A 144179-nucleotide genomic window follows, 5' to 3' on the forward strand; every position below is an offset into this window, starting at 1 on the left:
ATTTGCAGAAATCGGCTGTAACGGAGCCGGTTTCAGTTTTTGATTCGGCTTACTAGTTACCTGACAAACATGACATGATTTTATGTATGCCGAAACGTCGCATTTTAAACGTGGCCAAAAAAAATATTGCAAAACACGATCATAGGTCTTACGCACCCCAGAATGACCCGACTTTTCGTGTGCGACTTCCAACACAGCATGCCGAAATTTTGTGGGAACCACTACCTGAACAATAGGATCCCCAACAAAATTCTCACCATGAGGACTCCATTTCCTCAACAACAAACCATCTTGTACAAAATAGCCTCTTGCCATATCTGGTACATCACTGTCATGAAGTGCAGAGGTAATCAGCTCAACCAAGGAGGAATCTGAGTGTTGTTCTTTACTCAGCTCACCTGCAGACAGAGGAAAAGACAGAGCAGACAAATCAGGTATAGGCAAAAAAGTACCTAACGTATTTGACTCTTTTCCTTGAGCCTCCAAATGCTCAACATTTTTAGTCATAGCGGGAGTTACAACACCCACAGGGTCTACCACCATTTTCTGCTGAATCAGCTCTCCACTAGATGAAACCATAGGAGCTGGAGATGCATTTGCCCACACCCGGTCTCCTGCTAATTTATTTCCCAAGATTAGATGAACACCCTCAATTGGTAAAGCAGGACGCAATCCCACTACTACTTCACCAGTCACTAAATCAGAATGAAGATTGACTTTATGAATAGGAACTGTTAACGTATTTAAGCCCATTCCTCGAACTAAAACACTATCACCAGTTTCAGATTGCGCTGAAAACTGTAAAATGGATTCCAGAATGAAAGAATCCATAGCTCCCATGTCACGCAGAATTCTAACTGGAACTTCAACTCCATCCGACAATGACACTCGGCCTTCTGTAATGAAAGGAGCATAAGTGGACAAATAATCATTAGACAGTTGAATTTCATTAGTCTCAGCATCACTCAAATTAACAGAATTTGCAACTGCGGCAGGCTTAAACTTATTCACATCAGTACGTTTATTTTTATCCTTAAGTATAGGGCAGTCCCCTTTCCAGTGCCCTTTTCCCCGACAGTAGTTACACGTTTTAGACGCATCAAACTTCCCTAAAGAAATGCGACCACTCTGTGTAGTATCTGTAAAGCGATTTGCGCTCACTTCACGTGCTCTCCAACCAATAGCAATATTTTTGTGAGTGAGCACAAAATCATCCGCCAACGACGCTGCCTCCTCCGGAGACTGAACTTTATGCTCACTAATATACGTATCAGAAACGTAATATTTGATCAGAAACGGAAACTTTAAACTGTTCAACTATGATCAATTCAAGCAAATCCTCAAATGTTCTAGCATCAAGCGAAGCACACCAACGTGTAACATGTCGTCTTAAATCTCGCACAAACTCTAAATGAGTCTGCCCCTGACTCTTTTTACACAACCTAAAGCGTTGTCGATAGGTTTCAGGTACACACTCGTATACTTTCTACACTGCGGACTTAACGGTTTCATAATTTCTACACTCCTCTGCACTGAAAGCAGAAAAAGCTAACTGCGCTTTACCCACTAATACACTCTGCAACAACAAAACACAGTTTGCTTTAGACCAACCTTGTATCTCAGCGACACGTTCAAGCATAGTAAAAAAAACATCCGGATCAGCCTCATTAAATTTAGGAACAAGCTTTAGACTTTGATTCAGCGGAAAATTCCCACACGCACCAACAGCTGAATCGCTATCAACGATACCTTCATTAATGAGCTTCAGTTTTAAATACCCCCAGTCCACTTTTGCTTTTTCCAATTCAATTCTACCCTGATCAGACCTTTGCTTTATTTTCTCATGTTCCATTTGTAACAATAATAACTCTTTTTGTTGGTCAAAAGTTAAAGCAGACTGTACAGTCAAACTTTGTTCGTGCTCATCACGTTCACTCATTTCAGCGATCAAAATTCTCTTGTCAATCAATTTATTTTTCAACTCAATTCTAATATTACTTTCTTTTATTCTCTTATCACTAAGTTTTATTTCGTAATATTCAGTGATTTTTAAAAGTTGATCTTTTGTGCATTTATTTATCAGAACGTGACAAGGCGATTCAACAAATTTTTCAACATCAGCCGTAAGCAAATAACCCACAGAATGAAAGAAACCAGATGTGCAATAAAAATACTTGGAATTTTACCCACTATCTAACTCTTCAGAATAAGTCTATCTACCTACCTAAAGCCTAGTCTTCATGCGGATACTGGCGGGGGGAAATTAAGCACGCAAGCCCAGTGGGTGGAACTGCAACTGGTTAAACCAGCGACAATTCTCAACACCATGGATGTGCTCCCGAGACAACCGCTACTACCCGCGTTCACCACAACACTACAAAAATAACAAAACCCGACATGTCTCAAAGGAAACACATCGCTAATCCTAGCAGGACAAAACTCCAAGTCAAAACAAACAATATTGCACAAAGGCAACTTACCAGTCGATGAATTCAAACGACGACCAAACAACCGCACCAAATGCTTTCAGGTGTCCCAAAACGCACTTTCTGTGACGTCTAATTATTCAAATTGGGTTTCCCCAAAACGTCACGACTAAACAACCAATCAAATCGTGTTCAAAGGAATTGGAAACAAAACACGATGAAACGAACAAAATCAAATATTTTCAAACCACCGACAAAATATCAAACAAAGGCAAACATTGCTATGTCGAGGACGAGGACGGGCCCCCATTTGTTACGCCCCCGTGGCTCAAAAGGGACGCAACAAAATTGGGACACACGAGAAAACCGAATGTTTAAAGAAAGTTATTTATTAACACCAGGAAAATTATACAGAAACTGTGTAATGTAACAGTCAGGAGTCAGTAGTGTCATGCTAGGTGACTGTGTGGAAATGTAATGTGCTGTCGTGTCATGATGCATGCAAATGAAACATAACCAAATGAATATCAAATCAAATCAAATAGGTCGCGCGCCCGTCTGCCATCCATCTTGCTTCTCTTAAAAGGGGAAAAGGGAAGTTGGCAACAGGTGTCACCGATGCAATCAGGTAGAGGGCGGAGAAATCCATCCAATACTGGGGAAAACCCCATTAAAGACACAGGTCGTCACACATGTAAAAATGAAAATATAACTTCTATATAACTGTGGCAAGTTCTTGAAGATGCTTGCAACAATCCACCTGCCGACAACCTTGAAAAACTGTGTGCAAGTGTACCTAGGAGAATTGGTGCTTTGAATTGATAAATATAAAAATATTGTTATAATATAGATGTTGGGTTTCCATGTTTTGTATGGACTTTCCATAGACATAATGGTTTTTATACTGCACAAAGTAGTGACTATGATTTACAAGCTGTTTTCCTCATGGGGACCGACAACATGTTTTACTATCCTTACGGGGCATTTGGTCCCCACAAAGTGATAAATACACACACACACACACACACACACATACACATTCATAGAGACTCGAGTCGACCAACAAACAGAGCCACAACATGATCAATATAACAGTTTCTATATTATCCGAAATAACAATATGTGCAAGTGTTTCAATGTTTTTTATCCTAACCAGTATCCTATAGTGGAAGCACCCTTGCGCTCTCGCACAAACTCTCATACACGGACACATACATACTCAGGAGCAAAGCTTGCGCACAATTGTTTAGCAATGGAAAATATACAAGAATGGTGTCTCACTGCTGCTGAGAAGTATTTAAACTTACGAATACCAGAAAATGTCTTGATATAAAACCCTGAACATTGTCTTAAAGTATGGTAACCATGGCATAAGTGGAATAATTGACTCTGGCCTGTTAAATTATGGAAAAATAATGCACACCTGAAATCCTCATACATGCCCATCTGGCACCAACAATCATGCCATGGTCGAAATCACCACGGTCAAATTTGTTCCCCATTCTGACTGATGATGTTAACATTAACTGTAGATCCTGACCTGTATCTTAATGACCCCCAGATCATAACTGATCCTCCATCAAATTTCACAGTGGGTGCGAGACATTGAAGTCCTCTCTAGGTCTCTGTCTAACCATTAGATGACCAGGTGGAGGATCGTTGATGATCTGGGGGTGCTTCTGCAAGGCTGAAATCGGGCAGATTAGTCTTTGTGAAGGGCACATGAATCAAGCCATGTGCAAGGTTATTCTGGATGAAAACTGGCTTCCTTCAGATCTGACAATGTTCCCCAACACTTGAGGATTGTTTTTTTTCCAGCAGGACAATGCTCCATGCCACACAGGTCTATCAAGTTGTGAATTGAAAACTACTGGATCAAGACCCTGTCATGGCCAGTCCAATCTCCAAACCTTAACCTCATTGAAAACCTCTGGAATGTGATCAAGAGGAAGATGGATGGCCACAAGCCATCAAACAAATCTGAGCTGCTGGAATTTTTGTGCCAGGAGTGGCATAAAATCACCCAACAGCAATGTGAAAGACTGGTACAGAGCATGCCAAGATGCATGAAAGCTGTGATTAAAAATCTTTTGGTTATTTCACCAAATATTGATTTCTGAACTCTTCCTAAGTGAAAACATTAGTATTGTGTTGTTTAAAAATGAATATGAACTTGTTTTCTTTTAATTAATTAATTTGCATTAATTGAGATCTGAAAATATGGCATCTTTTTAGTTATTTTGACCAGTTGACATTTTCTGCAAATAAATGCTCTAAATGACCAGTTTTTTATTTGGTATTTTGGAGAAATGTTGTCAGTACTTTATAGAATAAAATGGAAGTGTTAATTTTACTCACATATACCTATAAATAGTAAATCCAGAGAAACTGGTAATTTTGCAGTGGTCTCTTTTTTTTCCAGGGCTGTAAAGATACTCAGTGAGTGTGTACATATGTATATGTATGTATGTATATATATATATATATATATATATATATATATATATATATATATATATATATATATATATATATATATATATATATTAGGGCTGTCAATCGATTACATTTTTTAATTGAATTAATTACATGGTGTCCCGATTAATTAATCGTGATAAATCACATTTACAAATATTTGCTGAGAAAGCCCCTCATATAACAATAATTCAATATATAATGATGAAAAATTATACATAGTTATCTTTAAATATTTAACAATTATATATATAATTGTTAAATATTTATATATGAATATTATATATATATATATATATATATATATATATATATATATATATATATATATATATATATATATATATAATATATATATATATAAAATATTAATATATACATATATTAATATATAATTAAAAATGCATTACACAAATGCAAGAGTTCATCATTGATAAGAAAACACAAAAAGCAGCTTTAGAATACAATGCATTGTTTACTACCATATTATTGATCATAAGTCAATCATTGGCATACAGTTCACAGCAATCCATTACACAAGTGAATTTATCAATCAGTTGAGATTTATTATGAGGGCTTGTTTAAGGACCTGTCAATGAACACCTGCGTCAGACCTGCTTGTGTAGCCTCCCGATTTTTAAACTGACTTTGTTCCTTTAGTCCACAAGAGGGCCCAACGAATAAATAAAAGCCAAACAACGTGTTCAATTGTTACAAAGAGCATTCCTGGCTGTAAAAAAAAGGGGAATAAAAAAGAGCATTTCATTATAAACTGAATTGCATGAAATGAAAGCCCTTCATATATATATATATATATATATATATATATATAATTGGAGAAGGCATGATATTTATTATTATAGTAATGATCAAAACATCCATTATTGATGTGTTTTGTGGTCCATCTTGCGTTGGCTCGTTGTCAAGTCTAATCCCAAATTGTACCCATCTAAGCATCATTGAAAAGTCCCATCTGAGAAACAAGGGCGTCGACATATAGTTATTTATTTTGTAGAAACACACACAAACATTGATCTGTGCCACCTAAAGGAGTGTTGTCTGGGATGAAATGTTGGCGAAGGCTCTCCCTCAGTTTAAATCTAGAGCGAACCCATATTTCCAACTCTCCTTAAGGAAACATAGCGCTTTCAACACCTGCTTCAAAGCATTGCAAGACGGTCCTCTGCGCACCGACAGGCAAATTACAGTTTAGCATTAGTTTCCACTACGGTTGCCTTTTCCCTCCTTTCCCCCTGCTCTTCCTAATGCAGAACAGAGCGAAAACATGGTCAGAGGTGATCCGTCTGATAATAATGTATCATTTGAATGGGAAACAACGAACATGCTCCAACAACTAAATCTGATTTATATTCTGAAGGAAAGTATTTCATGCTGACAGAAGATTGTAAGGTGGCCCAAGATGAGAACTATAATATGCTTAACCTTTACTGGTTCATGTGTTTTTGTGTTTACTACCACTCATAGATGGATCTTTATACATTATGTGTGTATATATGCAATCACCCGCCATGGAAAAGGTATTTATCTCTCTTTCCTAGACTCTAGTTTTCAACCAATACTGCTTCCATGCCACTAGGGGGGAGGCCATAAGCATGGTTGGAGCATTGAAAGAGCATTTGAAACTGTCTGGTGCATGAACTGGGTTATTTACACATTGGAAAGGACCAGACAGTGTTTAATGCTTGTAGAGTTCAGAGTCATTTTAAATTCATCCTCACTGAAATCATGCAGCCGTATTGCTTTGTTTTTGTTTATTAATTTGCACTCAAATGTTCTGATCAGGGAATCTCTTTATTTAGGACTAAGAGATATCAGATATGACAGATATATAACATTTATGAAGTCTGGAAAGAAGAAATAGGCTTTTTCTGGCGTAGCAGATGGGATCCAGACAAATAACAATCCCCTATGATTGAAGATGACATCACAGACGTTCAAGAGATGAAATGCTGATGAACTTTGCTGTCAAATCCGTGAGAGCAGCAATAGAAAACGCAACGCATATGGGAAGGATATTTATGTTTATAATGATCTTTTATCTCTGTGATTAAAGTGCGTGGCCTTGTTTTTGTCATAAATCAAGTAGGCTACTACAAACACCTGATGGTTCTCTGAATATATTACTCACCGTGATGTCTTCAGTCTAACTCGAAGTCTTGTCAGTTTTCCATCTTTTCCGTTCTAGCCGTAAATATGATTCTTTTGCTGTTTTTTGGCTGTTTTTTTCCAGTGTCCATAAATCGTGCCAAACCCTGTGCCAGACTTAACATTTCATGAAGCAATCATGAGCTCAAGCCAAAGTAATTATTTCACTTAATTTTCAGAACATTTTTCAAGGCAAGGAAAACAGACTGTTGAATGTTGTTGTTAGACATTTGAATCAGTAGTTCAAATATGCAGATTATTATATTTGCGCTCTTAGATGTTGCTGCATGACTAGGGAGCAATAAAATTCACGTTGAGTTATTGAGTTGAGAATGCACAAACCATATGTGAATTCTCTATGTCCATATGACTCTTGATACAGTGCTGATAATCTTTTGTAGGTGGTGCCAGGGCTAGTTTACTACTTATTGCTACAGTGAAAATATTTCAGGGTAGGTTATATTTTTGAAAGTTGGGGTTAGGTTACAGTAGGTAGGGATATGTTAGAGTTAGGGCTTATAAATCAAAGATTTCAATATAGGCACATACTTTCCTACACAAGACTTGGCTGCAAAAAAAAACAAGTGATCGTTTTCACCTCTATTGCCTACACACTGTATGGGGTAAGTTGTCACAGTGGAACTTGCAAATTAACAGCCTATTATAGGCTATTCACAAGACAAAACCACAACATATTCTAAAGGAGAGGAAGCCATTCACCTACTAAAATAAAAGAGACCCACTAATCGCCTCAGCATTGTTCTATGTATTTAATGCACATATTACCATGCCTAGAAATCACTAAGAATATACTGTCAAATGTATTATATAGGAATTGTGATGTTATTAAGTAGGTTTATGTGTCTGTCTATATCTTTTGTCTTTATTTGTATTAATGTTTTGATTGAATTGTGTATTCCATTAAAAAAACAAGTTATATATATATATATATATATGTGTTATTTAAAGGGATAGTTCACCCCCCAAAAATCTCATCATTTCTGGAATAATATTTCAGCTCTGTATGTCCATTCAATGCAAGTGAATAGTGGCTAGGACTCCAAAAAGCACATAAATTCAGCATAAAAGCAACCAATCCAACTCCAGTGGTTAAATCCATGTCTTCAGAATATTTAAGTACTTTTTTACTATAAATTCTCCTCCCTGCCCAGTAGGTGGCGATATGCACACAGAATGTGAATCGCCAGAAACAAAAGAACAGAATGGAGAAGAGATCTTTTTCTTACATCTATCATATCGCTTCTGAAGATATGGATTTACTTGTATACTGCCTTTATGTGTTTTTTTTGAGGATGGCATGAGGGTGAGTAAATGAGAGACTTTGAATTTTTAGGTGAAATATCCCTTTAAATGGACACACTGGGGTACGGGTCCCCCTCAGTTTAAATGAAACTGACGGTTCGGCATTAACACAATATGACATCAGTTTTTGACTTCATGTACTGCACGTTTTAAAGATGAAAAACAGCAAAATAATGCAGATGTTGCTCTGTGAATTTTAATGAACTTTCTCTCCCTTGCCGATCTTTCTGAATAAAGCTCGTTGAACGTGATTTCCAATATCCTGCGTGTTTTGGAGAGTTGCAGAGTGACGCAACGGCCCGTCTGATGTGTTCAGGATGTTAAGGGGATTTTGCAGTTCATCCTCCTAATAACCTTCCACCATGTGTATTTTTCCCCTCGTACATGCTCATAGTAATGACACAATGGAATCAATTCTCCTCTATCTGCCTGTGAACAAATCCTGAGTGAGCTTTGCACACTTCTGTATACTTTCCATGGCCGAATTATAATTTTTTTACCAGGTTTCTTGTGATTAAAGAGAAGGGAAATACTCCAGAGGATGTGTAAAAGTGTCCAGTTACACATTGAACTGTGTTTCTCATGTAGGAAAAGGGAGTTTGAATCTGGCAAGCAACTTTTGCCATTTCCTTCTTCATCCTGGCATCTCTTACCACTCTTTTATCAATAAATGTGGCCTTTACGATATCTAACCCTAGGGAAAGCTTTGCAGAATTCATACACCCATCATTTGCAAAGTTCCACACATTCTCCTGTCCAGACTTTGGTGATGTAAGCAAGTGCAGATTGACAGGTTGCTGTTCAGCAAGGCCTTTATGGTGCATGTGTTATAAAAGCATGCATTCAGGACAGACTTCAAGACTTCAATATGCTGATGTATTAATTTACATTATGTTTACCATGCATGCATTTTACAATAATAATAATAAAAAAGTTATGCCATTGGTAAGGAATAGGAACACACTTTAAAGTCACACTTGGATATTTGTTTTTGTTAAATAATTTTAAATAGCACACAAAGACAATAAAACATTACAAAATCCAATCAAGAACCTCTGAAATACAAAGGGCATATGCCTGAATAACAACAACAATAAAAAACCATCTTTTTAAATATTTAGAGAACAATTAAACATGATTCTCACACTTGGATGGTTACAGCCAGGTGTTTATAACACAAATGTATAGAAAGGAGACATGTCCCAAACACAGAAGTAGCTGGCAAAAATCATTATATTTATTTACACTTCTTCAGGTATATATGTATATATTGCTGGTAGACTGAACACTGATATTTAAATAAACATAATGAATTTTGCAAGTTGCAGTGTGGGGAAAAGCATTAATTCTCTCCTGTCTAAATATTTAAGAGACAATAATTTAAAAAGTCAGTCCTTGTATATCTGAAATAATTGTAAACAGAATAATCCAGACATATGGTAAACTTCTTCTGGAGCATGTTCAGAAAAGTACTCATTGCAGCAACACAGGGGCTTAGATTCCAGGGGGATGAGGGGAGGTAGTTCATGTCCAAACTCTTTATTTAGTTCTGTTTGTTGAAACCAAAAATTATAAGATTTGCGTTAAAATTTCTAGAGGTCAAGGTTTCTTTTTCAATTATGATAATATGTATTATTATTCTTGTGTATTTACAATTGTATTTATGATTTGTATAAATAGTAATTTTCTATCTGTCGAAAAGCGATTTTAAGTCACCGCAAAAGGGGCCGGTGGAAGAAGATGGAGTAAAATGTTTAGATTTAGTTTGAATTTTTCACCACTTATTTATTTTGATTATATTTTCATTTGATTATAAGTGTAATTGTAATTTTAATTTAGAAATATTTTTGCTTTAATTGTTTTTTGTTTCAATACATTTATGAAATTTTTAAAATCAATGATGACGAAGTGCAGCAGAAGTGAAGTGCGGGCCGATACAAACACTGTTAATACTAGCCATGATTTGTGTGTCAGTAGATGAAAAATATTAATAAAACTTATATTCTCTGTAATTTAACTACATTCATATGAACCACATTTTCTGTGTATATAAAAGGAGTGTGTCCCATTTAACAAGGACACATTTAATGCACAAAATAATATAAATCCATATTTCTATTCCTCTAATTCATGTCTTTTTTTATATCGCTGGGGCATGCAATATAACCAATCCCACTTGCCTAGAGCACTTGCTTGCATGAAAATACCAAAACTTCATGGCCATGCCCATTGACTTTGCGCTTATGACTTAAGGCATTGCGTTGCACTTATCGCTCGAGCTCTTAAAATAGGGCCCTACGTGTCAAGATTTAGTAGAGGCCTAAAACAAACCATCGTTGCTAACCAAATTTGTTTAAAAATAAACAACAATAAATAAAAAATGTGTCTCATTACTGAAACACACCCAACAAAATTCAGACCTTGTTTTTTGTTTTTTTTTCAGGTTAATCTAAATAGTTTTTAAATAACGACATGGCTAATGACTGATGTAAGTATAAATGATATGATTTGGCATTAATAATAGTCAAAATTTTCATAAAAATGTAACTGAAAACTGAAAAAGATATTAAGCAAACCGGTAGGGGGTTTCTATGTATATGTGTGTGTACGTATACAGCTCTGGGAAAAATTAAGAGACCACTGCAAAATCATCAGTTTCTCTGGATTTACTATTTATTGGTATGTGTGTGAGTAAAATTAACATATAAAGTACTGACAACATTTCTCCCAAACTCGAAATAAAAATATTGTCATTTAGAGCATTTATTTGCAGAAAATGTCAACTGGTCAAAATAACGACTCGGTTACTAACGTAACCTCGGTTTCCTGAGAGGAGGGAACGAGTATTGCGTAAGTAGCTTACGCTATGGGAAAACTCAGTTTCTCGAGAAATATTGAAGTCTTTATGTAAAACGCATTGCAGCTGCACAGCAGACAGCAATGAGCGAGGCAGCTCGGTCATTGGCTGTGCTGCGGCAACTTGCTCGAACCAATGACGGGGCGACTCTGAACGCTGCGACCAATGGGCGCGCGACTTCGCCACGACGCTCAGAGCCCGCCAAGACGGGCGTGGCTTAGGGCTATATATTAGGCGCCCCGTCATGAGAGTTCTTTAGGTTCAATCGACTGAAGCGAACTGACCAAGCACAAACACGGCAGCTTACGCAATACTCGTTCCCTCCTCTCAGGGAACCGAGGTTACGTTAGTAACCGAGTCGTTCCCTCTCGAGAGGTCTCTCCTATTGCGTAAGTAGCTTACGCTATGGGAACACCATGCAAAACGCTGTGCGTGCTGACTTCGCTCTATAAAGCCAGAGGCAGATGCCTGAGCCTTAAAGCAAAGTGATTATTCAACAAGCCGGCCAACGGCGAGCTATATAATGGAGTAATACAGAGCGCCTTTGCCCCAAGGTGGTCCATGGTGGGGCACTCGTTGTAATACCACAAGCACATATCTTATGTACTGATTTTTCTATGTACTGATATGCATGAAAAATCCTCTAAGTCAGTCAGAGACGGACCTTATAAGGGAGGAGATAATGCTCAGCATATACATACCCTAGTCCATTCTATAGTCAGGCTGATAGAATGTTGGAATGCAATGAGGGGACCTGTAGGTTATAAAACCTGATAAATGTCGAAGGCGAGGCCCAGCCTGCCGGCGCACAAATATCTTCAATGGGTATCCCACTCGACCACGCCCACGAGGAGGCCATGCTCCTCGTAGAGTGAGCTCTGACGCCTAAGGGGCATTGAAGGCCCTTGGCTTCATAAGCCAGCTTATAGCATCCACTATCCAGCGCGATATTCTTTGCTTTGAAACTGCGAGACCTTTAGTGCGGCCGCCAAAGCATACGAATAATTGTTCCGTCTGTCTGAACGGGGCAGAACGTTCCAAATATACTCTGAGCGCCCTGACCGGGCAGAGTAAATTAGCGTCGCTTTCTTCTGCTGGAGACGATAGCGCTGCCAGAGATATAACCTGTACTCTGAAGGGTGTGGAGAGCACTTTAGGAATATACCCGTGCTTTGGCCTAAGGACAACTCTGCAGTCGTTAGGTCCAAATTCCAGGCAAGCAGCGCTTGATGACAGCGCGTGCAGGTCGCCCACTGTCTTGACTGAGGCGAGCGCCAGCAAGAGCGCGGTTTTGAGCGAGAGCTGTTTAAGGTGCACGGTTCGGAGAGGTTCGAACAGGGCACTCTTGAGTGCGTCCAGGACCGTGGCCAGGTCCCAGATCGGCACCGAGGGGGGGCGAGGAGGGTTCATCCTCCTAGAGCCTCTTAGGAAACGAATGATTAGGTCGTTTTTCCCTAATGAGCGTCCCTTGTCAGGATTGTGTGATGCCGCTATGGCAGCCACATAGACTTTGAGCATGGAGGGTGTGCGGCCAGCCTCCAGCAGCTCTTGCAAGAAGGCGAGTACACTTGGTATCTCGCACGATTTGGGGTTCAAGCTCTTGGTATCACACCAGTCACTGAACACTTTCCACTTTTGGGCATATAAGCGCCTCGTAGAGGGCGCTCGCGCCTCAGTGATGGTTCTCAAAACTCCACTGGGGATGTTCTCGGGAACCCGTTGAGGGGCCATGCATGGAGGGCCCACAGATCGGGGTGGGGATGAAGAATCATCCCGTTGGCCTGCCTGAGGAGGTCTAGCCTCAACGGAATCGGCCATGGGGCAGATTGCATCATCTGCATCAGTTCTGGAAACCACGTCTGGTTTTTCCAGAGTGGGGCTACCAGGAGCACTGCACATTTCACTTCCCTGATCCGACTGATGACCTGAGGTAGCATCGCGATCGGGGGAAAAGCATACAAGGGGCGGCTCGGCCAGATTTGGGTGAGCGCGTCCGTGCTCTTTGAGAAGAAAAGGGGGCAGTGCGCATTTTCCCTGGAGGCGAAGAGGTCGACCTCTGCCTCGCCAAAGGTTTTCCATAACCACTGAACCGTCAGGGGGTGGAGAGACCATTCTCCTGGGAGAACCTTGTCTCTGGACAGCATGTCCGCTCCCTGGTTCAGGGCGCCTGGCACATGCGCTGCTCTCAGCGAGCGCAGGTGGTGCTGTGACCATAAGATGAGCTCCCTGGCCATAGAGTGCAGGGAGCTCGACCTGAGTCCACCCTGGCGATTTATATACGAAACTACCGTCATGTTGTCCGTTCGGACCAGGACGTGTTCGTTTTTCAGGTACGGAAGCAGGGCTCTGAGAGCCAAGGCGACCACTTTCATTTCCAGACAGTTTATATATAGGCGCTTTTCCGGGTTTGACCAAAAGCCGGAGACAGGCCTGCCCTCGTAAAGGGCCCCCCATCCTATTTTGGAGGCATCTGTCGTGATCATTTTTCTCCGCGTATTCACGCCCAGACTCACGCCGGTTTGATACCAGTTGACGGCTTTCCAGGGCGTCAGGGCTTTTATACAGCAGTGATTCGCTCTGATCAAAAAGTGGCCCGAGCGCCACGCGTGAGTGGGGACACGGCTCTTGAGCCAGCGCTGGAGAGGACGCATGTGCAACAATCCTAGCTGGAGTACAGCTGATGCCGAGGCCATGAGACCGAGCATTCTTTGAAATCGTTTGAGGGGGGCGCGTGCGCCCGTTCTGAGTGATGTTGCAAGGCGTCGAATAGAGAGCGCATGCTCTGATGAGAGGCGCGCTGTCATCTGCACTGAGTCTAGCACTATTCCCAGAAAAGAGATATTCTGGCTGGGGGATAGCACGCTCTTTGCAAAATTGATTCTCAGACCCAGGCATTCTAGATGGCTGATAATCCAAGATCTGTGCGTTGTTAACTGACCCTCTGATTGTGCTATGATTAGCCAATCGTCGAAGTAATTCAGTATTCGCACTCCCCGCTGTCTCAGGGGGGAAAGTTCCGCGTCCATACATTTCGTGAATGTACGGGGGGGCCAATGATAGGCTGAATGGTAGTACTGTGTACTGGTATGACTGTCCCTCGAAAGCGAATCTCAGAAAAGGCCTGTGATGAGGCGCTATCGGAATGTGAAAGTAAGCGTCTTTCAAATCCACTGATAGAAACCAATCCCCGGGGCGAACTTGCGCGAGGATATGTTTGGTTGTTAACATTCTGAACGAGCGAATCATTAAAGCTTTGTTCAGATGTCTGAGATCTAGGATGGGGCGGAGGCCACCGTCCTTTTTCGGGACGAGAAAATAGCGGCTGTAAACATTTACATTTACATTTATGCATTTGGCAGACGCTTTTATCCAAAGCGACTTACAGAGCCCTTATTACAGGGACAATCCCCCGGAGCAACCTGGAGTTAAGTGCCTTGCTCAAGGACACAATAGTGGTGGCTGTGGGGATCGAAGCAGCGATCTTCTGATTACCAGTTTACCAGTTATGTGGTTTAGACCACTACACCACCACCACTCCAGAAAAAACCCTCCTCGCTCATAGAGGGAGGAACAGTTTCTATAGCGCCCTTCTCTATCAGTTTGAGCACCTCGGTGTGTAGAACATGTGACACATCTTTCCTTACTTTCGTCTCGACCACCGCTGAAAAGCGGGGTGGTCTGCGAGCGAATTGAAGTGAGAAACCGTGTTTTATTATGTTCAAAACCCATTTCGGCATGTCGGGGATTTTTTCCCAGGCTTTTGCTCGCACAGATATGGGCTGAATGCCGGCTGGGGGGCGTGTCGCAGTGACATATGGGCTCCACCGGCAAATTGCCTTGTGCTAACACTGAGTTTACAGCTCTCAGAGGCGCAGGTGCGCGCTGAGCAGCCGTGTTGAGTGCCGAGTGCGGGGTGCGTGTGAGAGTACAGGCACGCGCGCTATCTCCGAGAAATGCTTGAAACTGTATGGACAGAGTTTTCGGGTGGGGGTGCATACATCGTAATAGGCACGCGCGCCACATTCATAAAGCTTCCCGCTCTTAGCGGGGAGTCTCTTGGCTCGTGCATCGCATCTGTGATGCTTGCGGCATGAGACAGAGAGCTGTTTGAAACTGTATGGGCAGCGCTTATGGGTGGGGGTGCATATACTGTAGTAGGCACGCGCACCACTTTCATAAATTCTTCTGCTCGCGGCGGGGGTTTTTTGGCTATGCATACAGTGTTTGTGTGTAGGGGTGCATGCAGGACAGCAGGCACGCGCGCTACATTTATAGTATTTCCCGCTTTTACTGGGGAAGTGTTTATAACTGTGGGAACAGTGCTTGTGTGTAGTGGTGCATACATGACAATAGGCACACGATCTACATTTATGGGACGTCCAGCTTGAGCTGGGGAAGTATTTGGCACTGTTTAGACAGTATTGATATGTGGGAATGCGCACTTTAGTGTGGACATGTGAACCCTTAGTGACACAGGCAGAAAATGACTCTTTTCGCGATTTCTGTGTGTCGCCGTTAAAACGGCGTTTGATTGCAGGTGAGCGAGTTCTGTGACTGGCCCATTGACTGCTGTACAGACATTTCCAGCCGCTTGTAAGGGGACTGGGTAATGTTTTACATGTTTTAGAGAGAGTGGTCCGGCCTTTGCGAGACACGTACTCTCTCTTTTTCTTCCTATTGCTAGGAAGACTTACGAGGCTCCGGGTTCAGCACGATCTTGGGCTGAGGACCTCATTGCTCAGGTGGCTTTCTTCAGCCAGTGGAATGCATGCGGCGTCGAGCGTCCGTTTCAGGTCTGCTCTTTGGCTGGGAGACGGGAGGCGCCGCCCTGGCTCGCTGCTGCTGCTGAGGCGGTCTCTGGTGAGACGAGCTGGAGCGCTTGGGCAGGAAGTGACGCATAGCCTGCGAATCCTTCTGGGCCTCAGTACAGCGTTCAGCGAATTCTTTTACCGCCGGTCCGAACAGGCCGCTTGGAGCGATAGGCGCGTCAAGGAATGGCGCCTTATCCGCGTCCTTCATCTCCGTTAGCGTCAGCCACAGATGGCGCTTAAGGACAGTCAAGTTAGCCATGGCCTGGCCGATGGATTGGGCGGTGGCCTTCGTGGCTCGCAGGGCTACGTCAGTGGCGCTGCGCAGGTCCTTGAAAGCCTCAGGTTCAGGTCCAGACTCGTCCATGGTGCGGAGAAGTTTGGCCTGATAAACTTGTAAAACCGCCATTGAATGAAGCGCTGACGCAGCTTGGCCGGCGGCGGCGTATGCGCGACCGGCGAGAGCTGAGGTGGATCTGCAGGGCTTCGAGGGATGAGAAGCTTTGGCTTTCCATCCAGCGGTGGAGGGTGGGCACAGATGGTTGGCCACAGCCTCCTCGAAGGGCGGAGTTCCCTCGTAGCCTCTTTCTCTCGCGCCGTCCACTGAGGAGAGCGAGGAAGAAAAAGAAGGCTTCAGGCGAGCAGAGTGCGGGGCTTTCCACGACTTCGTGAGTTTGTCGTGAACTTCGGGGAAGAAAGGAGAGGGTCTCTGTCGAGGGGCCTGCTGGTGCCCCTGCAGGAACCACTCGTCCAGCCGGCTGCGGGCGGGTTCTTCCGGAGAAGACCAGTCGAGCCCGAGGTCTTCCACGGCCTTGGACAGGATGCGGACGATCTCAGAGTCCATGCTGGTGCCCGTGCTCGTGTCCGCTGATGTCGATGCCGCGGGGTCGAAAGCCGAGCCCGGCCAGTCGGGTGCAGCGTCAATAGAGAGGCTGTCATCTTTTTCATTGTCGTCCCCTGACGCGCCGAACGAGACGAGACCCACCGCTCTGTTGGAGGGGTGCTGGTCCGCCTTCGTGAAATGGACTGGCGGCTAGAACGGAGGGGGCGGCAGCACGGTGGAAGCAGGCTCGTTTGCGGCGAAAGCGGCAAAGCGAGCGCGCAGCTCGGCGAGGCCCAGGGAGTCACATTCGGGGCATCCGCCCTGAATGAGAGCAGCTTCTGCATGGTCCGGTCCCAGGCAGCGAGTGCAAATGATGTGACGATCCCCGTCAGGAAGAGGGCCTCTGCACGAGGCGCAGGCTAAAGGCATTTGCAACAACGCCTTGAAAATTGCTCTTTTACTTAATCAAAAAAGCGTCGCAGAGGCGAGCGCTTGCAGTAAAAGGATATAGCGATGCGCGCCGGATGGCGTAGCAGAAGGCTTCGAAGGCGGCTGAAGGCGCCGGCGTCCTCTTAGCGGTCCTGCTGTAGGCTTTTCGACGGCGGGTGAAAGACTCCAACAATCCGGAGGATCCAGCGAAGAGAAGGTCTTTGCTGAAGGAGATTAAATCTAAAGAACTCTCATGACGGGGCGCCTAATATATAGCCCTAAGCCACGCCCGTCTTGGCGGGCTCTGAGCGCGCGGGCCCATTGGTCGCGCGTTCAGAGTCGCCCCGTCATTGGTTCGAGCAAGTTGCCGCAGCACAGCCAATGACCGAGCTGCCTCGCTCATTGCTGTCTGCTGTGCAGCTGCAATGCGTTTTACATAAAGACTTCAATATTTCTCGAGAAACTGAGTTTTCCCATAGCGTAAGCTACTTACGCAATAGGAGAGACCTCTCGAGAGGGAACTAAAAAGATTCATTAGTTCATATTCATTTTTAAACAACACAATACAAATGTTTTCACTTAGGAAGAGTTCAGAAATCAATATTTGGTGAAATAACCAAAAGATTTTCAATCACAGCTTTCATGCGTCTTTCATGCTCTGTACCAGTCTTTCACATTGCTGTTTGGTTAATTTTATGCCACTCCTGGGGCAAAAATTCAAGCATCTCCGCTTTGTTTGATGGCTTGTGTCCATCCATCTTCCTCTTGATCACATTCCAGAGGTTTTCAATGATGTTCAGGTCTGGAGATTGGACAGGCCATGACAGGGTCTTGATCCGGTGGTCCTCAATCCACAACTTGATTGACCTGTGTGGCATGGAGCATTGTCCTGCTGGAAAAACAATCCTCAGAGTTGGGGAACATTGAAGGAAGCAAGTTTTCTTCCAGGATAACCTTGTGCATGGCTTGATTCATGTGCCCTTCACAAAGATGAATCTGCCCGATTCTATTGGTGATGATCTGGGGGTGCTTCAGCAATGCTAGAATCGGGCAGATTCGTCTTTGTGAAGGACGCATGAATCATCCACATACAAGGTTATCCTGGAAGAAAACTGGCTTTCATCTGCTCTGACAATAGCAGACACTAATAGCCTAATCACATTTAGAAACCTTTAACCACAACTTTCAAATATGTAATAAAAGTATATTCTAATAGATTTGCCCACATATATTTAATATGAATCTATACAAGTTACCAGTTAGTGTAACTGCAGTAGAAAACTGTCTTGCAGTTTGAGAGGATTGACCTCTTCCATTTGGAGCTTTAAGTTAGAATGTTCTCTGTAGAATTGAAATGGGTCACATACGTTTTGTGATCGAGTGAATCACACAGGTTTTGCTCTGCTGTGTCCCAGAGCTCTGGCAATCTTATCTCTGGAGCGCACCGTGCGCTGCGGCAATTCGCGCGAAAGTACACTTCATTCGACCCTCACAGATGCTTGTGTAAGTTATGAGTTATGAGAGGAATATTTAGTGCGTATAAAGCGCTAAATGCAAGATTAATACATATACAGTTTCGGTTCAGTGCACATTAACAAGAGTTGCACGATTTAGTTACCTCACTTGGGATTAGAATTCATGTTTCTTTTTACTTTTTGATCAACAACTGTGTATAAATAACAGAAAGGATATTGAAAAAAGCAATAATTCAATGAAAATGGATTGCGTGGGTCTCATCTTTGGACACGCGTTACATGGAAAAAGTCAAACCAAGCATATGCTATCACAATATGTGTGTGTACAAAGACTTATTGTACATAGTTCTCAGTAGTCTTGCAACACTTTCATAGAAATCCAACAGTTGCATGACTGACACTGGTCTGTAGAGAAATATGCGGTGAACAGAGAATGTGTTGAAAAGGCTCAATGGAAAAGTTTCACCAAACTCAGAGTTGACTTTGTTAAATGCAATGTACTTTAAATGTAACTATGGCATTTTCATGACTCAGTTTAAGCGATGGTGACTTCCGGACCCATTGCAGACAAATAAGGTACATTTTTGTTAGCGTGCATGCTCATGCGACACAGCACTCAGTGAAACGTTCTCGGTGCTGAACTACTTCTTCTACCATTATACAACTCAATCACTGGGGAATTTACTAGCCACATGCAACACATATTTTCTAGTTGCCGAGGGCAAAATTTAGTAACACGTGTGAGTGGTTTAATCAGATTATAAAGGGCTGTATTGTTTCATTAATAAGTTGCGGTAATGGGAATTATTTATAGATAAAAAAAATTAAATGTAGACTCTATTATTGATCAAACCTTTTACAATATTACAACCCTTGAGTCAGCACCAAAAATTTGAAAATATTCTGTTTGGGCCTACTTTTGAGAAAAACCCCTATAGCTGCTATCAGATGAATCAGAATAGTGTTAAATATGGATTTTGTATAATACGCCCATGTATGCTGTCATACATGGATGATTATTGAGTTAGAAATGTAATCCGTTTTTATGTTCGTACAATTCTTTGGTGTTCCTGCTGAGACGATTGACACTTCATGTCAAAGAGCGCTGGGCCGTTGCCATCTCTACATCACTCAATGTTTCCACTCACAGTCTCCATTTAAAGCTGCTTTTTTAACATGATCTCTATTAGATATGAAAACACTCTCTGTTTTCATATCTAACCGAGTGCCCAGTTCATGTATCAAGCCCTGACAGGTTGAAAGGGAGTGTGCCTGTGTGAAAGGGGTTTGGGGAAGGAGGGGTGCAGTTCATCCATCTTTTTCTTACTTTCTTCCTACAGGCCTGTCTTTGCTAAGGCAGCGTGGCTCTCACCAGGTTGTGTGTGTTTGTGTGTGCGGCCAGGGGGTCTCGGGTGGAACGGTCAGCTTAAGTATGACCCCAGCTGCATATTAAACTACTCAGATATGAGACAGGAGCAGGGGTCACACACATGTGCTGGATGTTGTTTGCCCTTGAATGGGGTATGTTATACCACTCACAGCTGTTGATCTGTTTTGGTTAGGATAGGGGGTGGAGGCACATGTGATCAAGAAATCAACTTTTGAAAGAGGTAAGAAATAAACACTGCTTTTTTTACATTTTTAATTTAATTTTGTGTAAAAATGTCTCAAGTTTTGCCAGACAGGTCAAATAATGATTTAAGAAGGAGATGTTAAAAATCATGACTGATATTGCTTCCTGTACATTCATCACACTGGAAATGGAAGGTTTATTTAAGAGCATTTTGTTGTGGGCTACAGCTAGTAGTCAACAAAATTACTGACAAAAATCTTTGACTAAATATAAAACAATGTCAACACTAAAGAGATGAAAAATATGCATCAGTGTTAATCAAACAAATTTAATGAAAATGTTTTGTTGATGAAAAAAAAATATACTGCAAGCACTGCAAATATTTTAAATACTCCAATGCACTAATAAAAATGTGTCAGTGGATACAGTATTCCACATAATATGTTGTGTTGTATAGCTACTGCTCATTTTGGCAAATGTAGTAGGTCACTCACATATTCTGTGAAAGCCAGAGGGGGAAGTCATCCAAATATGGGTAGAGAGGATTGTTCACTTTAATTACATATGGCCATCAGGAGATAGTGCCAAGTACATGACAGACTCAATGATGGCTCAAATGACACAGAATGGAGCCGAATGAGATATCGTTACTCATGCCTGCATGCTTTGGAGAGAGAAGAAACTGAAGTCATTGTTGTATTTGCATGTGTGATTAGTTCTTATGCACAATTATTATGTTTTATTTGTTTTGAGAAACTTTTGGGCACTAAATTATTTTTGTAATACTATAACTTTTGATTGTTTTGTCATATCAACACAAACTTTTGATTGGGAACAAAACAAAAGCAGTTTTTAGATCTAGCTTATATAAACCCTGATATAAAAATACTAATGAGCCAAAACATTATGACCACCTGCGTAATATGCTGTAGGTCTTACGGATGCCGCCAATACAGCACCAACCTTCCAAGACATGGACTCTACAAGACCCCAGAAGTTATCCTGTGGGGTCTGGAAGCAAGGCATTAGCAGCAGAACCTTTAAGTCCTGTAAGTTGTGAGGTGGAGCTGCCATGATTCTGACTTGTTGGTCCAGCACATCCCACAGATGCTCAGTCGGATTGAGATCTGGGGAATTTGTAGGCACATTATCCTGCTGAAAGAGGCCACTGCCATCAGAGAATACCATTGCCTTGAAAGGGTGTACCTAGTCTGCAATGATGTTTAGGTAGGTGGCACGTGTCTAATTGATGTCCACATAAATATCCGGACCCAGGGATTCCCAGCAGAACATTGCCCAAAGCATCACACTCACTCCACTGGCTTGTTGTTTTTCCACAGTGCATCATGGTGCCATCACTTCCCTAGGTAAATGGAGCACACATACATGGCCATCCACATGATGTAGAAGAAAATGGGACTCATTGGACAAGGCGACCATCTTCCACTGCTCCAAGGTCCAATTCAGACGATTGCGTGCCCATTGTAGGTGCTTTCGATGGTGGACAGGGGTCATCATAGGCACCCTGACCGGTCTGCGGCTACACAGCCCCATACACAGCAGGGTGCGAAGCACTGTGTGTTGTGACAGATTCATGTAACCATCATTCAAATTTTCGCTGACTTGTGCCACAGTAGATCTTCTGTTGGTTCAGACCATAGGGATAGCCTTTGTTGCAACGATGACTATTGGGCTCCTAACACCCTGTTGCCGGTTTATGCTTTGCCCCTCCTCGGACCACTGTCGGTAGGTACCACTTCTCAGAGATGCTCTGACCCAATCTTTTGCCCATAACAATTTCGCCCTTGTCAAAGTCGCCCTGGCCCTTTTCTCCTGTATTCAAAATGTTTATTATGAGAATGTATGGTTCACTTACCATCTTATCACACCCAGACCTTGACATGTGGCCTTGTTAGGAGATGATCAATGTTATTCGCTTCACCTGTGAGTGGTCATAATGTTTTAGCTTTTTTTTTTTTTTTTTTTTATTAAGCAGTTTCTTAGAATGAGAGTTTAATAATTTTTCAAAATCTATATAATTTATTTAGTAATTTATTATTAAGTTTCCTGTGAAACGTTTTCAAACTTTTTTTGTAGAGTTCTAAGCCTTCAGTTTTGGCCATGCCACTGAAACTGAAATCTTCAAAAATACCTTCAGAGCTTAAAGGGTTAATGGAAACTAAGTTGCAAAAATGAGTCATTGAGATATTTTCATGGTTACGACGTCACAACCGTTAGTACATTAAGGGCCTTCAGACCTGTAGCTCGTTTAAATTGTTTCTGAAAAAGAGGCTAAATTGTTACAATGTTGCATTTTCTTCTTGGTTCGGTTCACTTTCACAAGGCAACATTTCAAAACAGACCAAAGCTATGTTAATAAATGTCATATGTGAGCAAACTGTCCTCTTATTGGTCAAAGTTTGTGTGCTGTTAAGGTCTTACATCCAAATACCAGTTAAATTATATACCTGGATAAATTTGCCAACTGTTACAAATTTTCGACTACTGCTTAGGTCACAGTTATGCAAAAAACTTCTGCATGGCACAAAATGTGCGTTCCAGTCAGAGGTTGCATTCTCACCACAAGCGAGCCGCTCCAGAGTTCGTTTGTAATCGGTACGAGATCACCTCGTTCAGGAGGTCTCAGATCGATTGATTTGGTGTGGATCTGAATGCAATTGCCATGTTCATATATGCCTAAATTAACCGAACCAAGGGAGAAAAGGCTCCAGGTTCTGAATCAAATGCTCCAAATGAGCCAGTTGAAAAGCCCTACATGGAATCTTTGCCTTCAGAATTTCTCAGAAAGCATGTAATTCCACTAATTCTGCACAAAAATTAGCACCGAAAAGCACAGTTTCCCTCTATGCCTACAGATGACTTCCCATGTTTACATACATTATCAGTGCATATTCATTACTTAGCAGACGTCCTTAACAAATAGAAGTCCTAAACGTACACCATTTGTTGGGCCAATTTTGCTGTGTCAGACATTTCTGAATGCACAAATAAACAGCAAAATTTGATAAAGCCACAGTGTTTATGCTTTTCAGGGAAACCTATGAATTATGTAGTTGTAACTGCATATTAATCTGCAAAAAGAGCAAGAGTTCCATTGAGAAAAATCACATTTAAAGAACTGCTCCTAGAATTCTGACAGATTCGAGTCATAACGGCTGCACTGACGTTGTCTGGCAGGATTATTTAACAGTGCTAACATGTGCAGATGCACAGGCATTGAGTAACTCTCTCGTCTCATGAAATTGTCACTTTAGTATGGCACCTCTCAGCTCTGCCATCCAGCTGGCTGAGAAACCAGTCCACAAAAAATGTAATTTGCCTCATTAAATTATGCCATGCTATTTGATTCTCAGGGTTGTAAGTTGTGTTCCCTCCTCTTGTCCTGGATCATACTCTATCTGTCACACTAACTTCACGTCCCAGTGTTGCATGAATGAGTTTAGATTGTGTCTCTCGAAATGAAACACATGCACTGGAACATTTACTGTTTTCACTACCTTGGGTTATCCTTTACAAGCGGTTTACTTTCTTAGGTACCATGAACACCATTGACTGACTGACCATGCAAGAGATGAATGGAATCCAAAGCTTCCAGAGTCTTAAAAGGACCTTTTGTCCACAAATACAGCACAACAGAATATATTTTTGACATATTTTTCCTCAGGAAAGATCTGCACCCAAAGCTCTAGTGTTAAAGCATGCTTATTTCTTTGCACCTCGACTGAACTCTTGTGCCAGTCACCAACCTCATTACATAATTCTCCTTGTGTATTTATGCTTTTTTTTGTTCTTTCTTGGTGCAGAGGTCATTTTGGGAGTGAATAGATGCAAAAAAAAATAAAATAGCTTGGAGGCGAATTCTCTTTCCAGAAAACCTCTGAAGCTTAAGATAATATCAGATTTTAGATGGGCCCCCCAAAAGGCAGCCATCTAATGAACCACTTGAAGTTCAGTTTGCTTTGCGGTTTTACCAACATGTCACTTTGTTAGGACCCAGAATGGGATCTAACAAAGATCCTTTTCACAGAGAAGTTCAGGAACAGTACAACCTTGACTCTATATGAATATGATTGTTTTGTTTTTCACAAAGTCTTTGCTTTCACGGGTTTTGGCTGGAGTATAATGTGGGTTTGTGTCACAGTTCCTTAGAGGAATTACAACTCATGCAGAGAGGCCTGCTTACTCCAGTGTCTTGTCTGATGGAGAGGCAAGAATAAATGTCCCCCCACTAGCTAAAAGAGTACCCTGATCTCATGAAAAATATGTAACTGTGGTGACATATTTGCAAATGATATTACTTGGCTCCACTGTGTGGTGCTCTATGCTATTTATATTTTCTCCAAAACGGATTAGGTGAATGCTCCAGTTTTAAATCAACAAAACATACCTCCCTACCATAAACCTTTAACCAAAACCTAACCGATAACTTTGCAAGACGAAATTGCTGATGCAAACACGTCATTTTGTACAAAACTAAGTGCCCTGGGCTCTTTAATCAAATACAGTGTCAAGAAAAAGTGTGTGAACCCTTTGGAATTAGCTGGTTTTCTGCATTAATTGGTCATAAAATGTGATCTCATCAAAGTAACAAGTGTAGACAAACACAATGTTCTTAAGCTAACAACAAGTAAACCCTTGGAATTAAAAAGTGGTCAATCCTCATATGGCAGCAATAACCTCAACCAAGCGTTTCTGGGAGCTGTGGATTAGACCTGCACAATATTCAGAAGGAGTTTTAGACCATTCTTCCTTACAGAACGGTTCTCTTTAGGTCATTCCACAGCATCTTTATTGGGTTAAGGTCTGGGCTCTCACTGGGCCACTAGATGGTGGATTTTCCTTTTTTGAAGTCATTCTGTAGTGGATTTACTTTGGTGTTAAGGGTCATTGTCCTGCTGTATCACCCAACTTTTACTGAGCTTCAGCTATTGCACAGCCACCCTGACATTATTCTAGAGGATATCTTGATAAACTTGGGAACTCTTTTTTTTTTTTTTTCTCGATGATGGCCAGTGGTCCAGGCCCAAGAGCAGGAAAGCAGCCCCAAATCATGATGCTCCCTCCACCGTACTTGTTGGGATGGTGTATTCATGTTGGTATGCGTGCCCTGTTTATGGCATTCGTAGTGCTGTGTGTTCTTCCCAAACAATTTAACTCTAGTTTCATCAGTCCACAAACTCAAAATGTTTTAGTGCTTTTAATAAGTCCAAGTAGCTCTAACCCACACCTCCAGTCTCAAGTCATTAATTGGATGCATGGTTTGCCAACTCCTGACTCATAAAGTAGCTTTTGTTGACGTCATTAACTTAGGTGTTCACATTATTTTTCCAACCTACACTGTAAATTTTTGAATGATGCGTTCAGTATGTACAAGAAATATACAATAATTTGAATGTCATATGTTAAAATAGATTGTTTTTTTTTCATTATTATAACTTAGATGAAGATCAAACCAGATTTTAAGACAAATTTATACATACGTGCAGGTCATTTCAAAGGGTTTATCCAATCACCAATAAAATCTGACAAAAATGGCTGTGGCAGGACGGAGGGCGGGGCTGGGTGATGATTCTACACACCCGGTCCCTTATCAGGCTAATCAAGCCTCCGAGAGGGATAAAGGCTGACTGCAGAAGATGGTGCAGGAGAGAGAGATAGTTTACAGTCATGTCCGTCATGTGTGTGTGTTTGTATCTTTTGTTTAAGTTTTTCATTCAAATATTATTTATACCGTCAAGCTGGTTCTCGCCTCCTCCTTGCCTGTTTAAATCCCTTTACACTGGTGCCGAAACCTGGGAAGGAGGAGGGATGCCCGCCGCGGAGTCCTCGACACTGCCGTCCAACAGGGGGGACTGGAATCCCCGACCACCTGGAGCGATGGTGCCGCCCCCAGAAATGCGGAGGGGTCGAAAGAAGACCGCCGTCTGCGAAGGGAGGAGGGAAGTGACTCCCCGAACGCCTGGAGCAGTAGGGCCTCTGCCAGAGGCGGAGGAGTGTCCCCAGGAGTCGCCGTGAACGTCCTGTCCACCGGGGGTCGTGGGTCGCCCGGGGAGGAGCGGCTGTCATCCGCCTAAGAGGGTGGAGGAGTGATCGAGGACCATGCGACAGTGTATCGGAGAACTGGCGAGTACGTTTTTTTCCCCCATCTCTCTCTCCTCTCTCTCTCTCTCTCTCTCACTGCCGCTCCGCATTGGCCTTTTCCCTCTCTTTTAAATATTACAGTGTTTTTTGGGGGGGTACTACGATGTTACAGGAAGTACCCCCCCCCCCATTTTAATTATTTCTGTTTCCCTCCCCTTGTCCCCTCCCTCATCCAGGTCGACGGGGATGACCTGCCGGCAGACGGGGCAGAAGGCACACCCCTCCCCAGGGAAGGGGGGGTGTACGTCATGCTGGGGGCTCCCCAGCCTGAGAGAACAAGGGAAGAATGTGGCAGGGCGGAGGGCGGGCCGGGTGGAGGTTCTACACACCCGGTCCCTTATCAGGCTAATCAAGCTTTTTTACTGTTCTAACAATAAATAATTTCCATTGAACATGGATTGGGTCTGTTGAACACACGACAGGCCAAAATTTGTAAGAGAGCCACAATAAAAGATGATTAGAAAATAAAAAGATTTAAAGAAGACTAAACATGATAACATGAGGATTGATATGAAAAATCAAAGTCAAAAGTCTGCTGGTTTTTAAGCGTTTTGAATGGTTCCCCTCATCATGTAGTTTATAGGTAAGTTCAGGTTTTACAACTATCATGTCTGTAACATCATGTCTGGTTTTTCCCTACCCATATTATTCCCTGCTTGCATAAACATTTTGCCAGAAAAAAAGAGTGCACTAAAGTTGTTATGGGAAATCAAGTGGTAAAACACATTGTTTAGCTGTTCCCTAATTAAGCTTTTGTTCTTTGACACAGATTTTCAAGTGACTCACAACAAGTAGACTTTTTCATCATTTGAATTAGGCATTAGCACGCAGGCCTCTTTCGAAACGTTCTCACCTTCTTACCTTTAGCAAGCAAGACTCCAAAGAAAATATGCATTTATGTTTTCATATGATTTAACGATATCTGATTAGCTAACACTGTAGAATAATTGCTCAATGACTCAACAGTGCTCCTCCAGACACACTGTTTTAGTAGATTTGAAGCAGTTTTGAAGTATTGTGGTGTTGTTTAAATTCATAACCCACTTTCTAGAATTCAACATGTGTTATTCGAATCCAGTCCCAGTAGTCAGTGCCAATAAATGCTCAGAAGTGACCATGCACATATTCTACCCTTAATTAGTAAAAACCTCTGACAATTCAGACATAATGACCGACAGTCTCAAATTTCCAAGGTTTGAATAAATTCTCACAGAATAGTGTCCATTTCCCCAGTGTTTTTATTTTTAGTTCTTTTTACTGGGTGTGTGAAACTTTTTCTCTGATTTTGTGAGCTTTCTTTGTTATATGGAAGGAGTGAAATCAAGCAAATTTTACTTAAAGTCACAGCCTCATACAAATGTTATACCTACAACTGTAGATGTTTACATTCTCTGAAGAAAATATGAGTGTGTCTAATTGTGCAACTCGGAGCCTGGAATAAGCACCACAACTTGCAGCATTATAATAGAATTCAACTGATGGCTTCAAATGTGTCTCATCTAATCTGAATATAGAGTCAGAACTATTTATTTTATTATACAAGTTGTAATGTTTAGAGTTTTTTGTTTTGAACTCAATTGTTTCATATTGCGAAGCTGTTTTTTCCAGACTTATTCATTTGTTTTTGAATAATCTTTATCTTTTGGTTTGTGTCCATCAAGTTTCAAATAAAAGGAGAAAATATTCTAATGAGATAAAGATATCCAATAGATGTAGGCAGTGTCTATAACACCTCCCTTAAGCGAAAGTAACTCCGAAATACAAGTAAAAAGTCACGTATATGGAGACATTGCCTCAACTTTGTCTCACTGTCATCTAAACCAGCGTCATATGTGCATGATAGTGACTGAACAGCACCCAGAAACATATTATAGTTTTAAGATTAATTAAACTTAAAGGGGTAATGATGTGAATTTTTTTCAATTATTTTAATATGTTCCTTAAGGTTCACTTCTAATATTAGTAAAGTTTTTTTGCACCAAAAAATAAATCATATGTTTGTAAAATATGAGCATTTTCAACCCTCGTTCTTACCCTCTGTCAGAAACACTGGGTTTTGGTGCTGCTTCTCCTTTAAGACTTGACAGGAAACACCCACTGTTGTGATTGGCTCTCTGCTCTTGACTGACCAGCTCTGCTAACCACTACTGGGCGGGTTAAGGAAGTGATTAAAGGTAAAGTAGGTGTTGATGTTCCATTCTGGAGGCAGTCTGATGCAAATATCTAACACAGTGTGACATCACAATGTGAAGGAAGTGGAGAACGAGTAGTTCAGTGGCGGCTTGCTTTCAACAAATGCTTAATTTTTGCAGTACTGAGGAAGTTTCGAGTTCTAAAACTTACAGTATGTTTTTTCTTTATAATCAAATTTGTATTACTATTTTGAAACAAGCACAACAAAACAATAAACATGCATGAAAATCCATAGCTAGATCCAAAGACATGAGGGAGGAAAGAAAAATAAATATAAATTAATAAAATTAAATAAACATGCTAGAGTCTGTGGCAGGCACATATAAAACAACATCAGACGAAAAACATTTCTAGTGCAGATCCTTTAAAATGTCCAAATGAAAGGGAATTCCAGGCCTCCACAGTTGCAGGATTAGCATTATTGAGTCGTGCTGTAGTGCATTCCAGATTTACGATTCTCAGAAAACAATCCACAGTTCAACACAATCTTGTACAAATACCAGGTGTGAACCAATTTTGTATAATTGACTTTTTCACGGATGTAAACCCAGCAAATAACATTTTCTTCTCGCTTTAACTTACATACAAATTTACATGTATGAGACAACTGGACACACCGGAGAGGCAGTGCATAAATGTGAGTCATATGTAGGTTGTAGTTTCATTTTTAATCTTTTATAAGGAGTTACATGAGCTCTGAGAATAGTTTTAGCTAATATAATATAATAATATCTATAATATAATTATAGAATAGCTAAGTTCTTGAAAATGAAATTGAGATTAGACCACACCATGTCCCAATCCACTTTTATAATAAACGTGTCCAATTTACAGTTCCATTTGGATAAGATGGGGAGGTATTTTCAGTTAGAATTTACAGGATGTTTTTATAGTACAGTGAACTCTTATATGCCAGTAGATAAAGGAAAATATACTCTTTTACAGGTCTATTTGTTCTTTAAGGAAATGCTGTCGAAGCGCCCAGGGGCAAAGCTGCCCAGAGAAGGGGAAAGCCGCTGATATGCGCCGTAGATCCAACAACAAACGCTCTACAGAGGTGAGTGGAACAGTAGTGATCTCAGCTCGCTGATCACACAACCACTCGGCTCTGAAGAAAAAAATCTGAATGAATGGATGAATAGATGCACGATTCCCTCCTTTTATATCCGTATGTCCGGGGGAGGGACATGCAAATTCTGTCTGCCAAATTCTTCAAATTATCAGTTCAGAGGTAACCGAGGCCTTCAAGAAAGTCCCCTAGTCTCGCTTCATTCGACACAACGCCAAGTGAGCGACAGAAGGGGAACTGTATGTGTATAGATATATACACAGTATATCAGTATAAATCCATATATTCTCTTAGAATGGCGTGATAAACTAGGGGTATGTCTATAAAGTCACGCTTCGATATATTGCATCAATCCTTTATCTTTCTAGCAATATTTTATGTCAACTGTTTGGCCACTTGTTCGATAGTCTGAATGCTTTTAAATTATGATGCGTAACATGAAGACATGTATAATTTTTCCCTGAATATATTTTTTTTTTCAATCTGGCCACTCCAGATGAAAGTGATTATGATTATGTTTTCCACACACACAAAGAAGATAGATAGCTAGCTAGATAGCTAGCTAGCTAGCTAGCTAGCCTGGGATAGGTGGTTACATTACCAAACTTTGATCTTCAGCCTTTTCCTTCAACAGGATCTGAGAAAGGCCAGGCCACAAGTCTGTTTCTCCCATCTGACTGCATGCATCTTCTGCTACTGCATTGAATGCAAAGCTTGCTATGTTGCTTGATCTTGTGTTTCCCAGCCCTACCATCAGCTGATTGCAGTGATTATGCATGCTGTCCTTGTTTGTCTTTTAGAGCCCCAATTTAAAAGTGCCCTTGAGGAATCATTACATACCGAGTCCTTTTCCACTGCTACTCATTGTCTTACATCCTTCTATTGCCCCCTTGAAAATTTCATTTTTTAAATGTTTATTTTAGAGCTGAAGTATGTCATTTCTGAATCACTAGCATCACCAAAGGGAGTTGCAAAAATTATAATTCCCTGTATTCTATAGATTGTACAAACAGATAGTCCCACCCCAAATTGAACCCATTGGTTTAGTCAATGTTGCTGTGTCAGGCTAGATGGGCTGCTCAAACAAACAGAGCAATGTTTTGATTAGTCACACTTTTTTCACTTTTAAGTGAAATCAACCTATAAATGGCTTACTTAGTGGTCTCTATATATTAAGCTGGTATAGGAGAGATAATTACACATCAACATTACAAATGTAATTTTAAAATAATAATAAATTATATTAAAAAGTAATTATAAACAATAAGTACATTATAAACTATATAAATCTGATAAAATGTGCATTGGTACATTGGTAATATTTTACAATAAGGTTTCATTTGTTAACATTAGTTAAGGGCACATAATCAGACACGTTTTGGCCAATTTGGTCAATTACATTTTCTTACTTCCAAAATCTACCTACAGCCTTGTCAACAGATGATAAACCTTTCACACTAATTTTATTCTATTATTTTTTGGATTGTCCTGCAGTGTGACTAATACATTTTTCCTGATGATATTATAAAAGCTGTATGCATAATAGTTATTAAAGAATTAGCAACATTATGTTTAAAATAGCTTTAGTGGGAATTTTAGAGGGAGAATATTATGTCACATAGCTTGTGAAAAGAGTTAATGACATTTACCCATATATCAGCACTATATTAGCCATCAGTCACCCTGCTCTCTAGATGTTGGCATTGAAACGTCGCCATTAAAAAACCCAAATCGGTTGAGACGTAGTTATGTTTTGTCATAGTGATCTTATCTTTATGTTTGATGTTGTTATATTTGATTATCAGATCATTGATTGGGTCTGATTTGCTTCTGTCTTGGCTTACTCTGTTTCATTTTCCACATATACAGTGACTTTTACTTTAGTGTCAAGTATCGTGTGATTGACAGAGATTTTTAAATGGTCTCACATTTCTGAAGTTTCAATGGCAAAAGGTAACTGCTGGTGTCACGTTTAAGTTGTATTAGTTTCAGGCAAAACAGAACCATATTAACTTATGGATGATTGACATTTATGTTAATATTTTGTAGTTGTATTGCTCATACTCTTGGCTATCTAGAAAAGTGCATTTGAATTGATTTTTAGTATTGTATCACATTTTTAGGTTTAACTCTGAAGCTGCCATATGGTGTGATTGATCAAGTATTCAATACAAATATCCAAAAAATGGCATAATTCATCTACAGTAAAGGAAAAATATCACATAATGTTTCCAATCATTAATGTACTGAAATTAATGTACGATCAGTATTTTATTAGCTGCTAGCATCCTCATAGCATACGCACTGACAAAAATGTTTTGTTTTTTACCCATATGTTTTCACCCTCCTTTTTTTCATTGGTTGAACATTGACGCCTCAAACTCATGCCATTGGTCAAAAGAATAGTTCACAGTTCTGCAGAACACAAACATGCATTTTTAGAAGAATATTTCAGCTCTATAGGTCCATACAATTCAACTGGATGGTAGCCAGACCTTTGAAGCTCCAAAAAGCATATATAGGCAGCATAAAAGTAATCCAAACGACTCCAGTAGTTAAATCCATATGTTCAGAAGTGATATGATAGGTGTGAGTGAGAAACAGATCAATATTTAAGTCGTTTTTACTATAAATTATCCTCCCTGCTCAGTAGGTGGCGATATGCACGAAGAATGTGAATAGCCAAAAACAAAAGAAGAAAGTGAAAGTGGATATTCATGGTAAAAAAGGACTTAAATATTGAACTATTTCATATTATTTAACACATCTTATTACTTCTGAATATATGGATTTTAAACACTGGAGTCGTATGGATTTCTTTATGCTGCCTTTATGTGCTTTTTTGGACTATCAAAGTTCTGGTTACCGTTCACTTGCATTGTATGGACCAACAGATCTGAAATATTCTTCAGCAGAAGAAAGAAAGTCATTCACATCTGGGAGTAAATTATAAGAGAATTTTAATTTTTGTTCCTTTAAGGCAGTTTTTCTGTCAGTTAGTCAGTTGGTCTGGTTGGGATGCTCAAATAATCTTGACAAAATTTCATAGCACCTCAGTGTTTACACATTTCTGGCAAATCAACCTACAAATGGCTTACTTTTGTAGGTTAAATAACCCACAATTTGACTTCAACTTGAAATAAATACAAGTTTTTTTTTCTTTTCTTTTTTCTTCTTCTTGATTTTATACCAGTTAGATACAAGAAAAACATGTTACACCATGTGAGCATTTAGATGTTCAGCTCAAATTGTTTGATCGCTGGCTGAAATCCTAGTTTATTGTACTGATGTTCCATTAGATTAGCAATACATCGGACAATTTCCTACTTTGTATCTTTGTGTGACACCTTGGACACTCATCTGAAGGTCTTTGATCCTGTTTCAAATGCTTCTGTTGCGTTATCAGGTGAGAGTTTGATTCTTATCACTTCAAAGCAAGTCCCTGCTTGCTTCTACATCCATCAACTTTCCTCAGGACTGGAGTCCCTAAAAAAACACATTCGCTCCTTCGGCAATGCAGTTTAAAACCTGTCCTTTCCTGTTCTAATAAATCGCCTCGACTCAATCTACATCTTGTTCTAGGTCTTCAGATGTAGTCCATTAAAGTCCAAAACGGTGACCCGAACAACAGCTCTGCATCACTCTGTTGGTTGCCTTTTTCCTCATGCTTTTCATTACTTTCACATTTGATCAATCAGGTTTTTCTGTTCTTCAGAAAAGAGAGACATTAACCACCCTGAATTTAGTATTTCATCATAAGTGATGTTTGTGTTTTGCTTCGGGCCTTTGGAATTGAAAATATAGCCATAAAGGCGTAAACTGCTTTTGGTCCACTTTTTGTCAAAGATTTATGGGACCAATCATCAGCTTTGCGGTCACGGCGCGGCCAGTTGCATATGGAAATGCGAGAGTAATAATGATTGCGTTTTCCTGTTATACACATAGACGTTTGGACAACAGCCTTCTTAAAATGGATCCATTCTGTAGTGCTTCCATCCACAAATCAGATCTATGTTATGTTAAGTGCCATGGGAGATTTGGACAGGACAGAGCAATCTTTTAGCTGTCACACACTCTTTGAACACTTTGAGTTCATTACTTTGAGAAGAATGTATCTGGAGAGGCTTGTTTTATGGGACAAGTACCCCCCACCTCCACAGACAAGATCAGAGCGGGTTATATCACATTCAATTTATAGTCATATCTGAATGGGAATATACATTTTCGGTGTATCAGAGATCTGTCCCTGAGCTTTGCAGGAAGACAAATGTCTCTTTAAATGAAAGGACTGTTCCAGACCTGTAGCTTCTCTTGTAAATGCTGCACATATTTTACAACCACTAAATAGGAAATACTTGATCAGTAAAGAGTAGCGATGCACCAGTGTATAGGCCAATCACCGTGTCGGCTGATAAAATCATCTGCAGCATATCGGATATTGACAGATTGTTTAAAAATAGCCAATGATCAGGGCTGATTATTTCTTGTCAATCTTAGAAATTTGATGTGAACTTAACAAGAGGCTATTTAAAATTATGTTTTTGTGGGTTAAGAGTGGGTCACATCATAATTTCTTTTGTCCAGTTTTATCAAATTATTCAAAGTGCATTTTACACAAAACATTACTTAAATACACGTCTTCTTTTATGAACATGTTTTCAATAGCTACGTTATTTTGATATTTTTTCTGGGACAAGTATACAAAGTATAGTCAGGACATTACTGATGTAAAAAACAGCATCATCACTGTTTGAAAAAAGTTATTTTTGATCAAATCTAGACAACAACCATCACTCCATACCACACCATCATACCTTATCCTTGAGTAATCATGCTAAATTGATCATTTGGTACTAGAAAATCACTTGCCATTATATCAAACACAGTTGAAAGCTACACTCACCTAAAGGATTATTAGGAACACCATACTAATACTGTGTTTGACCCCCTTTCGCCTTCAGAACTGCCTTAATTCTATGTGGCATTGATTCAACAAGGTGCTGAAAGCATTCTTTAGAAATGTTGGCCCATATTGATAGGATAGCATCTTGCAGTTGATGGAGATTTGTGGGATGCACATCCAGGGCACGAAGCTCCCGTTCCACCACATCCCAAAGATGCTCTATTGGGTTGAGATCTGGTGACTGTGGGGGCCATTTTAGTACAGTGAACTCATTGTCATGTTCAAGAAACCAATTTGAAATGATTCGAGCTTTGTGACATGGTGCATTATCCTGCTGGAAGTAGCCATCAGAGGATGGGTACATGGTGGCCATAAAGGGATGGACATGGTCAGAAACAATGCTCGGGTAGGCCGTGGCATTTAAACGATGCCCAATTGGCACTAAGGGGCCTAAAGTGTGCCAAGAAAACATCCCCCGCACCATTACACCACCACCACCAGCCTGCACAGTGGTAACAAGGCATGATGGATCCATGTTCTCATTCTGTTTACGCCAAATTCTGACTCTACCATCTGAATGTCTCAACAGAAATCGAGACTCATCAGACCAGGCAACATTTTTCCAGTCTTCAACTGTCCAATTTTGGTGAGCTCTTGCAAATTGTAGCCTCTTTTTCCTATTTGTAGTGGAGATGAGTGGTACCCAGTGGGGTCTTCTGCTGTTGTAGCCCATCCGCCTCAAGGTTGTGCGTGTTGTGGCTTCACAAATGCTTTGCTGCATACCTCGGTTGTAACGAGTGGTTATTTCAGGCAAAGTTGCTCTTCTATCAGCTTGAATCAGTCGGCCCATTCTCCTCTGACCTCTAGCATCAACAAGGCATTTTCGCCCACAGGACTGCCACATACTGGATGTTTTTCCCTTTTCACACCATTCTTTGTAAACCCTAGAAATGGTTGTGCGTGAAAATCCCAGTAACTGAGCAGATTGTGAAATACTCAGACCGCCCGCCTGGCACCAACAACCATGCCACGCTCAAAATTGCTTAAATCACCTTTCTTTCCCATTCTGACATTCAGTTTGGAGTTCAGGAGATTGTCTTGACCAGGACCACACCCCTAAATGCATTGAAGCAACTGCCATGTGATTGGTTGATTAGATAACTGCATTAATGAGAAATTGAACAGGTGTTCCTAATAATCCTTTAGGTGAGTGTATTTGGTTCATTAAATGAAGCTTAACATTGTCTTTGTGTTTGTTTTTGAGTTGCACCAGTATGCAATAGACTGGCATGTCTTAAGGTCAATATTAGGTCAAAAATGTAAAAAAAAGAAAGAAAAAGAAACAGCTTCCTCTAGAAACTCATCAGTCAATCATTGTTTTGAGGAAAGAAGGCTTTAAAATGCTTGAAATTGCCAAAAAAATATTTCTTTATATTTCATATAAAGGTGTACATTACAGTCTTCAAAGATAAAGGACAACTGGCTCTAACAAGGTCATAAAAAGATGTGGAAAGTAAGATGAACAATTAAACAAGAGGATAAGTACATCAGAGTCTCTAGTTTGAGAAATTGACACCTCACATGTCCTCAGCTGACAGCTTCATTGAATTCTACCCGCTCAACACCAGTTTTATGTACAACTGTAAAGAGAAGACTCGGGTGCAGGTCTTATGGGAAGAATTGCAAAGAAAAAGCCACTTTTGAAACAGAAAAACAAAAAGAAAAGACATTGGACAAAAGATAATTGGAAAAGAGTGTTATGGATCTTAACCCCATTGAGCATTTGTGGGATCAGTTAGACTGTAAGGTGTGTGAGAAGTGCCTGACAAGACAGTCACATCTATGGCAAGTGCTACAGGAAGTAGCAGTATCTGGACAAACAGATGTTATATCATGATTACATTTTAATATCTTGTTCAGGTCATGTGGTGTAACCCTGAAAAATCTTCTTGACATTCTTGACTCAAAAACGATTTTTGGAAAAAAATATTTGTAAATGTGACAACCTTGTCAAATTCTTTCATCATTTATTCACCCTCATGCCATCCCAGATGAGTATGACTTTCTTTTTCACTCACAAATAATTTTTGAAGAATATTTCAGCTCTGTAGGTCCATACAATGTGAGTGAATGGTGGACAGAACTTTGAAGGTCCAAAATGCACATCAGAATAAAAGTAATCCATATGACTCCAGTGGTTAAATCAATGTTTTCATAAGCGATTTGATAGGTGTGGTTGAGAAACAGATCAATATTTCAGTAATTTTTTAGTATAAATTCTCCTTCCTGCCCAGTAGCTGGTGATATGCATGAAGAATGTGATGCACCATAAACAAAAGAAGAATTTGAAAGTAAAAGTGGAGAGTTTATTGCCTGTTTTCTGATCTGTCAGGTGGAAATATTAAGTCTGATCACTTAAGTAATAGTAATAGTACACCTCTACTTAGGTAAATAGGTAGTCCCACCCCAAACTCATGCCATTGGTTGAGCCAGAAGTTGGCATATGTTTTGAAAGTGCTATAGTGTTTACACTCTTTATGAAGTAAACCAACAAATGGTTTCCATTTAGTTTTCTCTGCACAATAAATGGACTGGAGAAAGGATTTTATCATACAAAATGCAATTTCACCTTTAATGTGCAAAATCTGACTCTTTGCTCTAAAGGAATATCACATTGTTAAAAAAGTGAGTTCTTGCCTTCTGGCTGTGTATCTTCCAAGCCTGCAGGAAATTAGATCACATATAGTGTTTTGTTCCACATGCATTCTGGTCCGGTGGATATCACTGATTATTGGCATTTTTACAAGGAGCAAATGTCTTGGCCGTGTATGACTTCTGACTCGCAACAAAGGGTTAATGAGACTATTGCTTATTCAAGGCTGTTTAGTTTTATGGGGGAACGTTTAGTGTTAGTGTAGCTTCAGGGCTCAAATTAAAGCACATAATAGGCAATGCTCACCAGATAGATCATATCTGATCAGGGACATTTTGAGGGGCAGGGGCTCAAGTGAAAAAAAAAGGGGGCTCTGACCTCCGCTTTCTGTTCACAAACCAGATATTCTCGAAGCTTTTATCAAAACCTCATGAGGTAGTTGCCACAAATCATTTGCAGAGATTTGTAATATTTTGAAATCATGATTAAACAGCCCTAATAAGTTTGTCCTGTTACATCTTAGTACCATAATATAATTCATGGCATATTTGCATATGTTTGACACTGTGGTGTTCATTTCTATGCTTTGCATTGCTGATACATTCTTATGAAAGGGAAACTTGTTTTGGGACTTGGAAGTTGGAAAAGAGAGACTTTATGTGCTGCACTCCTTCATTTTCCTGGGGTGGGTGTCTCCATTCCATGACCACTTTGCCAAATGTTTCTGAAACAATAGGCAATTTATCCTTCACTGCATCTCACCACACTTTAAGATTTGGATGGTAGACAGTTTTGAATGAATGCAAAATACACCAGAAAAGGGCAAACAACCACATCCCTAACTGACTCATACAAATTACACCAATATTTTGTTGGTTTAAAGGAATAGTTCCCCAAAAATCATAATTTTTCAAATTATGTAATTCTAAACCTTATGTCGAAAACAAATGGAAATGGGTCATTCTGTGTAAACTCAACTTGAGGTCCCCAGCTCTCTCTCTCTCTCTATATATATTTTCCGTTGGATGATAAAAATCTGTTATTTATAGAGGGGGGGGGTGGAGGTTAAAATGAAAATTCGCACCTATGATTTTGGAGCAAAACAACAAAGTTAGAAAGGTGGCAGCATTACTATCTTATTTGTTCACAGAAATAGGTAGGTCTAGTACTAAAATTAGTTGACTTCAGCACCCCTTTTAGCATTATATGGCAAGTGGTGTGATCTTCCTTTTTATGGCCCTAATGGTACAAAATACAAGAGATATGGCACAATCTACAAGTTTCAATTTTCCCCTTTTTTGGTGGTCAAAAACCAAATATGGTTGCATGATATGTAGCTAGTTTATCTTGCCCAACAACACAAAGGTCTGCAGAACAATACATGTTGAAACATAGAGGGAATAGAAATGTACCTTTATTTAACCACCTGAGACCCGAGTCTGACTGCTGTGTGCATTTTCCTTTTACCTTTTTGTTCTGTAACTAGTAGCACCTAAACATGCAACAAATTCTAGAGAAAATAGATTTCCTAAAAATCGAAGTCCACATATGTGGACAGAGGGACTAAATTGTGAAAGTTTAAATAATACCAAGATATAGAGTCAATTTTTTTTTTTCCATTATATTGTTATTATGTTTCCAGGAGTGTTGGATATTCATGTTTTTGAGATGTTACAGACATTACATCAGAAATTTGCTTTAATAATTCTGATTAAAAGTAATGGCCAGCATCATCCAATAACTGCCAACCATGTTAAAAAAAAAATTATACATTATTAATTCTGGATCTATGACTGATTACTACCATTGTCACATTGTCACATGTTGAGTGGTCCAAACATCATCTGCAGCTTGAAACTGAACTTTTGGTTGGATTTTAGGAGAGAATGCACTTAGCTGCATAGAGAGCTATAGGATACTATCTTGCTCCCTATTTAGTGAATAACAACCTCCAGTGTGCTGTCTGTCTGCACTGGTCTCAGAACAGTTTGAACAGCAACATATTTAAAAAAAATGTGCTAAAATACACGTTTGTGCATATTGTGTTTAGCAGCATGGCACTTTGTGATAAATTGCTCAAATTTTTAAATTGGCATATTAGATGAATCTAGAGACTCTAATCTTTTACTCAAACAGGTTTCAATATAAAAACTTAATTAGGTTTCTTACCAGATGTAATTTTTTTGTCGTTTTTCCCAAAGACAAACTCTGCTGTTTTGTCACATGACTGTATGTAGGAAGTTTAATTATTTACTGACTGCACAGAGGCTCCTGAACTGATATCAGTTGGTTTAAATTAATTTAAATGAGCGAAGACAAAATATATTGTCCATGCGGGGTCGCACAAGGTTAATCACATAAAAAAAATTTTTTAGAAAGATTTTTAAGAGTCCAAAAATACACTACAAAAATAAATGTATATGTGGTTAGGGTTATTAAGCCGGTACATTTCTTAAAAATTCTTCACATTTAAGGAAAAACTAAGAAAATTTTTAATACTTTTTTTAGGCTGGAAACCTGTTTGGGTGAACTATCCCTTTAAGTTCCACAATTAGCCTCTTATATCAGTATGCCTACAATGTTTTATCTAACAGAGTTGCTTTTAAGTTTATTAAATATAGTTTGGGTGTTTTTTCTATTTATTTTTTTTGGAGCTGATTTAGGCTGTTCTTTTTTTGTGAGATGAAAATCGTGTTCCAGCCTAATCCTACTTCATCCATCCAGTTCTTCAAATGTAAGTACAGCGATTTTCTTTCTGCTCCAAATTCAACTGATGTCTTGCAGCCTGGACACACTGGTAATTGTTGGACTTTGTGGGTGGATTAGCTCACAGTCCATCATTTAAAGGGTACAATTGAGCTACTTTGGGGAGCCCCACTGTCCACACCAGAGCTGAAAGGTGTTGACGGGGGCCACAGCCCACCAACAAGCCCCTTGCTCTGAGTGGGCTCTGAAAGAGGGTCTGTTTGGTTGATATCTCAATTATTCAACACCATCCCATCATTCCCAGTTGGACCTGGCCATCCCTGCCAAGACAGTGGCACTCTTTGTCCTACAGCTGATAGGCTGAGGCCTTTGGCCCCACTCTTGGAGAGTGACAACCTCCTGACAGCACTGGCCCCTAGCAGACTGAGACTTCAAAGTCTTCATCTTACTCAAACCTGTGATCTTCATGCCATTCTGTGCTGAAAAAAGAAAAGAAAATACTACTGCTAAGGCCTTGTATGGGTATGAAGATGCGTTTTAGGTGATCCAATCACAAGTGGTCAGACGAGACTCATCACGGTTTACACCTGGTTGTACTAGCATCTCTTTTGACTACTTGTGTTCAGATTACATTAACTGAGTTTCAGATATGCTTGCTTCTTTTCTGTGTCATTGCATACTGATATCTGACACACTGAAGAATTTCTGGGATGTTCCTGTGTATGTATATACAGTATATGCACTCTCCTACACAGCCCCTTACAGGATAGAGAGATAATATGTTTTCTGAATTAATATTGCATTCCCGTGCAAAAGTTTTTCTGTATTATTACTATGGTTATACTATGAACATCATAGTTCAAATCTTGTTACTATAGTAAAACCATGGTACTACTGCTACAACCCTTCTCTCCATGTCCTACACTGTGTACAGGTTTCTGGTTGGCTGGGGGAGTAACTGTCTACTTGGTTTGATTGGGGGTTAGCTAGTTCATGTTGGGGTAGGTTCACCTCTCCAGAAGAGTTACAACTCGATTATACTCACCAGATGTTACAAGCTCCATGTGATATTTGTTCTGTTTAAAACCCCTAGACTATTTTCAAAACATTCACACTTCATAAGCCCCTGGTAACGCATCGCAATGCTAAACGTTCGGTGAGTCATGCAAGTCCGCTTTGTGTCGGTCGCATAGAGCAGATGACAGATGATATCGTCTTGTTCCCTGTCTGTCATTCACTCAACATTGTGTCGATGTAGTGACACTATGGGTCACCCTTGAGATCCCCAAACACCTCTGATCTTTGAGAAAAGGCCAAAGGGAATTGGCGAGTTGAATTTGCATGCCACTCCCCCGGACATACAGGTTTAAAAGGAGCTGGCTCGCAACCACTTATTCTGATTTTTTTTTCTGAGCCGAGTGGTTGTGTTCAGCTTGCTGAATCCCTCTGCCGTTCCAATCATCTCTGAGAAGTAAAGCTATTGGATTTACGGTGCATTACAGAGGTTTCTCACCTCGTGCACCGTTTGAGTGCAGAGAATGCCCCTGGGTGTTTCAGCAGCCTAAAAGATTATATTCTCCCTCTAAAAGAGTATATTTCCATCCTAAAAGAGTGGCACTGATGGAGAACGTCTTTTTAAAATTGCCTTTCCATCTGTGTATAATACCTGGTTGTGGTCGTTACCTCTCCGCTTCCGGCCACAATCGCTGCCTCACTTGCTTGTGCGCTGCCCACGTGGATAGGTAATGTTCTCACTGCAAGAACATGACCATGGCAACACTGCGGTTGTGGCTTATCTTCGGCAGAGGGAAAGCCACCTTAGCGACTCCCCGCCACGGTCCTTCTACCTATGGGTATGAGGCTGTGTCGGTTAGCACTGGGGGCGATTTGGGGACCCCAATGTGAACCGCTTCGCCAGGTAACTCCCCGTGGACCTCCCATTCCTCAGGACACTCGTTTGCCTCAGTCGAGTTCTGCGATGAGACCACCGGCTCGTCTCGGGGTGAGTTCACAATCTCATTCGGGACTCGCAAAGTGGATGAGCTCTCGATCGCAGCATTGGAGAGTGGGCTGATCCAGTCTGACATCGAGGACTCAACTGGGCTCCCACCTTTTGGTGTGGTCACCCAGTCGCAGGCTGACGCGGAGCTGGCGGCCATGGTTGCCCAGGTGGCTGCAAGCGTCAAGCTGGAGTGGAAACCTCCAACCCGCCTTGAACCCTCGTGGGTTGATGATTGGTTCCTGGGCTCGGAGCGGCGCTCATGGCCACGCCACGCCCTGGTCCCTTTCTTCCTGGAGGTGCATTAGGAGCTCACAAGGTCATGGCAGACACCTTTTACTGCCCGGACCCGATCTCTGAGCTCCTCCGTTCTCACTACCCTCGATGATGGGGATGCAGGGGGTACTCTGTGATTCTCGGGGTACTCTCTGGTAGACAGGCCACCTCCGGCATTCCCGCCATGGCTTTCCTGAAGGTACACCAAGCCAAGGTGCTAAGAGATCTACCTGAGGGTAGTTTTGACCTGGAATTGATGCAGGAGCTGCGCTCAGCGACCGATGTCTCTCTCCGTGCAACAAAGGTCACAGCGCGGACTCTCGGGAAGGAGATGAGTGAGGCTGACAAGGTACGGTTCCTTGATGCCCTGTCTCCCAGGTTGGCTTATTCAGCTACACCGTCGAGGACTTTGCCCAGCAGTTCTCGGCTGTTAAGGAGCAGATGGAGGCTATTCAACATTTTCTGCCTCGGCATGGATCAAGATCCCACACACAATCTGCATGTCACCTGGGGTGTCCCCTGCGGAACGACACTGCCTGGCCCCGGCAAAGAGCCACCCGCAGGAAGCAGATGCCCTCCCATCTCATGGCAGGCTGGCAAGAACCCAAGGAAGGCTTCTAGGTGCCACTGAGACAGGTGACCCAGGGACATGGAGACCCACTGTAGGCCTGGAGCTGGTAAGAAGACCACTCCATCCACCGGTGGAGGGCCGGGAGGTGAATATTTTGTTGCCTTATCTTTTAATTTTGCCACATGCCCGAGGGCTGCGGTACCCACATTTTCAGAAAAAGAGCTGTTTCCTCATTCCCTGGGTCACATACCCAGTATCTTTATCACGATCGCTGGATAATTTAGTACATTTAAGACAGGCACGTGCTGCGGAGGTGGGCCCCCTGCATGCCCAGCTGTGGCAAAAACACACCCATGCCCAGGAAGTTTACGAGGACGGTTCCCCTTCTCTCACATTGCTGACCGGTCCTATGGTGAGTACCCGGATGGAGGTAAGTGCTTCAATGTCCCTAGACTCAGCACGGCCACAAGTTTGGGGTTCGAGCCCCCTCAACGTGGTGCCTCCAGCTCCGCCCCGCCTCAAGACCCCACCCGCTGATATGTCCGATGCAATTATTCCTTTGGTCCCCCTCGCCCGGAGCTTGGGGGCTTGGCTTGCGCTCTTCAACCCATCGCAATGGCTGACCAGGACCGTCCAACTCGGCTATGCAATTCGGTTCACCTGGTTGCCTGTTTGTCACCCCATGTGATATATTTTCCACGAGACGGTTTCCCTTTTGGTAAACCCATATCTTCCTTGGGCAGAGTTCCCCTCTGCCACTGGTCGGCATGTTTGTAGAGCTCCATCCCCTCTGGATAGGACTTACCATGGGGACTTATCCACATGCAACACTGCTGACAAGACTCAGTATGACCATGTGACACATTTCCATACAATTGTCTCCCACTCCTGGCAGGGTGTGGTCTCTGTGGTGTCTCCCCATAGGGAAAGGACACCCCCTCCGATGTGGACACTTATGGCCCCCAGCTGAACAATTTCCACTCTTTTTTGGGGATAAAAAAGAGAAGTAGAGGCCATTGCTGGGGCGGCCTGTCCCCCTTTTGGGCAGTTGACTTGTCCTCGAGGTGTGGGGGACTGTACGCTGCTCATAGGAGCATTTGGGGAGGTTACGTGACAGCCAGGTGCGCTGGCTACAAGTTACGCACTGGTTTTCCTGTCTCGCACTGCCACTCCACGTAACACAGTTCAGCTAGTTGAATTATTTCGTATAGGGACCCCTAGTGTCACTACATCGACACAAAGTCGAGTGAGTGACAGATAGGGAACATCCTGGTTTCTTTCGTAAACAAGATGTTGTGTCCCTCCTGCCACAACACTGAACTACCTGCTGAAATGGCCGGGACCCTGTCTCGGCTCCTCAGCACAGAATCTGAATGATTGGTTGCGAGCCAGCTCCTATTATACCCGTATGTCCGGGGAATGGCATACAAATTCCACACAGAAATTCCCACTGGCATTTTCTCAAAGATCAGAGGTGTTTGGGGCTCCCAAGGCCGACCCCTAGTTTCACTACATGAACACTACGTCTCATTCCCGCCATCAGGAAACGAAGTTTACGAAAGTAACCAGGATTTTGTATTAGTTATTTTCATTTTTGCAACACATGATGTAAATAAGAAAACCCTGTTATAAATGTTTCACATGTTCATCAAAGCATACCTGCTCCTTAAACCAAAATAAGGTGACTTTTAAACTACATAATTAAGGTAAAAGAGCAAACACACAAAAACACACATGGCAGTGTTAAAAATTGCAGTTAAATAAGGAAATAAACTGGAAACTTAACTTTTATAAAAGATGTCAGATTTTCTTGCTTCCATCGAAGAACACAAGACAATCGCCTGGAAGATTCTCAAATCATGTTAAATAACATGATCACATTTTGAGTGCATGCTCCACTAAAGCTGAAGGATTACAATCCAAATTTCAGCACAGTTATTAACAACAAAAATGTCAAATTGCACGGCATGTCAAAAAGTTTGCAGACCCCTGCTGTATTAAAAATCATGGTTAATTTTCATAAGGCATAGATAAATGTATTGTGAGGGAATCCAAAAATAATTGCGAGAGATTGTAAAACATGTTGCAAGGGAATGCAAGACTATTTTGAGGGAACTCAAAACTCATGCAAGGAAAGCAAAACAAGACTACTTCAAAAGAATGCAAGAGTATTGCGAGGGAACGCAAAACACAAAACATGTTGCGCGGGAATGCAAGACTATTGCGAGGGAAAGCAATACAACTCTTGAGTGAACGCAAAATGTGCAAGTGAATGCAAAATGTGTCGCAATGGAAAACATAACTATTGAGAAGGAACACAAGTGTATTGTGAGCGAACGCAAAACTATTGCGAGCGAATACAAAATTATTATGAGGGAACGCAAAATGTGTTGCAAGAGAACACAAAACGTGTTGCGAGGGACCGCAAGACTATTGTGTGGGAATGCAAAACTATTGCGGGCGAACGCAAGACTATTTTGAGCGAACACAAAATATTTTTTATCAGAACTTTTGAGATGAAATACAAATGGAAGACTACTTCAAACGATCGCAAGACTACTTTAAACAAATGCAAGACTATGGTTAAGGAACACAAAACTATTATGAGGGAACGCAAATCATGTTGTAAGGGAACACAAAACTATTGCGAGGGGCCACCAGACTACTTTGAGTGAATGCAAAACGTGCGAGGGAATGCAAAACTATATTGAGAGGGAACATAAGATAATTATTAGTAAATGCAAAACTATTGCAAGTGTAGGCAAAATTATTGCGATTGAACAAGAAACGTGTTGCGAGAGAATGCAAAACTATTGCGAGGGAATGCATAATGTGTTGCGATGGAACCCATAACAATTGATAGGGAACACAAGACTATTGTGAGGAACAAACTATTGCGAGCGAAGGCAAAATTATTGCGATGGAACACAAAACGTGTTGTGAGGGAATGCAAGACTATTACGAGGGAATGCAAAACTATTGTGAGGGAATGCATAATATGCAAGACTATTGTGAGGGAACGTGAAACTATTGCGAGGGAATGCATAATGTGTTGCAATTGAACCCATAACTATTGACAGGGAACACAAGACTATTGTGAGGAACAAAACTATTGCGAGCGAAGGCCAAATTATTGTGATGGAACACAAACGTGTTTTGAGGGAATGCAAGACTATTGCGAGGAACACAAAACTATTGCGAGTGAATGCAAAACGCGTTATAATTGGAAAGCATAACTTTTGGGAGGGAACACAAGACTTGTAAGTAAATGCAAAACTTTTGCTTGCGAATCCAAGACTATGTCAAGCGAACGCAAAATGTGCAAGGGAATGCAAAATAGGAATGCAAGACTTTTGCGAGGGAATGCAAAACAAGTGTGAGGGAATGAGAGACTAGTGCGAAGGAACGAAAAACTATTGCGATGGAATGCAAAACTATTGCGAGTGGGTGCGACACTATTTCAGAAAATACTAGCAAATGTGGTTACCTGCATCTTCGATCACATTCGACCATCTCCGACCACATTCAACCGAATGTGGTTGAAGTGGACAAATCTCAGAAAGTTTTACCTTGTTTACATCTGTATTTAGCCTCATCCAGTTTCAAACGAATCACTCACAATGCATTATAAAACCAGGTGTAAACGGGGCAAAAGACGGATGGACCAATCCCAGAACATGAATCAGGAATGGCTACTGTATGAAAAGTATAACAACAGAAGAACTATATGTAGGAGATTTATGTTTAACTCAAAGGATGTGCTGGCCTATTGCCTTTCTTTTGTTATTATTATCTTCAACAGGGATCCATTACTTTGATCCACACTTCACAAAATAAAAGGGCTTAGGATTTTTGTGGTCTCCAGTATTCCAAAGCAAACACTCAGTCTAAGTGGAAATCACACACTTACTGTATTTAACTATCTTGTTACATTTAGCTGACAGACAGTTCAATAGAAGATCTGATTGCTGTATCTTTCTGCCATGGGGCCAGATCTTCTTGTGGGCTTTTGAGTCTGTGGTGCTTCTGGGGTTTAGGATGCAGTTTATGGCCAAGAGGTCAACATGCCGGGTTTGGCCCCTCAACTCCTGGTGTGATGTTGTATTGAACTCTTCATAGTTGTGTTTTTACTTCTCTGAACACTTGCCTCACTCCCAGACAGATTTATTGGGTGCTTTCAACTAAAATAAACATGGAAGCAAAACATTTTTCTCCTCCCAATCATCTATTTGTCAGTTCTTCAAGAAAGTTCAAGAAATCTAAATTGATGGGAATTCTTCCAAAGATTACACAGACAGCTGTATTAGTTATTGAGAAGAATTCTAGACTTTGAAACTTGATGTTATACAATACCTGAAGCATTGTAGAGAAAATAGTAATCTTCACTAAGTTGCCTAAACAATTCATTTGTCTATTGACCTCTACATTGATGCCTATACTGTTTATATTGAATGCTCCTTTAGTATTAATCTTGTGTGAACTCAACTCGAACCCAAACAAAGGTCGAAATTACGAATAGACACAGATGCACTGAATCTCAATGCAAACTGTTACATTAAGATTAAAATGTTAAATATTTATAATAATTCATTTTCAACAGTTACAAATATGAACCCGATGAAAACCAAAACAGTTTCTAATATATAAATGTAATTAATTAAACTTTTCACTGTTATGCTGATAATATAATTTGTAATGAAAATAGAAGTGTGTAAAAAAAAAAATGGGGCACAGTGTATGGGCCATGGCCACGCTGAGACAGCATTTGTGGATGGTTCGTGCTCTCACTGCAAGAGCAAGACCATGGCAACTTTGCAGTCACAGCTTTCCTTCTTCAGAGGGAAAGTCACCCTAGCAACTGCCCACCCTGGTTCTTCTACCTATGGGGATCAGGCTATGACGGTTAGCGCTGGGGGCGATTTGGGGACCTCAATGGGAGTGGTTCCGCTGGGTGAACCCCCATGGATCTCCAATTCACCAGTACACTCGTTTGCCCCAGTCGAGTTCTGGGATGAGACCGGCAGCTCGCCCCAGGGTGAGGTTAATGTCTCTTTTGGGGCTCGAGAGCAGGATTAATGGGCTGGTACGGTCGTACACAGAGCACTCGGCTGGGTTCCCACCTTCGGGTGTGGTCACCGAGTCTGAGGCCGACACGGGTCTAGCGGCCATGCCCAGGCTGCCACGAGCGTCGGGCCTGAGTGGAACCCTCCACCATGCACTGAGCCCTCGCGGCTTGATGACTGGTTCCTGGGCTTGGAGCGCTGCTCACAACCATGCCCCGCCCCAGTTCCATTCTTCCCGGAGGTGCACGAGGAACACACAAAGTCATGGCAGGCACCTTTCACTGCCCGGCCCCGGCCTCAGAGTTCCTCCGCTCTCACTACCCTCGATGGTGGGGCGGCCAGGGGGTACACAGAGATTCCTCAGGTGGATAAGGTGGTTGCGGTGCACTTGTGCCCGCAAAACGCCACCACCTTTTGGAATCGCTCGAGACTCCTGTCCAAGGCCTGTAAGTCTACGTCATCCCTGACGGCCAAGGCTTACAGTGCCACTGGACAGGCCACCTCTGCCCTGCATGCCATGGCCCTCCTGCAAGTTCATCAGGCCAAGGCATTGAGAGAGCTACATGAGGGTAGTCCTGACCCGGGAGTGATGCAGAAGCTGTACTCTGCGACCATCCTCGCCCTAGAGGTGATGAAGGTAGCGGTGCGGGCACTCGGGCAGGCGATGTCTACCGCGGTTGTTCAGGAGTGGCACCTGTGACTTAACCTGGTTGAGATGCAGGATGCTGACAAGGTTCGCTTCCTTGACACCCTCATCTCCCAGGCTGGCCTGTTCGGTGACACCATCAAGCACTTTGCCCAGCAGTTTTCGACAGTCAAGAAGCAGATGGAGGCTATCCAGCACATCCTGCCCCAGCGTTGTTCAAGATCCCACACCACATTTGCTCATCACCGAGGGCATCCTCCTGTGGCAGCAACACTGGCTCCACCACAGCTAGAGCCCCTGCAGGAAGCTGATGCCCCCCCGTCTCACTATCCAGAGCCAAGAAGCCCAGTGAGGCTTCGAAGCGCCCCTGAGACGGGCAACCCAGGGGCAAATTTGACCCACTGTAAGTCTGGAGGTGGTGCACAGACCACTCCATCCCCCGGTGGAGGGCTGGGAGAAGCATCCTTTTGTCCCTTTTGTGATGATTTCTCTGCATGCCTGAGGGGCTGCAGCATCCACCCGCGGGTTTGCGTTACTCACGCAAACGCGATTTTAAACACAAATTTAATCCAGTGGTCAAACTCGCGCGAGCAATGAGTTGTATGTGAATGCACCACAACAGTTTGATTAGAAACAGTCCAGACTCATGAGCTCTCTTTGGACCCTCTTTTAATGCTGGAGTCATACAGCAGTGTCGTCCAAAACCAGAATCGCTGATACTGATCTTATGATTGGTTCACAAGAGGGCAGTTCTGTTTTTATGTGTTATTGTTGGTCTTCCAAAGGTCTCCCTGTTTCTGGATTCGACTGAGTTGCTACAAAAGGGACACCCTCTGTGGCTGTTCTTTCCTTAGTTTCCTTTTCCTCTTTCTGTTTTTAGTCTGCTTTATGCAGGCTTGGCTTCTTGGCACTCTACTATACACTGACCAAAGGTGCGGCAATAGCCTGCAAAGTCTGTTTGGAGGGTAAAAGCCAGTGGAATCCAAAAGAAACACGTGTCTGCTCTTTTAAAAATGCTTTGCACAAATAGGGTACAATGGGACTAGAGGCCTCCTGGAGTAGAGGGCCCTTTTGATTTTTGTTCTCCCAAAACACAATAATAGCAGCAAAAACGACAATCACACTGATTATACTGTGACCTGCTGTCACAGTATAATCAGTGTGAATACTTAATCAAACGTTATGCTGCTGAAATCTGTCTGTGCGGACTGAAATTTGAACCATTGGCCAAAGCCAAAAGCGATTTGTATTTTTTTTGTGTAAATTATGTAATACAGTCAACAGAACACATATTTTTTTTAACACTACACCCTAACCCCAACTCTACACCTATGTGTCAGAGGAGTCAAAATGTATTTTAGAGTGAAAATGCAACCTCCAAATCACGCTTATCGTTGATTACGTAAATTATTGATTACTTCCTGGTTTCCATGGGACAAGAACCCATGTCTCGGAGGTTGCTCTCGCAACATGCACTACATGTTATGAGTGGCACTACAACAGTGGCACTACAGGAAAAGGTAAGTACATTTTAACTGATTCAAAAAAGTTCAATGGGAGATTGGCGCTTGTCAGTAATTCGGCTGATTTTAGGGTACCGCAAAATTAGGTAGCAACATGTTGATTTCCTGTGTTGCCACCACAGCACTTACATTGTAAAATGTCCTCATCCATGAAATCGTGTGCAATGTCTAAAGGTTTATTTGTTTATTTATTTTTTTTTAAGTATTTTGAACTTAGAAATGTCTAAAATGTTGAATAATTTTGTAGATAATTAGAATCCCTGAAATATCACACTTATTTTGAGGCAAAATAATTTTATTTAGTTTTGTTCAATAGGATTAAATCATCTTTAGCCACATTGTATGCTATTTTGACCTTTACTCAGAGACACTTTTCGTATAGAGATTTATCTATGCTGCACTACCCTACAAAGCCAAAACACAACTATACCAACACTGAAACTGAAAAGTAAAATACCTTTTTTCCAGCCAAATGTTGACAATAAAAGAGTCCCACTATGTTATCTCTGAATCTGAGCATAGTTGAGCCAAATCAGTCTATCCCTGGATAGATCATAGTCTAAGAAACCTGGGGCCTCATTCAGAAATCATACATAAAAACAGATTTTATCCTAAATTCCATGGATTTGATCCTACATCAATGATGAGGAACAATTCAGGATTTATAAAGGCAGAAACTGATGTAAAAATGTTCTTATCCATACGTCAACTAACAAGCATGCGTATTAATGTTTTTTGTGCTTGTGCTGCGGTGTGCCAATGCGCGTTTTTGGCATTTTTAGCGATACGATTACGAGTCAGTGACTGACTGAATTTATTATAAATGAGTTAGAATGTCATACGAGAGTTCACACGTTTAAATCCCGGATGAGACCCCATTTGTTACGTTCCTCACCAGTTAACAGTTGGGAAAGAAGTAACACATTTGTATGATTGAGGAACACTTTCTTCTCCTGCTCCAGACAAGAATATTCCATTTGTGTCATAATGTGATCTTATTAGGATTATGAATGCACAATGTAAATGCTTTATTTAGGATATATGCTGTAACAGAGCATTAATTTAACCTTATCTGCATGTTTCCATAATAAATATATTTTGTGACCTAGGAGATAAAAGGCAGGTGTAATAGAAGATATGTTATATGTAAGGCACTTTTTTTGGGCAAGGAGGAGAGATAGTTAAACATAGATAAATCAGTCTTCAGCTGGTTTATACAGAACACGACTGTCAAGTAGACAATGCATATTTCATTAAATGTAAACAAGCTTGTAAACCTCTTTTTGGAATTAAGTTTTAGCAAGAATATGGACAATGGTGTGGATTTACAGTAAACGCGTTCAATGAGTGGATTTATTTTTTATAATAAATATGAATATCTGATGATAAGTTGTTGAATATGTTGAGTATGCATTATATGGGCAGACACCGGTAACTGCACTCACTTTAGTGGAAAACCTTGCCAACCGCACAAGAACATTCCATATCAATGAATGAATGAATAACTTCTTGTTGACTGTTCTGTAGGTGGAGTATATGCGATTATTCACGTAGACATATTTTTAAGATGAATAGTTAATGCATTTTGCATTTTTGCAGGGCAATGCAGAGCAAAATCCTTTGTCTTTTTTCGTGCAACTACATTTAAAGTAGCAAGAAAGGGGAGTTGTTATTTTTTCAGTCTGTTTACTGTGATTTTTTTATGATTAATTTTGCTTTTGTGTTGGTTCGGCTTTCAGGTTTGGAAAGTGTGGTGTCATTTGTGTCTGGATTTCAGCTTGGTCTGCTGGCATCTACAGTAGGAGATATGTTGGGTTTACCACAGAAAGATCAGAATTTGTTTTTGAGGTGTGTGTGTGGTGGTGGTGGGGGCGGGGGGGTTGCTTTAGTCAGGGAGATTAATATGTATTTGGCTGGAGCTGAATCATCGTGCCTGTTTGTGTTGGAGGAGCTGTTTGGAAGCTGTCAAATCATCTTCGTCTGTATTATTTTAAGAAATGTTGCAAAAGCAAAAGTGCTTTCTCACAGATGATGCCCCGCTGTCTTTCAGACGTCTACAATGGCATGAAATGACAAATGTAATTACGTATTTAAATCACAATGTGATTGAGTAGTTCCTATCAGATTCTTACAGTAGATTGTTTGCTTGAAGATGACATGTGTATAGACATTGTACCTCAAGGTGATTTGATGTGGAAATTTATGTCAAGAAAACACCACAGGTCATGGGTTTGTTTTGCTGGCTAATGTTCAAAAATTTGCTTTTAAAGTATACAGTAGTTCACCCAAAAATGAATCATCTGTTATCATTTATTCTCTCTCATATCATTTAAATATAGTTGCTGAATACAAGAGCTACTGCCATATTAGCAGCCTTATAACTGACTGATTAATTTATAGTCAGTCATTTGTGAGAGTCTTTGTGCTAAACATTAAATGTATTACAGTGATTTACAAGTGACATGACTAAAACACAAACCTGTAATATAAAATATAGAGCACTGAGAGGAACATTTGAGGCTTTGTAAACAATTTAATCTGTTTTATAAAATGTTTCTTATTTTGAGGTAAATTCATCATAAGTTACACTATTTATAAATTACTTTTCTTAATGATGGTTGTCTACTTTCCAAATGCAATATAATAAAGCTATGTCTGGTTAAGAGATATAAATATGGTTTTATATATTCAGGATTGTTGTATGTACAGAAACGGCATGCTGCATGTTTTCCTTGTGTGGTTTATTATGTAAAGGGGGAAATATTCTGATAATCTCAGAGTAAAACACCCAAAGCACAATTATTCTAATTTTGATTTGGAATATCCTCAGAGTATCAACTTATGTATTAGGCCTGTTTCATACTGTACACTAAAGCAGAATGCAAGCCAGTGTTATTACAGTATTGTTAATGAAAATATATATTTTTTAAAACGGAATCATAATTGGAAGACACTGAAACAAATTTTTATATACATTTTAATTACTCGAAAACTAACTGAAATAATATAAATATGGCCATTAATTAATGAAAATATATTTTTTAGTTTTGATGCTTACATAGTTTTTTACACAATATTATAAAATATAAGACCTTTACAATCTGTGTTTAAAACGATAACGATAAAAGAACCTGACAAAATGAAAAGGCATTAAATATGATTTATTTACATGATATCCATTAACACTTTAACTTAGGCAGCACTAAAATACTTAAACTAAAATAAAAACAAAATACACAGATAAGACAAAACATTGTACCAATATGCTGTGGTATGCCAAAACAACGCCGAGCCGCCAAGACATGGGCTCTACAAGACTGAATTGTATTATTATTAAACCTTTATTTAACCAGGAAAATCCCGTTGAGATTACTAATCTCTTTTTCAAGGGAGTCCTGGCCAAGACAGCGGCACAGATCACAACAATTTAGTACATTACAAACAATTTCATAACAATTTCATAAGACTATTTAAAAACATTTACAAACCATAGATTTCATTTCCAAACTTTTGAGCAAAAGTTTAAACTGGCCTATTGAAACTAGTTCCTTTAATTTCCAGAATTTTTGTAAGTTGTTCCATGTTGTGGGGGCAGAATAGTGAAATGCCACCTTACCCGCTTCAGTGCGGACACTTGGTACAGACATTAGCATTGAGTCTTGTGAACGTAAAGAATATAGTCCAGCTCCTTTTGGTTGAATATATTCACACAGATATGAGGGGAGCAGACGCAGAATACCCTTATAAATAAACATATACCAATGACTGAGTCTTCGATTCTCCAGTGCTGTCCAGCCCACACGTGTGTAAAGTTCACAGTGGTGTGTGCAAGGCTTACAGTTTGTGATAAACCTCAATGCGGCATGGTAAACAGAGTCCAGTGATTTCAATACTTGGGTCGGGGCATTCATATAAATGAGGTCACCATAATCCAGAATGGGTGTAAATGTTGCAGCTACAAGTTTCTTTATGTGAATGTGTCTTGTGGTATCTGGCACCAAGAAATTAGCAGCAGATCCTTCAAGTCCTGTAAGTTGCGAGGTGGAGCCGCAACTGTGGATCGGATTTGTTGGTCCAGCACATCCCACATATGCTCAATTGGATTGAGATCTGGGAAATTTGGAGGCCAGGGCAACACCTTGAACTCTTTATCATGTTCCTCAAACTGTTCCCGAGCAATGTGTGCAGTGTAGCAGGTCACATTATCCTGCTGAAAGCCTCCACTGCCATCAAGGAATATTATTGCCATGAAGGGGTGTACCTGGTCTGCAATGATGTTTAGGTAGTTGGCACATATCAAATTGACATCCACATAAATGGCCGGACCCAGGGTTTCCCAGCAAAACATTGCTTAGAGCATTCAGAATAGGCTCCATTAAGAATAGGCTTTCTACTGCTGCGATCACCACGTGAATGACTCATTAGCAGCTCTACACTGCTAAGGGCGCAAGTAACACTTGTTTTGCCAACTGCCATAAAAAGAAAAAAGAGGAAATGGAAGAAGAACAAACTTAAAAACACAACAACATTTATTTTCTGGCTAAACGTTGCAATGGAGACACATGATAAAGACTTAACTGCATCATTCAGTTTTAAAAAGGACGTCTACGTTATTTGTTTGCATTTATTCATTCACATTTCATTAGAGAGAATTATCAGTTGTGAGAATTTTTATACATATACACAAACGTTATGAGCAAGCATCATTAGACCGCATATTCAAACAATTGTGGCTTCCTAAAACTGTTAAGACTCTAAACCTGTGCTTTCTTTTAATGTGCCGATAATATATATAACGTTTATAAAATATTTGAAAAAGAATCTGAATTTTCCATTACATGAATTAAGCTGGAAGTATTGTGACCACATTATTTGTATAATATTTGTCTCAATACATGCGTTAAGATTTTTACGCTACACATGTGTTAACCAGAAATGCTATGCAGCTCAAACCTGTAGGTTATGAGCTTTATTCGTTATCTGTCGTTGTATTTATTAGTAGTAAATATTTGCTATTTACCAATGTTGCCCGGAGTGATTATTTTTCTGAGGGATTAATTGCTTTCAGATATAACCCCAATAGTCTTTTTGCAACATAGAAATGCACAATAAAGTGCATTAAGTGTGTCACCATGTGGAGTGTAACGTTGGTGTGCTGGTGTCTGGACAACCAGGGTTCGGTTCTGCATTTGGTGTATTATTTTCCACATTATTGTTTATAAAAAAAAAAAAATAATATGAACATACTTTTACTATAGTAATATTGTAGTAACCATGATTTATTAATTTTTTGGTGGAAAACGTCTAGGTTACGTATGTAACCTCCGCTCTCCGATGGAGGGAACGAGACGTTGTGTCGGAGAAGCGACACTAGGTGTCTCTCTTGAGACTCAGGATTTTTCTGAGGAGCCGGAAATGGTCCGGCCACAACAGTGGCTCGGCTCAGCGATGTGGCGGGGAAGTCACAACGTCTCGTTCCCTCCATCGGGGTACGGAGGATACATACGTAACCTAGACGTTCCCCTTCTGTCGCTCTCTCCACGTTGTGTCGGAGAAGCGACACTAGGGGTCCCACTTCAATCATACCATGCACTGAGCCGTGTACGTGAACTGCTGATACAGGAGCGGGCAGGTATTCTTATGTGCAAACATGACCAGCTGTATCAGGCTGCACGTACCCTTCTCCAATGCCCCATTAAAGTCATCAGAATCCTTCTGGTTACACTAGTGAGGGGAACAAGGTGATGCTTGCCAACCTGGGAACGGGCCAAGCCTGGCTGGGCCTCTTTTCTCTCTATGTTTCTCGCATAAAGCAATTACGGCCGGGGCCCTTACATGCATTAAGGAAAGGGGGTCTTACCCCATTTCCTATTCTTTCAGGGGGAGAAGACCCTGCGGAGACCACACCTACCCTGCAGGGGAGGTAAAGGTGGCACATACATCACATGGCCGCTTAGGTCCTATGTGAGAAAGTTGGCGCGGTGGTAGATCCAGCCACATAGAGGGGGGAATGCTACAGCATGGCGACCGAGGCAGCTGGAACTGCCTAAGGGAGACACGGGGGTCCACTCGTGAGGGGACAGTCCTGCGGAAATTACACACAGGGGGAGTCCGAACAGGAGGCCTTAACCTGTGGAGCACCTATTCCAGTACAGGGTAGATTGAGTACCCGAAGTGGCTTGGGTCGGCAAGTTCCTCTGCTAAACTGTGGACCCAAGAGGGCTAGGGGTGAATCAACCAGGGATCCGAGAGATGGGTCTCCTGGGAACAAAGGCACACTATTTTGCCTCAGCTGAGGGAATGGGATTCACCCGGCCAGTTCGTCAGCGTGTTACCGAGTTCTACGGGCTCGGACCTGAGAAAACACGGGACGATACTGACTCAACTCTGAGATTGTAGAATCTCACGAAAGTGTTAGGTGTTGCCCACCCTGCTGCTCTACAGGGAGGTGCCCCTGGCCAGTGCCCATGAGGATGCAACACTTCTGGTTGAGGGGGGGGCCACGGCCTGAGTGTGATAAGCCAATGAAATGGCATCGACAACCCAGTGGGCGAGCCTCTGTTTGGAGACAGCGTTCCCTTTCTGCTGTTCCCTGAAGCAGACAAAGAGCTGCTCAGAACGTCTAGAGCTCTGCGTGCGGTCCAGATAGACACGCAAAGCACATACCGGACACAGCAACGAAAGGGCTGGGACTACCTCCTCCCGGGGCAGCGCTTGCAGGTTCACTACCTGATCTCTGAAGAGTGTGGTAGGAACCTTGGGCACGTAGCCCGGTCGCGGTCTTAGGATCATGTATCCTACGGCGACATACACCTAGAGGGTGGAGGGGGACAGCCTCCCCTCTAGCCTCTCCTGTAGGAACACGAGCACTGACCTAACTGCGTACCTCTGTGGGTCTTCAGCCCGGAAAGAACACCAATTTGCAAATAGGTGCCACTTTAGGGCGTAAAGATGCCTGGTAGAAGGGGCTCTGGCTTGGTTGATTGTATCTACGACAGTCGATGGTAGACCGGCTAGATCTTCCGCATCCCGGTGAGCAGATGGGGCATGGCCCGGGGCAGCAGGCGCTACCAGCAGCACTGTAGGCCTTCGTGGTCAGCGAGGATGTTGCCCTACAGGGCCGGGAGGGGGGTACAGGGTGGCCCCGCCAGGTGGTAGGGTTTCCGTGGCATAGGTGGAGCGCAACTGCTCTATCCACCTGTATCCGTGGCGCGCTCCGCCGTCGAGGGTGGCGAGAGCGGATGAGCAAGTGGCAGTGTGACGAGTGGAGAGGGGTGCTCTCCACGATGATGTCAGCTCATCATGCACTTCCAGGAAAAACAGGACTGGGGGGGCGAGGCTGTGACCGGCGCCCGGACCCCAGGAACCAGTCGTCCAGCCGTGATGGCTGTGGGGAGGATGGAGGGTTCCAATCCAAGCCCAAGCATGTTGGTCATCTGCGCATCGGCCTCAGCCTGAGCTTGCAGGCCCGAAAGCGGCAGCCCAGGGGAGTCCTCCACGTCAGATACCGCGCTCTCCGATGCAGCGGCAAGCTCATCCACTTCGGTCTCGAGAGGATAGGCAGACTGGGTGTGAGGCGAGCCGCTGTTACCTCAAGCACGGACGGGAGCCAACGAGCGTGCCAGGAGGCAGGTGGTCCGAGGGGGTGTACCCGGCGGAGCTGTACCCGCTGCCATCGCCAACTGCATCGTCCTCAATCCCGTGGGAAGAAGGAGCAATGCGGGGGGTGGCTGGAGTGGCTTGCTTTCTGTTGAAAGCAAGCCGCGACCGCAACGTTGTCATGGTCATGTTCTCGCAGTGAGAACATGAACCATCCACAAACGCAATCTTGGTGTGATCGCTGCCCAAACACACGAGACAATGCCTGTGGCCATCCAGGAACAACACAGGCATCTTTAGAAAGACGCGTCCTGAAAAGGACGTTCAACACCACTGTGTTTTGCTGTTTTAGAGGAAATTACTCTTTTAATAAAATCACTCTTTTTTGAAAAACTCTTTCTGAGTTTGTCTGCGCTGTCGAAGTTTCCAGCTGGCGTTCTCTCTCTCCCACATGATCCTCTGCAGTCGACCTTTATCCCTCACGGTGGCTTAATTAGCCTAATACGGGACCGGATGTGTAGGATCACGACCCGGCCCCGCCCTCCACCCTGCCACGGGCACATTTCCAGCTGGCGTTCTCTCTCTCTGCACGCTGTGCAGTCCAAGCCCCTGGGCACTTCAACAGCACTTTCACTGCCTAAAAGAGTGTTTTACTCTCCTAAAGAGTTTGTTTCTCTAAAAGAGTTTGAGTTTTCACTAATACACAGACAGTTGAAGGTCCTTTTTAGGATGGGTCTTTTTCAAGATGCCCTTCCTCTTCTGTGTAGTTCCTGGATGCAGTCGATATCTCTCCAAGACCGACGCCTCGTGTGCCTGGGTAGCAATCACACTGAGGACATTTGTGGATGTTTCATGCACTCACTGCGACTTGACTGGAACCCTCCGTCCTCCCCACAGCCTTCGCGGCTTGACGACTGGTACCTCGGCTCAGGGCGCCATGGGCTCTTCTGCCTCTCGACATGTATTACCTGCCCCCCCCCGCCATGAAGCCCCACCCGGTATGTCAAAAGCGATCGTCCCTCTAGTGCCAGGTCACCATGGTGGCTCCTTATTGGCCCACCCAGACCTGGTTCTCGAATCTTACGCTCCTGTTTCCCTTGTTTGCGTCTCCTGGATCTCTTGTAGAGCACCGCTGTGCCTCCAAGTAAGATTTATAACAAAATGTCAGAATAATCAAACACAGGCAAAAAATTATCAGGTATGCTCTGCCGAATATTCAGCAGTCCTTCCTTGGTGAATCTGTATGGGAAAGAGTGACAAAAAACTGGAAAGGAGTTCAATGGAAAGGAGGAGGCGAGAACCGGCTTGTCAATATAAATGATATTTTAATTAATAACTTAAACAAAAGACACAAACACACACATGACGGACATGTCCGTAAACATCTCTCTCTCCCGCACAATCTTCCGCAGTCTGCCTTTATCCCTCTCGGAGGCTTGATTTGCCTGATAAGGGACCGGGTGTGTATAATCACGACCCGACCCCGCCCTCGTTCTCTCAGGCAGGGGAGCCCCCGGCATGACGTACACCCCCCTTTTTCCTGGGGAGCGGTGTGCCTTTTTCCCCGTCTGCTGGCAGGTCATCCCCATCTACCTGGACGAGGGAGGGGACAAGGGGAGGGAAACAGAAATAATTAAATTGGGGGGTACTTCCTGTAACAGTGTAATACCCCCCAAAAAACACTGTAAAATTTAAATGAGAGGGAAAAGGCCAACGCGGAGCGGCAGTGAGAGAGAGAGAGGAGAGAGAGATGAAAAAAAAACCACTTACTCGCCAGTTCTCCGATACGCTGTAGCTTGTTCCTCGGCTACTCCTCCACCCTTTAATGGACGACAGCCGCGCCTCTCCGGGCAGATCGGAGGCAGACCTCCAGCCCCTGGTGGACGGAACTCCCCGCCGCATTCTTGGGGAAGAGAAGGGGTCTCCCCCGCCCCTGGAAGCTGTTCTCCCACTCCATGCGGTCGGCAGCGAGCCCCTTCTCACCTCGTGGTCGGCGGCCGTCCTCCGCTTTCAGGCCGCCGGGCTCCTCGTCCCCTGCCAGATGGCCGCGGCTGCTCCATTGGGGTAGACGGTAGTGGCGAAAACTCTACTTCGGCGTATCCCTCCTCCTTCCTGGGTTTCGGCACCAGTGTAAAGGAGTTCAATGGAAAGGAGGAGGCGAGAACCGGCTTGTCAATATAAATTATATTTTAATGAATAACTTAAACAAATGACACAAACACACACATGACGGACATGTCCGTAAACTATCTCTCTCTCCCGCACAATCCTCCGCAGTTGGCCTTTATCCCTCTCGGAGGCTTGATTTGCCTGATAAGGGACCGGGTGTGTATAATCACGATTACGCGCCCAGACCCAAGGACCCAATTATCCAGCCGCGAAGGCTGTGGGGAGCACGGAGGGTTCCAGTCTTGCCCCACACTGACGGCAGCCCAGGCAAGCATGTCAGCCATCTGGGCGTCAGCTTCTAACTGGGCAGGCCAACCAGAGGGTGGCAGCCCAATCGAGTCTTCTGCGTCAGATGCCTAAACACTATCCGATGCAGCAGCGAGCTCATCATTCAGCCCTGGGGGCTCAAGAGGATAGGCAGACTGGCCGTAAGGCGAGCCGCTGTCACCCCGAGCCAGGGCGGAAGTCAACGAACGTGTTGGGGGACAGGTGGTTCGTGGGGATGAAACCGGCGAAACCGAGCCTGCTGCTATCCCCAAATCGCCTCCATCACCAGCCGGGTCATCCTCAATCCCGTGGGAAGAAGGAGCGATACTGGGGGCGGCTGGAGTGGCATTCCTTTTTAGGAAGGAAAGCCGTGACCGCAACGTTGCCATGATAAGGTTCTCGCATTGAGAACATGAACCATCCACAAACGCTGCCGCTGTGACCGTCAGGAGCAGAGAGAACTCGACCGCATCCAGGAACTACACAGGGGCGGAAGGGCATCTTTATAAAGACACGTCCTGAAAAGTGTTCGTGTGTTTGTTTTGTATTTAATGTTGCTGTAGTTATACAGTAGGCTATGCATTCCATTTTGTTTAATAAGAACAACATGTTTTAGTTTGCTGTCAATCATGTTTTTATGAGCGAGTTACTTAAAGTTTACAAAATGTTTAATTTTCTTTTCCAATGTTGTTTTACAGCAATCAGCTTGGTGAACTGTAAATGAAACATAGTGACACTGGCATCCATAGACAGGTGTCCTCTTAAGATTCCCACATTAACATACAGTATGTGCTGGAACTGTATGGTGTATTATTTGTGCAAAATATTTTTTCTTTGTTTAAATCAGTGCGTTTCAACCGGAAAATAGATTGGAAAAACAATTGGAAATCAAGTGGCAACCTGAAACAGTACCAAAATTATGTGTTGTATACAAGCCAACAATAATGCTCTTAAAATTAAACATTAATTAATTTTAAATTATTTTACGTGGCTTATTAATGCAGTTGAATGAACACTGAGCCACAAAAACAATTGCTTTAGCGATTGCATTTTTTCATCTAGCATTTGCTTTTATGACATTCTCAGTTAGGTTTAAGTAGGGCTGGGTGATAAAACAATATTGATATTTAAAGAAAAATACATGTTTTTGATATCGATGATAAACTTTTGAGTAATTTTCAATGTTTAGCCTATGTTATATATCTAGACGATTGGATCAGGTACATCTTGATAATAGCGCAAGCAGTTCGGCAAAGTTATACACACAACTAGCTACCTGATTCACAATCATGAAACCCGCCAGTTAGGAAGTATAGCGCCTGTTAGCAGGCAGCCCTGCTATTATGGAAACTGTTAATGAGGCTAAATGAGACTCAATAGATACTAGCTAGCAGCTAGATATTCGGCTAATATAATATTGTTGTGTACAGAACAAGACAGCACTGACAATGCAACAGGGGCGTGTCTAGGGGGAGGCTAGGGGAGGAAGTGCCTCCCCTAGTATAAGCTCTGCCTCCCCTGAGAATTTGAGAAATAATCTGTCCATCTGATCAGAGGCGGCGGCAGCCGATTTTGCCGGGGCTTCAGCCCCGAATGTTTTGAGTGTAGCCCGAATGTATTTTGAATAGTTGACTGACAAATATGAAACCGGACAAAAGCCTATGTAAACCCCGAAATCATAAGTTGCCTTATTTCATTGTGCTTTGGCTTTGCACATACTGCATACAGCCTGTAAAAATAGACATAGGCATAATCTAGCCTATAGAATAAGTTCCTTTGCTGTCGGTAGCCTATGGGCGACTCCGTTTCTTCCTCTCTGTTGAATATGCAGCAGGTAGAGGAGGAGCTTGCACAGTCGTTGACATCAACTAACGTTACTTAGTGGCGAGTTAACGGCAATTAGCAGGAAAGACAGCAAAAATTAAGCAAATGAGGCTTTGGGGATTTTTCCGAAAGAAGTCAGTGGATAAGAATTCACATTTGTTTTTGTCCTTAAAGTCTTAAGATCATCATCTAGCTGGCTTTCACCCACAGTAGGCTAAACCTCGAGAGTTGTAGCCTCTAACCTCCTTGTTTAGATTGATGCAGCTTGGTAGCTCCGAGTTAACGCAGTCGCCTCTCACGCCAGAGACTGCGGTTCGAGCTCCGTTTGGAGTGTACTTTTCTTGTTTATCAGGTGTTGTTTTCGCTAAGGATAACCAATAAGCATTAACATAAAATGTATGTGTGACTTGTTTTGCGATATTAGTTTGTAGGAAATATACACTTTGATTTGATTAAATGGTTTTGTAGAGTGTAGCAAAGATGAGCAACAGACTGAGGAGCAGCAGCAGCAGCTGTGCCAGAATCAGGCATGGAAACTGGTAACAATTAATAAGTCCTTTACTTTAGAGAAAGTTAAAAGTGAAACATTGTTTATCTCAATGATCCTAATGAAAGGATTTTGACAGATGAATTATTCTCATAGAGATGAGGAGAATTATATACAGTTCGATGCCATGGTGTGTCAATGAACTTAGAATAAAGTCATTCATGTATTGCTTTAACTTAGGATCTTATACATCATTTTGACTATTTATGTCAAATAATATAAATTATTTATATTCAGTATTTTTTTTACCTCACTTTACTCACTATAATATAACTCTTTTGTGATGACTTTAATGTTAATGTACATAAAAATTCAAGAATCATGACAGATCTAAGGGCAATCCCACTGATCTGCTCTTCCCAATACATTTTCTTCAATGGTATTGGTCCACAATTTGAAATATGTAGCACTTGATGAATTAGTTGTTTGAAGCTGATTTGCAATAAGTTATGTGCTGTATCTGTTCTTTTGCATCACAGATGATTCAGGGAGGAGAGAGGATGTTGAGGATAGTACTAGAGTGGAAGATTTAGGAACTGTAGAAACAGGCCCAGCCAGAGCAAAACTCAAAGAATACCCTCTCACCAGCTTTGGACTACAGGGACGTGGTTACTAGTGTGAAAATAAAATTGTCTGGGCTAAGCCCCGGATGTCCTTCAATGCTGGAAATGCCTCTGCACCTGATGATAAATTACAATTTAAAAGTGGATTGTTTTGTGCATATTTTTCCATCGCTAGCAGATGAGTGAGGTCTGACACAACAAAAATCCAGTTTAAGCCCTATAGTCTAATAGGGGCCCTGTGCCTATCTCTGGGTTCCTGGCTTAGAAAAAGATATGCACTAAAACAGACTGTGTGTAGTATAGCTTAATTTTGCGCCGATTTTTTCAATTGTTTATGTTGCCCCCCCAAACAAGCCAAATGCCCCCCCAAACATGATATCCTGGTAACCCCTCTGCAATGCAATACAGCTATTGACTGAACGCAATAACAACTTCGACATCAACAACATTACTTTTTGTTTATTTACTATTTAGTTAAAACTAATTCATGATCGATACCGCTGTCACAGGCAAGAATGTGTTTCTTTTTCTTGTGATGCTTATTAGTTTTGGTGCATTACTGGCACCTACTGAGATGGAGTTTCTTAAAAAAAAAACTAAACTTGCCGCAAACTTGCAGCAAATTTGCTGCTCGTTATTTGAACTTGCAAATTAACTTGTGATATACCGCAAATGTTTGCCAGACATATGCAGCTCTTCACCGGTAGTGGTGAACCTCTGGCAAACCTTTGGCAACAATGGACAATTTGCTACAAAGCTCATTTGCATGTGAAAATAATCAGTGGCAAATTTGCTGCAAGTATGCCTTGAACTCTCAATTTTTGTAAGGGCTATGGAGCCTCACAAGAAAGTATTTCAGTGAAATTCAGGTCTAACAAACATGTGTAATGCATTTCCAACCCCATTAAAGGTATGAAATGTATATTGTGATAAATATTGATATCAAAAGATATGAAAACAAAAAACATTGTTAGAATTTTTTTTTTGGCCATATTGCCCAGCCCTAGGTTTAAGGTTTAGGGTAGGGAGGTAGGTTTTGCTAATTTAATCTGTTTGGGAGAACATTAAACTTGCTTTTAGGACCACACAATGGACATTTCACCTCAGAACTGTCACAAAACGTGTAATGAACTTTCTGATGTCATTTTGCAAAGAGGTCGCAACAGTCACGTAATTTCGGAGATCAGGCTGCTTTGATTGGATAACCAGCTTTTGACGTCAACAACAACTACTTTCTCCACACTTACAAAAGTATATTTTGCTCTCTTAATCACTATTAGATGGTTAGTTACATTTTGTAACAAACATTTTGTTATGAATTGTGGGAAGCAGGACAAGGCAGACGAGAGGTTTGGATCTAACCGCGGCTTTTATTAGTAAGAACACAAAAAATAAACAGCCTCAGGAACAAATGAAAGTCCACGATGGGAAAAAGGAAACTAAATACTAAATAACATACTAAGCGAACAGGAGGGGTGCAGGTAGCGAACATCCGCGGAGGGCTGGGTAATCCTCGAACGGGTCAACAGGCAGGGAACTTGAACAGCAGGGTAACCTCGAACGAACAAACAAACAGCAGGGTATCCTTGAACAAACAGGGAAAAACAGGCAGGGAACATGAACAGAGAGAGTGGTCACTGACATAGCGCAAACATGAAACGTCAAACGATCGACAGGGGAAAGGGAAAACGGCGGGGTTTAAATAGACAGATACGGTAATAACAAATAACGGACAGGTGCGAACAATAACATTGTGACGGCAGTGGCAAGTGCCAGGGAAGACGGGAAGTGTAGTTCATACAAGGACAGTAAAACACGGGGCGGACAACAAGGAAAACGTGACATGGAACGTGGTCAGTGATGGGTGAAACGGAAAACACGGGGCAGACAACAAGGGATCGTAACACATTTATAGTTTCACTGCTGTCTACAACATAGAACAGACTTGTCACCCATTCATGTTTTAAATAATGACACCAATAGAAAACCAGCCAATAGATGTTTCATGTACACATGGAGTGGGAAGACTGCAGGTCAACAGCTCCACAAATGTAGTCTCAAATGGGAGCAAGACTCTTGCCGCAGCCAAAAGGGGCTTAGCTGAGCAAATCTTTCCGCTTATTATATATCAGAATGATTTTTCTTCTGTTGAGTGGTACATAATGAAGTTTGTGACATTACACGTGCCACACCGTTGGGGAATACTAAAAGTACGTTGAGGGTTTTACCAAACAAGAGCATAACAGAAAACACAAAGTCACAAGAAAAGTGGATCCCATATATAATTTGCAGCTCTATTTTCTTGTCAAAATGTGTCTCGGTTTGAAGAGAAGCTGTAGCTCATTCAATTATGTGTTCTGCTTGTGCTTTCCAAGGTTCATGGCAGACCAGCTTCCAAGTCGAGCTGCTCTCTTCTACACTGTAAAGTGTGTATCTGATGTTTGTTTAAGAAAGAGAGGTGAAAGGTGAGGTTTGGGTATATTGTAATAGAATGCAAATTGTTGTAGGTGGGATGTCCTAATGCATCCTGAGGTCTTCTAGATGGTAGGTTTTTGGCTTAAACTGACCACTCCACTGTATTCCAAAGATACAGTGTGTGTGTCACCCAAATGTGCCGACTAAGCCAAGTACACACACAATGGAAAACCACTTGTGGAACTGCCATATTAATCAGTAATATCAATGAGACATTGATGGATGTGTGTAGTAAGTATCAGCAGGTGTTTCTTTGTAGAGAGTCCAGCACATATGGCTACTTATAGTGCAAGAAATGGTTTTCAACTGAAACACACAGTGTTTTAGGCCACGTCCACACTAATACATTTTCGTTTGAAAACGCATTTTTTTCTCTACATATTGAACTGAAAATTATGACATATTTGTTGTCATGTGACACAGTCATGTGATCCAATCAACCCAAAAAAGTCAAGATGGTGGCCCATGTTGTAGCGGCTTTGTTGTACCTGCCATTCACTGATAGCACTGTTAAAGATAAATGTTACTTGCACAACCTTCACATTTCATCAAGGTGACAGGGAGTTTACTCAGAATTGCTGTTCGTGACGGAACACGAGGACAATTGCATTTCATACCGCACATGGAAAGGCAATTTTTCGCATGCACAGTAAGGGGATTTAAGAGTTTCCATAAGTTTTAGTTTACCGAGAGCGAACCACATTATAGCGATGACAAGGAGGTTACCCAGTGTGACTCTACCCTCCATAGCAGAAGGGCCAATTTGGTTGCTTAGGAAACCCGGCTGGAGTTGCTCAGCATACCCTGGGATTTGAACTAGCATACTCCAGGGGTGGAAGCCAGCGTCTTTACCACTGAGCTACCCAGGCCCCAATCACAGATTTACATTAATCTATTTACATTAAACTATTTAAGTCATTTTTGTATTTTGATAAATTATAAAATAAAATAAAAGTAGTCAATATTTTGTCCTGTCATTTTCATAACTTTTGTCAATTTTACTCTGAATAAAATGGCATATCATTTTAGTCATGAAAATAACATTTTAGTTGACGATAATGTGCAAACAGACTGTTACAGCTCAAACTTTAACCAAATATTCAAACATTTAGAAAAATCTATAAACAACGTACTCCAGGTAGGGAATGAGGTTTTGCCCCAAGTGAAGGAGTTCAAGTACCTCGGGGTCTTGTTCACGAGTGAGGGGACAATGGAGCGGAGGTTGGGAGGGCAGCGGGGGCGGTATTGCACTCGCTCTATCGCACCGTTGTCACGAAAAGAGAGCTGAGCCGAAAGGCAAAGCTCTCGATCTACCGGTCAATTTTTGTTCCTACCCTCACCTATGGTCATGAAGGTTGGGTCATGACCGAAAGAACTAGGTCGCGAGTACAAGCGGCCGAAATGGGAAGTTGAGGTGGTTTGGGCATCTGGTAAGGATGCCCCCTGGCCGCCTCCCTAGGGAGGTGTTTCAGGCACGTCCAGCTGGGAGGAGGCCTCGGGGAAGACCCAGGACTAGGTGGAGAGATTACATCTCCACACTGGCCTGGGAACGCCTCGGGGTCCCCCAGTCAGAGTTGGTTAATGTGGCTCGGGATAGGGAAGTTTGGGGCCCCCTGCTGGAGCAGCTGCCCCCGCGACCCGACTTCGGATAAGCGGTTGAAGATGGATGGATGGATGGATATAAACAACGAATCATTGAAAAATTTTTTACATAAAAACATTCAACAACTAAGACATAAACTGGACAAGTTTCACAGACATGTGACTAACAGAAATTGAATAATGTGTCTCTGAACAAAGGGGGGGTCAAAATCAAAAGTAACAGTCAGTAATCTGGGATGGCCACCAGCTGCATTAAGTACTTCAGTGCATCTCCTCCTCATGGACTGCACCAGATTTGCCAGTTCTTGCTGTGAGATGTTGCCCCACTCTTCCACCAAGGCACTTGCAAGTTCCTGTACATTTCTTGGGGGAATGGCCCTAGCCCTCACCCTCTGATCCAACAGGTCCCAGACGTGCTCAATGGGATTGAGATACGGGCTCTTCGCTGGCCATGGCAGAACATTGACATTCCTGTCTTGCAGGAATTCATGCACTGAAGGAGCAGTATGGCTGGTGGCATTGTCATGCTGGAGGGTCATATCAGGATGAACCTGCTGGAAGGGTACCATATGAGGGAGGATGATGTCTTCCATGTAACACACAGCATTTAGATTATCTGCAATGACAACAAGCACAGTCCGATCATGCTGTGACACACCTGCCCATACCAAGACGGACCCTCCACCTCCAAATCAATCACGCTCCAGAGTACAGGCCTCGGTGAAACTCTCATTCCTTTCTTCGATAAACACGAGTCCGACCATCACCCCTGGTGAGACAAAACTGTGACTCGTCAATGAAGAGCACTTTTTGCCAATCCTATCTGGTCCAGTGAAGGTGGGTTTGTGCCCATAGGCGACGTTGTTGCCGGTGATGTCTGGTAAGGACCTGCCTTACAACAGGCCTACAAGCCCTCAGTCCAGCCTCTCTCAGCCTATTGCTGACAGTCAGAGCACTGATGGAGGGATTGTAAATTCCTGGTGTTACTCAGGCAGTTGTTGTTTGCCATCCTGTACCTGTCCCGCAGGTGTGATATTCGGCTGTACTGATCCTGTGCAGGTGTTGTTACATGTGGTCTGCCATCGCGAGGACGATCAGCTGTACTTCCTGTCTCTCTGTAGCGCTGTCTTAGGCATCTCACAGTACAGACATTGCAATTTATTGCCCTGGCCACATCTGCAGTCCTCATGCCTCCATGCAGCATGCCTAAAGCACGTTCACGCATATGAGCAGGGCCCCTCGGCATCTTTCTTTTGGTGTATTTCAGATTTAGTTGAAAAGTCCCTTTAGTGTCCTAAATTTTTATAATTGTGACCTTAATTGCCTACTGTCTGAAAGCTGTTAATGTCTAATCGACCGTTCCACAGGTGCATATTCATTAATTGTTTTTGGTTCATTGAACAAGCATGGAAAATATTGTTTAAACCCTTTACAATAAAGATCTGTAAAGTTTTTTTGATTTTTACAAAATTATCTTTAAAATACAGTGTCCTGAAAAAGGGAAGTTTCTTTTTTGCTGAGTTTATAAGATAAAACAATATGAGAAAACTGGTTAATGGTTAAGGCCTGTTCATAAGTCCAATATGTACATGGCATGAAAATATAAAATAGTCACAAATGGTTTTATGCAGCAAAGCTTTTCACAACGATGGTCAGTCATTCTCTAAACAAAACTTCAGATACCTGAATAAGTTGTTGTCATCTTTGTTGAATCTGGCATCCAAAAATGATATTACAATATATTTCAATAATAACAATATGTAATCACAGTACAATATTATGAATTTGAAGTAATAAGAGCCAATAGCAATGCGTTGTTTAATTTAAAATGTTGTGCAATGATTTGTGTACCGGAAATACAGACTTGGTGTGAATAGGCCAATACTGGTGCAAGTACAGGAGAAATCTGAAATCTGTGTTTCTCTATATTTGTGGAAGACTTTCTAGTGCTCTTGTGAATCTGTTAATGCACTTAAAATACTTTAAGCAGTATGTGTGACAGAATAATGTGAAGACGTGACTTTATTAGATAAACAGAGCATTTTAATACATCACTGAACTTTATTTTGGTCTGTTTGTGTTCTAGTTCCTGGTTTCCTGGACTTTGATCCCCAAAGAGGAGATTGATCAACAGGTAGGCTGTGCTTTTTAACTTTTACCTTACTGTCTCTTTTACCTTGTTTAAAGATGCACTTCATCTATGAAAACATTTCATTCAGTTCATTTCATTCAATCAATCAATCAGTATGTTCACATCTCATTCCTACATGAAATCTAGAAGTCATTCCAGTGGATCAAATTTGATGCTTTTTGATTGAATTTGCATTTCCAAATATCCAAGCAACAAATCTGTTCTCTGAACCGTTCCCTCTGCACTGTAAAAGTGCCACACCAATTACAGGCATACAAAGTTGGTATTGTACCTTCCGGATTCCCAAGATCATATAAAATCTGGAAATATCAAGGAGTTTTAAAATTGTGTTTTCCACACCCGTCTTGGGTGTAATCTGATTACAAAGAAATTAGTTACTGTTCAAAACTTGATCTGACACTGAATGCTCAAACAGCCTAATTTACACTCCTGATGTTGCTATAATAATGCAAAAAGCACTTACCTATTTACTTGAAGTGAAAATCAGTCCTCCTTGCCTGTTTAATAAATTAATTGCTTGATCATGCAGAACATCTCAGGTTTTTAAATCCATAAGGATCTCTTCCTCAATGGTGATAGCGGCAGTGATGACAGCCGACTCATCAGCAAGATCTCGCGCTCTTTGATTTCAAATTACGTACATCACTTAAAGGGTGATTGTGTCACTCAAGGCCAGCTAGAAGGCCTCGACCGGGACATATCCTAAATATTACACCCACCAAGAACAAATAAATCAATCTGATTGACTGATGAATCTGACAATCTGACTTTAGTTGCCCATTCTTTTGCACTGTTGAGGGATTCTGTGGAAATTCTGAAGGCCTGACGGGGTTGAGCTCAGACTTACGTGCTGCTTCGGCTTCGGGCATGTGATTTGTGAAACAGTGGTCACACTTTGCTTGTAAGCATCAAGGAATAATTTCTGACTGGATAAACGTTTTGTTTTTCTCTTTTTGTTTGTAGATTAAATACGAGTTGAAAGCGGTTAAAAATACATAGGCAAAAAGGTGATTGAGAATGAAAGGATGAAAAATATTGATTTATTTGGCATATTAGGCCAACTGAGAAGGCTATGCTGGCCCTGAGAATTCGCCACTGCTTGGGTTATACATTTGTAAATAATAATATTTATGTATACTATTTTTAAAACATAAATTGTCGTTGCTGTCTGATGAAAGGCACGTATCTCCAAAAAACATTATTTTCAAGAGCATGAAAAAACTATTTTTCTCATAAACAATCTTACAAAATGAATTGAATATAACATAATTAGTCACCTTTAGGACCATAAATAGAATTCTATCATTACACATCTGTTAGTGAACGCTTCAATGTTTCAATTGGACTTGCATGGATTTTTGTTAGCGAACATGGACACCGTTTTCTTATCATGGGTTCCAGTGGCGCATGTTCAGTTACAGACTCTAGTCTAACTGTTCGTGTTCCCAGAACTCAGTTGGTAGGATATCAATTGCTAGAGAATACATTTTTGGATATAATCTGAGCTTTCACTTAGCCTACTATTTTAAATTGAAATTAGTTATGACTAGAGTTCCTAGTCTAGTTGTTGAGTTGAAGGTTGGGTTTTGAAATGTGTGTCAGAATTAGCTTTCACTCATGGTTTCGTGAAGATGGAAATCTGGCAACCGTATATGACTAGTATAGTCTAATGTTAATGCCACCTGACATTGTGCATGCATGAATGGCTTTGGTTGTCAGGGAACTCACAGCTATTGTGATGTAAGCAATCTCTTCACTGCACTTCAAACTAAAAAACAGTTATTTACACTAATCTGTGCTTTTGGACTCCTTTCATAGTTTTACATATTTTAACACTGTTTTCAAAGAACAAGAGGAGATACTTTACCTCGGTGGTGGTGCTATAAATGAGCAGACTGACTCTAGCTTCAAGTGACAGCCAGATAGCTGATGTAAATTAGCTGATGCTATTCAAAAATAAGGGTGGGACATACGTGGTTTTGATGAACACATCTAAAGACCAATGGATATGCATGTGTAAGGGGATCAATGGAAAGGAGGAGGCGAGAACTGGCTTTTCAACATAAATAATAGTTTAATAATAAACTGAAACAGAAGACAAACACACACATGACGGACATGTTCGTAAATGATCTCTCTCTCCCGCACGATCCTCTACAGTCGACCTTTATCCCTCTCGGAGGCTTGATTAGCCTAATACGGGACCGGGTGTGTAGGATTACGACTCGGCCCGCCCTCCGCCCTGCCACAGCATGTTAAACAGAGAGCCTGATTAAACATCTTATCATTGCTAATTTTGATGCACAATTCAAACAGTAGGAAGAGGTAATTTGGCACATTCCATATAGGCATTATTTTGAATTAGTTGAATGGAAAAAAGTTTTCTCCGAAATGTGTTTTAGAAAGTAACTTAAAAAACTTTTTCAATGATGTAATCAGTCTGATAAAAATAGTATTTAGTCATTTTTAATGGATTACTTTTTTCTTTAGTGTATATGCATTCTTCATTGCTCTGCTGTATAATATACAGTTGGCTAGACACTGACTTTGTGAGTGCTTGTGAAGTGTGAAAATCATTTGTACTCTAAAAAAGTAATAATTTAAATACTGTATATTACTTTAAAACATGACTTACAAATTTAATCCACCCCACCACTTGGAATCACTGGAAAGGTCAAGTGTCAGGGAACCATGTACATTTAATGGAAGAAGTGTCTGCAATTATATCCCACTTTTTTGTACATCTTATTGTGCATCTTTCTGCCTTTTCATTTGTGGTTTTAGCTTTCAGTTCTAATATGAATTTAACTTTAATTCTCTTGGCCCCCTCATTGAGTGATATTTGAGCTTCCCGATATCTGCTTATGAAAAGGCTGAGCAATTAGGGGGAAGAAAAAAAGCAGACAGCAGAGTTGGCGATCGACTAATTAGAAATGTAATTTTGCATTCTGATAGTTCTTACATGCCCCAGTGATTCCCAACCTGGGGTATGTGGACACCAGAGGGTTCTTATGCAGGTTTCAGGGGGTACATAGAAAGATTCTGAGTTTTTGTTAAACCTATGCAGGGAAAGAATGACCTCAGGTCAGTGTAACAGAGTGTTGACCAGTTGACGGAATGGTCACTTGCCCCACTGATACAGTGCTGTCAATAAATCATTTTTTTCTCCCTCTTTTCTCCACAATTTGGAAAACCCAGTTCCCAATGTGCTCCAGGTCCTCGTGGTGGTGTAGTGACTTGCTTTAATCCGGGTGGTGGAGGACGAATCTCAGTTGCCTCCGCTTCTGAGACCGTTAATCCACGCATTTTATCACATGGCTTGTTGAGCACGTAACTGCAGAGAAATAGCATGTGTGGAGGCTTCACGCTATTCTCCACGGCATCCACACACAACTCACCATGTGCCCCACCAAGAGCGAGAACCACATATTATTATTAACACTCTACCCACCCTAGCACCCGGGCCATTTGATTGTTTAGGAAGCCTGACTGGGAGTCACTCAACACACCCTGGATTCGAACTTGCGATTCCAGGTGTGGCAGTCAGCGTCTTTACTTGCTGATCTACCCAGCCCCCTCCCGCTGTCACTAAATCTTAAATTTGTTGATGTTATAGAGATGTTATTATGCCTTGCAAACTTAGACATTTGGTACTCTGTGATGTATTGAACATTGTTGTTGTGAATATAAATTTAAACTTGGCACTAGCGTTGGGTGTAATCTGATTAGAAAGTAATTAATGTAATCTAATTACTTTAAGTCAAATTAGTGTTACACATTACATTTTAAATTCTAGTTATCAGATTATGGTAGTTAGTTACTTTTATATTGTTATATTATATTATATTTTTTGGAGCACTTGATTCGAATATGAATTAATATGAATTAGTTTTGCCACTTCGTGACGTCACCAGACTTCGTGACTGTTCCCACCTCTTTTTAAAACAAAGTGACACCCTTCAGTATATGCTATGTGAAACTGTTGCACTATCAATTTAATAGCAACTTTTTATAAAGCTATGTAGCACTCAAATCAATTTCTCTTGAAAGTGAAAGTCCATCCTCAACCTGCAAGTGCCATTCTTCACTACAGTGGTAACCCCCAAAACTCCAGCATAACAGAAACTCTTTTTAAATACCAACATAACAGAACATTAAACATTAACACATCTACTACTGTTCTTATCTTACTCAAAAATGCATAAAATAACACTGAATTTGATCATTTGTTCTCCCTATCCAGTCCCATGCGAAGCATGCTGGTAAATGAAAATCTACTGCCCAGTTTCAACAATGCTACAATAACACCACAAAATGTATTCATGTAGTCCCAACTGAAATTAGTTAAGTAAACTTCCATTTTACACATAAAATTGATAGAACCAGAGACTGTTTAGCAGAGATGGGTAACTTCTATTAAAATGAATGGGAGAAATTGGAACGCCAATGGCAGCCAACATTTAAGAGATGCAGAAAGGAAGTCCCGCCTTACAGGTAAAAGAGCCAAAAACTTTTAGATACAGATATTGCCTTTTAATCAACTCGAGAACGCACATACGCATTAGAGATACAAGCTTGGTGTAATCAGAGATAAAGAAGCACAATTTATGTTACCAGTGTAGTCAGATTAAAATGCTGGATTTAAATATGTTCTTTTATCGTAATCGTGACCAACCGTTTAGGAGATTTTTATCTTTCCCCATCCAAGTAGTACTGGGCTGTGGGGGACATTAGACAAAAAAGGTTGGTCAACACTGCCCCACAATGACTTTCACTCTCTCTCTCGCATGCCTTTTCAATCTGCCCTTAAAAATTTGAGTTAATTTCAGTGGTTCAGAATCCTGATTGTTAAATGTGTTCCAGAGCTGTTGGCGTCATGTTCAGTAAAGCCTCTGCGCTGATGATGTAAAGACTTGGCTGTAAGCTGCTATATGCTTCTGAGGCCAGTCAGTCCCAATCAATTAACTCTCCTCTTAGTCCAGTTAAACCTAAATGCATGGAGACCACAGTGCCATAATGCAGGCGGTTGTGGTCTGGGCCTCGCGAGTAGAGCAATATCTTCTAGTTTCTTTACGTCACGCAAGGAAGCCTATCGGTTTGGCCTTCGTTTGATGTCGGGGTCATGGAAAACTCACATTTTAGATGGTGTTTCCTCACTTACGTTAATGGGACATCCCTAGTTTAAAATCATAGGAGTTAGACTGATTACAGAGCTCCAGGCTAAAAAAATGGACTTCATGAAACATCTAGAAGTGATGACTTTTTTGTAGCAAAACTACAGAATCACTCAATATAGATGGTTGTTCAGAAGCACTTTTGCTACTGTTGTAGGACTGCTTTTAAACCACATAAATAGTGTTTAGTTGATTCACGAATCTGTTTGACTAAAAAGTCCAGCTCATGAGAATCATTTTGCAAATTGCATTAAGTTAATTGCATACTGTAGCTAGAAGCATCTGTCTTGGTGGAGTACTGTATGTTTCAACGCCTCCCCACCAGATAAAATCAAATAAAGTTTAAATATTTGTCATCAATGGCAACTTATATCCGACCATTTGCAACCATTTAAGTTTGTTTGGAGCCTGAGAGAGAAGGAGAAAGAGAAGCAAAAAATTTGACTAAGGGGCCGTTCAGATAGGACTTTATAATTGTACGTGAGTCCGCACAATTTATTGGGAATTTGCCATACACTGCCAGTTCACCAAAGTGTGACGGAAATGTACAATGTCAGAATTTACCAGAAATACCTATGTTCATGCTGCTGTTGGCCAGTCTAGATACATAAAGACAGGAAAAGTTAGAAATTCAAGATAAGAGAAAGAGACAGAAAGATATATACAGATTATATAAGACAAAATAAACCAACAGTTAACCAATGAGCAGATAGAAAAACACATTTATCTTCCCAGAGGCAACAACATTATTAGTTTGAGTAACTTGTCTTTTAGCTTACGCTTTTATCTAAAACAACCTACTGGAGGAACCTGGGGTTAAGCACTCTGCTCAATGGTTCAGTTGATATATTTGGGTAAATCTTGCAAGTGTCCACATCATTTTTCATTGCAAAATTTTAAAAACATATAATGAGAAATTATATTTAGTATAAATAAATGTAGGACTATTTTTAAGTCCATTTCAAATGTTTGCCATTGTTGCATATTCTTTCCATGGCAATTCATGACAATTTTCCCAAAATTTCTAATTACACTAACACTTGATATAGGTTGGTCAAATTTCCAGCAACAAGCAATTTGTCTGTCCATACTGAATGCAAAATTGCTGCACAATGTGATATTTTCAAATTTTCAAAATGATCAGCAGAACTTTGCATGTTGGGCCATCCGACATGGTTGCTGTTTACTCCTACACGATTCAGCAACAGTTAAAAAAAAAAAACTTCAAGTTTGAGTACGATGACCTGTCAGAATACATACCTTTATTCAGTGTGAAGAATTTTTATTTTTTTTCTGAAAGTAAGGTACAATAAGTTTTATGGCACAAAATCTTGAACTTTATCAGCCCCTTGACTACTAATGTCTGTTACCGCCACAGTAACTAGGGATGTCATAAAATATCGATATATCAATTATTGATGGGCAAGTTATCTTTTCGATATATTTTTGAGGCATCGATATATTTACATCAGCTGACATTTAAATTAGAGGACTAATTTGTGTGCTTTCAATTCACTGTCAGTTGCCTTCCATTAAATGCAGTCTGACGTAATAGATTTGGGAGACCACAAGGGGTGACATAATATTTACTGAAGCCATTCGAGGCATGGAAATGCATAGATATCACACACATATTACAAGCTGATGGCAGTACAAAGCTACGAAGGTTTTTGTACTTCTTCAAGAATTAACAGACACTGATGTGTTTGCAGGTTAGTGTATGAAACTGGTTTAACTGTGCAAACGGAACGATTAGAAATGGCGACGTTTATTATGCAATTTCCCTGTATGTAGCATTGAATAGGTCTTTCATTCAAGTTTTCAAACCACAAAATGACATACTTGTAATTGAAAATACATTGTGTAGGCTCTATGGAAGATACTTATATACAATATAACATTCAGTGATGACTAGAGTAAATAATATTTGTTCTTAGGACCGCTATAGGGGGTATTAGCGTAAACTGTATTATACGGTCTGTTTTCTTATACAGGTCAACAACTGTCATGGTGGAGCAACTGTTTGAAGAGAATAATTACTGACAAAGTTAAAGGTCAGCATGTTTTATAGCAAGCTAAGTGAATTATTACACATCTGTTTAATCACAAAGACATCTGAAGTAACTCTATCGCCCCCTTGAACACTGAGGTTTGTTACCAACACAGTAAGACAAGAGTAATTCCTAGTACATTCAACAGGACTATGCATTCCAGTCTGTGTTTGCATACTTGTGTAAAGTATATTTCTGGCCTGAAGTGGAGGAAGAAGAAAGAGTGCATGAAAGAGAGATTAAGAGACTAAGTATTGCAGGATGGTGTCCATCTGCACTACTAAGCTCAGGACTCAAGAGTATGTCTGTCTCTCTGCTCCGTCGAGGCTGGATGCTCAGGGTTATAGTGGAAACTGGAATAGGGGCTATTGTGCAGATCCACTTTATCGCTGCCAGAGCAATCAGGTATCAGAGCATACCACTAAAGTGCTACATTTACTCCATTCACTTAACACCGGGGGTTTTGCATGGATTTGGCTGGCCCTTTGAGCCAGAATGCTGAAAAATCAGGGGAAATTGTTTCCCCTGAAATTCCCTTGTTTTTGAAAGCAGTTGTCAGATATGCTCCCGCAGTAAGAGCTTACAGGGAAAGTAAAGCCATATGAAACAAATCGCATTAGCTTCTAGTTGCATAGACTCCAAAGACACACATACATACAGATACAAATGGATATTTCCAATACTTTGAACTTTGAAAACCTTGATGCAAAGGGGCAAATGCAAAGCCTGCTTTTCATCCATGAAATAATTTTTTTAACAACTTTTGCTAGGGCATTGCTAGGTAGTTGTATACTGGCCCAATTCAGAAGAGTCTCTATGATATTCTGGTCACTAGATATGGCTTGGGTCCTCTCTAGATTTTTTTGCCTTATTTATTGTCTGCCAGGTGCAAATCCAGGCAGATCACACTGTGAATTCGGCAACAAGAGATCAAAAGTTCTGCTTCTGAAATTGGTCTGTGCTTATTGAAATTCAAACCATTCGGCCCCCAGTGGCCGAAGCTGAAAGTGTTGATGAGGTGAAATGTCCACAGGGTGCTGCCAATGGGAGTTGTATTTTTAGTTGTAAATGATGCAATACAGTCAACAAGAATGCATATTTTATTAACCCTACTCTCTAATCCAAACCACAACCCCTAACCTAACCGTCAGCAGATAAACTTTAATTTTAGAGTGAAAATGCAACCTCCGAATCACGCTCAGCATTGTTTATGTAAATACGATAACTTTCTGATTTCCAGGGGAGAAGAACCAATGTCACAGAGGTTGCTTGTAAAATGCAGTAGCGCTAAAGGGAAAGGTGATCATGATTGAATTTATGCCAAAATTTATGAGGGATGCCGCTGGACAATAATTAAGCTGGTTGATTTCAGGGTACATGACCTTTCATAAGCCACATATCGACTTCCCGTGTGATCCTGTTGATGAAAAGGGTTCTGTATATCTTTCTGTACCATGTGTCTTACGTAATGTTCAAATGCCGTTTTAACCTGTGATTTCACCAGATGTCCAAACATTCATTAAAACTTGATTAAGACTTGAAGTGAGCCATTGTACACATCACCATCTTTAATTTTGAACAGAGGTCAGTGGATTGCAGGGTTGTTACACTTTCACAATGTTTACATATCTAACATTCATCAACCCTTGCAAGTCCAATGATTTTTATGTTCGTCCCAATGGGCCAAAGTGCCTTTAGGCTGCATTTAAAGGAGATTCCAAAGCATTTTACCAAATGGCTATATGGCTCTCCTTCCAAAATGTGAAAATCATGCTTGCACAAAAGAAAAACATGTTAAAGCGTTATTTTTTAGATTGAAGATGAAAGTTAAATCAGCAAGTCACATTTGTCCTTTTAGCCAAGTTTTTTTAGTTAAATGTTTAAAAGTGTCCTTTCCAGGAAGACTGAGTTGACTGCACAGGCATGAAAACAGGCTTGGCGTAGTCGGTAGCAGAGCTGTTTGAAAATTTAGTCTTAAAAGCCTTATTGTTTGTGTTTCCAAAAGAAAGAAAAGACTCCTTAGTGGCCAGCCACAGAGATGGATTTTTAGCCATTTAATTTCAAATGGCTGCACTCGTCCTAACCTGTACCCCCAAATCAACCAGCCCATGAAGATCATGAAGATGATGCTTGTTTCTTCTGATTCCTGTGTGGGATCTTTTGTACAGTGGAATCATTACTTGAACATGGTTGGTGGATTCTTCTGTTTCTGCTGGATACTGTATATATGTGTGGTTACAGTAGATAGTCAACCTAAATTGGAATTGTACTGGCGCAGTCCCCACAGGGATAAATCAATAGCTGCTCTAAACCACAAAAAGCACTATAACCATATGATTTCAGTAGGCGAGAGCTGAGCGCCTCAAAGCTCTTTCTCGCTATGTCATGACCATTCAGTTGGTGCCAGTACAACTGCTATAAAATCGAAGAAGAACAAGAAGAAAAACATAAGCATGTTCGAGCTGGTCCTGTCAGACAGTGGACAAAAGACACTCAGCACAGACCTAACCCCACCTTTCTAAAGGGTATACACTTTTTTTTAATATGTTATTTAATATTCATTAAATTAGAAAAATAAACTTATAATAAAACACAATTTTAGTCTAAAAAATTGTGATAAACAGCTGCAATAATAATAATAATTTATAAATATAATATATTAGATAAAGAAAAAACAGAACTAGAAACAAACCAAAAAAAAACTGGGTAACGACATTACATAATCATACACGGCTTAGCATCGCATGGTTAAGGTATCGACAATTAGGGACATATCACCATCAAGTTTCCAGAGTTTCCTCAACTTCACAGTTCTCCAAGAATGCAAGAAAGGGATTCCAGATCCAGAATTTGGCTGATTTCTTTTTCAATGTGTATGTTAACTATTCAAGGACAAGACCTGCTGATAGTTCTTTCAGCCAGCGACCAACAGAAGGGCTCTTGACATCTTTCCAACAAAGAGAAATCAAGCGTCTAGCCTGTACTAAACATAAGTCAGTCAATTTCCTCTCTTTACTGTTTAACATACAATCCTTTGGATACAAATTAAGAATACAAAGTATAGGACAGTCGGGTACTGGATTCAATGTCATCTGAGAAATCGGAAAATCAGTTTGAGATGGGTATTTATTGTTAGGAGTTGAGCTCTCGAACACACCTCTCTCCATTCCTTCCCTGAGATATCTTTTTGCAAGTCATTTATCCATTGAGTTTTCCTATGCTCAGAGTCTTTATGATTTACATTGTGCCAAACATTAATTGTGTTTCTCACAAAGGGGTTATCAGTGAGTCGTTTCAGTTTTTTGACAGAAGCTGCAATAAGTTTATTAAAAAAATAATTAAGATGCAGTTGACTTTTACACAGTTGCCGAAGTGAATCTGTTATTTTATTTGTATTTTTTTAACTGATTAATATGTATATGAACTGTCCAAACATATCACCAGAACACATAGCCTGAACACTTCCGCCAAATAGCTAGGCCAACACAGGATAATGACACCATTAATTTAATTAATAATTGCTTTTTCCAGTGGGGCTAACAATTGCCAGGCAATGGTTTTCATTTATTGTAAAAGGCTGACATTTTATAATTTTCTTCTACAGTATAAAGTATGTCACTAGTAAATTCATGAGTTAACTAAGCTATAACTTTAATGCTGCCATTAATTTTGCATCTCCTTCTACACATCAAAATGCAAAAGCAAGCACAATAATAATAATAATCATAATATAAACAATTATAATCATTATAACTCTCATTCCCCTTCTGTCACTCACTCAACATTGTGTCGATGTAGTGACTCTCTCTTGAGAGTCTCGGTTACCTCTTATCTTTGAGAAAAGGCCAATGAGAATTGGCAAACAGAATTTGCATGTACCTCCCCTAGACATAAAAGGAGGGAATCGTGCATCTGTTCAGACAGATTTGTGTTTCAGCGAGCTGAGTAAAGCCCACCACTGTTCCACTCACCTCTGAAGAGCATATGCTGTTAGAAATATGGCGCATTTCAACGTCTTTTCTTCATCTGTTTTGCCTCCTCTCTCTCATTAAAAATGAATACCACATTCCATGTACATTTTTGTTGACTACCTACTGTGTAATGCAATTACCCTATTGAAGGGTATTTTGGACTTGTTTATTAGCTTGCTGGTTGTAACATAGTGACACTAACCGTGATTCCTATAGGGCCAGTACAAGCCAGGGCTATCAACTGGTCATCTGGGGCCATTAGCCTCAGGCCACGAGACCAAAATCAATCTGCTTTCCCATCATCAGGCAAATAGCCCCTCAGTGTTGCTCTAAAACCCACTCTTAATACACCGCCCTGGTTCCATCATCACAAACCCCGCCCATTTCACAAGCAAGAGGGAAGCTCAAGCTGAGATATCAGACTCTGGAGACTAGCTAGCCCTCATAATGAACATGGTGGAGACTGAAGCTGTCATTTGTGCTTGGTGGAGATTAAGAACTGACTCAGTGAAACTCCGCCTTTGACATTGACCCGCCTTAAACCGAAGTTGGTCTTCTTTGGCCTAAGGTTAATCCGCGGGCCAAATGTGCTTGGCCTTTGGCCCAGAGGAAGCACCAAGGAATCACGTTGAAGCCCCGTAAGTGACAATGGGAATGGAGCTAGCCCTGGCACGCACTAGAACGCCCTCATTTGGCCTGATAGCAGAAATTATGTATTGGATTTTTTTATTGTATTAATAATTTCTCACCTCATAAGTGTCTGTTCCATCTAGCTAGCCAAAGTTTGGATTACAATCCCTTTACTAGCCCTAAAAGATACCATATTAGCTCTTTTACTAAATATACCATGCTGAGAAAAACTCCATCACCTTAAACCAGGATACACTGGTTTGTTGTGCTCCCAGCCTGGTCAAGCTGGTGGCTGGCTTTAGAGAGATTTAGGCACTAGCCTAATTGTTTGCACTGGATTTGGATTTGCATTGCATTACTCTTCCAAGATCGACTATTTCAATCAATATTTGTGTTATGTATTTTTATGTTTTATAAAGTGTTGTGTCATTAGCTTAGCAACATGCTAACGTAAAAACTATTGGAATCTACTGTGTCAAATCTCCCGTGCGTTTCATGTGAGGAGCACTATTCTTGTAGTAGATGGAAATACTGCTGTATAGTGTTCCAAATAAGTAATTTATGAGGTACCATTTTGGTTGCTATGGATGCTGTCGTAGAATGTATCTACGTTTGTAGGTAGTAGACTGCAAGGCAGCTAACTAGATTTTGAAACAGAGCTTATTATGTCTCTCTATTGAGTTGCTAGCTCAACTGCTGACCATCATGCTAATCAAGTACAGAGATTTTGATTGTTTTCCACTGCTAGATGATGGTTAAAACAGTTTTTCACAGATTTATACACAAGAGGTCAAGGCAAGACCCCACTCTAGTTAGATTTCTGTGAATTCTCTAATTTTTCACACCCTGCCCTGTTTCCTCTAAGAAGTAAATTGGCAAGTAGTGTGTTCCACACCTGGTTTTTAAATGCCTTCTCCACAGAAGCGCATTACAAACTGTGCCATGGCTCTTAAAGCAAGATGAAGGCAGATACAGAGATAGTCAACATAAAGTTCAACATGAAATAAAACATTAATTCTATTTACTCTCATAATGAATGTTTCTGGTCTTCTTTCCATGATTGTGTCATTTCAAAGGATTTTTTGTTCTGGTTTTAAACAGTAGCCTCACATGTTGAACGAGTGAAGCTAAAGGCACTATCTCTCCATACACCATGTGATTGTCATGATTCACTTTACATCACATATACTCAGATTTCTATTCACATATTTTTGTTTAATTAGTTTTTATACCTATTTGCAGTATCTGTATCCTCTTCATGCTCACTGTGCAGTGAGTCAGAATTACTACCTTAATGATTCTTGAAAATGGGCAGCTTAATATTCATCCACATGTAATTCTTACACATTGTTTTTTAAACAAACTGGTGTGTTCATCTGAACTGCAGCATGTCTGAAAGTTTAAATTTAGTTTAGAATTGCCAACAACTCTGTCATGCATCAAGGGCTGAGCATGTGTTCATTCATTTGAGTAGCAGTGCATGTGTGATTCCCTGTGTGCTGCAAAAAAGATTGGCCCTGAATCTAAGCACAGTTGGCCAATAGCAGATTTCAGACAAAGATCGACCGATATAGATTAATGGGCAATCACTCGGTGCACCCCTAACTAGAATTCATATGGGTCATATTAGTTTTTTGGTCTGCGCCACAATATTGAGGAAAATCTGCATGCACTCTCCAGACATACAATTAGGATAGAGCAGAACGAATCATATTTTTCACGCAACATTCGTGTGAAAACTGTGCTTCAAATGCGTGCTTCAAATGAGAAGCATATTTAAGTATGAATAAAGTGCAAGATGAATTTCATTAAATTTGCTTCAGCAGTCTGAAACTGGGAGGAAGAACCATGACATTGTTCTTTCCCTACTGTTTGTGACCTCATCCGAACAGGCTTGTAACCCATTTTTTTTGTCGTGACCCACCAGTTGAGAAACTGGCTTAGAGAACAGGGAGGGAATTGTTTTTAGAAATAGTTTTGCATTAATTCACAATAGTCTGCCATTCGCTCATGAAAAGGTTTGCGTTCCCTCACAAAACCTTTTGTGTTCCCTTGCAATAAGTTTTGCGTTCCCTCTCAATAGTTTTGTTACCTCAAAATAAGTTTTGTGTTCGCTCGCAATAGTTTTGCATTCTGTTACAAAAAGTTCTGCCCTTGCAATTATTTTGGGTTCCCTCGCGATATCTTTATCCTTCCCCATATAACAATTAATAATGGTTGTATGACAGTAACCCTAGTTAGACAATTGTATTCAGAGTAAAGCCAGTAACAACAAAATTTACCTTGGTTTTACTCATTCAAAATACTTGTGAGGAAATGCAAAATTTATTGCGAGGGAACGCAAAACTATATCAGAAAAGAAATGATCTCCCTTTCCTCTAAGATGCTCCATACGTATGCCATTTTGCTTCTTAAGTAAACAGTTTATTTTAAGGAAGTTTAGATATTACTGTAAGGCGGGGTGCCGATGTGTATGCATTCAAAGGACAAAACTCCCCAGGGAGGCAAAGAGCAAATATATGATCTTTGAGAAAATCAACAAATTAACTTTCTCACGATTAGCATCTCTTCCTGAGGCACCACACCCCACTGAGATTGCAAATTCACACCTCATTGTTGTCCTTCCACATCTGTCCCATTCTCTCCCCTCTCCTACTCCTTCCCCTTCAGCTCAGAATCACTTCAAACTCACCTAAGATCTTCATGTAACAAAATATAATATATGATGTATACAAATAATGTGTCTAGGTAATGTTTGGTATTATTTAAAATGTCTCAGTGCGACTGGTATATTGGTCTCTTTCCATGTTGATAAAACTAATGGGAACAAAGTTATAAGGTCTTTGCCAAATGCTGTAGAATTCTGGAGGTCTGTCCCCATCCCTACCTGTATGTTAGTGAGGTATGACCCCAGGACTTCTAAACCTAACCACTGCCAACATTCCCTTTGTTTATGGTTTGGGTATTTAAGGAGATGTGACACATTGTTCATGGTTCTCTGTAGTCAGATAATCCCATTGTGTGTAACTTTAATACTAGGAATCTGCATTCAGATCTCCCATGCTTTGCAATTACATGTAGTTTTCTCAACTGCCAGGTATGTTCTTTGACTTGTTTCTTTAACTTATGTTTTAAATCCTACCTGGCAAATAAATTGTTACTTTTTGTTTTATTCTGTATTCCTCTGAAATCATTCATATCAATACTGGGTCTTTAAAATAGGAGAAACTGCTCTGGAGGAACTGAACAGGAGAATCCCATTTTAAGAATCATTTATATCATAACTGAAGCTTTAATGTAGGAGAAAGCTACTTAAAGACTATCAGTTTGAATCTCATTAGAAACTGATCAAAAGGTAAATGAATAGAAGAGGATTCAGAGTAATCAATAACTTAAAAGATTAAAATAAAAGAATGATCAGAAATTAATTAGAGCCTTAATCTAAATTAGAGGTCAACTTAAAATTGGAGTCAGATTAATATCAAATTGCGGTCAGATAAAATTAATAACGTGATGAATTTGTAAAGTGCAAATTATTAACAATAATTGTTTTACTTAAGCGCTCAGAAAAGACAGAACAACGCAGAGACCTTCAAGGGGCAAATCTATCTATTTTTAGCAGTTTTCCTGCCTTTTTACATTATAATATAAAAGATGAATTAAGAAAATAATTATTTTGCACTGTTGAAATGACTTAAAACTACACTATGTAACTCTTTTAGTTAAAAATCAAGAAATGTTAGTAATGAGAGAGTGCAACCAAAATCCATCTTCCAAACCGTCTTTACTTTACCCAAACCCATAATTATGATTTATCTATTAAAGCTGTTGGGACAGATTTTGCGGGAAATTGCATACATACGTCATTCGCCCGTGTGTGTCACATCATATCAGTGTGTGGGAGTAGCTGAAGCTGAAAGTTTGTTGTCACATTGGATGAAAATTGTCCATGGATCATTCAAAATGGCAAACCTACGGGGAATCACCGGTTGTAAAAACAAAAAACCCTGAACAGAGTAGTCTACAAGCAAAATGTGAAAGTGACAGAGCCCATAATAAAACCTGAATCAACATTGGCTTGGATTTTCAGAGGTGTACAACTCCGAGATCTGAAAGGATATAAAAGCAACCAAGAGATGGGTTTTTTCTTACTCAACAGGTAAGATATTTTATTGATATGGTTTTAGTCCTTGGCTAAAATCCTTTAGTCCATGGCTTGCCAAGGACATGTGAGTCTTGAAATGATGTTGACCACTGGTTGGTAACAATGACAATCTATAAATTAGTAACTACTGTGGTCTGTTTAGCCAGAATATCCTGCATTTATAAAAACTTTGCTACATTTGACCTTATCAGACTAGCAATTGTTATGTCTAATGTTAACGAACATTGCCTAACGTAATTTATTTAAAAACATACATTTTTCCAATAATTCAAAACAATAGCATAAGATATGGCACTTATCTGTTCAAATGACATGTTTTTGGATATCCATCTTTTCCTTTCTTTCATTATTTATAGGTCCTGTATTCATGTGTACACTGGTGCCTCGAACCACATTCATCCACGCAGAGGAGCAGAGCTGAAGCACAATGTACATAATTTCTAAAACAATGTTCTCCTGCAAGACACATGCAGCTTTATTTTTTAACCGCTAGAGTTATCAATCTAAACAATCTCAGACCCCTTAGAAGCAAACCTAACTGAGACCACCTCGGGTTCCCTTGCAGTCTGTGGTTTGGTTCACTAATAAAGTGCATTGTGAAAACAAAGCGCTCCGGGGTCACTTGATTTTCCCATTTGCATAATGCCAAACACGTTTGTCCCTCAAAGTTTACCATACACCAGTAATGATGATGCACAGAGATGAGATGTGATGAGGTGGTTTTTCTGTTTCTATGGAGATGACAGAGTAAGCTGATGAAAACTTTTTAAACACCTCACAAAACAAACTCGCAAATATTTCTTCAGTGTTCTGTGCAAATTAAGACTTTAGGGTTTAACCAGACGGCATTGGAATGGCGTGTGACAGTTAAGAGATTACGATACGAATATATCACTATTGTTTTCAATGGAAGCGCAGCATAGTTCTAGCGGGAAGACTAGCAGCTGTTCATCATCACACAATTAGCTGGGTAATTCCTAGCCAATCGCATGTAAGCCATTGCTTTGTAAGTCTGCTCACAATCTATCACATTGCTGTTTCAGTGTGCTAACGCGGCAACCTCCACCACCCCACCACCACCAGTTGAGCCCTGTCCCGCACGGGGGTAAGCTCCTCGCCCCTGCCTCCTATCTCCGGCAGGACATGGCGGTTCCGGGTACAACTCCCTCGGACCGCCGGACGGGGCCTACGCCAAAGAGAGAGACATTACTTTCTGTTTTACATTTATCATATAAATGGCATCTTAAACTTCACTCAAGCCTGCGTGTCTTCCCGATAGAAATGAATGGATGTTGTCTGAGGCTGTCAGTACATAAGACCATGATCAGTTGAATTTTTTCTTGGTAATACGACCAATCTACCATGATTGATTTTCTTGAATGTTGCCTCTAAATACAGTATTATTTATATAACAAATACAATGCATTCAGTGTAATGCATTTCTTTTCCCTCTTAATGTATAAAAACAAGATGTTATATATTTTGATTGAACAAAGACACATTTACTTCAAATTATTCATATTCACAAGGGTGTTAAACATGTTTAATAATCTGTTAAGTTAATGTGTAGTACTAATTGTACTCTTTACATTTAATATAGCCATGATCAAAATAATTATCATCAATGTTGTTATTTAAAAAGTGGTCAGGGTTCCACAAAAACAACACGTGTGAAGACAAAATAAACTGATACCCGTAATGGGTCAAGTGTACCAAAAAGAGATCTGAGCCCACTTTCAAGGTCACGAATAATGTGAATGCAAAGAGAACTGGGTCCTTTTTCATTCGGTTCACTTTTTGGACCACTTAAAGGAGTCAGAGTTTGGTTTTTTAAAGAGGACCCAAGTGATGTCACAATTCCCTGTCACTTTTCAACCCCTCCCCTCCCCTCCAACCACCTATCTCAATTCTGTTATGTAACACGATCCAATCAATTCTGATGAATACAATCAAATCATGCCTTCCATTTTTATTACTAGTTGAAAATCCTGTATAATGTTTTAAATTGTCACATTATGGAAATAAAATGGTTTGCGAACAATATTTCATATTTAATTTAAATACAGTTTTCTCAGTTTTGAGAGTGTCTTGTTGGGTTAGGTTACATTTCATTGCTGATATTTCTTAATCTGATATGAGTTTTATGATGTCTCCAACTGTAAATGTTAGGATTTCTACTGAGTATGCTTATTCTAGAGATGTGTAAAAGGGTCAATTAGCACACACTGCATCAGCAGTGGCTCATATTTGACACAGTCCAAAGCCAATTTCAACAAGTTATATGATATACCAAGCAGATTTACAATGGGTAAATAAACACATCTGCTGAAACATTGCTGTATAGACGTGAACAATAATTTTTAGCAATACTCCAATACCCCCAGCCCAAAAACCCGAAAATACATTATTTCTGGGCTGTGCTGTGGGAATTCTTTTGCGTGCATGTCTGCAGGTTGACATATGGTGTACACATACATGTACTGGCAACTAGGGTGCAATTGTGGCCTGTGAAGCAGACCCAGGCAGATAGCTTGTGTGGGTTGTGAGCGACTATAGGCTAAAGAGTTATTTAATAACCTGTCTGTGTTGTATAAAGCCTTTGCGAGTGCAAGCTAAAGACCCAGAGCTGTTTTTTAGTTGACTGGGATTACCACAGCACTAGAAGGTGTAATGTTGTTAATATCTCCTAACGGACCATGACTTTGGTTTGGGTCAGATCCTGATACGTCCACACTAAAATTGAGAAACTGCACAGGCCAGTTAGTGGAAAACACACACAAAAAGCAAAAGGAACCCTGGCAAATGTCAAAGGCAGTGGAAAAATGGGGTTTGCATCCCTATCCTTATATTCCAAGTTTTGATTCATTGGCAGGAAACTAGTTCTCGTCTTGTATATTATGTGGTTGCGTTAAATGACATCAGCCCTCGTGCAGAGCGGTCAGTTTCACTGAACTGCTGTTTAGTGTATTGCCTGTTTGTTCAGCTGCTTTTCATGTCTCTTTAACTTGTCTTTTGGATGGTTCGAAAAGGGACAGCAGATAAGGTATACTAGATAAGGTATTGGACTGACTGAGGAGATATGTTGCCAGTGTTGTAGTTCTCAAGACCGGACTCGGTATCCGACAATATCAGCGGTCAATACATGTGTAACGCAGTATAAAGATGGGCAAGGAGGAGGTGAGAACCGGCTTGTCAACATAAATAATAGTTTAATGATAAACTTAAAAGAAGACAAACACACACTTGTCCGTAAACGATCTCTCTCTCCCGCACGATCCTCTGCAGTCGACCTTTAACCCTCACTGAGGCATAATTAGCCTAATACGGGACCGGGTGTGTAGGATCATGATCCGGCCCCGCCCTCCGCCCTGCCACATCCCTCCCTCATTCTCTCAGGCTGGGGAGCCCCCGGTCTGACGTACATCCCCCCCCCCTTTCCCTGGGGGAGGGCGTGCTTTACGTCTAGTCTGCCGGCAGGTCATCCCCATCTACCTGGATGAGGGAGGGGACAAGGGGAGGGAAACAGAAATAATTAAAATGGGGGGGTACTTCCTGTAACAGTGTAGTACCCCCCCAAAAACACTGTGAAATTTAAAAGAGGGAAAAGGCCAACGCAGAGCGACAGTGTGAGAGAGAGAGAGATGAAAAAAAAACAGCTTGTTCCTCGGCCACTCCTCCACCCTCTATCGGAAAACAGCCACACCTCTCCGGGCGGATCAGTGGCAGTCCTCCAGCCCCTGGTGGTCGGAAAGCCCCGCCGCGTTCTTGGGGAACAGAAGGGGTCTCCCTCGCCCCTGGCAGCGGTTCTCCAGCTCCAGGCGATCCAGTGAGCCCCTCCCCACTCACGGTCGGCGGTCTCAAACCCTGCTGCGTTTCAGCGGCTGTTAACTCGTGCGCCCCTGGCAGCGGCCCTGACCCTAGGAGCCCCTTCTCCCCTCGCGGTCGCCGGCCGCGGCTGCTCCGTTGGGGTGGATGGTAGTGGCGAGAACTCTACTACGGCGTATCCCTCCTCCTTCCCGGGCTTCGGCACCAGTGTAAAGCAGTTTATCTTTAGCAGTGTAAATCCCTAGGCAAATCCAGCCAAGATGACTCAAAGAGCACACTGCAGAATGCTCAATAAGGTGAAAAAAGAACAATAGAATGAAAGCTAAAGACTGGTTAACATGTCTGTTTATGAGTCTATTATACGTCTACTATATCCATGGCAGGACACCACAAAGGAAGCCACTGTTTTCCAACAAAAACATTGCTGCGTGCCTGAAGTTTGCCAAAGACCACCTTGAAACTCCTCAACGCTACTTGGAAAATGTTTGGTGGACTGATGAAACTAAGATTGAATTGTTTAGGAAGAACATGCAGCACTACGTACAGTTGAAGTCAGAAGTTTACATACACTTAGGTTGAAGTTTAACCACTCCACAGATTTCATATTAGCAAACTATAGCTTTGGCAAGTGGCTTAGGATAGCTACTTTGTGTATGACACATGTAATTTTTCTAACAATTGTTTACAGACAGATTATTTCACTTTTAATAGACTTTATCACAATTCCAGTGGGTCAGATGTTTACATATACTAAGTTAACTGTACCTTTAAGCATCTTGGAAAATCCCAGAAAATAATGTCAAGCCTTTAGGCAATTAGCCTCTGATAGGAGGTGTATTGAATTTGAGGTGTACCTGTGGATATACGTTATTTTAAATCATACCTTCAAACTCAGTGCCTCTTTGCTTGACATCAAGGGCAAATCAAAATAAATCAACCAAGACCTCAGAAAATAATTGTGGGCCTCCACAAGTCTGGTTCATCCTTGGGAGTAATTTACAAACATCTGAAGGTGTCATGTTCATCTGTACAAACAATAGTACGCAAATATATACACTATGGGACCACGCAGTCACCATACCTCCTAGAGGTGAACATAGTTTGGTGTGAAAGGTGCAACTCAATCCCAGAACAACAGCAAAAGACCTAGTAAAGATGCTGGATGAAACAGGTAGACAAGTATCTATATCCACAGTAAAACAAGCCCTATATCAACATAACCTGAAAGGCTGCACAGCAAGGAAGAAGCCACAGCTCCAAAATTGCTATAAAAAAGCCAGACTACAGTTTGCAAGTGCACATGGGGATAAAGATCTTACTTTTTGGAGAAATGTCCTCTGGTCTGATTAAACAAAAATCAAACTGTTTGGCCATAATGATCATCGCTATGTTTGGAGGAAAAAGGGTGAGGCTTGCAAGAGGAATAACACCATCCCAACCATGAAACATGGGGGTGGCAGCATCAATTTGTGGGGGTGCTTTGCTGCAGGAGGGACTGGTGCACTTCACAAAATAGATGGCATCACGAGGAAGGAAAATTATGTGGATATATTGATGCAACATCTCAAGACATCAGCCAGAAAGTTAAAGCCCAGCCACAAATGGGTCTTCCAAATTGACAATGACCCCAAGCATATCTCCAAAGATGTGGCAAAATGGCTTAAGGACAACAAAGTCAAGGCATTGCAGTGGCCATTACAAAGCCCTGACCTCAATCTGATAGAAAACTTGCAGGTAGAACTGAAAACACACCTGACTCAGTTACACAAGTTCTGTCAGAAGGACTGGGACACAAATCCAGCAAATTATTGTGAGAATATTGTGAAAGGTTACCCAAATGGTTGACCCAAGTTAAACAATATAAGACAATGCTACCAAATAATAACAAAGTTTATGTAAACTTCTGACCCACTGAGAATGTGATGAAAGAAATAAAAGCTGAAATAAATAATTCACTCTACTGTAATCCTGACATTTCACATTCTTAAAATAAAGTAGTGATCCTAACTGACCTAAGACAGGGAATGTTTTCTATGATTAAATGACAAAAAATTTGTTTACATTTATTTGGCTAAGGCATATGTAAACTTCTGACTTCAACTGTATGGCCTAAAAAGGGCACGTCATACCAACATGAAAACATGATCCCAACGGTGAAGTACGCTGGAGGGAGCATAATGATTTGGGGCTGCGCCACTTGCCATTATCGAGGGAAAAATTTAATAATTTAATCAAAGTTTATCATAATATCTTACAGGATAATGTCAGGGTGGCTGTGTGCCAGCTGAAGCTCAGTAGAAGTTAGGTGACAGAGCAGAATAATGACCATTGAAGTAATTCCACTACAGAATGCCTTAAAATAAAAAAAATAAAAAGATCCACTTTTAGGAGTGGCCCGGTCAAAGAACCCAGATTTTAACCCAATAGACGCTGTAGAATAACCTCAAGAGAGCCGTTTACACCAGAAATCCTAAGAATATGGCTGAGCTGAAGCAGTTCTGTAAGGAACAATGGTCCAAAATTCCTTCTGAATGTTGTGAAGGTCTAATACACAGCTACTGGAAATGCTTGGTTGAGGTTATTACTGCCAAATGAGAATCAACCAGTTATTAAATCCAAGGATTCACTTTTTTTTACACAGCATTGTGAATGTTTAATAAAGGTACATTTATAGATTCAACAGAATTTTTATGTCAGATTTTTTTTTTTGTTGGATAAGAAAACATTTCTACACACCATGCGACCCACATTTGTTTTTCCACCATTGAAAATGTGTAAATTGTGGCCACATATCTCTGGGATTCAACCATATGGGGCCTTAAATATTAAGATACCCAAAGGAAAGTTTTTTTTTAATAATAATCTAAAAGGACATAAAGATATGGAGTTGCAGACACTCCATCTATGGAAAAACAACAAACAACAAGCATTTTTTTTTATTCTCTTTTCTTTCTCTCCTACATTTGGATGCACCATTGGCATATACTGCATCCAGGGATACTAAAGTTTTGATGTTTTTAGTAATAGACCTTCCTATCTCTGTTTAAATGTGAAATAATTATGCCAACAACTTTCTAAGATTACTTTTTGACCAGTAGTTTTGCTTCAAAGTCATGGCCAAAAATGTTCTTTTTGACACCAACTACCAAATAATTGATTACTCCATAAACATTGATCCATGGCATTTAACATTTTGGCATTGGCCATCATATGTATTTCTTTCTGCTTTAATAAATTATGAGCCAGGGACCTCTGATGAGTTGACACTTAATGACCCTGCAGCAAACTGATCTGAATGTATGCTTGAGGGTACTGAGACCGCTGCACCATAAATAAATTGCACCACTGCTCCATCCCATGAATTACATAGTATAATGGACAATGATATGGGGAGTAATTTGCTCAAATAAAACAATTTTCCTTTTCTTTTAAAGTTATATTTTCCACTGATTATATTTAGCCATATTATAACTACAGCTTGTGGGCAGAAATTAGGTATTGTCTTTGGTACAAACACTGTTCTTTGCACTTTGGTTGTACACAGCTGTAGTTCACAGTTCACTTGGGTCCATACTTTGTATTAGCACGCTCAATGGCCTCTGTCGCAGTGACATGGGTGATTTGAGAAGTGCCTGCTCTAAAGGCTGTTAGGCAGCTGACTGATATAATGTGTGTAAAAGAAAAGAGCGTTAAGCACAACACTAGCCAACAGCAGTCAAGCTGCCGTATAACTGGCTGCCTCTCTCTTACTCTCTCTAACCAGGTCTTATGAGAAGTAATAATTAATACGAGATGGCAAAATTGTAAGTAATCATACAAGTTGATGTATTATGATTTATAAGTTTAACCCCTAACCTAAACCTAACCATGATAACCTTGAAAAAATATTTAGAAGGACACAGTGCCATCCATAATGGACGGGCTTGCAAAGTGGAAATGTATTTTATTTTTTCAAATTCTCCCACAGATGATGGGTGCTGAGCATTATTAACCTGCCAGCGTCCACCCAGTGGCACTATGGTTAACCGTTCTGACTGCTTTTTTACTCGATATTCATTGTTGAGATAAGAGGCTTTAAAGGTAACTCATTAAACTTAATAGACCTTACAAACATCTGTGCCTCAGTTTTCAAGGCATTGCAGCTGAAAAGCTGCATACTGTAGCTGGATGGCATAGTGCGCAAGGGCTTTTGGGATCCAGAAGTTTTATCTCTTATAACTGAGAACTGTCATTCACAGTAGAATGCAATTATTATAAAACAGATAGTTCCAACTTGAGTCTTTGCATTAAAGTGATTTTATCATTTACATTTACGCATTTGGCAGACGCTTTTATCCAAAGCGACTTACAGTGCACTTATTACAGGGACAATCCCCCCGGAACAACCTGGAGTTAAGTGCCTTGCTCAAGGACACAATGGTGGTGGCCGTGGGGTTTGAACCAGCATCCTTCTGATTAACAGCCCTGTGCTTTAGCCACTACGCCACCACCACTCTGGTTATCATGTGTGAGGGTAGACAACAACACCCCTTACCCTTGGTAAAATTAGGCCATGTCCACATTTATACATTTTTGCTTGAAAATGCATTAATTTTGCTATGTTTATGCCTCTTCTCCTCACTAAAACTGTGTTTTCCTCCATGAAACCCGAAAATGGTGCAGTTGTAAATGCTCTCCATTACTGCATACTTTTGAAAACAATGACGTTTGAAAATTAAAAGTGGAGTTTTTGAATGAAAACAGACGATTGTGGATGTGCCCTTACTTTATACAATGGGTAATTCTGACTCTTACATTTTTACTGTATTAGCTATAAAGATAGAAGAATCTCTGCACATACATACAACACCACTTCCATGATTAAATGATGACGTTCTTAATGCTACTTAAGGAACATTTTAATTAACGCAGAAGCATGTCAAGTCTTAACTACCACCAAAACGCCGAATGAGACGTTTTTGTCTGCAAGCGCTTTTCATGTGGAGTTCAAAGTGACAGTTGATGCTGACATTGTGGATGATGAGAGTTTAAGAGATTTAATGCCCATGGAAATGAATATGCTACTTAAGTAGGGACTAGTTCTTTCAATTAGTCAAACTCCCACTTAGTATTTGGGAAATGTTTAATGTTACTTGAATTAATGCTATGTTAGTGCATTTCTATCTTTATACTGTGGAAGGCTTTGTTTGGAAAATGTTTATAAACCATAATATTGTTATATATTGTTTTGTTTTCTTCCCTAAGATGGAAAAAAATGCATTTTGAAGAAGTGTAAATAGTGTAACATTTCAGCACTTTCAAAATCTGCGATTAATTGCAGTTAACTACAAGAAATATGTGATTAATCTCGACTAAAAAAAAATATAATCGACTGACAGCACAAATTTAAAAACAAATATAAAAATGATTGATTGTTATACGTTTTTGAAATATAAATGTTACATTATAAATTGCTATAGCTTTTCACAAATAAATACAAATTTGTCCACAGTCTGGAAGCAGCACAAATATTTATATTGCTAAATTATAAATGATAATAAAACCACAAACTTAATTGTTATCTGGTAAGAGGTGGTATAGAAAAAGGTAGAATGTTCTGGTTAAACACACATTGCTTATCCTCTTTTAAGCATTTAATAAAAAGAGCTCCAGTAACTTGCCACTTGCCACTCGTCATATTTCAATGTTTTATCATGCAAATTGGCTTTTACTACCGTAAAATGCATCACTGATGATTTCCATTTTATAGCGGACATCCAACTAATCGATTATGAATTTTGTTGGTGATTATTTTCATTATCAGATATTATTGATTTGAATGATTATTTGTTTTAAACGAATGTGATGATCTGTGTATCCCTACAATATGTCCATGCCACTGTGTTGTGATGTCATCAGAAAACTTTTGTAAAAAATATTTTTACAGTATTTATTAATCTTGGCCAAATTGAATTTCTTAACACGTATACTGAAACATTTTAATATTAAAAGTTGTACATATTAAAGTGGTCATGGCATATCCTTTTTTTTTTTTTTTTATATATATAATTTTGTTATCTTCCCACTGATAATGTTAGTAAAGTTGTTTTTGTTTTTTTTGTATTTAAACAGTCATAATTTAGTAAAATACGTTGTGATCATTTTCCACCCTGTCTCTGGCCCTCTGTCTGAAATGCATGCTTTTGGCCTAAGCACATCTTTAAAACTTCAACGAAAACGCCCACTGTTATGATTAGCTAACATTGTGTAACCCCTTAAAACTCAATCTTAAGAGAATGAACAAGCTCCACAGCATTATTAAACTACATTTCTGGGTTTACACATTGAATCTGATTATATTCAATTGTTCACTCAAGCACAGCAGCACCATAAACTATCAAACAGTCATTACATTTGAAATATTCATGAATGAAACTGTTTACACATGGTTTGATGATCAAGTTCAATAATATAACTGTCCCATCCTTCAATAAAAGTTCCTTTACAAAACTTGAATCGTATTTAGACATGTTCGCAAGCAATCCTCACTGTTATGAGCCTAAAACAAATGCATACATAGTCACAGTGTATAGAAGCACACACATACAGTAAAGTGCTGTGAAAAACTTTATTTGCCCCCATTGCTGATTTCTTCTGTTGATGTGTATATCCCATATTAAATACTTTCAAAATTAAAACTAAATCTAACATAAAACAAAGGCAATCTGTTTAAACACAAAATACAGTTTTTAAACGATAATGTTATTTATTGAAGGAAAAGAGTTATCCAATACCAACTGGGCCTTTGTGAAATAATATTTGCCCCCTGAATTATTAAATCCCCAAATCTATGAAACTGCATTCATAATGGGGTTCAGCTGGACTAGACACACCCAGGCCTGATTACTGCCAGCCCTGTTCAATCAAATCAACACCTAAATTGATCTTTTTCAGCAGCATGAAGTTGGCTAAACAGTCTCACTTTGCCAAGGTCAAAAGAAATTCCAGAAATTATGAGGAAAAATAACCACAGTGAGAGCCATTATCTCCAAATGGAGAAAACTTGGCACAGTATTGAACCTTCCCAGAATTGGCCACACATCGATGATTCATCCAGGAAGTCACAAAAAAGCCAAGGACAACAGCCAAGGAACTGCAGGCCTCTCTCGCATCAATAAAGTTCACTGTTCATGACTTGACTTTCAGAAAGACACTGGCTAAAAATGGCATCCATGGTAGAGTGGTGAGGCGAAAACCACTGCTAACCCAGAAGAACATTAAGGCTTGTCTGAATTTTTTGTTATTTGTTATTTCCATAACACACCTTGATAATCCTTAAACCTTTTGGGAGAATGTTTTGTGGACTGATGAGTGGACGTGGAACTGTTTGGAAGACAGGGGTCCCGTTATATCTGGCATAAATCAAACCCAGAATTCCACATAAAGAACATCATACCTACGGTCAAGCATGGTGGTGGTAGTGTGATGGTGTGGGGATGCTTTGCTGTTTCAGGGCCAGGGTGACTTGCAATAATTGAGGGTAGGTTTGAAACGGTTACCGGTTTCACTGTAAACCACAATAAATTTCCCTGATGGTTTGTATTAACGTGTCACATTTAATTATAATTAAAACTCTGCGTGATTATCGTGATTTGTAAAACTCGTGGTAAATGTCCACAAACACCCAGCATGAGGTGTCTGTAGAGCTTGCCAGAGGAAAGTCGCTGCGGAGCAACACGTCCAATCTGGCGAGTCTTCTTCGTGACAACCATCCATCACTTTCTAGTGCATGCAAGGTAAGTTATCTTTTAGCTCAGTGCATGAGTTTGTGGATAAGTATGAGGAAAAGTACTTTGTTGGATACAATATTTAATTGGATTGAAATAATTTCTTATCTCACTTGTAAAAAATGCAAGCTTCCGCAAAGAAAAACTTCCTAGCAAGTGTATCGCGTTGAGCTGAGACAAAAGAACAAGAAAACAAGACAGTGTGGCAGAGCGGGGAGGGGCTCACTGGCGACCGCCTGGAGCGAGAGGACCGTTGCCAGGGGCGGGGGAAACCCATTCTGTTCCCCAAGAACGCGGCGGGGTGTTCCGTCCGCCAGGGGCTGGAGGACTGCCTCGGATCCGCCCGGAGAGGCTCGGCTGTCATCCGATAAAGGGTGGAGGAGTGGCTGAGGAACAAGCTGCGGCGTATCGGAGAACCGGCTTTTCAATATAAATCATATTTTAATGAGAAACTTAAAAGACAACATAAACACACATGACGGATATGTCCGCTAACGATCTCTCTCTCCCGCACGGCCCTCTGCAGTCAGCCTTTAAACCTCACAGAGGCATAATTAGCCGAATATGGGACCGGGTGTGTAGAAGCCCTCCGCCCTGCCACAAACAGTTTCACATAACAAATACATGCGACATTCATACCACCAATACACAGCTTTTTAACTAATTACAGGGACAAGAAATAGTGATTTGAGATGAATGTTTTAAATTTGACCTGTTCTTTAATTATTTTATAATCTGTTGCAGTCTACAAAAAATTGTCCAATACAAATACTGAAGCCCTCCGATTTCATTTGCAAGACAATCGATAACTATATCAGAGACGCACGATGGCAACAGTTGTGCTTGTATGAAAGGAGAAAGTGTGAGACATAGATTCAGGATGAGCAACCAGAATCAAGAATTTCAGAGAGCTATGTAACAACATGTTGTGTAGTTTAGTCACCCAACCAACATATTTTGAACATTTAAAATGTGTGTTATAATAATAAAATAATAATAATGTAACCACACCAATAATAATTATTATTATTATACTGCATTTGCTATTCCCTTGTTTACAAATTGTATTTGCTGTTTGTCGATTTTCATAAATAAAACCTGTTTAAATGATTTCAGTGTGTGTATCAGTAGTTTTTGTACATTTTCAGCACATTTTAACAATATCGTGATAATACTGATAACCGTGATGTTTTGGTCACGATAATCGTGATATGAAATGTTCATACAGTTACATCTCGAAGAGAGAAGCATGAATTCTGCTCTCTACCAAGGTGGCACGACAAGCTATTAAGTTTAAGAGGACATGTTTTTCACATGGGTGATATAGGTGTTGGATAACTTTTTTGCTTTAAAAAAAAAAAAAAAAAAATATATATATATATATATATATATATATATATATATATATATATATATATATATATATATATATATATATATATTATATATTTGTTATATATATATACCAGGTTACCTTCGTTTTATTTTATATCTCGTTTGAAGATCTAAAACAATTTAGTATGAAAAATGCACAAAAATATAAGAAATCAGGAGTCAAATACTTTTCACATGACTATACATATTGCTGAAAATGCATCAAAACGGTGTTATTGCATGTTTTTGGTATTGCATGTTTTCATACACCAACAATTAAATATAGTGCAGATAAGCTCGAGAATGCATCTAGGATGCGTTTGTGCTCAAAACAGCAAGACCCAGAGCAGCTGATGAATCCAAATTGCTTATCCTTTTCAGAGTTGTAACTTGACACGGCACGTGATCCATGATATCGGTCAAAGACATCTGTCTAGTGCATGTTTATATACAAAAATCATGTAAAATAGTCCAGATGTGTCCCCTTTGGTGTGCAGGAATAGTAAGTAGGCCACTCTAGGCCTGTCTGTCCTGCTCTCTCAATTTACAAACTTAAGCACCAGTGGGTGGGGCAAAGGGTGTGATGATGTAAAGTAGGCATTGATATTTTTCGCTGTAGAGGTGGTCATGAATTAATGGCCCCCCTAGTGATGTAGGGAAGTTGTGGAAGTAGAGAACTAGGCATTTTTGCAGCTTGGTTTCAATACATGCTTTTATTGCATTGTGGATTAAGTTTTGAGTTCTGAAATAAACAGTATGCTTTTATTGTAGATATTTTTTTTTCTTTTAATTCCACAAAATTCTTAATTGTTGTTCATTGTCAGATTTAAAATTCAAATGAACAACATTTATTTTCAAATACTTTAGTAATTTTTCTAGCTCCACTGCGTTACAGTGATTATTGCATTGGAAATGTCAATATGTATTCCTTAAAGAATGATTTGTTTATAATATCTTGGAGCAAATACTATTCTATTCCCCATGGTTTATATGATCCTGGAGTTGCTTCAGCTGAGTTTGCAGCTGGCCTCCATGTCTGCTTAACTCAGAGTGTGACGGCCACACCTTGCCGTGATTCACACTGTCAGAGAAGCAATTCCCAAAGTGATTCGTCTTAGGATGTTGCGGTTTGATGAGGGTTTAACACAGAGTAATCCCCACCACTGATGAATCACAATGCCTGCCATTTTTGAACAAACAAGTCCAGCTGCTCAAGAAGAACATTGTGTCTGCCTGTGGTGATGGAGAACGTACACAATGAAGGGTGCTACAGGTGTGTCTTCTAATATAATACATCACTGGTTAGCATGCAGCCATTCAATTTTAAAATTCTCCATAGGGATGTAGAGATGAAAAACAATGCTTCGGAGACAGCAGTTACAGTATGTCAAGGGATGGTGCTTGGATAGCACATGTCTCTGGAATGGGACCTTATGTGGAACATATGGAGCCACTGAAGTGTGGAATATTTCTGATATGACTGCTGTTAAATTTTAGGAGCTTGCTGAAATGAGAATGCAATTTTTATCTTCCATTACCCTTCTGGAGAGTAATAGTGCCCTGATGTGATTTCCAATACACTAGAGAACTGCCTTTATAGTATAGACTTCTGGAACTATGGAAAAACATCATTATTTATGTGGAATTTGCTACGTCAGTGTTTATCCATGATCTTGAATGACCCTAGAACTGCAAATTTTTGGATGTTACTCTTATCTGACACACCCATTTCAGGTTTTGGAAACTCAACTAATGAGCTAGTCAGTAGAAGCACGTGTGTTAAAGGGATATTTAGGATATACAAATTTAGGTGTGGTAATGTGATTCTATGAGACCAGATTGAAATGTTTCTTTTCATGTTCCATGGAGGAAACAATGTCATACAGGGTTGGAATGACTTTAGGGTGAGTAAGTAAAGACTGTGTGAACAATTCCTATAAATAAGAGAGACAACCAAAATGTAAATATCTGGGGTCTTCCAGGGCCAGTATGGAGAAACACTGTACCACGTTAAAAGAAGTGTTGACATATAGTGACATCAGAAATGTGCAGCTGATATTTTGGTATATGATATGAAGGTCTTGCCTCGAGACGTAATTTGGGGTAAAAGAATCAAACTGAGAACTCTGCAATAGAGTCATTGGAGCCGTCTCTGGAATTAAGTGTGTTGTGGGATATTCAGGGAGTGCTGTGGGAAGAGAAGATATTACTGAGGGATATTACGCAAGGGGAAAATTGGGAGATTGTTTGCACACACAAAAAAAGAAAAGTGGAATAATGTTTGATAGCCAAGCTGGGGATTTAGTAAATAAAAGACTGTGTGGAACATTTTCTGAGTGTTTTGGCTCCCAGATTGTGGGTTCTATTCTGAATAAATTGCAGTGATATTGGACATGCTTAAGATACAGTACATCCATATGGCTACCTTTTTTTTCAAGGAGACCAAGATAAATATGAATAAGAAGGCTAGAAGAAAAGAAAGAAACCTTCTATTGAAGTTTTATGTCCTGCTGTGTCTTTTGCTCTGCTAATCGTACATATGGTATCCTTGGCTTTCAATGAATTATAAACATCAGTCAAACGACAAACAAATGTCAAGTCTGTAAGAGATGACTTGGAAAACAGGTCGCTTGCCCTATTCCAATTTCAAAGAAATACAAAGAGAGGCACAGCTTGAAAGTTATGGAAAGAGAAGAAGAAATGTGCCGTTTTCTGTGGCAAAATACATTGAGGTCCAGCAATAAATGTACTTTTCCCTCAGCTCAGAGTTATCTGGGCAGGAAGGCTTGCTGAGTAAAGACATGCTGTGGATGGAAATGGTTGGAAGGAGCGTTTTTTCTGTCCTTAACCCAATGGAAAAGCATAGAGAAAGGAAAAACACATTTTAGAATGATTATACCTTGATTAAAACTAGTTATGGACTAGGGAGGCAAGGCATTAATGATGGCAATAATGGATGGCAGTGTTTTGTGGGGAATCGGTATAGACCTGTAACCTGAACACTTTGGTTGATTGAAATATAAATAGACAACCTGGTCTCATAGAATCACATTACTATAAATACATGGCTCGTTGTATATATCACAGCAGTTTCCTGGTGAAATGAACACTAGAGGTGCTACAACAACAATTACTTTTATTCTCTTTCACACTAATCATGAAACAGTAAATGATCAGTTCATAAACACCTTTCACACAATGAGATCTTATGACATCTAAACACTTTTACTACAGCACGTGACTTATAAGGGGAAACGTTTTGACGTTATAAAACTAATTTATTTTTCAAGCTTGTTTTTAGCGCAATCAAATTGCATGGTAGCTCAACTGACAAAGTGTTGCATTCGCCATGTAAAGGACTGGGGTTTGAGTCCTGAAGAGCATGAGGGCTGGCACGTGAGCCAGATTTGTTCTCACATTTGCATTTATGACACTATCGGTTAGGTTTAGGTTTAGAGTAGGGAGGTGGTTTTGTTCATTTAAAACTCAATAGATAATGTTTGGGAGAAAATTTGTGTGATACGTTTACTTTCTGGTTTCCATTGGACCAGAACCCTGTGTCTCGGAGGCTGCTCACACAACACACAATCAATAGCTCTACTGGAAAGGTGAACACTTGAATTGATACAAAAATGTCTGATGGGGGATGGTGTTTATCAGTAATTCAGTTAAATGGGGGTGATTTTTTTTTTTCAGGAGCAACAGGTCGATTTCCTTTGTGATCATGTTATGCATTTGGTTTTTTCCTTCATATAGTGCACTCCACAAGAAAAAACACTTACCAGGCTTTTTGATATGTACTTGTGTTTTTGGCACAGATGGATCCATAAGCGCTGGGAGTTTGAGAGTATTGGTTACAAAGACACTAAAGAAAGAAAGAGGTTCAACATAATGAGTTTATAAAATTATATAATAAAATTTTCAGTAAAATTAAGTGTTATCATAGTCTTAAGACACACCCTAGAATGGAAAAGCGAATGGTTCAAACACTGGACTGAGAAAGTCTCTATAGAGAAAGGCATTTGATATAAAGGCGCCAGAAAGCACATTTTGTGTGTCTTCAACCGATAGGTCACTGGCGGTAAAGCAACAAACAGCAAAAGGGATAGTTCACCCAAAAGTGATAAAATACTCATATAATTTACTTAACTACATGCCATATGAATAAAAAATTATAACGTGTTTACGTAGTAAAGAAAGAGTAAAATAATAACATGGCGGTGAATAAATTATGCCAGATTTGTCATTTTTGATAAACTGGTCCTTTGAAGCATTACTAATGTGCCTGTATATCTCATTAGGTCTGCATATACACTCACCTAAAGGATTATTAGGAACACCATACTAATACTGTGTTTGACCCCCTTTCGCCTTCAGAACTGCCTTAATTCTACGTGGCATTGATTCAACAAGGTGCTGAAAGCATTCTTTAGAAATGTTGGCCCATATTGATAGGATAGCATCTTGCAGTTGATGGAGATTTGTGGGATGCACATCCAGGGCACAAAGCTCTTGTTCCACCACATCCCAAAGATGCTCTATTGGGTTGAGATCTGGTGACTGTGGGGGCCATTTTAGTACAGTGAACTCATTGTCATGTTCAAGAAACCAATTTGAAATGATTCGAGCTTTGTGACATGGTGCATTATCCTGCTGGAAGTAGCCATCAGAGGATGGGTACATGGTGGCCATAAAGGGATGGACATGGTCAGAAACAATGCTCAGGTAGGCCGTGGCATTTAAACGATGCCCAATTGGCACTAAGGGGCCTAAAGTGTGCCAAGAAAACATCCCCCACACCATTACACCACCACCAGCCTGCACAGTGGTAACAAGGCATGATGGATCCATGTTCTCATTCTGTTTACGCCAAATTCTGACTCTACCATCTGAATGTCTCAACAGAAATCGAGACTCATCAGACCAGGCAACATTTTTCCAGTCTTCAACTGTCCAATTTTGGTGAGCTCTTGCAAATTGTATTTTTTGTAGTGGAGATGAGTGGTACCCGGTGGGGTCTTCTGCTGTTGTAGCCCATCCGCCTCAAGGTTGTGCGTGTTGTGGCTTCACAAATGCTTTGCTGCATACCTCGGTTGTAACGAGTGGTTATTTCAGGCAAAGTTGCTCTTCTATCAGCTTGAATCAGTTGGCCCATTCTCCTCTGACCTCTAGCATCAACAAGGCATTTTCACCCCCACAGGACTGCCACATACTGGATGTTTTTCCCTTTTCACACCATTCTTTGTAAACCCTAGAAATGGTTGTGCGTGAAAATCCCAGTAACTGAGCAGATTGTGAAATACTCAGACTGGCCCGTCTGGCACCAACAGCCATGCCATGCTCAAAATTGCTTAAATCACCTTTCTTTCCCATTCTGACATTCAGTTTTGGAGTTCAGGAGATTGTCTTGACCAGGACCACACCCCTAAATGCATTGAAGCAACTGCCATGTGATTGGTTGATTAGATAATTGCATTAATGAGAAATTGAACAGGTGTTCCTAATAATCCTTTAGGTGAGTGTATGTGTTTAAAGACAAACTTTGGGACCTCAGACTCCATTCAGTAGAGACAGTGTCTGTGAATCAGGATTGTTGTGAAATGTTTTTGGAATTATCATAGAAGCCAGGGACCAATGTTCTCTCCTACTTCGTACATTACACCTTGTTTATCATCCAGTCTTGATGGTTCTGGATGAAAGAAAATAGCAGCTGAAATATGTGACTGATGATTTGAGGCAAGTGGAAAGGGCTTAAGTGAGAAGGGTGAGTGGAAAGAAGAACAAAACAGTTTCCATTAGGGCGCTTCTACTAATTCTGAAGTGCAGCCACTGGAAGAGGACATGTGTTCAATATTAATCCAGGAACTCCTCACAAGTCAGGAATCTTTACACGTTTTGCTTCATTGGGGTATTATCCAGACTCTAGCTGAAGCATATCCCTTGTCAGATACTTCATGTTGTATCACAGTCAAAGCTGGAGTCGATTCCATATTCCCTTGTCAACTTCAGGTTCTTTGAATGTTTATGAGCCATGCGCTCTATAATACGAGAGCCTAAGCATTATTTACGACTGTCATTAAAAGCACTCTAATGCATCTCTGATGAAAATACTGCTGAAATATACAACTGGCAAACAGTGTTGATTATGTAATTTTGGACAAGGCTTTCCAAATGAAACTGAAGCCTTTAAATGTTGGCGACTCTTTTAACATTAAAAATTCTGGGAGTCTTTCTTGGTCTTGATAACCTTATTGATCTAAGGCCACATTTATGAGGCTTTCACAAAGGTTGTATTTTTGTGTTCAAAAGCACTTAAATGCAATGCACTTTCCACACAGAATGGAATAGAATGCAGCTAGAGGTCTTGAGATGAGTAAGTATTCAGACCTTTTGCTATGATACTTGAAATTAGCTCAGGTGCGTCATTCCTCTGGATCATCTTTGAAATGTTTCTACACTTTAATTGGAGTCCACCTGTGGCAAATTCAATTGATTGAATTTGATTTGAAAAGGCACACACCTGTGTATATGTAAGGTCTCACAGCTAAAAATGCATATCAGAGCAAAAACCAAACCATGTGGTCAAAGAAACTGCCTGAATGGAACTCAGAGACAGGATTGTGTTGAGGCACGGATCTGGGAAAGGCTACACAAAAAAGTTTGGATGCATTGAAGGTTCCCAAGAGCACAGTATCCTACATAATTCTTTAATGGAAGAAGTTTGGAACAACCAAGACTCTTCCTAGAGCTGTCCACCCAGCCAAACTGAGCAATCAGGGGAGAAGGGCCTTGGTAAGAGAGGTGACCAAGAACCTGATGGCCACTCTGGTGGAGCTCCAGAGATCATGTGTGGACATTTACAAGTTGTTTGTGCTAGATGATGGCAAAAGTAATTTATACCTTAAAATAGGTGGAAAAATTAAATATCGGCTAGTAACCATAACACACAAAAATGACTAATATCGGCAGAAAACCGATATACATTCTTGTATATCGGTTATCTGCCTATATTAGTCACTTTTGTTCTGATATGTTGTACATTTCTAGTTCTGCAAGTTGAATCACTACTGCTGGTTGATGTAACTTGTCAAAGGCCCTGATTCATTCGTGCTGGTGTGGCTGAGGTCTGTGTCCATGAATTGAGAGTATAGAGTTCTACCCAAATAACCAGCAATCCAGGGGCTTCGAGTGGCAGTTTAAATATATAAAGCTATTCTCAATCAAGTCAGAATGCCAAAGCCAACAGCCTGTTGCAATTAATGTATTTATTAGGATTTCCTGTACATTTGTAGATATGTTGGAACCTTTAAGCTGTTGGATGAAAAGCGAGTGTGTGTGTTTGTGTGGTTGTGTCAATGTGTGTGCCTTAGTATGTGTTTGTGGAGACCAGTGGATTTCTTGGATTCATAACAGACATAGATCTATTTTATTTTTAATATTATTATTTTTAGCTGCATATGCTTATTCTGCCCTCCTTGAGAGTGGTTACCTGAAATGAACTCATCTCTTTCTTTGTCCACTTCGTGTTGGCAGTTAGCTCCTGTTAGCAAATGTTGTTACTACGCCATTATGCAGACAGAAAGCATGTTTTTTCATTGATGTCCATTCAGCTGCATATCTGATGAAATTGCATGTTTTACTGGCAGCATATAAATTCTGCATTAATTGCTATTAGTTTTACTATAGCTGTAGAGTTGTTAGGATTTCCATTTTTGTTGGACAGAAATAGTTTTGGGACGGACACATTTCACAATGTAGACATTTTTTTACTGTTTGAAATGTAATTTTCAATTGACAAACTATGCATTATTAAAACTCACTCCACCTCCAATATAGGTTGCATGAACTAAACATTTTCTGTCATTTACCGAATTTTAAAAACATTACTGGATAATTCAAAATTCCAAAACAAACAACAAGAAAGAAAATAATTAACATTTATAGCATCTGATTTCATTTAACCATCTTTACGAGGTACTATATGCGACTTCATAAGTTGTTTTTAATATTAATGCTTCCCAACTAATGCTTGTTAGTCATCAATTTTGTTGGACCTTCAGTGTTGTTTTCTGTGATCTTCCTTTTCTTTCAGAGTAAATAGTCCCATCCATCCATCCATCCCACAACACTGTGGATCGGAAATACTACTCCAAAAATCACCTCAATCCTTCCCATGCAAATTTATATCAATATTTGCTCACATTTGTTTTTCCCTGTTGAAATGATTACACAATATTCTTTGTTTGTTATGCTGTTCCATAGAGAGAAATAGTTTCCACTTTAACAAATAAAGAGGAGCTTGTACATTCCTTGCCATTGGGATATGTCTGACAGAGCAATTTGCAGCATGATTTTAAAGACTAACTGATAAGGTTTTTTTTTTTTTTTTAGCTAAAAATAGATAATTTCCTCATATGATCCTGTTCTCTGGTGAAAATTAGAAAAGAAAACTTTAGTTTTCACACTACGCTAATTTTACTGTGTAAATGATTTATGAATAACTTTCTAAATTGCTGTCATTGGTGACCTTTTTTGTTGTTGACAAGTTGGGATACATTTCCTTCTCCCCCCTTTCTGACTTTAAGGACCGTAAACAATTTTCTCAGTGACATTAACTGGTTTTGTCTGAGTAATACAGAGAGTAATACAACTCTTTTATCTCCACATTATTGCTGATTTGGACTGATATAGGTTTTAAAGGCATATACTGATATTTTAGGAAATAAATTGTGAAACACAAAATAACTGTCTGTCTGTGTGCCTGCCTGCCTTTCTGCCTGCCTGCCTGCCTGCCTGTCTGTCTCTCTGTCTACAGGGGCAAGGAAAATTATGTAATCCCTTTGGTATTAGCTGGATTTCTGCATTAGTTGTTTATAAAATGTGAGATCATCTTCATTAAAGTCACAAGTATAGACAAAGCACAATGTGCTTAATCTAACAACACACAAACTATTATAATCTTTGATGTCTTTATTGAACACATCCCATTAAACATTCACAGTGCTGTGCAAAAGGTAAGTGAATCCCTAGGCAAAACAAAAGCTGAAAAAGTGTCAGGAGTTGGCAAACCTGACATCCAGTTAATGAAACGAGATTGGAGGTGTGGGCTAGAGTTATGTTGACTTCTAAAAAGCAATCAAACATTTTGAGTTTGCTATTCACAAGAAGCATTTGCTGACATGGATCATGACTCGCAAAAAAAGAGATTTCAGAAAACCTACAAACAAGAATGGATGCTTTGCATAAAGCTGGAAAGGGTTACAAAGTTTTCTTGAAGAGCTTAGATATTAATCAGTTCACAGTAAATGGAGAAAATGTAGTACTGGTTACTCACCCTAGAAGTGGTCATCCAGTCAAGATGACTCAAAGGGCACACCGCAGAATGCTCATGAATCATTAGAACTGGTTAACATCTCTGTTCATGAGTCTACTATACAGAAAACATTAAACAGGTATGATGTCCATGCCAGTACACCAGGAAGGAAGCCGCTGCTTTCCGACAAAAATTGAAATTTGCTGAAGACCACCTTGACACTCCATGCTATTGGGAAAATGTTTTGTACACTTATGAAATTATGGTTGAATTGTTTGTGTTGAGGAACACGCAGCACTACGAATGGCATAAGAAGGGCACCGCATACCAACATGAAAACATCAAGTATGAAAACAAGTATGGTGGAGCCTGCTTCGGGGCCTGGAACATTTGCCATCATCGAGGGGAAAATGAATTGCCAAGTTTATCAAGATATCCTACAGGATAATATCAGGGTTGCTGTGTGCCAGCTGACGCTCAGAAGAAGTTGGGTGATGCAGCAGAACAATTACCCTAAATGTTGAAGTAAATCCACTACAGAATGGCTTCAAAAATGCCACCTTTTGGAGTGGCCCAGTCAGAGCCCAGACATTAACCTAATAGGAATGCTGTGGAATGACATCAAGAGAGCCGTTCACAACAAACATCCTAAGAATATGGCTGAGCTGAAGCAGTTCTGTAAGGAAGAATAGTCCAAAATTCCTTCTGAACATTGTGCAGGCCTAATCCACAGCTACCGGAAATGCTTGGTTGATGTTTTTGCTGCCAAAGGAGAATGGGCCAATGATGAATTCCTAGGTGTAACAAATATTCGGGTTGGGCATATAAAGGAGGAAGCGGGAACCGGTTTCCACAGTTCACATAAGTCTGTGTTATTCACAAATACCAAGCAATCGCTGTACAGCTTCACTTCAAAACACATGATGGCTTTTCAGTGTCACTCAAATAAACAGTCCTCTTTTCAGCTTCACACAAAACAAGGCTCTCTCTCTCTCAGGGGACAGACACAAAGACTCTGGTCTGTCTGTCTCTCTCCTCTCTCTGTGAACTGGCTGTCTTTTTATCTTACCCCAACTCTCACTGTGAACATAGAGATGTAATTAATCACAACTCATCTCAAGTGGATGTCCCTACCGCTTTCTCTCTCCCCAGATGGGCACCCTCACCTCCACACTAGGGTTCTTTTATTTCAGAGGAAAAATTATTTACACCTTTAGTACAACTCTAACAACTAATAAACAAGGCAAAATAACCACTCTTTACGACTGCCAATTATGCTAAATGATTCCTTGTGGACACTTTTCGGCCAATGACTGCGAGACATCTTTATTCTCAAAGAAGTCTTAAGCACAGGGCCTCAAATTCTGTTGTAATTTTCAAAGCCTCTATCATCGACCCTGACCCAGAAAGACAAACATACCCCACTCCCACTAATATGCAGATAGTCTATTGGAGCAGAGACCGCCTTTGAAGAGTCTACTGCGCACTCCCAGGCTGCTCAGTGCTACTTGCTCAACCCAGAATGCGCTTTGTGATATGCTGGTTCCCTGTCTGTCAAACACTCGACGTTGTGTCGATGTAGTGACACTAGGGGCCCAATAACCTTTGCTTTATTCAGAATAGGCCAATGAAAATCTCCGCCCCAGACATACAGGTATAAAAGAATATGCCTTACACCACTCATTCAGACTTGTTCTTCGAAGCCGAGCGCACATGTGTGTTCGTCCTGTCACCTTACTGTTGCTGCTGGATTTATGGTGCGTATCAGCAGTCACCCTCACGCGGTCGAGTGTTGTGCTTCCCCTGGGCACTTCGGCGGCTGAGTCCACAGGTGTAAAAGAGTATATTCAAAAAGAGTATGTTTTCTCTAAAAGAGCTCGCACAAATGATTGCCGTCTTTTTAAAGATGTCCTTTCGCCTTTGTGCTACTGAGTGTGGCCATTATCTCTCCCCGCCAGATGGCCACAAAATCTGTCTTGAGTCCTTGAGTTACCAGCATGCCAAAGCAGCTTTTGTGGATGGATCATGTTCTCACTTTGAGAACATGCACATAACAATGTTGCGGTCATGGCTCTCTTCTTTCATTATGAAGCAGAGAGCCACCACGGCTACTTCCCGAGTCGGTCCATCCTGTGTTGAAACACAGGTGACTGAAATGGCGATTTGGATGTGGATATGGGATTTTTTCTTCAGGCTCAGTCCCCGTGGACCTCCCATTCCCCATCATGCTCATTCTGCCTGGTTGAGTTCACGAGCGGGGCAGGCGGTTCACCTCAGGTCAGATTTAATGTCTCGTTCGGGGCTTGCAATGAGGATGAGATGTTCTGCTTTCGTAAGTGAACGAATCTACTGAGTTCCCGCTCTCGGACAGTAGAGCTCAGGATGAAGCGTATGCTGAGTTAGCAGGTGTGCCTGCTGAACATTGGGCTTGAGTGGAACCCATCACTCTGCCCTGAGGTCATGCCGCCTCTGCCCTGCGTGCCATTGCCATCATGCAGGTTCACCAGGCCAAGGCACTTAAGGATCTTCACAAGGGTAGGAGCAACCCAGGGCTGATGCAGGAACTGTGCACCGTGTCCAACCTCGCTCTACGGGTGACGAAAGTCACGGCATGTGACCTGGGTCGAATGATGTCCACTTTAAAGTGACACCTGTGGCTCAACCTTGAGGAGATGCATGACAGCGAGAAGGTTCACTTTCTCGATGCGTCCATCTCCCAAGGGGGGCTTTTTGGCGACACTGTCGAGGACTTCGCCCTTAAGATCTTGACGGTGAAGAAGCAGATGGAGGCCAGCAAACACATCCTGCCAAGGCGCGACTCCATCATAACATCACTGAGTGTCCACTGGGCTCCGCCACCCAATTTGTCGGTAAGAGAGCAGTTTCCTCACTCTCTGGGTTATTCTCTTATGCTCTGTCCCCTCACCCCTCGCGATGGCCAGGTGCTGAAAAGGTTCCCGGTCAGCAAGTGGGATGTGAGTATCTAGCGTTCCCTTGTTTGCCATCGGAAGGAACCCGGCAAACAGGTAGGTTCAGAAACTCTTGGGCCTGCTCGTCCTCTCCCTTCCGGGATCAATTGGTGAACCTGCAAGCACTCCCTTCAGGGTAGGAAGACCTGACCCTATCATTGTTGTGTCTATCTATCTGGACCGCACAGAGAGCTTTAGATGCTCGGAGCAGCTCTTTGTCTGTTTTGCCATATCTTTGGCTTACCAATAACAAGAACTGCTGTGCTTCTCTGGAGTTCGGGCGCACTCCACCAGAGGTTTTGCATCCTACTGGGCACTGGCAAATGGCGCCTCTCTAACAGGCATATGAAGAGCTGCGGGTTGGTCTATACCCAATACCTTTCCAAGGTTCTACAACCTCTGTAAAGATCTGGCTTCAGCTCGAGTGTTACAGGGTACCAACAGGTCAATTCGGCCAGACGGTTGGGTGTATCATTTGCATTAGTGCCTTTCCTCTTTCGTGGTGATAATGTGCGCTATCTTGTCAACAAAAGTTCCCAGCAACTGGTGACAGTTAAACTGAATGCAATGCAAATTCCACTCACCAATTTTCATTAAGTGATTGGGGCTCTCAAGAGCGAACCCCTATTGTCGCTACATCGACACAAGGTCTCGTTCCCTCCATCAGGGAATAGAGGTTACATCAGTAAACAAGATGTTTGGGAACCTGCAAAATAAGCAATAGGCCTGAGGAAGTTCAAACACTGTTTCAGGTTGCAAACCTTATAGCCTAGATAAATGCAAAGTATAAATCAAAGTTAAGAATAAGGAAATCGAAAGGGAGTGTGGAGTGATCAGGAGTAACAATTTTTTATTGATGCACAAGGGTTAATTTACAGACCTAAAGTCTGATAGCATTAAATCAGTAACCTATTCATGTATCAAATCTACAGTAATAATCATGCAGACAACTGAAGGGGGTGTTGGTTGGGGTTTTGAGGTGTACCGTATCTGGTAATTTTATATATTACTTGTATCTCTCCCCTCTGACTGTTGTAATGTCTTGTTTTCCTTCCAGATAACTTATGCGTCTCTTTAGACTGAATGAAACGGTGTGCAATAACATCGTAACTTGGCACTCAAGAGAGTCCAAATGACCACTGAAAACCTAGCAGTGAGTCTGACTTCAGATGTAATGATGCCATGATTTATGCAAAGGAAAATATTCAGATCAACTTAAGCTGCCTGTTTGGAAATGGATTTGGTTGAACGGGGCCATGTTGTACCGTGTTTGAAAACAATTCACATTATTTGCAGTCTTTTTCCATGATCTGCACAAAATATGGAAGAATATGTGAAGTGATGATTAATTTAAAGTAGGAAAGAATGTATTGGTGTTTGTAAGTGTGCACATACAAACCCACCATTATAATCTCAGCCTAAGCTAAATTATAACCGTAATAACATTGGCCTTTTCACACATTGCATTTCACCAGTTTGGCAGCCTACCGTTAAGCTCTCCTCAGCTCATGGACTTTTAGTCAACAGCCTTACACCTCATAGAATTGAGGTGTGAGTACATTATTCTAACCGCAGAATAAGAGTATAAAATCATCTATTAAGCACTGGGTTGCATTTGACAGTTGATGTGCTTTTGTGAAAGTATTCCAAATTTAAAGGGATAGTTCACCAAGTTATTCCTAAAATGTATGACTTTTTTTCTTCTATGGAACACAGAGGAGATTTATTTTTAATTAATATGGAGTACCATCTTTCACTTTAAAGCAAATAGTCCATGTGACTTGTCCGTCATATTCCAAGTCTTCTAAAAACATATAATAGGTTTTGGTGAGAAAAAAAAACTGAAAATGCTTATACAAATAAAAACCAGGAACAACAACAGTAATGAAGACAAGGCAATAATCATGGTCAGTAACAGGCAAATGGTCAGGGCAGGCAGCAGACAGGTAACAACAATATCCAGATAAACAAACCAGAGTCAGAAGGCAGGCAAAAGACAATGGAGAAACACTCAGAATTGTAGCCATTGAAAAAACAAGACTTCCCATTGATCCAAGTTTGTTCAGACCTTAAATAGTCCTTGAATAGAGAACAGGTGTATGAGCAATCAGACCAGGTATGTGGGTTCTGGGATTTGTAGTCCAATTGTTAATACTCAGGCGAGAGAGATCTCCGGTGGCAGACAAGAGGATTTTCAGAAGTGGCGTTCGTGACCGTATCAATTTAGGTTTCGCATTAAAACGTATTATGAAGTACACAGTTTGAAGACCCCATGAAAAAGGTTGATGAGTGCAGTTATGTGTTTTATGTTGACATATTTCCTATCGAAAATATGTCCTTGGGTGGGACATATCTAAGAGATTTTATTTTGTATTATTATAATTTTTCCCCGGCCCTTCCCAATATCATTCAAACATTCACAGTGTAGGATAGAAAAGCATGTGAACTACTAGGTTATTGACATCAACAAAAGCTAATTAGAGTCAGGATTTGGCAAATCTGGCATCCAGTTAATTAAATGGGATTGGAGGTGTGGGTTAGATCTACTTTGACTTATAAAAAGCACTTAAACATTTTGAGTTTGCTATTTAGAAGAAGCATCTGTTGATGTGGACCTTGCATTGCAAAAAAAAAAAAAAAATAATTATCTCAGAAAACCTGAGCTTAGCTTGAAGAGCTTAGATATTCATCTGTCTACGGTTAGACAAATTGTCTATAAATGGAGATGATTTAGTGTTGTGGCTACTCTCCCTAAAAGTGGCTGTCCAGCCAAGATGACTCAAAGGGCACACCACAAAATGCTCAATGAGGTGTAAAAGAACCCTATAGTGACAGCTAAAGACTTGAAGGAATCATTAGAACTCGTTAATATCTCTGTTCATGAGTTTAAAATATGGAAAACATTAAACAGACATGGTGTACATGGCAGGACACCACGAAGGAAGCCACTGCTTTCCAACAAAAACATTGCTGTGTGCCTGAAGTTTGCCATGGACCACCTTGAAACTCCACACCGCTACTGGGAAAATATTTTGTGGACTGTTTTGGAAGAACACACAGTACTATGGATGGTGTAAAAAGGGCACTGCATACCAACATGAAAACATCATTACAAATTGTGAAGTACGGCGGAGGGAGCATCATGATTTGGGGCTGCCTTGCTGCTTTGGGCCTGAACAGCTTGCCATCATCCAGAGAAAAATAAATTCCCAAATTGATCAAGATATCCTGCAGGTTGATGTCAGGGTGGCTGTTTGCATGCAGAACTACGCATGGCAAAAGGGCACCACATACCAAAAATATCTAAAAATCCTTAAAACAAGAAAAGATTACTTGAGAAACAGAATAACATAAATATTAAGTCTTGTTTTCAGAGAAATCTAACAATTTTAGTGGGATTTATGCTTAAAAAAAACTATTTCCTATAGGGAAAAAATATAAGCTTCCTCATGTTTTTTTAAATACCCCATTGGATACAAGTTTGTTTTTCTTGTAAAAAGTGTAAAAGTTAAAAAATTTTGTTAGATTTATCAGAAAACAAGACAACATATCTTGTCATTTTGCTCCTCGAGTCAATGTATCTCGTTTTAAGGTTGTTTAGATATGTTTACTGAAAAACAAGACAGCATACTGATAAAAAACATATTTTTGGAGTGTCTGGGTGTTCCAAACTATTCCTTTAAACACTGTGTCACACCACTTCACACTAGATAAGGACAGACAGGGTTAATGTACCTTTCTGTCAAAGCTGAGAAAAGCCTCATGATAATGAAGTGGGAAAAATCCAGTCTGGACGGACCACCATGAAACACAAATCTTACAGTAGGCATGGCCGATAGACTGTAAGGCCTGGAATAAGAGAGTTCATAAAACTAGAATACTAATTGAGAGTCTATAAAGCGCACAAACATACACACACAGCCCAGTAAGAGTGAGCTAATGAGGGTAAAGCATTTCAGTATGGACACGTATGTCTTTGCATATCTGTGTTTTTATGTTTATGTGTTGTTGCAATTGGGCAGTCCATCTCGAGTGGGTTGGGGTTTTGTTGATGAATCTGGTTTTGTTTATGAGCCACTTTAAAGACAAAGCCTTGTTATAAAACTGGCCTCGCAAGCTACATTTTACTGCTTCCAATTGCATGGAAATGTGGGAGATTATATAATTCATCATAATATTGGAGCTTGCAGAGAAATAATGGAAAACTGAAAAAAAAGAAAAAATTTAAATTAACGCCAGACCAGAAGAGTGAGCCTGAGGATATAGTTCAAAACTTTTGCAAGCCATAATCAGCTGACATTGAGACCGATAACGAAAATAAGAATGTTTGAAGGGGGCAACTGGACTACATTTTGGGTAATAATATGAAGGACAGTTAATATGAAGGTATGTCACAAAACATTTACCGTTAAACGTTGTAAGACTTGATTTGGCTGAAGTATTTGCCGTAACGGCCATTGAGCAATATGGAAATGATCAGTGAAATTATACTAAAAAACACATTATTTCTCGCAGCTTCTCCTACTGGTACAGATGTGAGATTCATAAAATTGCAGACAGTTGCCACGACCCATCACAGACTCATTACAGACTGGAACATACTCTGCTCTGACTCAACAGAGATTTAATCAAGTTCAAGCTCCTGGGGCAACTTTGGCGAATAGCTACACTGAAATTATTTGACAAACATTCCCACATGCTACAATTAATGGACCTTTCTGGAGCTTGACAGTCACTGGGCGAATCTCACGAAACCTGTCTAGGAAATGGTTCTATTTGATTCCATCATCAAAGGAATCAAATAGAAATTATGTTTTGCATGCAGGAAATCAAGCCTATTTAAGAATTTCTTCCATTTTGAAATAATTTTCATGACAGTTACACCCATTTTATACCCAAATGGTGGTTATGAAATTCTTATTACTGCAATGTGAATAATATACATTATTTAAAGTACATTAAAAGTATTTATTCTGTACATCATAATAGGTACTGGTACTTGAACAGGTAACTTGGTACTTTCTTTCCTTTTCACTGAGGGTGAAACAGCATCTTTCTTATTGTAATACCATAAAAATGTCTGTGAAACGGTTTCAAGATTGCTGCAACAAAGTGGATAGCCACAGTCTGCCGACTGATTAATATTGTGGAAAATGAGCGTTTTATATATATATATATATATATATATATATATATATATATATATATATATATATAGACACACACACACACTTTATACTTTATACTGTATTGTCATTTTAACAGATAGAACACTATCTCATAGTATGTTATGTTTACATTTGGCATTTTTAGAAACTATCATCTTTTTATACTACCGTGTACTGGTCAGCGCTGCACTGTCTCTCACTGTGCCTATTGTCCTGTTCATTTTTAGTAATTTATTGTACTGTCCCGTACTTTTTGCTCACGTTTGCACGTGCACTTTATATAGGCATGTTATTTAGTCTGTGTAGTCTCATGTGGTTCTGGGTTTGTCCTATGTTGTTTTATGTAGCACCATGGTCCTGGAGGAACGTTATCTCGTTTCGCTGTGTACTGTACTGACTGTATATGGTTGAATGACAGTAAAAACCACTTGACTTGACACACACACCGATGAGTCAAAACATTATGACCACCTGCATAATATGCTGTTGGTTCTCTGCATGCTGCCAAAACAGCGCCGACCTGCCGAAACATGAACTTTACAAGTCCCCTGAAGGTTTCCTGTGGTATCTGGCACCAAGACATTAGTAACAGATCTTGAACTTGTTGGACCAGCACATGCCACAGATGCTCAATCGGATTGAGATCTGGGGAATTTGGCGGCCAGGGCAACACCTTGAACTCTTCATCATGTTCCTCAAACTGTTCCCGAACAATGTGTGCAGATGCCACTGCCATCAGGGAATACCATTGCCATGAAAGGGTTGACCTTGTCTGCAGTGATGTTTAAGTAGGTGGCATGTGTCAAATTGATATCCACTTGAATGGCTGGACCCAGGGTTACCCAGCAGAACATTGCCCAGAGCATCACACTCACTCCAACGGATTGTCATCTTCCAAGAGTGCATCCTGGTGCCATCACTTCCCCTGGTAAACGGCACACACGTACATGGCCATCCACGTGATATAAAAGAAAACAGGACTCATCGGACCAGGTAACCTTCTTCCACTGCTCCATGGTCCAGTTCTGACCCTTGCATGCCCATTATAGGCACTTTCGACAGGGTTCATCATGGGCACTCTGATTGGTCTGCTGCTACACAGCCCCATACACAGCAGTTGTGACACACTCCTCCTGTACCAATCATTAACATTTTCTGTGATTTGTGCCACAATAGACCTTCTGTTGGTTCGGACCAGAGGGGATAGCCTATATTGCCCTCATGCATCGATGACCCTTTCACCAGTTTATGTTTTGTCCCTCCTCGGACAGTCAGTAGGTACTCACCACTGCTGACCGGGAGTACCCCACAAGCCTTGCTGTTTCAGAGATGCTCTGACCCAGATGTCTGGCCATAACAATTTGGCCCTGGTCAGAGTCACTCAGGTCTTTACTCCTGCCCATTTCTCTTGCATTCAACACTATTCTTTGAAAATTGATTGTTCGCTTTCTGTCTAATCTACACAGACCTGATGATCAACTTTATTCGCTTCACCTGCGAGTGTTCATAATGTTTTGGCTCATCAGTGTATTTACTGTAGGGATAAAATCCTTGCTAAATTACAACCGTGGAGCTGCTAAGTTAATAAATGTTTATTATTTGGCCAGTTTGTTCAAATGACTTTCTTGTTGAACAAAGTATTCTTTGATACTTGAGATATTCTCATATTTGTTGTGAAAGGTTCTGTATTTGGTTCAGATTACCACATAATAGACCCTCTGTACGCAATGTTTAACATTTTAATTTTGTCCATCCATCCTGCAGTGCTTCATTGATGGAAACTCTTGAGTTATGTTGGTTTCTCAGTGTTATTTTCCTTTATATTAGCTGACATGTATAGCATTTCTGGTGGGAATGATTGTGCGTGTGTGGGGTGCCAGCTTTATTTGACACTGACATTTATAAGAAGGGTTAATGTACTGGAAATTATCTGCCGGCAATGAGCACCCATTTACCACACTAAAATCTACTTTGACTTTTCCATCTCACACTTTCTAAACTAATCTAGCTCTACAACGAAAATAACATAGCTCACGAAAATGTGGTCAAAATAGAGTTTGTGATTAAGTTTGCTTATGGACAGACTTTTTCTTACATATTACTTGTGCACTACACTCATCGAGCATTTTATAAGTTTTTTTATGTACACCTATTTATTCATGTGATTATCTAATCAGCCAATCATGTGGCAGCAGTGCAGTGCTTAAAATCATGCAGATATAATTCAGGAGCATCAGTTAATGTTCATATCAACCATCAGAATGGGGATAAAATGTGATCTCAGTGATTTAGAGCTGGCATGATTGTTGGTGCCAGACAGGCTGGTTTGAGTATTTCTGTAACTGCTGATCTCCTGGGATTTTCATGAATATTACAAATTTTTATAGTACTTCTATGACATTTTTTTAAATCTACAGCCCCTGATCATACCCACTGGACATTCCATAAAATATGATCTACTGGTAAAAAACAACAACATTATATTGATTTGGAATGACATAAGTGTGAGTTAATGCTGACAGAATGTTCACTTTTGGGTGAACTATTATTTTAAAGTTGGATATTTTTGTTATGAAGGCAGCTGTTTGTGTAAATTAAGCTTGTTTTTACTGGTGGTGAAGAAAGCAGTGGCACATTTATTTCTCATAATCGAGACACAGATTAATGTATTTCACATGAGAGTTGAATCTAGAATCCAGAGCACATTCTGTCCCAACATCTGTTTCACTTTGTTTTTATTTTCTTTTATGTTTTTACAGACTGAGATACAGGGGAAACGATGACAAGATAAAATATACTATTGGCAGAATCACACAACACTGGTGGAGTCACAGTTATAAGGCATTTATTACACAATTTATTACACATCAAGACAGATGTAAAAGTCACAAGATGTTTGTAAATCTGTAATAATCATGTACTTTCAATTGTTTTATTTAGTTTATTTTGTGCATATTTTTTTTTAGCAAAAATTGTATTTCAAGTATTTAAAATGTAATATATTATAGAAATGTTTGACTGCTAAAGGCTGTTGAACTGTAAACACACACACACACACACACACACATGTATATACTGTATATACTATAATGATGAAATTTTCATTTTTGGGGAAACTATCGCTTTAACAGACTTGTAGGTGTAATCTGATTACAAAGTAATTAGTTACAGTAACTAATTGCCTTTAACAAAAATAGTGTAATAAATTACATTTTAAATTCTTGCCATCAGATTACATTTACTGACTTAAGGTCATTACTTTTAAGTACATTACCATGGTTACACATATTTCTAAAATAATATTATTTATGTTGAGCATATTCAGAACTTAAATTATGTTCATATATTGGAACCCCCTATCACCTACAAAAATCACTGAAAGGAAGAAATATGGTGCTGAGTCTATGACTTGCGTGCGTTAATGAACAAGGAGAAAATATAAACATTATTTAAAATTTGTTGAGTGGAAAAGCAAACATTTATCTGGAAAGTGTTTTAGAAAGAAACGTAAAAGTAAAGTAATGTGTAATGTGATTAATTTCTGAAGAAGTAATAAGTAATTATATTACAATATGAGAAGTAACGATTTGTAGTGGATTGCTTTTTTCAGTTACTTACCCAAAACATATAACAGGTGGCTTTTATCTTTTATTCGGTCAATTAATTAGCTAGAGAGCCACATTGGAGACAAATTTATACCCAACTGTCAACAGGCACTGCTGCCTCTCTTCAATCTTGAGTATGATGAATGGTATTTTAGCATACAGTATGTGCCTATAGCCATTTTGGAGTCTCGTTTTCATCCAAGCTCTTGGACAGAAGCTAACTAAGAATGTTAACTGACGTGATGCCATGCAAGGAGCAGACATGTGAGCTCGGCGCACTTTGTTCGTTTTTTTATTATTTTCATGTTATAATCTGGTGAGATTCGATAGACCTAGTTACATATTTGTTCTTTGAGGTAAACATGGCAAAGAAGTCAAATTCCTCTGGCTCTGGAGACATTAAAAGACACTTTACGTGCTCAAGCTGAAACCTCTGACGGGCCTGCAGACTGGGGACTCGATTTGGATGACATGTCTGTGATGCTGACGAAGGTTGTTGCTGACTTAGAGGATCTCGCTGTAATACGTCGATTGATTAAGGCAATAGAAACAAAATTCTCTGAGTTAGTTACAAGAGTGGAAGATGTTGAGAAACAAGTCATCGGAAAGGGAATTATCCGCTAATCCGCTTGCGACCAAAATAGAAAACATTTTGAAAAAAATAGGAGCCGAAGAAATAATGTATGGATTTTTGGAATTCCTGAGCATGAAGTAGGCAGAGATATGGTGAAATTCCTAGACGAGCTCTTCACGGGTCTTCCCGAGTCTTAACATGCCATAAGCTGGAAATCGAGCAAGCTCACAGAGTCCCGGCTCGCAGATCGGCTGAGGGAAACAAGCCGATCAATTCTGGCCAAATTTTTTAGATCATCCGTTAAAGATCTCGTCTTTGCAAGGAGCAAAGGAAAGCTTTCTTGGAAGAATAAAACTATTTTCCTGTTCCCGGATTTTGCAAATTCGACAAGAAACTCTTGCATCAACAGAAGATCGCTTCCGGACAAACTGAGAATAGATACGAAGGATGGCCGCAAAGTGTCCCAAACCAGCACTGTCCTTCATAAGTACATTGAGTGAGTAAGCCATTTGGTGTTTCTCATGTGAGTGGTTGGCTCGCTGAAAATACACTCGACTGTCAGAGGAAGCTGGGCACCATTTTTGTTTTTGTTCTTGTTGGTTCCATCGAGCGGCTGGAGTTGGTTTTGTGGAATAACACTTCTCCTTCAAGAAACTTTTGCATTTACAGAGGATCTCTTTAGCACTGGGGTTCCCGGCCAGATTGAGAGAGATAACTGGCTCTCAGAAGGACAAGGCTGGTAATGCTTGCTCTGGGATGGACAAGGCTTCAAGCTCATTGGATTGGCATCAGGCATATGAACTGATAATTTGTACAGAATGGTCATGGCCCTATGCGCCGACAGGGGGGGATCATTCAACTTGGAGACAGGGGTCATGGAAGGCTTGGAGTCAGGGGCCGCAGGAGGCTTGGAGACAGGGGCCGTGGGAGGCTTGGAGACAGGGGTTGCGGGAGGCTTGGAAACAGTGGTCGCGGGAGGCTTGGAGCAAGGAGCCACGGAATGCGTAGCTGTGACATGGCGTGGAGCAGACTTAGATGTAACTGTGACATGGCATGTAGCAGGCTCAGGCTTGGCTGTGACATGCCGTGGAGCAGACTCAGACATAGCTGTGATATGGCATGGAGCAGACTCAGGCGTAGCTGTGACATGGCGTGGAGCAGACTCAGGTGTAGCTGTGACATGGCGTGGAGCAGACTCAGGCTTGACCGTGACAAGGCATGGAGCAGACTCAGGCATGGAAGGCTTGGAATCCGGAATCGGGGTAGGGAGAGGAGGATCCTCTGAAGCCAGAGTTTCTAGTGTCCGTTTCACATATTCCTCCCACGTGTAGTCTCCCGTCTCCGGAAATTCTCTCCACCGGTGAGCTGGAATCAGCAAATCCAGTGAAGCTGACAATGGACTATTCCCTTATGGGTAAATCCTCCCAGCTCAACTGGATGAACATAGATCCGATACATTTAAATCATAAACATAGATCTGCTAGATCCATTCGGTCAGTTGTTCTGTAACGTTTGGAAGGAAGTCACGAGAGCAGGATCTAGATGCAACTAAAGTTTAATAGAAAATAAAGCAAAGTACAAAAACATGGTAAAAACTGGAACAAGGCAGAACTAGGAACTAGGAAATAAAACAAACATTACATCTGCAATGGGAACTGATACATGAACAGGAGAAAAAACAACAACTGACAATGACTGAACAGAAAGATTGTAACATTTTGGCTATCCAGTTAAGTAATGCTATGACAACTCTTATAGATCAGGTGGAGATCAGGTGGAGTCTATTCGGGGCCGTAGCTCTTCTGAATACATTAGGCATTTCATCAATATCACGTGATCAGTAGCGAATGTTCAGTCTCCGGTCTCTGCCATCTCGCTTGACACAGAAAAGGCATTTGATATGGTAGAATGTATTATCATTTTAAGATTTTGGAAATGTATGGGTTCAGGAATACATTTATTGGTTGGATTAAGTTACTTTATAGACACTGTGTAGCAGCGGTACAAACAAATGGATTCATTTCAGATTATTTTACTCTGGATTGGGGCATTTGGCAGGGTTTCCCTCTTTCCCCATTATTGTTCTGTCTTACCCTGCAACCATTAGCAGCCACGATAAGAAAGGAGGATGATTTTCAAGGGTTGATGGCGGGAGGTGTGGTGCATAAACTTCTGCTTTATGCAGATTATATTTTATTATTCGTCTCTGACCCTACTAGATCTAAGCCTTGCCTCCACAGAATTATTCATTCCTTTTCCAAGTTCTCATGATACAAATTCAATTGGTCTAAATCTGAAACTTTGGCTCTGACAACATACTGTCCAGTAAAGACCTTACAGCCGGGCGCCTTCCAGATGCCCAAACAGGGCATTAAGTATTTGGTTATTTTATTCCCAGCAAGTATTTCTGATTTAGTTGGAGTTAATTTTGACCCTTTAATAAAAACGTTTTTGAGCGATGTGGACAGGTGGGCTTCATTACATTTATCGATGATTGGGAAGGTTAATGTTATTAAAATGAACTTTATTCCAAAATTCAACTACCTGCTACAGTCACTCCCTACAGATGTCCCCCTCTCTTATTTCAAGCAATTTGATAGCATAGCGAAGTGCTTCATTTGGAATGGTAAACGTCCCAAACTACATTTCAACAAATTACATAGGCCGATTGACAAAGGTGGGCTAAGCCTTCCCAAGATCTTGTTTTATTATTATGCATTCTGTCTCAGGCATTTGGCTCATTGGTCGTTTCCACCTGAAAGAGCTCCTCCCTGGTTTTCTATTGTACTTACATTTACATTTATGCATTTGGCAGACAATTTTATCCAAAATGACTTACAATGCACTTATTACAGGGACAATCCCTGTATCCCTATTGAACAGGAAGTCCTTGTCCCTATTTCGCCATTACAAAGCCTTTCTATCAAACTAACCAGATAAGTTAAATCACACCCTGTTATCTCACATTTGCATGTGATTTGGACAAAAGTGGCCAGAGTATTTAATTCAGACATTTATTTAAATGTTGCCTCAAATACATGGCTGAACCCCAAATTATGGATCAACAAGAGGAGTGTGAGGGGGGTTACTACACTTGGAAACTTGTATGAGAGTGGAGTGTTGAGATCTTTTGAGAATTTGGGCCATCATTTTAGGATTCCCAGATCTCAGTTTTAATTTACAGCTGCACCACATGCTCTGTACTATTTTTGGGTGTAGCACACACACCCCTAAAGTGGCAGATACTTTAGGAGAGGTGATTACTGCTTTTGGAAAAGATCATGAGGCATCAGTGTATTACTCCCTGCTAATTCAGAGTCTGGGGTATGGAGCTTTAACTTCTATCAAGAGATTATGGGAGAAAGATTTAAATTTGGTATTGGAGGATGGAGTGTGGACTAGAATTCTAAAAAATGTCAAGTCTGCACCTAGAGATGCAAGGTTTTGCCTTATGCAATTTAGATATTATTGGACCCCCTCTAGATTATATAGGTTTGGTCTTAAAGACACACCCACCTGCTGGCAATGTCAATCAGAAGTTGGAGACACAACCCATGTCTTTTGGGGATTTTTTGGTTAAAGGTTCAGAATTATTTGTGTGAAGTTTTGGGCATTCAACTTTTACTTTGCCCCAGACTTTGTATTTTGGGCGATGGGTCTGTTATAAATTTGGTGGACAAATATATAAAAAATTGGGTTCGGACTAGCATGATGATTAGCAGACACATTATTTTAAGTGGTTGGAAGTCGGACGGAGAACCACCATTTCCGGAGTGGTGTGCGGAGATGTGGAGGGTGGTGGCTTTTGAGGAGATGTCAGATGGAAGGCTGGGGTTGGGGTACTTGTTTTTCAGGAAGTGGGGAAGGTATTTGGCGGTTTTGGGGGACTCTAAATTTTTGTTTAATTATGAATGTTTATTATATATTTTATTTAATTTGTATCTATTTTGTTTGTGTGTGTGTGTGTGTGTGTGTGTGTGTGTGTGTGTGTGTGTGTGTGTGTGTGTGTGTGTTATTTTATGTGACCACAGGGGTGTTCTTTGGGGTTGGAGTTTGGGGAGGGATATTAGTGAGGGTTCAAAGAAAAATGTTGATTATGTGTGTGTCGTGTTTTTCTCTTTTGTGTTATTTTCTTTGAATCAATAAAAAATGTTAATTGCAAAACAAATTAAAAGAGAGAGTCAGCTGAACAGCCAGAGCCAAATCTCAAACTTTTTACATCACCAAACTGCAGCACGCCGCGAGCTTAGCAGAGCTTATTAATGTCAATTTCACTTAAATCCTCAATAAGTGTAATTGTAATTGAGATACTATTTAAGTTCATTTGTTGCCTTGCTAGATGTGCGTTGGACTGTTGACTCTCATTTTGGTTTGTGGGGGAAAGTGTTGAGTTGATTGAAGATATGCAGTAAAACTTTGATGTTTCCCCAGCCTAGTCTTACATATCTATGATCTCATCAATGCTGCAAGGTTTCACAGTGAATTTGGCAAACTTTTCACGTACAGCTCAGGCCGTGCGTTTAATCTCACAATGTGGGCTTTCCAAAAGCTGTTTCGTGTGCCAGCATGCAGCATAACTTTGCATTGTGGGTGGTGTGGTGTTGTGGTTAAAGATCTTGGCTGGCAACTGAAATGTTGTAGGTGCAAAACCTGCAAGGGTTGATCCGTGAACTACAGTGGTAAGAAAAATTATATGAATCCTTTGGAATTAGGTGTTTTTCTGCATTAATTGTTCATAAAATGTGATCTCATCTTTATCAGTCACAGTTATAGACAAACACAATGTGCTTAACAATTATAATCAATCATGTCTTTATTGAACACATCCCATTAAACATTTACAGGTCAGTGGAAAAAGTATATGAACGCTTGGATGTAATGATTGGTAGATCCTCCTTTGGCAACAATAACCTCAATAAAGCATTTCCAGTATCAGCAGATTAGATCTGCACAACATTCAGAAGGACTTTTCCGAAGAAATTCTTGCGCAGTCCTGTTTTTAAAGTGCTCCGTCAGAGCTCTAGTGTGTAAGGGTGCTGCACACCGGAGGTAACAGGCGAACGACATACAACAATATTATGCAAATGCCACTTTGTTTATTCTTGAAGTGCAAAAAATGTTGTATGTAACTTTTGTCTGTAGAGTGATTAGAGTAACAGTTTTGGACCTCTATGCACCACAGTGATGTGTTCTATGTGCTATAAATGTGCTTTTTTTTCTACCTGTGATGTGATGCACTATGGTTATTTCCATCCAGTGTGTGACAAGCTTTTCTTTTACAAAATAATGTATTGTTTATAGATGGTTTTTTAAATACGAGTCAACATTATTCTCTGTGGTAATCAATAGCATGCTCAGATGCTCTGTATAATAACCCTCTGTATTTCTTTAATGTCACTCACTTTTTCAGTAAAGGGTCAATGAGTTTTTCTCTCCTCATTTCCCCCATGATATCTACAGAACGCTACAGCAGATGCAACGCTTCATTCGATCCAACATTCCTAAACTCCTTTGCAGATCATTCCAGCTTGGAATCTGTCAGTTCGGATGTACCATATTAATCTTTTGACTCGGGCCTCAGTGGAGCCGCTCTGGGCTGTGCATTCAAATGTTTGCATGAAGTTTTGTAAGGTGAATAGTTTTTTAAAAACTCCTCCTGACGTGACTAATGACTTGGACACCTGCTGCACAGGTAGAAACAAGACTTTTGAATTTTCCTTAAATGCTCGGGATTACGTAGAGAAAATGGACAGAATTGGGTTAGAGGCCAAAAAACGCATTATCAACTGACCTATTTCCACTGAATTTTAAAGTAAAACCAGTTTAATGTGTGTTTTTCTGTGTTTTGCTTGTGCAGTTAAAGACCCATTAAATCTGTCTGTCATCTTTTAGGCTATCTGTTTGCTATTATAAAAGTTGAGAAAATTATTTTTTAGCAAATATATGCCTTTAAAACCAAGGAATATTTAAAAATATTAATTACACATCCTATAAGCCTATTTGCTATTTAAACAGTGGCAAGCCCTTCTATACATCTCACCCAACTGTCCTATTTCAGTAGAAAATGTGTCAACACAGGACAGATACTTCAAAACACACATGATACAGCATTTTGTCAATACTGATACCAGGCCTGACTCCAGCTCTATGATGTAAGTTGGGCCATGGGACCCTCCAGGTAGTCCGAAAAGTTGTCAAGGTGGGCCAAGGTCATGAATAGGTGGGCAGACTTGCACTTTGGTAAGGTTTATGAATGTAATTTTATATTACATGCTTTCAGGATCGGGTTCAGGAGAGCCTTGGACTGTCATTTCAAAGTCATTTATGAATTTTGTGGACAGTGTGTATGTGTGTTTGACTTTGACTTTTGGGTTCAACATTATCCTTCAGAAAGAGGGTGAGCTTCAACTGAAGTGCCTTGAGTTTCATGCGTTCACAAATAATGCAATTAGTCTCACTATGCACCCAGGCAAATAATACAGCGCTCATGCCCATCATGCAGAGGGATATAACCCTCACGAGGTGTGAACATTTCTGAAATGCCATCTTGAAAAATACGTCATTAAGTAAAAGGCTCTTTATTTTATTTGCTTTACACTGTAATAAAACACACAACAATAATCACTATACCAATAGTGTTTCATATGTGGAAGTGATAAAGGATACGCTGTTCGTCTGTGCACAGGTAAGGAGATAGAATTAATCTGCTCTCTATTAAGGACTGCAATTTGAGCAATGAAGTGAAGATTCTGGCGTTCAGACCATGAAAGATGTTTTTGCGACCCTGAAGAGAAAAATTCCGATGAAATGGCTCTGTGCTCTGGTTAATATGCTATGCATATGCCAAGAGCCATTTGCCAAATAGATTGGTGTCATTTTAAAGGGCTTTAAAGGTCACTCCTGAGAGGAGTTCCCAGCAGCGTTGAAGTGACAGACTTGAAAGGAAACCTAACTTGTACACTCTAAAGCTCATAGTATGGTAACTGTTAGTGTTCATACTTGGTAGGGTGAGCACACATCACATCCATCACTGGGTGTAGAAAACTATCATATCTGTGTGGTGTTACCAACAATCCTCATGTTTATTATGGTGAAACTAAAGCCTGTTTGGCATTGTGGCTTTTTCTGAATTAGAGCTTACATGATCTATTTTATAATTGGCTAAACCACTTTCTTTTTTTCCACTGTTTAGATCTCCAAACTGCAGGATGAGTTCAGAATTTGTGGTGTGAGTGTTCTGTGATGTTACGGAAGTTAGTTACAAATGTGAGGTTTTAAAAATAGGACATATAGGAATCCTCAAATTAAAGTTATTTGATACCAACAGTTGGAAATTCATGACAGTAGATCAGCTCTTGGCTGTATTACACAGATTATTTATATGATGTGAAGATTGCACATGCACCGTGAAGGGATTTTGCTCTCAAACACATTGATAATTGCATTGATAATCACCAAAATGACTTTTAACTTTTCAACTGATGCCACCTACAGTAGGCCACACAGGATTTTGGTCAATGTTAGCAGATAGCTACATACGTAGCTATTTAGGCATTTTTTTAAGCTAGTATTGTAAGAATGCTGCTTTTCCCAAATCTTGACAATAGTTAGAGGTGAATTATGTATTTTCGGTGCCACTAGCAACACTGTCACACTCTGTATATATTCCTCTTGGTGTCCATATCCTGTTCATTTGAGCATTATTTTGAAGTTTTTTCATTTTATACCCTCTTGGCATGTCATGAAGGGTATCCCAGGCTAAGCTTCTTTAATATCTTTCTGCTCTCAGGACTGTTGGCTACCTGGTGCATACTCTTAGGGCAAGTTAATAATCAGCCCTTTGAAGAATGGAGCTGCAATAGCAATTTCAGTTTGGGCCAAAGGTGACAGATGTCATCAAAAGGGCTATTGTCATCTACAATGAATGCAAGATTGAAGTACGGTTGAACAGCTAAGTCACAAATGCATATGGCATTGTATCCCTTCATCTGAATTTCCATCCTCTACATTCTTTTAGCTTGACGTACTTTCCCCCACTTTGGCTGTTCCAAGAGTAAGCCTGATATAGCCTTTGGCCACAACATATTGAACAAGAATGGATCACCTGGAGGGATTGGAATGTTGTTCCAAAGGTGTGTGTATGCCTGAAAAACATTTAATAACTCAGTTATTTGCTCATCCAAACACTCCAATCTTACACCCCTTGGGCTTATGTAGGGGCCAAGGCCTGGATGAGACCAAACCATTTATGACAAGACATCCTTGTTTGTAAGCGATAAGACAGGCCAAGAATTGTATGATCTCAAAGATGGATGAGACCTGAATCTGAATTGGACCATAAATCACTAACAGCTATAGTCCCACATCCTTCATCACCTGTTGAGGTCAAATTGGCCATGTACACACTGCAGCGAAATATGGCTGTCGGTACACTACACTAGGTCTGCACAATAACACAGAAAAATTATTAAAGAGCATCATGCAGGTTGGACACCCCTATATAGCATAGTGTATGTTGATGATAAAACAACTAGATTTTCTGAACTGGAGTAATATATATTTAGCCATTAACGATATTTTGAGATAAATTGTGATAAAATTACTTCCGCGTCTATAAATCACTAACCGGAAGTGACGATGGGCGAGGGAGTCTGGTCAAGTTCAAGCTCAGGTTACAATGGATGCGAATGAAGAAACAGAGTTCTCCGGTGTGGTTTTGCAATTTACTGGAGAGTATAACGTTAGCCTACGAGGATACAAAATCAGACGGGAGGGCGGCGGGAGAACAGTTTGAATTGAAATGCGGGGGAAACGGGAAAGTTGGGCTAGCTTCCTGCCAATAGCTATAGCACTGTGCAAACTACTAAATTCATTTCAGAAGGCAGACAATTACGTTACGACAACCTGTCCTAAAGCTCAGTCTCTCTCCCTCTCTCTGTATTATTATACTAAATAAATATTAAATATTTAATATTATAAAAAATATATTATATAAAAATATTATACTATTATTATTAAGAAATTACACAAATTAAGAGTTAAAATAATTAAAAGACTTACTCTGCTAAGTCCTCGTTTTCGTTGCACAGAATGTCTGCTAACGTTAGCACTTGGTCCTAGAGTCCAGCCCGCGCCAAAATCCGGTGTAAACTTTGACGGTGGACTTGATTCCATCAAGTGCACCGAGGGAACAGCATCAGTAATCAGCCTCACGTGGTCCTTACTCCGAAATCCCATCCGAGGCTCCCAACAAATCTCCAGGTCGATAATTCTCTAGAGTGAAATGTGCGCCACAAACGACCGAGTGTGTGGTAACAGACGCGGCAGTGAAGTCTGCTCTCTTCACCTGCACAAAACGCACCCAAGACCGAAAAGCTTTGTTTTTCCTAGAAGGAAAATGATGGACACGATGTCCTGACAGGCTGGAATTCGTGCAGCCAGCACAAACACAATAATTTACCATTATGACTTCTCTAAAACTCGATCTAAAACTTTCTGTCTCTCACTACTGCTCTAACTACATCAACACCCAACAATAGAGAGCTGACCGCGAGCTCTTTTGTTTGCCTCGCCCTACGTCATATGACGCGTTGCTATAGCGGGAAAGGCATATTCCAGAGCCTAGCACATTTTCATCAAAATCTCTACATCAAATGAGATTTCATTAGTAATTTCTACATATGTGTTTTTAAAGACCTCTGCAGACAATATAAAGTATTAATTCAGTTATAAATTCAACCTGCATGTTGCTCTTTAAATAATCAAATAACTAGAATTCCAAAATAAAAGACATGAAAACAAAACATGAACAAAACACATGTAGACATGACATATCCCCCCTCTAGGGGCTGCTCCAGATGCTCCAAAGCAGAGGCGGGCCTGGAATGTGGTGCAGAGGCAGGCTTATGATATGGCATTGAGCAATCTGGGGCTTGGCTGTGACATGGCATGGAGCAGACTGAGGTTCGGCTGTGACGTGGCATGGAGCAATCTGGGGCTTGGCTGTGACATGGCATGGAGCAGTCTGGGGCTTAGCTGTGACGTAACATGGAGCAGTCTGGTGCTTGGCTGTGACATGGGATGGAGCAGGCTGAGGTGTGACAAGAAACAAGAAAACCAATAAACAGACAGAACCATAAACAAGATAACAAGACTAATAACTTTAAACCAATGACAAACTAGAACTAATAAGACAATAACCCAATGAAAACAAGACACATAAACATGGAGGGAAACATGAAATCACATGACAAGGGAACCACCGTTTACAGTGGTAGGTCTAGTGCTGTGGCAGGAGGAACACAACGTCTCGTTCCTTCCCTCGGGGAATGGAGGTTACAACAGTAACCATGACATTCCCCTTCTGTCACTCACTCGACATTGTGTCGAATGAAGTGAAACAAGGAGTCCCATATAAAAATGCCACACACTGACCGTGTTACGTGAACTGCCAAAACAGGTGTAATCAGGCTACTGCGTGCTAAGGGCAACTGTGTCGGCTGCACATAGCCCTCCCCAACGCCCCCAAAGAGGTCTTACATACAGACCTTAGGTTCCCCACACCCCTAAGGGGGGGAACAGGCGCTACATGACTAGCATGGGAACAAGCCCGGCAGCCACGGCCTGAGGCACGGTAGTAGGTGCCATTTCCAGCCTAATGAGGGGGGACTCTACAAGCATGGCGACCGTGTATGCCTGAAAACTGAAAACTTAGCCCTGAGATTGACATTGGCCAAGGGAAAGAGGTGCCAGGGGGCAGTGCCCACGAGGATGCCCCACTTCTCGTAGGGTGTGCTCGAACCCGCAAGGGGGCGGGCATGGCCTGGGTGTGATAAGCTCAGGAAATAGCATCAACAACCCAGTGAGCTAACCTCTGTTTAGAGGATGTGAGCGGCACCCTAACACGAGGAACCGATCGAGTAGCCGTGAGGGGAGACGGAAGTTTCCAGTCTAGCCTCGCGCTCACAGCAGCCCGGGAAAGCATTGCGGACATCTGCGCGTCACCCTCAGACTGGCCGTGCAGACCCGAAGGTGGCAGCCCAGACGAGTCATCATCATCAGACGCCACTGTGACGCTCTCTGATGCAACGGCGATATCGACATCCAATTCCGGGGTCTCAAGGAAGAATGACGGCTGGCCGCGAGGCAAGCGTGCAGGGGGGCGGGTAGTACGTGGGGATTTACCCGGCAAAACCGAGCCCGTCGTCATTCCCCAAATCGCCTTCAGCGCCAGCTGGGTCGTCCTCAGTCCCGTGGGAAGAAGGAACAACGCGGGAGGTGGCTGAAGTGGCTTTCTCTCGTGAGAAAAGAAAGCCGTGACTGCAATGTTGCCATGGTTATGTTCTCGCACTGAGAACATGAACCATTCATAAACACTGCCTGCGTGTGATCTCAGCCCAGGCACACGAGGCAGCTTTTATGACCAATGCAAGTGGACAGAAATCAACCGCATGCTGGAACTACACAGAGGCGGAAAGACATCTTTAAAAAGACGCGTCCTGAAAAGGACATTCAACGCTTGCTGTGTATTGCTCTTTTATGACTGGGAACTCAAACTCTTTTAGAGGGAATAAACTCTTTTTAGGAGGAGAAACACTCTTTCAGGCAATGAAAGCACTGTCGAAGCGCCCAGGGGCATGGACTGCACAGCGTGCAGAGAGAGAGAATGCCAGCTGGGAACGCGCCATAGATCCAACAGCAGTGCTTCTTGCCAACAGAGGTGAGTGAAACAGTGGTGAACTCAGCTTGCTGTTGCACAACCGTTCGGCTCCGAAGAAAAATTCTGACTGGCACTCGCTTCCCCGCTTCCATTTATACCCATATGTCTGGGGCAGGGCATGCAAATTCTGTCTGCCAACTAGTTGGCCTTTTCTCAGGTTCAGAGATACGTTTGGCATCCCAGGAAGACCCCTTGTGTCAATTCATTTGACACAACATCGAGTTAGTGACAGAAGTGATAGAATTCCAAAAAAAAGACATGAAAACAAAACATTAACAAAAACATGTGTAAACATGACAACTGGAGGTCATTCACTAAATTTGGAGCAAGTGAGTATCTAATAGATCTCTAATGGCACTTTTTTACTGCACGTTACGGTTCGACTCACCTCAACTCTACTCGCTTTACTTTTCTGAACTTGCATTTCCATTGCAGTTTAGTGCCACCTCAACATGGGTGGGATTATAGGCTGATTGTCATAGTTGCACCGCCTCTACTGCCACGTAATCATCTTAAGCACGACACAAACTGACCAAAACAATAATACGACCGCTAGCTGTTAGCTACTAGCTCATTGTGCTGCATAAAGCAGTTGTTTCATCGTGATTTTCACAAGTGTAACAGTTAAACTGGCCTGGCTGTTTTAGAATCAAGCTTTCCAGTAGTTGGTCAACTAAATAAAGTGAAGCTTTCAAGCAGAGTATAAAGTTTATGTACCATCCTCCATCGTGGACTCCAGTCGTGGCTGAGTTCAAGGCACTCTCCCTCCCATTACTTGCCAGTCTAGATATTTGGTCGAACCACATCCACTTTACCTTGATGGTTCTGTTGTCACTTTTAAGTTTTTTTTAAATGTATTTTCCCTACACTGTTGGTAGGTCCGGTGGTAGCTGTGTGCGTGCAACAGCTGATACACTTCCTGAGAGACTTTTTCGCTTCACTCATCGCTAACGAGTGGACCGTCTTCACCTCGTTTATTGACAACGGCATGGTTTTGCGCACAGCCATTTATTTTTTCACAATTCAAAAGTCGCGTGAACAAATGATACTGAACTAGCAGGTTGATTAAACGTGTCGGAAACCCAGTGATACTGGTAGCGACGATTATCCCTGACCAATCAGTAAACTGCAGGATTTTTACGTCACATTTAGTATCGGCTTTACTTGCTTGAAACCTTGACCGAGGTGTTACTAAAAAAAGATCAGGTACCAGGTACTATCCACAGTGGAAAACCTCCAAAAAGCGAGCAGAGTCGAGTTGAGTCGAGTTGTACTGTGCAGTGCAGTGGAAAAGCCCCATAAGTGCATTCACACCTAAAATCTGACAAAAAGTTTGGTTTCAGGCTACAGATGATGTTTGGAGCACTTAACATGTTTGGCAGACATGGGACAATGATAATCAGTACCTAAATGCAGAATTCTTCATGTAAAATTTTATTTTAAATCTGACTGGATGATGCTGACCATTACCTAGAATCAGAATGAATTATACTAATTTCTGATTTAATGTCTGTAACATCTCAAAAACATAAATAAACAACACTCCTGGAACAAAATAAACAATTATATATATCTGACCAGCTCCGGGAACCAGCACCTCGTGTTGGAGAGGTTTGTGTGCCCTTATGATCCTGAGTGCTGTGTTGTCTGGAGCCAGGTGCTCCTGGTAGGGTCTCCCAAGGCAAAGTGGTCTCAGGTGAGGGGCCAGACTAAGAATGGTTCACAAAGACTCCATGAAATAAATGGCAAGAGGAGGAGTTACCCTGCCCAGAGGAAGCCCGGGGCCCATGTCTGGAGCCAGGCCCAGATGGAGGGCTCGTCGGTGAGCGCAGAAGAAGCGACGTGACACCCCCCTCTAAATCCCTTGGGCCCCCCACCCATTGAAGAAACCGCAGGAGTCGGGTGGGCTGCCATATGGGTGACAGTGAAGACCGTGGGCCTCGGCGGACCAAACCCGGGCAGCAAAGGCTAGCTCTAGGGACATGGAACGTTACCTCACAAGCCGTCCGACTGAAGAAAGAGGCCTTCTGGGATTTGTTGTTCCGGAGGTCTCCGGAGGCAGTTGCAAGGTACCGACAGGCCCGAAGGGCTGCGGCCTCGGCCGTGAGGGAGGCAAAGCAGTGGGTGTGGGAAAAGTTCTGAAAAGCCATGGAGAAGGACTTTCGGTCCGGACTAAAGTGCTTCTGGAAAACCTTCTGCCACCTTAAGAGGGGGGGAAACGGGGAACCATCCAAGCTGTGTACAGCAAAGATGGGGCGCTGTTGACCTCAACCGAGGAGGTTATTGGGCGGTGGAAGGAACACTTTGAAGAACTCCTAAATCCAACACGCCCTCTATGCTAGAGGCAGAGCTGGAAGCTGATGGGGGATCAGATTCTATTTCCCTGGGGGAGGTCACTGAGGTAGTCAAACAACTCCGCAGTGGCAAATCCCCGGGGATTGATGAGATCCGACCAGAAATGCTGAAAGCTTTGGATGTGGAGGGGGTGTCATGGATGACACACCTCTTCAACATTGCGTGGAAGTCTGGGACAGTGCCTAAGGTGTGGCAGAATGGGGTGGACCATAAATCACTAACAGCTATAGTCCCACATCCTTCTTCACCTGTTGAGGTCAAATTGGTCATGGTTCTCAGCAGGAAACCGATGGAGTGCGAACTCTGGGTAGGGAAGGAGGTATTGCCCCAAGTGAAGGAGTTCAAGTATCTCGGGGTCTTGTTCACAAGTTAGGGGACAATGGAGCGGGAGGTTGGCCAGCGAATCGGGGCAGCGGGGGCGGTTTTGCACTCGCTCTATTGCACCGTTGTCACGCAAATAGAGCTGAGCCGGTAGGGCAAAGCTCTCGATCTACCGGTCAGTTTTTGTTCCTACCCTCACCTATGGTCATGAAAGCTGGGTCATGACCGAAAGAACTAGGTTGCAAGTACAAGTGTCCGAAATGGGCTTCCTCAGAAGGGTGGCGGGCTTCTCCCTTAGAGATAGGTTGAGGAGTCATCCTTGAGGAGCTTGGAGTAGAGCCGCTGCTCCTTTGCGTTGAAGAGTCAGTTGAGGTGGTTTGGGCATCTGGTAAGGATGCCCCCTGGCCGCCTCCCTAGGAGGTGTTTCAGGCACGTCCAGCTGGGAGGAGGCCTCGGGGAAGACCCAGGACTAGGTGGAGAGATTACATCTCCACACTGGGATGGGAACGCCTCGGGGTCCCCCAGTCAGAGCTGGTTAATGTGGCTCGGGATAGGGAAGTTTGGGGCCCCTGCTGGAGCTGCTGCCCCCGTGACCCGACTTCGGATAAGCGGTTGAAGATGGATGGATGGATATATCTGACTTTCTTAGTCCCACTGTCCATATGTATATTTCGCATATTTCTTGGGAGCTACTAGTTACAAATCAAAAAGGGAAATAGAAAATGCACACAGAAGGCACACTCGGGTCTCAGGAGGATATAGTAACCATGTTTAATTTTTAGGTAGCTATGATATTACTACATAATACCATGGTAATACTATGGTTTATGTGGTAAAACCATGGTTAATTTTTGTGAAGGAACGTTAAGATTAGTTTGACTTAAAAGTAAAGTGCATAAAATTATAACATAAATTTCAAATAAAAGAATAAAATCAGTAATAAAAAAAAAATACAGCACTTCAATAGATGTTCTGTTAACTTTGTGTTGCATGTATACTGGTGCCACAGTACTATCACAGTAAGCATGGGGATATCGAGACACACTTTTTAAAACTTAACTAATTTCAACTTGACATTGAATTTGAAAACACATTGCTGAGGGGCTCTTCAGACCGAATGCATTCTTAAAAATCAAAATGCAGCACACCACATATAACAGAGCTAGTTTTGAGATGTGCTTTTAAAAGTTGACATTCTTTTTTAAATGTGCACGAGATGCTAAAAAACTAAAACATCTGGACACAATGCAACATCCAAAGACATCCGTCTAGCCCATGTTTACATAGAAAAACAATGGAAGAAGAGTGCAGACGGACACAAAAACAGTTCTGTCTAAATGGCCCCTTATGATCAGAAGACAGTAACCCTCGACAAGTCATTGTCAGTGTTTGGCACACATCTAACATTCAAATGCACAGTTTTTGCAAATTTGCATTTTTATCCTACATATAGTGAATTACAACTACAGTGATTATAAAGGAGCATTCTACTATTGTAGCATTGCTCACTTTCTGTGTATAATTTATTCAAAATTGTATAGCAGTTTAGTTTTTCATGCTGCTAAGAGGGCCAATATGAAGTTGATTTACATATGTATAAAGCAGCAATAAATTACTTAAAATCAACAGGTTTCAGTTTGTTTCAGAGGTGGGACCAAGTAATTGTTTTACAAGTCACAAGTAAGTCTTGTTACGACCCTGCGTTCCGCTTGCTCGCCTGCTGGTGGCGGTTTTGCTCAGAGAGCGCGTGGGAGATCGCACACCCCTGCTTCTTCATTGTCCTTAATTATGAAGAGGATAAAACCTTGGATTGAACATCTCCTCTTCACCTTCGTCCAGAGGATTGACAGCCTCTGGCAAAGTCATTCGAACCTTTGCTTTACAGCCCATACCAGCCTTCTTTTACTCCCCAACTGGATTATGATTTTTCCCCTTTTGATTTGAAACCCTAGACTTTGTTATATTAAGTTATTTGTGATTGTTGAGGACAAATAAAATCTTGCAAGTCATTTTGGAGTACTTGTTTACTTTATGTACGGCCGAAACGAGCTGGCCGTAACATAAATTGGGTGCTCGTCCGGGATCCTATCGGGGTCGGAAACGTTGGTAAGTATGGGTTGTATGTGTGTATGTTTTTGTGAATGGTTACCTTTATAAATGAGAACTCTGGTGAGTTAGAGTGTTTCTAGCTGGATTGTGAATACAATCCTTCTGACGGAGCACTGTTTGTTGTTTTGTTTTGTTATTTTGCCTTTCTTGTTTTTGGCGGTTATCCTGGGTGGAGATTAAATCTCTGTAGGGGGTACGCTTCCGGACTTTCAGTTTGACTGATAGTTGCGGAGTTCAGCGTTTAATGTCGCCTCGAGCCCGGTACATCTCTGAAGACTAGGTAGGATTTAGTTAGTGTTTTTCTGAGTTAGGAGCTGGAGTTCTCTTATATTATAAATGGTAAATCCATTCTACAAAAATAAAAAAAAGGTAAATCGTTGAGTTTGCGTGTATAGTGCAGTTTATTTTGCGCTTACACTGTGTTTTGACTTGTGGGAAGTCTTTGGAAATTTTTGTGAATGAGATTGCGTAATACGGTGACGTAGTTCCTTTTTGAAGCAGTGGCTTATGGGAATTGTATTTCGAGTGAACAGCGTCTCACGTGTGTTAGCTAGTAGTTTCGTTTGTGTTATTGTGTATAAAACATACGAACAAAATGTCTTCGGTGGTCGAGGATTTCTTTGCGTGACCATCAGAAGCTTTGCTTGAGAGTTGTACAAAGGAGCAGTTGGTGCAAATCGCCGAACGCTTCAGTGTTGATTTTACTTCTCAAGAAAAGAGGCTGAAGGAGACTATGGTGACTACTCTGAAGCGGTCACTTGTTGATAGAGGAGTTATAGAGGTAAACACTGAGTTAATCACTCCGAGTGAATCGTTTGTGTCTACTCCTGTTGAGGTTTATAGTGAAAGTGAGACAAAATTTCCAGAGTTGTCTTTGCAAGAGAAGCAACTGTGTTTAGATGCCGTGAAAATTCGTGCAGAACGTGATGATCGCGCTATGAAAGAGCGAGCGGTAGAGAGAGAATTTGAAGAGAGAAAATTAAATCATCAGTTAGCTATGCGGAAAATGGAGCTTGAGTTAGAGAGGGAACGTGAAGAGAGAACATTTCAGTTAGAGAGGGAACGTGACGAGAGAGCGTTTCAGATAAAAAAGTTGGAGTTAGAATTAGCAGCACAGACAGCTGAAGTTTCACAAGCGAATGTGCCTCCTGTTTCACAACAGCATGCAAATGCAAGTGAACCTGTATTTGACGTTCACAGAAATATAAGATTAGTGCCGCCATTTTCTGAAAAGGAAGTGGATAAATATTTCTATCCTTTTGAACGTGTTGCTTTGTCCATGAAATGGCCGAAAAGCTTTTGGACTTTATTGTTGCAGTGTGTGTTTACAGGTAAAGCTCAAGAAGTTTATTCTGCACTCTCTCTGGAACAGAGTGGTGAGTATGATGTGGTGAAATCTGCTGTGTTGCATGCATATGAACTCGTGCCTGAGGCATATCGTCAAAAATTTAGGAATTTGAGGAAAGCTGATGAATGTACTTATGTTGAATTTGCAAGAGGAAAAGAGGACCTATTTGATCGTTGGAGCATTTCAATGAAAGTTACCACTAAGGAGCAATTAAGAGAATTAGTGCTCTTAGAGGAGTTTAAACATTGTGTTCCTCATGCTGTAGCTATGCATCTCACTGAACACAAGGTGAATACACTTTCAGAAGCTGCTATCATGGCTGATGAATTTGTGTTAACCCATTGTGGGTCATTCAGTTCAGTAGGTCTTAAAACCAACAATATGAGTAACTCTTAAGTTTTGCTTTCAACCTAAGACAAAGTCTTATGTGGTGAGTAGGAATAGTAAGACAACAGTGGCTGAACATTCTAGTAAACCTGCACTCTCACGGGACATGGTTTGCTTTTATTGTAAGAAGCTTGGTCATAAAATATCGGACTGCCTTACTCTCAAGAAGAAAGAGAGACTGTCGAAATCTGTTGCTTTGGTTTCTACTTCATCATTGATTATTGACACTTGTGATGAGAAAGATTGTCATTTATCTAGTTCTAGTGATAAATCTGTTGATCAGTGTATAACTTCTGTTGATTATGCACCCTTTATCACTGAGGGAAATGTGTCATTGCCTGGTTCAAACGAAACGGTGCCAGTATGTCTTCTTCGAGATACGGGAGCTGCGCAGTCGTTTCTTTTAGAAGGAATTTTGCCTTTGACTTCTGAAACCGCTACTGGAACTCGTGTATTAGTGCGAGGGTTTGAGATGAGGTTTAGTGAAGTGCCTTTGCATCGAATCCATCTTTCCTCTGCCATTGTATCTGGTGAAGTAGTAGTTGGTGTTCGTCCTGCATTTCCAGTTCCTGGGATTACATTAATTTTGGGAAATTATTTAGCTGGTGAGAATGTTTGGGGAAGGAGTGATGTGGCAGCTCCACCCATAATAGCATCTACACCTAGGAAATCTGATGCTGGAAATTGTAGAGAATTTCCTGATTTGTTTCCAGCTTGTGCAGTTACTCGATCAATGGCTAAACCATTAATTGAAAATGAAGTTGAAGTTCCACTGCATGACACCTTCTTTTATACTGTTCATACAGGTGACTCAGGATCTGATGTGTCCAAATGTCCTGAGCAGAGAGACCTGAAATCCTGTTCTTCGTTGTCTTCTGACCAGAAAGATTCGACAGAGTTGTGACATGAATCTACCGATACATCAGAGGTTCTGTCCACTCCTGAGAAAACCAATGTTGATCTCTCTGATGTTGATTGTCCTCTGACTTCTTTGTTACAGATATCTCGAGAGGATTTGATTAGAGATCAACAGAGCGACGACAGTCTTAAAACCTTATTCTCTGAAGTAGGGTTTAAGAAATGTTCTGATCCTCAGTCTTCTTCGTACTTTCTTGATGATGGTCTGCTTTGTCGGAAAGTGGTGCTGCATGAAGATGTTTCTCTAGAACCTAAAACTCAGATTGTGGTTCCTTTTTCAGTGAGGGAATCTGTGTTGCATCTGGCTCATCAAGGACTTGCTGGTCATACCGGAGTTCGTAAAACGTATGATCGGGTCTTGCAACAGTTCTACTGGCCTAAGGTGAAACGAGATGTGGCAAAACATATTCGATCTTGTCATACATGCCAGATCACCGGTAAGCCAAATCAAAAGTTACCTGTTGCTCTGTTGCAGCCTATTTCCATCGGTTCCACTCCTTTCGAGTATTTGATAGTTGACTGTGTTGGTCCTTTGCCCCGATCTAAGACTGGTCACCAATACCTTTTAACTGTTATGTGCCAGACTACTCGTTATCCTACTGCTTATCCATTAAGGTCCATTACCACAAAATCTGTCTTGAAGGCCCTCACTAATTTCATGTCGCCCTTTGGAATACCCAAAGTTATTCAATCTGATCAGGGTTCGAACTTCATGTCGAAACAGTTCTCAAAAGCCCTGTGTCAACTTCGAGTGAAACACAATATTTCTAGTGCTTATCATCCACAGAGTCAAGGAGTTCTTGAGAGGTTTCATCAAACCCTGAAGTCCCTTTTGAGGTCATATAGTGTGGAACTCGATGCAGATTAGGAAGAAGGTCTGCCATGGATGTTGTTAGCGATACGTGAGGTAATCCAAGAAAGTCTTGGGTTTAGCCCAAATGAATTAGTGTTCGGACATGTAGTGCGAGGACCTACGGCTGTGTTAGCTGAGGAGTGGCGAATGTCTAAACCTTCTGAAAATATTTCAGATTATGTGAGTGGATTCCGGCGTAGATTATATGAGGCACGACCTCTTGCTAAAAAGAAATTGAGTAAGTCTCAAATAAAAATGCAACAACGCTTTGACAGAAAAGCTAAATTAAGAGAATTTCAGGTGGGTGAACAAGTATTGGCTTTATTGTCTCTACCTGCAAATCCATTTCAGGCTAAATTTACAGGGCCTTACGAGATAGTTTAACGTCTTTCCGATAATAACTATCTGTTGAATACTCCTGATCGGAGAAAGAAGGTACAAGTATGTCACAGTAATCTGTTGAAATTGTACATAGCTCCTGTGCGTTCCGTTACTGTTAATGTGGTAAACTCTTGTGATTCTTTTCCAGAATTGTCATCTTCCTTTCGTAGCCCGAGTAAGGATTCTTTGGAGAATGCTGATGGGGATGAGAGTTTTCTTTCTCGAGAAAAAGTTGACGGACGACTTAAAAACTCTGAGATTCTTCTTAATCTGTCCTCCCATCTTTCTTATCTGACAGAGAAGGAGAGGAGTGATGTCACTGAGTTGGTGATGTCATTTCCCTCTCTTTTCCGTGATGTTCCTGGTCGTACTTCTATCATAGAACATGATATCGACATAGGAGCCTCGTGTCCGGTTAAACAGAACGCATATCGAGTCAATCCTTTTAAAAGAGATTTGCTGAAACAAGAGGTGAACTATCTACTTGCTCATGATCTGGCTGAATCTAGTTTCAGTTCATGGAGTTCCCCTTGTGTTCTAGTAAATAAATCTGATGGCTCATATCGATTCTGCACAGATTATCGAAAACTTAATTCTGTTACTAAGCCGGATTGCTTCCCTTTGCCTCGAGTTGATGACTGCGTCGATCATGTTGGCTCTGCCCGATATGTTAGTAAGTTTGATCTCTTAAAGGGATATTGGCAGGTGCCTTTGACTAGTCGAGTGAAAGAATTATCCGCCTTCGTCACACCTGATGTTTTCCTGCAGTATACGGTTATGCCTTTCGGAGTACGAAATGCACCCGCGACGTTCCAGCGTCTCGTAAATCGTATACTGTATGGAATGTCACGATGTGAGGCATATCTTGACGACGTGGTGTTGTATAATTCCTCCTGGTCTGAACATCTTAACCAGATTAAAGAATTATTTTCTCGTTTAGCAAAGGCTAATCTTACCATAAACCTCGCTAAATCGGAATTCGCAAAGGCAACCATTACCTATTTAGGTAAAGTCGTGGGAAACGGTTGTGTAAAGCCTATTGAGACCAAGGTCGAAGCTATCTGTGACTTTCCCGTACCCACCACTCGTCGTGAATTGCGGCGGTTTCTCGGTATGGTGGGATATTATCGGAGCTTCTGCGAAAATTTTGCCAGTGTAGTCTCACCTCTTACCGATTTATTGAGTCCAAAGTTGACTTTTCGGTGGTCTGAGCTCTGTCAACAGGCTTTTGAAAATTGTAAAGCGTTGCTGGCATGTGCCCCTGTTTTAACAGCCCCGGATTTTGAGAAATCTTTTAGCCTTGCAATCGATGCAAGTGCTTGTGGTGCGGGCGCTGTTCTCTTACAGGAGGGTTCGAACAAGGTTCTACATCCTGTAAGTTACTTTTCAAAAAAATGTAATCGACATCAACAGGTATACTCTACCATCGAGAAGGAAGCTCTCGCCCTAGTGTTGGCCGTGCAACATTTTGAGGTATACCTAGGGTCAATCGCTGCACCGATTATCATCTATACGGGTCATAATCCGTTGGTTTTCTTGAATCGAATGAGAAATCGAAATCATGCGATGGAGTCTCATGTTACAACCTTTCCATCTTGAGATTCAACACATCCGAGGAAAAAATAATGTCATAGCTGACACACTTTCTAGAGCATAACCTAATCTCTGCGTGGTTCATTTCTTTTCTTTGCATCTCTAGGGCCCAGAGGTGCTGAAGAATGAAGAGAAGACGACGTTCAGAATGTTATTGCGCTTGTTTTGGGTTGTGCCTAATTGTCTTTTCTTGTTTATGATTTTTAGATTCGTGGCCGAATCTTTTTCTTTTGGAGGGAGGTGTTACGACCCTGCGTTCCGCTTGCTCGCCTGCTGGTGGCGGTTTTGCTCAGAGAGAGCGTGGGAGATTGCACACCCCTGATTCTTCATTGCCCTTAACGCCTTATACCCGCAGGGGGGCGTGGGCGGGCCGTGGGGGCGTGTTTATAATTTTATTACCTTTGTTTTATAACAAATATTCAATCAACTATCATAAACTATGCATCATTTGATAGCTAAAACAATCAAAAATCACGTTCTGAACTTGTTTTTGCAATCAATACACCAGAGAGGAAAGGGTTAAATTAAATGCTGACAGACCGACCCTGTAAATATGAACAAAATGAACGGCAATACTCATCTTTCATCTCCTATGGTTCAGATCAGTTCGGCCGAATCCAAGAAACACCAGCATACATTTCAATGTAAGGGTCTACTCTTCAAAATGCATCCCACTTTTTAATCCAAAACAACAAAAAAATAGGGAAAAAAACGAAACATCCTCCTCAGTTTTCATGAGCTTCCAGTTAGAGTAATCCATCATGTTCACTTTCAATGAAATATCGATTCTAATTTGTATTCCAATGTTCAAAAACCATCTCTCCCCGTAGTTTGGACTGTTTCCGATAAAATGAGCCATTCCCTGTTTCTCTCCTTCAATCACAGGCTCTGTAATGACCAAAATATGAAGGGAGCGCAACAACAGGCTGCGGGACCTGTCACTCTCGCACCTCGATTTTTGATTGGATAAAAGCCACCCAATGTCTGGTCAGCAAAATTTTGATGGATGGGAGTATTAACCAACTAAAACACGATTGCAGTGATTGACAGTTTGCTTAGTTTACCTCAGAAGATCTGTCTAATACATAGGTCTAATACAAGTGTGTCCACTCGTGCGCTCTTCGTCATTTTACGCACAGCGCGCACAGTTTTTACCATTGTTTTGCTACACGGAGCTCGTTTCAATGCACGGATTTATTCTAACATTATATCTAACAATCTACATCATGGATCGTCGACTGAAGAGGAGTTTTTGTGGTGTTGAGAGTGTTTTGGAGGAGGTAATGAGGAGTAGCGACGAAGAACAGCAGAAAGACGCAGAAACAGACATCTTAGACAGAGAGAGCATGGTGTCGAGTGTCGATTCGGCTGAAGAGGACATGTTTCTCCATGGACTCGATCCCGTATTAGATCGGTAAGTTGAAACACATCGTCTTGAGTTTTTATGTTTATGAAGTATTGGCAGTTTTTCTGTTCATATCATGTTTTTGATTATAAAATGACTAGCAAAGACACGAGGCTACACGAGTAGCTAGGTGATAGCTGTATATTATACATAAAGACATAATATTTATATCACACACACACACATTATATTTATGATGCATATAATATAACAAAAATATCTTTATCTTTATCTTTCCTGTCTTTCAGTGGCTTTGGTTTCCAGTTGGTAACAAACCTTGTTAGTGACTGCCTTGGATCAACATAAATACTGTAAATACTATAATTGCTTTTTTTTTCTTTAGTAATTGGATATTTATTATAATTATCAGTTTATTGTAATTTATTTGAGTAAAAACACTGTTGCAATTACAAATGTTGTTTTCTTTTTATATAATTTATTAATTAGTTGTAAAACGTTCACTTTTGAAATGCATACATGAAGTGAGTTTTTTTTGTTTCACTGTTTTTGCTATCAGAATTGTTCAAAATAAAGAGTATTTTGTTAAAATGTTAAAATGTTGTGCTGAAATCATTTTTTCTTGTGTGGTTTGATGAGCAGAACAGTTCTGAATTGATATACATGTATGTAGTATGTAGTGTTTACTCCTTATGTCATTTGGTTACCAGATGTCCATTTGGAGTCTCCAAATGGCCTTTTGGAAAGGACGCCTAGACTTTCCCTGAATAAAAGCTTACAGAAACTACATTTGTGGGAGTATCATCTTCAAATTTGAATCAGAACATGGTCAGACATTCAGTTTTATCTTTATGGTGTTTTCAGGCCTTTAACATAAAAGTCTGATACATTTTTCCCTAAATGAAGTTCATTCATAGAAATCGTGAGTCA

General features: G+C 40.8%; 1 long non-coding RNA gene across 1 annotated transcript; it reads left to right on the forward strand.

Annotated features, from left to right (window-relative positions):
• The first annotated feature begins 29716 nt into the window (after window positions 1-29716).
• On the forward strand, window positions 29717-86682 carry LOC127638215 (uncharacterized). Its single transcript, XR_007969849.1, has 4 exons — window positions 29717-29767; window positions 69252-69299; window positions 85665-85737; window positions 86352-86682. It is a non-coding gene; the product is annotated as an uncharacterized LOC127638215 (long non-coding RNA).
• The last annotated feature ends 57497 nt before the right edge of the window (window positions 86683-144179 follow it).

The sequence above is a fragment of the Xyrauchen texanus genome, chromosome 46 (genome assembly GCF_025860055.1).
Source record: "Xyrauchen texanus isolate HMW12.3.18 chromosome 46, RBS_HiC_50CHRs, whole genome shotgun sequence".
In the NCBI taxonomy this organism is placed as follows: Eukaryota; Metazoa; Chordata; class Actinopteri; order Cypriniformes; family Catostomidae; genus Xyrauchen; species Xyrauchen texanus.